The following is a 144,179-nucleotide window of genomic DNA, read 5'->3' on the forward strand; positions in this document are numbered from 1 at the left end:
TATTGTTTTAGCATATCTCTACTGGGCTTGGCTCACCCTACTTGGGACACCATTTTCAGGTACAGGTGATATGTTACCTCCAAGGACATAGCTTGGAAGGACCTAGGACTGAAGGCTCTGTTTTTGTTATATTTTGCTTTAATGTTTATTCAAGCCGAGGGCTTTATATATATAGAGTTTAGAACTCTTTTTGTTGTAACCAAGTTATATCTTGGAAAGATGTAAGCCCGTAGGGCATTTATTTTGTTATTACTAAATTAGAATTTCATGCTATGGTTTCAAAATGAACGTTTATGAAAGTGTTATGCATGTAATATCTTTTGTAATATAAACTCTGACGAATGAAAGTAATACATTTCATATTTTGCTTATGAATCTCTTGGGTTGATTTATATCATATTTTGAGAGCGTTACATTGGCCACAGAGAGAAAGAGGGCAGCGAACAGCTTCATCTTCGGCTCGTTCTCAGGGCCAGAATTAGGGCAGAGGCCAGCCGCTCACTTGTTATCAATGTGGGCAGGCGGGGCACCTGAAGAGATTTTACCCACAGTTTGGTGGCACACCTGGTGCGTTTGGTTCGAGGTAAACACAGAGTCACCAGCCAGCGCAGTCAGTACAGGCCTCGAGGGCCAACCAGGGAGCCTCTTCAGCTCAGTCGGTGCAGCAGTCTTATGCTCCGAGAGGTGAGCAGGTCGATCAAAGGCCTACGGGGCACGTGTATGCTGTTATCACGCCAGATCTTGTATCGGCTCCATCTGTTGTGAGAGGTACCTTTTTGTTTTGCAACTCGGTTGCTAATGTGTTTATTAATACGGGTGCATCCAATTTATTTATTTCGTTTGCATTTACATCTATTTTGGGGTTAGAGTTGGCGCAGTTAGCATCTCCTATTTGTGTTGTGTCACCTGTCAGGGGTGAAATGGTTTTGAAACAGGGGTGTCGGGGCTGTGATATAGAGGTCGCCAATCGTCAGTTTCTTTTTCTTTTGTATTGATAGACATGTCTGGTTTTGATGTTATTTTGGGTATGGACTGGTTATCGTCATACCGAGCTGTTATAGATTGCTACCGACAGAGGGTTACAATATATACCTTGAGCGGTGATTGCTTTTATTTCTTGGGGGACCTGATGGATAGAGTCCTATCACCAGTGTATGGTTTGCGTGACCGAAGTGAACTTAGTTGTCTTCTTGCTAGCTTTTTGAGTAGTGAGTGTGATGAAGTTCGAGTTGAGTTACCAAGAGTGGTTTGTGAGTACTCGGATGTCTTTCCCGAGGATCTTATTAGTTTACCACCTCATCGAGAGATCGAGTTCTCTATTGATTTAGTGTCTGGTACGGCACCGATTTCTATGGCACCGTATCGGTTTACACCAGCCGAGTTGAGTGAGCTGAAGATTCAGCTCCATAAATTACTAGATAAGGGCTTTATTCACCCTAGTACTTCGTCTTGGGGAGCACTAGCCCTCTTTGCTAAAAAGAAAGATGGAGCCTTGCGACTTTGTATTAACTACCGAAAGGTGAACTGGGTTACGGTTAAGAACAAATATCCTATGCCTCGTATAGATGACCTGTTTGATCGGTTGAAAGGGTCTCGTTGTTTCTCCAAGATAGACCTAAGATCGAGTTACCACCAGTTGAGGGTCAGGGAGGAGGATATCCTGAAAATAGCATTTCGTACGCGGTATGGCCATTATGAGTTTCTTGTGATGCCTTTTGGGCTAACCAATGCACCGCTGGTGTTTATGGACTTAATGAACCGAATCTTCCGAGAGATCTTAGATCGTTTTGTGGACGATATTCTGATTTACTCACCCTCTGAGGAGGAGCACGAGGAACACTTGCGAGTGGTGCTCGAGTTGCTTAGAGCCCATAAGCTGTATGCTAAGTTCAGGAAGTGCGAGTTTTGACTAAGAGATGTTAAGTTCTTAGGCCATGTAGTATCCAGGGAAGGGGTGACTGTAGATTCATCCAAAATTTAGGCAGTGCAAGATTGGGCACAACCTAAGAATGCTTTCAAGATTCCTAGTTTCTTGGGGTTGGCCGGGTATGATCGTCGGTTTGTGAAGGATTTCTCCAAATTAGCTTCACCTTTGACTAGGTTGACGAGGAAAGAGGTCAAATTCGTATGGAGTGAGGCTTGTGAAAAGTTGTTCCAAGAGCTTAAAGTTAGACTTACCATCGCTCCAATCTTGATTATTCCAGAGAGGGGATTGGGCTATTCAGTATATTGTGATGCCTCACGAGAGGGTTGGGGTTATGTATTGATGCAAGAAGGGAAAGTAGTAGCCTATGGCTCACAGTAGTTGAAAACACACAAGAGGAACTACCCTACTCACAATTTAGAGTTAACAGCTGTGATTTTTGCCTTAAAGATTTGGAGGCACTATCTGTATGGTGAGAGATTTGAGGTGTTTTCTGATCATAAGAGTCTAAAGTATCTGTTTACACAGAAGGACTTGAACTTAAGGCAAAGAAGAAGTATAGAGTTCATAGAAGATTATGGCCTTGTTTGGTTTGTGTTTCCCAAAAATTTTTGGGAAAAATTCTCTACAAATAAGTTTTCAAAAGTAATCAAACCAAACAAATTTTCCCAAAACTTGTTTGGTTTACAAGTTTTCCAAACAAATCTCTCTCTCATACACATCAAATCAATCACTTTTTCCAAAACTCTCTTTCAAAATAATTTTCCAAAACATCTTTTGAAAAAAACCAAACCAAACAACTTTTCGTACTTTTTATCTCTAAAACTCATCTCCCAGACTCAAACCAAACATACCCTATGATTTCGAGTTGCATTAACATCCGAGAAAGGCCAATGTTGTGGCCGATGGCCTAAGTAGGAAATCCATCAGTAGTGTAGCTTGTATTGCTATCCGGGAATGGGAGATGTTGGGTGCCCTTAGTGAATTTGACTTGCATCTGGAGTCTGTTGAGTCCGCAGCCTTATTTTCTGTAGTTGTACAACCTACACTTATGAACCAAGTGTTAGAACCACAAAAGGGTGACATTGAGGTAGAATCCCTCCGGGAGAAGATCTCCAGTGGGAAAGTAGAGAAGGGTTTAATTGTGTATCCCGACCTGAGTGTGAGATATCGTGACCGCTTATTTATACCGAAGTCTTGCTGAGAGGAAGTACTTTGAGAGTTTCACCATTCACGCATTGCAGTGCATCCGGGAGGCACAAAGATGTATCATGATCTAAGTCGTCAGTTTTGGTAGAGGGGTATGAAGAAGGATGTGGCAGTGTCTTTATCGAAGTGCCTTACTTGTCAGCAAGTGAAGGCCGAACATCAAAGGCCAGCGGGTTTGTTACAACCCTTGCCTATAGCTGAGTGGAAATGGGAGCATGTCACGATGGATTTTGTTGTGGGCCTTCCAAGGACTCAATGGGTAGTGATGCCATTTGGGTGGTAGTTGATCGAATGACTAAGTTGGTGCGTTTTATTCCTATGTGCGTAAGAGATTTGGTAGATTACCTAATTTACTTGTATATTCGGGACATAGTAAGGTTGCACGGGGTCCTTGTGACGATCATTTAGGATAGAGACCCATGTTTCACTGCTCGGTTGTGGCAGAGCTTGCAGAGTGCCTTGGGCACTAGACTGACGTTTAGTACCGCTTACCATCCTCAGACTGACGAGCAGTCCGAGCGTACTATTCAGATCCTTGAGGATATGCTTCGAGGCTGTGTCCTTAACTTTAAGGGGTCATGGGAGAGACATTTACCCTTAGTGGAGTTTGCCTACAATAACAATTTCTAATCGAGTATTGGCATGGCACCGTTTGAGGCCTTGTATGGCCGACCGTGTAGATCTCCAGTATGTTGGGCCGAGGTGGGTGATGTACCTTTGTTAGGTCCAGAGTTGGTTCAGAAAACGATGAAGAAAGTGGCACTTATCCGTAAGAGGTTGGTTACAGCCCAGAGTCGCCAAAAGAGTTATGCCGACCGTAGGAGGAAACCTTTGTCATTCGAGGTGGGTGATCATGTCCTTTTGAAAGTATCACCTAGACGAGGTTTGATGAGATTTGGGAAGAGTAGGAAGTTATCCCCTCGGTTCATTGGCCCTTTTGAAATCCTTGAGCAGATTGGGGAGGTTGCCTATCGTTTGGCATTATCGTCACAACTTTCCAGGGTGCATGATGTATTTCATATTAGCATGCTTCGGAAGTATGAGCCAAATCCATCACATGTGCTGGATTGGACCGACTTAGAGGTAGACGAGGATGCCTCGTATAAGGAGAGACCGGTGCGAGTCTTGGATAGGCGGGACCAAGTCTTGTGAGGCAAGACAATCCCCTTGGTCAAAGTGTTATGGAAACATCACAGGATTGAGGAAGCAACTTGGGAGCGTGAATTAGAAGTCCGACAGAAATATCCAGACTTATTTATTGATATTTGAGTATATGTTGAAATTTTAGTTTTGTTTATGTGAGACCATGAAATATCCTCTCACATAAATGTAATTGAGATCCAACGAAAAGAAGAAGTCAGTCCCTATGTGTCTGCAAAGATGAGCATGATTGGTGCCACCCAACCGAGGTTGCTGGCCGGAGACACTCCGATGCTAAAGTTAGTCCTTTGATTGAAAGAATAAAGCTATGGAAATCAAGAGTGTTGGTGTGTAGTGTAGGGAAAAAGCACATACATTTCTTCTGGGATGCCCCCCATTTATATAAATAGGGGGGTGTGATATTTGTTTGGGCTAGACCCATTGTAGGCCCTTATTTGGGTTAACCCCAATAAGCGGATATATATTATTTTCTGGCTCCCACAATTGCCCCAAAACTTTCATTGTCTGCGGTAGAAGGAATGAGAGTTTTTCTTGCCGAGTTATGCTGCTCAAATAGCTGTTGGGTTTTTGATAAAGAACACTCTAGATAAATGAATAAAATGTATGAATGAATGACTGCATGTATGCTTGAATGTATGCATAAATGTACGTATGTCTTGAATGTATGTATAAATATACATATGTCTATCATAGGATGAAATTATATCACATGAGTTCCAAACAAATCATAATGATGGGCCACAGTATTGTTACCCCCGGGCAAGGGCTGTAGGCCGCGGTATTATGACCCCCGAGCGAGGGTATAGTATATTGTCGAGTGCAAAGAGCACTTTAAAATATAGACTTTTGTGCCAAGCTAGTGACATTTCTATGTACCAAGCACAGAAATGATTGCCTGAACTAAATAATGTAGATTAAATAAGGTAGATATATTAGCCAAAAAATGGACCATGGTATTATTACCCCCGGGCAAGGGTGTAGGCCTGTGGTATTATTACCCTCGGCAAGGGTGCAGGCCTGCGGTATTATTACCCCCGTGCGAGGGTGTAGACCTGCGGTATTATTATCCCCTGGCGAGGGTGTAGGCCTGCGGTATTATTACCCCCGGGCGAGGATGTAGGCCTACGGTATTATTACCCCTGGGCGAGGGTGTAGGCATGCGGTATTATTACCCCCAGGCGAGGGTGTAGGCCTGCGGTATTATTACCCCCAGGCATGGGTATAGGCCTGCGGTATTATTACCCCCGGGCATGGGTATAGGCCTGCGGTATTCTAACCCCCGGGCGTGGGTGTAGGCCTTTGCTGATGGCGCTCTATGCCAAGTGCGAAGATTATGCTGTACTTGGAGACTTATGCTAATTTTATGTGGCGATCAAGTGCTAATATTGCAAGGATTTTGAATAATGCATCCTATGTCAGTGATGGCTTGTACCGAATGAGGTAGACGTGTTAATCACAAATAATATTGTTCCGCTTGTAAGGAATTGCCAAGTAGATATTGGGCCAACTATTTAATTGCCGAGTAAGTTTTAGGAAAATTAGCATTGCTCGGTTTGCATTTAGTCCAATGTAGACTTGCCCCATTGCCCTATGTTGCGAGGCAGATTCGACTTTGGTAAAAGGACAGCGTACAAAAATATGCGAACTGCCGATGGCCAAGTGTAATTTATTGCCCCAAGTTGCCGAATGAAAAGTGCCGAGTGAGTGTAAGAGTTTAGTGAGTTTGGCGATGATCGTTAAGCCGATTAAATTGTACCATCACCATAATGAGAAGTAATGCCAAGTACAAAAAATGCTAAGTATTCGGAAGGAATTCGGAATAGACTTAAACCAAAATTTCCGAATGATGTGGGTTGTTATAATGGCAGGAAGATGCTAAAATTGTTGAATTCGGATCAAATGCCAGGCTGAGCGGCAAAAGTGTTGTTGGAACTGCAATATGTAGTACTGCATATAAAATCTGCAAATTTATGGTATGGAATTTACAAAATCAGGCCATACGGATGTGTTCAGAAGGCTCCAAATAGTTAGAAACATCTATTGGCTCGCTGTAATCGGACTCCGGATGGCGTAGTTTTAGCCAAAGTTGAGCTGATGGCTGAGATCGGTTGAGACTTGTGCTCCGCGAAGCACTGGATAACTCCTCAGCTTGGCTTGGTGGCTTTTGTAAAAAATAAAAAATAAGGAAAGATGATGCCAACAAGACTTGAACTCTTGCCTTTGAAAGAAAGAGAGAGCACTAAACCATTGTGCCAAAACAAAGCATTCTATTAATATTTGGCAAGATATATATTTGAATGTGATTGTTCAACTATTATAGGATGTGGCTTAGCCACGATGCATTGAATAATTTCTTTTGTTTTCCATGCAAACTCTGATCGTCTTCTCCAATAAAATGGGTGAATTTCTGGGCAAACTTCGAATGGCCCGTACGGCTCTGTTTGAGCTCCGATTTCGACGCGGTTTGTTGCGTTGGACTCGTTTCAATGAGTACTTCACGCTGGTACGGTCAAAACTTGATTTTGATAATGTTGAAAATTTTAGTTTGCTAAAATTTTGGTATGTTCCGCAATGACTAGCAAACTTCGATTACTTCTTGGCTACACGAGTTGGTGGGTTTGGACTCTTTGAGTTGGCACGAATCCTCTGGTATATTCATAAGTTGACTTCGACAAGCCGAGATGCTAGTTCTATGCCGAGATAGTATCACCGAGCAATATTGTTGTACTTTCGAGAGATTATGAGATTTTTGCCGAAGAGGTAGATAATATGCAGTTGATAATAGGCCGAATGATATGCCGAATTGCAGAGGATTGGTATGATATTTTGCCGAATAGTGTATAATTCAAAGTTGATAAGCAATACCGAAGCTGAATAATATTTTCGAAGCCAAGTTGACAATATGACACACCGAATTGCAGAGGATAGTAATGTGGTATGATATAGCCGAATAATATTTCCAAAGCCAAGTTGATAATATGACATGTGGAATTGCAGAGGATAGCAGTGGTATGATATTTTGCCGAATAGTGTATAATTCAAATTTGATAAGCAATGTCGATGTCGAATAATATTTCTGAAGCCAAGTTGATAATATGACACACCGAATTGCAGAGGATAGCAATGTGGAATAATATTTTGCCGAATAGTGTATAATTCAAATTTGATAAGCAATGCCAAAGTTGAATAATATTTTCGAAGCCAAGTTGATAATATGACATGCCGAATTGCAGAGGATATCAATGGTATGATATTTTTCCGAATACTGTATAATTCAGAGTTGATAAGCAATGTCGAAGCCGAATAATATTTCCGAAGCCGAGTTGATACTATGATATGTTTTGGATGAATCTTGAGGTTGTGTACAAAGCTTGTTCATAGCCATAGATTTTTCAATGAACCCATTTGTTGTGTAGAAGTCCGAAAAGGATCCGTGAATTGGTCCTGCATGACTGAAGTTGCCGAATTGAAGTTGGGGCGAGTCGGCCATTCGGCTTATTGAACCACAACACAATTCTTTAATTCATGTTAATTGTTAGCACATACACCTGTATCTATATTCCAAAAGTCAACTTTTGTGAGACAATAATTTAATAAATAAAGTCCCAGGGTGGCTTTGGCCGGGTAACCCATTGACCTTGTTTTCTTGCCATCGGCCAAAAGTGTTGGTCAGTCGGCACTTATTTTGGTCGATCGGCCATATTTTCTGGCCGAGGCCTTTTCTTTGCCTTTTTCAGGCATTGTGCATGCCAGCTGTGCCAGCTGGTGAGCACAAACCCTTCCTTCCATACACGTGTATAGAGGGATTTGAACCAAAGCTTAGCTTCTCTAAGAAGCTTTGAATTGGATTTCTATAAGAGGGAGCCTCCCCTCCCTTTCCAAAGGTTCAGCAAAATAGATATAGAGTTCATATATCCCTCTATCTCTATATGTCTCTCTATATATTTGTGTGTGTGTTTGTGACCTAAAGTGTGTTTTTGTTCATACTTTTGCACTAGAGCACCTAGTAGAATACCTTCCTTTGGTTGCTGAGGCACTAGGAAGTTGGTTTCAGAGTTCTTGGGCTGGTTTTGATCCAAGGGAGTGGCTGGAGTTGTGTTTTTGAATGTGTTCTTCAAGGGTGAGCAACTAACCTTTTGTTTCCCCATTTTGGCTTAAGCTTTTAGACCTATTTGCATATTGTTTTAAGCTTAACTATAAACTGAAAAAATTTCTGTTTTTGTGTTCTTTAGATGATTGTTTAAGGTCACTTTTTGGTTAGGGGTTGCCTATCCCCTCTTAGGCCTTGTTTGGCCTTATTTTTGAGCCACCTCTTCTGGCCTTTGTTCTTGCTTTGGTTTGACCTTTCTACCACTGAAATTCAGAGGATTTTCAGTGGTGGAAAGGTGGTTTTAGAGTCTTGTATAGGAGAGGGACACCCCTCTCTCCGTGTATCTCATTTGCTTGTGTTAATGGCTTGTAATGGTAGCATGTTTTCTTAGCATGTTTTGGCTTCATTTTAGCAAGTATTTGGTGTTATTTTGTCATGCTATACCTCTGTCTAAGGTCGGTTTAGTGGTCTCTTGCATGCACCATACACTTGTGGTGTACTCCTCTCTATTGCCTTAACATGCTTTGTGCTTTAAACTATGGTTTTAGCATGATTTTGACTCGACCCAAAGGAGTTTTTGTTCATATTTCAGCATGTTAAAGCTCTGTTTCAAGTTGTTTTGATCACACTTTGTATAGCTACCATACAGTCTAACTTGTTAGCTTTGAGGGTCCAAGTCATTAGCATGCGCTACTTGGACCTTTTTCATGATTTGGCATCATCTCATATGTGATTTCAGTCCATGTAGTGCAGCCTTACACTTGCATTTGTCATCCTTTCAAAGCTTTTAAGAGTTGGTGTCTTATGCCTTAAGGTTGGGTCGTTGTGCATGCCTCCATGATTAGGTCTTCGGGATGCCATCTAAGTGGGTTTTTGGGCCTTTTTTGACATGCCATATCTCTGTTTTTCATTGGTTAAGTCATGCCATGTTTGATTATAATGGGTGTAGTGTAATCCCCTTTGTTGGCCTTACTTGCATCTTGCCTTCGGCCTTTCATTTTGGCTTGTTTTAGCTTTGGCCCTTGCATGTTTTAGACTCCCTTTAGCATGGTCTAGGATTGTTTTGGTAGTCCTGGGCTCTTTGGAGCTTGTTTCGTGTGGCCTTAGTACAAGCACCTTCGCTAGCCTTAAGCCTTGAACTTTCTTGCATGTTATGCTTGACTTGTGTGTATGATTTGGCATCATCCTTGACATCATTTCAGAGCATGTAGTGTTGTCACGCTTGCAAGTTTTTCACTCTTTGAGTGCTTTCGAGAGTTGTCCTCTGTGTGCCTAAGTGATGGACCAATATGTGTACATGTTTGTTTTGCATGTTGGTGCGTTAGTTTTAGTGTTTTGGCCACTGATTTGGGCGTGGCTGAGGTTTCCCCATTTTGGTTTAAGCCCATCTTTGCATGTCGTTGCATGCTTGACATGTTGCACGTTGTTGCATGCTTGCTAGTTTGCATGTTGTTGCATGCTTGTCCATCTTTGCATGCCATGCATGTTCGTAGGATTATGGTTGCATTTTGCATGCTTGTTAGCTTGCATTTTATCACATGCTTTGTTTACGTCGCATTGCATTTGGCATGCTCGTTACTTTAGCCTTGTGTACATGTTTGAGTCATATTGCATTTGGCATGCTTATGATGCATTACATAGCTTTTCCATTGTTGCATACATTGCATTATGTTTGGTTTGGGGTGTCAAACCAAACATGAGGAATGAAGGACGTTTCGTACTTGAAGTGACGAAATGTGCCTCAATCCTCGGTCGCCGACGCTCTTGATCCAACATGATAGAGTTCTAGGCATTCATGTGTTTTTTGTGCATTCATTCCATATTGAATCGCACACTTGGCTCCTTTGGCCATCATGCATCGACATACGTGATTGATGGCCCGAGGGTCAAGCACTACACTCCCTTGAGTTCATGACATGATAGGGAGGGTGTTTGTGCACACATAGCCTTGAAAATGCATTGCCATGCTCTGTTTGTCCTCTACTGTAGCAAAACAACATTCTGCAGGAAGATATGGCCGGCTGGCCATCTTTAGTGTCAATCGACTAAACATTGTTGGCCGAGATCCTCACAAATGGTCGATGACAATTTCCCCATGGCCGATGTCCCTATATTTTGGCTGGTGACATCTCATAGTGCTCAGGGAGTGGTTCAGAAGCATCCTTGGGACTTGTGTAGTTTTCAGAGGTGCAGAACAGTGCAAACAGAGGCAACATATGGCATGGCAACGGGTTTCCGAGTTGCGGCGGCCTCTTTAGTTTCATAGCTTAGTTAATTTGTTTAAATTAGTTAAGAGTTATGTAATAATTAATTAGCTAGGGTAGTTAATTAATTAGTTGGTTTGTATTATTTATTCGGACCCTCCGTCGAGAGGGCTAATTTTGTAATAAGTGTGCGTGAGTGTGGGAATGTCTTTGAACCCCACGTCTCTCTCCCTTTTACTTACATGCTTTCAATGGTTAGTTTTAGGTCATGTTTCAATTAGCATCCTTATGCTCGCATGTTTGCATCATTCATTTGTATTGCATGCACTGGGCTCGGCGCATCATACTAACTGCATAGTACTTCAATTCCAACTTGAATACGTGTATCGAGTTGTCGCATTTCACATACCATTCTTAGATAGCCGAGCCTATTTCTAGTTGCATTTTGCATGTGTTGCATTAGGCATCTTAACATAGCTAGGATCATGCATTGATTACTAACTACCTATTGTTTTGGCTCGAAGTACTAGGTAAGCTTTTATGCTTTAGCATCTTGCATGAGTGTGAGTATTGCCATGATAGCATGCTTACTATGAGGCTAACTGCTTATATGATATAACTGCTTGAATGCCTGTGGGTGAAGGTTAGATTACTTGAATTGGAACAATTCATTGAAATGCAAGTTTTAAGCCCACTTGATTGTGGCAAAATCATGTTTTCTAAGCCCACTCGAGAGTGGCAAAATTCACGTCTTAGTCTACTTGCGAGTAGCACCTTCAAACCATTTTCAAACAAACAAACATGATGATTTGTTCCAATTTAGGCGATCTAGTCTATACTTGTGTGTTGTGCACATCACATAGTAATTCTAGGCTAATAACCGAAATAAGAACGCATGTGTTTTCAAAAACAAGATATCATGTTAGTAAAGGCCGATCTTTCATCGGGCGAGCGAGGGTGCTCATAGATGACCTTCCCCAATCGTACCCAAGTTCACGAACCGAGGCAACTTTTGTGATAACGGACACGTGGCCTTAGGCACGAGTTAGGGTTTCCTAAATTCTCCAAAATAAAATATTTAGGTAGCGACTTTGTATCTGGAAAAGCAGTCCATGTTTGGCACTTCTTTACAAAAATCAGTTTTCCAAAACGATTTGCCAGATTTGGACTCTTTGGTGATTTATCAGTCTCACATTGCACATTGTGAGATCAAATTAAGAACCATGATATTTTGAGTCCGAACTGTAGCACTACATAAAGCCCCCCGGGGCGGGTCTACACACTCCGATGCTAAAGTTAGTCGTTTGATTGAAAGAATAAAGCTATGGAGATCAAGAGTGTTGGTGTGTAGTGTAGGGAAAGAGCGCATACATTTCTTCTAGGATGCCCTCCATTTATATAGATGGGGGGGTGATATTTGTTTGGGCTGGACCCATTGTGGGCTCTTATTTGGGTTAACCCCAATAAGCAGATATATATTATTTTCTGGCTGCCACACTTTATAAACTATAAAAACATTGTATATGTGTTGGATTATGAAAGCATTGTAAGTGTTAAATGTATTTCGGAAATGCAAGTTTAGTTTGAACATTGTATATGTTGTTTGAGTTTTGGAAATGCAAATTTATCATAAACATTGAATGCGTTTTGGAGATATGGAAGATGTGTTGAAATTAGTTAAATTTTCAAAATATGCATATTGGTAAAATATGTTGGGCTATGTATATATTGTGGATTTGTTCTCTTGTGAAGAGATGGAATGACCAGTGGGTGGGTCATGGTGATAAGAGTTGAATTGTAATCATTTTGAAAATTGGATAATCATGGTATTGAAACTTGAATTAAAATTTTAGGGACAAAATTCGTTAAGGGAGGAGGTTATAGCAATCCCGATTTTGCCCCTACCTTTGTTGTGTTCCGGACTCAGGTTCCGTGATTGAATGTTGTATCCATGTCTTATTTTCTTCCTTTGACCCTTTGTATTTGAGTTTTGGAACTTGTTGGGCGCATTTGGAACAGGTTGGTTGTTAGTTGGGCTAGATTGTTGTTGCCCAGATTTTGGCCTCTTCGCTCGAGCGAGGCCTCTTGCGCTCGAGCGAGCCTTTTGTAATTTGCTTCTTCGCTCGAGCTAGGTTTCTTGCGCTCGAGTGAGAGTTAGGAGTTCTCAGGTTTGCCTCCAAACGCATCATTTCTGGGGAAGGTGAAGTTTTTCGCTCAAACGAGGCTTCTTGCGCTCGAGCGAGCGTGTGTGTCTGTAAAACTTTTGAAGCTTTGTATTCTACGCTCGAGTGAGGATTCTTGCGCTTGAGCGAGGTCACTTGTGTCTGGTCGCTCGAGCAACAACTCCTTCGCTCGAACGAAAACCGCGTATATCAGTTCCCAGTAGAGATATTTTACATCACTTTTTGAATTCCTTTCTCCTAAAAACCCTAATCCGGCACCTCCTCTCTCTAAAACTCTCTCTCTCCCTCTACAAATACTTTTTGATCGAAGCACCATTACCCTACTTCCTTTGAGAAAAAGGTAGAGCAACTTGTAGGCTTCCATTTGATCCAAGGAAGCTTGAGTTTTGGGCATCTTCAAAGTTTCTCCTTCTCTCCTTTAAGCTTCTACACTTGAGATAGGGATATTCTACTCATTGATATGGGTTTTAACCTAGGTATTTGTCATTTTGTATAAATGGTGGGATTTAGGAAGATTTGGGTGAAATTAGGGTTTGGATTTGAATTTTGAAAGAGGAGTTTTCTATATTTGGCTCCATATAGGTAGATGAGGACTTGGTTATGATGTTATATGAAAATAAATGATGAAATTGGGTCTTGGGGTTAATATTTGGAAAAGGAGGAGGTTTGTCCTAATATGAGTTAAATAAATTATTTGCATAGATAATGAAATTGATATGAGAAATATGAAATTGGGAGGATATATAAATGAAATGTGTAGTTGGATTTGATAAATCACTCACCTATGGAAAATATGATAAATTATCTGTTTGATAGATTGTATATCTGTTTAGAAATATCTGTTTTGGACTATCGGTAGAGGATAGCTATGATTGTTGTAGAAACAGCATGAGGATTAGGTAAATTGAAACTAATTACGCGGATTATGTCATTGAATATGACGGTTTGATTAAATTGTTGAATATGTGAATTTGGTAGTCATTGTATATGACACATTCTTAAATACATTGTATATGTATCATTATTTGAGAGGAGATAGTGGATGTACTCCATTGTTTGGGAGGAGATAGGGGATGGACTCCATTGAAAATTAAGTTGGCCGGAGTGTCCAGGGTAAAAGTCCCGAAATTTTATGTATATATAGATGCCGGTTCCCTTGGATGTGATTCCGTAAAATGGCAAAAAAATAGAAGTGTTGGATTGATGAATGTATATAATTGTGAACCATCGAGTTGTAACCTCATTTTGGTTGATTAGATAATAATGGATTTGGTTAATAGATTCCCGAAATTGATGAATGGAAATGGATCGAGGTATGGTTGACTATATTGAAGGGTCTTGGGAAGAACTTTTGTTGGTTTGGAATATTGCACATTTATCTGATACTTATATCTTAGTTAAATCTCTTATACTGTTTTAGCATATCTCTACTGGGTTTTGGCTCACCCTACTTGGGAAACCATTTTCAGGTACAGGTGACATGCTGCCTCCAAGGATATAGTTTGGGAGCTTAAGGGCTGAAGTCTACATTTTGTTACGTCGTTTTGTGTTAAATGTTTATTCAAGCCGAGGGCTTTATATGTATAGAGCTAGGACTCTTTCTTTTGTTGTAACCAAGTGATATCTTGGAAAGATGTAAACCCATAGGGCATTTATTTTGTTGTTATTAAATTAGTGTTACAAGCTGTAGTTTCAGAATGAATATTTATGAAAGTATGATGCATGTAATCTCCTTTGTAATATAAATTCTGATGAATGAAAGTAATACATTTCATGTTATGTTTGTAAATCTCTTAGGTTGATTTATGTCATATTTTGAGGGTGTGACATATAATGGGGCATTTTGGAAAATTGGTTAAAAATCAAATTTTGGTTTTTAATTCATTTTGGATCACATTACATTTCATCTTTTTACTCACAAAAAGATAAAAAGCTAAAAAAAATTAATTTTTAATCAACTTTCCAAAACACCCCCACATGTACTTAGATATATATAATTAAACTTTATAAACTATCGATTGCTTCTAATGATAAGTATACTTGGCATCACCTTCCACATGATCTAATGAGTAACAGAAGATTGCATGAAACTACTGTACAAACCATAGGATGGGTTACATCCCCTAGAATTCCCCAAAAGGCCACAAAAAAATCAAACCAAATGAGTGACACTTTTCGGCCAATGTTGTTCAGTCATTGTTTAAAACTTCATTTCTAAAGAACTCGCGCCCCTATAATCAGGGGTTCAACTATGGTACCCAAAAGTGGTATTTGGGTACCATACATAAAAATGAATTTTAGCCTTTAGATCGAAATCTTTAATCTGGACCATTGAAAAAATAAAAAAATAAACCGGTTGAACCGGTCACCACACAGTTAGCACTCCCTTTCTCTCTAGTCTTCTGCCTCTTTCTCTCTCTACAGTAGACCCACCTCTCCATGTATCCACTGTGTTCTGTTCTACTCTTTGAACTCAAATTCATTAGCCACAAGGTTAGGGCAAATCTGGGAACAAGATCATCGATTTCAATCTCAAAAACCTTTGTGCTCGCCTCACCCTTCTCTACTCTCAAGGTAATGCTGCTGATCTAGGCCAGCTTTACGAGCTCTCTGTTCAGCTCAAAGCCAATCTCAGAGTCAATCTCATTGGGTCAGCATTTTTCCCCTTGTATGAGAGGGTTCAAGAATGTCGTTGGAAAATTCGAAGATCTTCGAAGATCCTTGAAGAACAACTTCGAAGTCTCTAGAAGATGATGAGAGGCTTAGATTCTTCAATAGTCTCAACTTAAGAACACAAGAGTAAAGGAGATGATGGAGATAAGAGATTGGGTGAAGAAGAAGGCAAAATAGTTAGAGAAAGAATAATGGCAAGGCTCTCCCATGGATCTCCCACTTTCACTCTCAAGGTTGATAATGGAGAAGGGAAATTAGTTCTTTCCCAAGAGTTTTCTCTCCAAAATCCATCCCTAGTAAAGCTATGGATGGGTGTTATTTATAAGCACCTCATGATGTAGGATGGAGCCCATGTGCAAAGCACATGGGGAATATTCTCTCTAACCACCTTGTCCGAGGAGGTGACCTCTCCGAAGATGAGGAAACCCCGAAGAGGAGATCAACCTCTCGGCGAACCCTTCTTCTTAGCCACACCTAACCAATGATCCCCAATCATCCCAAAGGGTCAGGGGTAGTCCCAGAGGACGTCCTGCCGCATAAGGGTCAGGGGTAGTTTAAGAGAACGCCCTGCCGCAAATATTGCCGAGTCTCAGGGACCCCCTAGATCGTGCCACCTCAACCCGGGTATAGGCTAGTTTAACCGAAGAGTGAATTTATCTCCACTCACCGTCCTCGAGATCGGGTCCTTTGTTCGAACTCCATTACGCCCATGGTTCTGGTGCGTAGATCCCGGAAAGCTCCGAGCCCGCAAGTGTTCTGGGACTCATTAACGGAGCGACTTCTAGATTGCGTCTGAATCCGTTCGAAGTCAAGTGATTCGGATCTCTAGGTTCGTGGATTCGAATCCTTTCGAGTCTGAGTGCCTCGGATCTCTAGGCTTGCTCAATACCCTTTCGAGTCCGGGCTCGGGTAAGTCTCTAAGTTCGTGGATCCAAACCCTTTCGAGGCTTACAGTGATTCAACCTGTTTGATGGCGATAAATCCGGGCCCACCAATCTTGGATTTGCGATAAATTCGGGCCCACCAACCTTGAACTACTGGGCCTAATTAATTTAGTGGGCTCAAATTAACTCCTCTTACATTTGTCCCTTGTGTGTATGAGAAATTGTAGTTTCTCGGACATGCATAATTTCACCTTGTCAGCCATACTGCACATTATGTCTTCGGGAATGTTTGGTCTTGACAGAGTCTATAGATAAGGCTGAAGACTCACTGTAATTTACAGATAAAGTCAACAAGTAATATTAAAAAATGAATAAATGACTTTTTTTTTTTTTTGAAAGTCAACCCTCTTTCTTTTTTTTTTATTATTAGAACATCTGAAGGTCACTTTTTTTTTTAAGTCAAAGATAATTAAAAAAAAAAAAAAAAAACAAAGCACTCACCTTTTTTTACTATTAAAAAAGGCAACGTCCAAACCCTTTTTTTAAAAAATAATGCCACAAACGAAGCTTTTTCTTCCCTTGTTTGGCAACTCAGCAGATTCGTCTATATATATAGATATATATAAATAGTATATTCTGCGGAAATATTCCAGCATTACACCACTTTTTTTCTATTTAAGGAAATGGCTCAAAACCCTAAACCTCACAAACTTTTCTTTTTGCTCAGCCGCCGAAATCAAACAACCTTCCTCTTTCTTTTTATTATTATGTTTTTGATCTTTTTTGCCCACTGCTATTTCGGGCCTCCTTCTCTCTCTGAAACGAAGACCGACTCAGCACTCTTGTTCTTCAACGAAGACCCAGCTCTCTTCTTCTTCAACGAAGCTCCGTAGTTGCTTGCTCACAGCCCACTATTGCAACTCCAAGCACCGGCACCGTCAGTGTCACCGAAGACCCACGCCATCTTGCTCACCATCGGTGGCCACGATTTCGGCTAACGATGATGTCACGACAGCTTCGGCTACCACCGGTTCATGCCAACACCTGCTGAAACTCCAGGTATTGGGGCCGTCATCGTCACCGACCCATCCTACCGCTGGCCTCTCTATGCTGCTTTGCTTCTGGCCTCGACTGCCCAACATTGACCACACATGTCGCCCACTCAACGCGACATGCGTAGTCTTGCCCAATGCCATTCAACTCATCATTGGTGTTCTACTTCAGCTTGCCGACGCATTTTTCTTAGAGATCCAGGCACACTGTAGCTCTGTTCTGCTGCAAGTGTCGATGCCGATTCCGCTGTGACGTTGCTGCTACTGTCGGCCTCTACTGTCCAGCGTTGATTACGGTTAGCTTCTCTCTGCTGCAAGTTCGCCACTGGCTTCAACTATTCCAGCACCGACCACACACGTTGCCCACTCAACGCGACGTGTATGGTCGCCACCTTCTTTCCGACACCATTGTCGCCTCCGGTCTTGACTTGTCCGACGCCGACCACGCACGTTCGCCCACTCAACGCAACGTGTGTGGTCTTCCCTAGCACTGTTCATTCTTGTTTTTTGTATCCTATTGAAGACCAACTTTCTGCTAAATAATTAAATAACCAAGACTCTTGCTCAGGGCATTTTCTCATGACCAACGGCCAACAAAGCTTCTATCGAGTGCCGACCAAAAAATCATTCAGACCCATTTTCGTTTCTCTGTAAAGTATATAAGACCCATAACCTTCAACATTAAATGACTGGTTTCTTTATTTCAGGAACAATATACCGGTGCTCTGTTGTGTTTCTGTAATTACCGACGAGCTCCATACCGACGCTAGCCTTACTCGCCGTCGGTGTTTCATTTTGGTCTAAGTACCGCCGCAACCTGCTCTACTAACCTTCGTTGTGCCTTTGTTTGCTGGTTACATCAGCTCCGGACACAGTAACACCATAACCCGAACCGTCGCCCGTCCAGTTTTCTAACTTTAACATTTGCTCACTCTGGCGCCACTTCCTCACGATTTCGATTTGCACTGATCTTGGCTACTCTCTCTCACAAGCGTGGCCTTCAGATGTGTAAGTATTTTGTCAAACCCCACTCTCAAACCTCTGGTTTTGACGAAATCCAAATTTTCGAGCCTTACTAGAAATTTGATTTGGGCCTTTGAGATTTGTGGGTATTGTTGTATAACAATTTTGAACTCGAGATAGCCGAAGGTTCTATTGAATCTTGATTGGCATGAGTAATGTAATCCTGAAATTCATGTTTTGGAGCTTGACCTTGTGTTGATAAATCTGACATAGATAGAGTATTAATGTGGCAAATGAAGGATTGGTATTGCTACTGAAAATTTTGTTAGACTTGCTCGTCTTGAAATTTGTAGAGTAAATAAATGTTGTTGCAAAAGAAATTCGAGGAAATAAGTCCCTCATATTGTATATAAATTTTGTTGTCGAATGATTGATTGTTGTGGCTCTGAGAATAGTGAAACCCGATATTGAGCTTTATATACTTGATAAATGAATTCCCGATATCCAAATGCGGTGAATATTTCGCTTGGAAGAATAAACTGATGTAATAGAGAATAAGACCATATATTGTTGTGTGTTGATCTTGTGGATACTCGAGGAAATAAAATGTTGATGCCGAAATTTTGTTTGAACATTTTTGCTTTATGTTAGCTTGAGAGGAATCGGCCCGGGGAGACAACACCTTGATTGTTGCATTTTCATGAACTTGCTCGGAGGAGTAGAATTATTGTAACATAAATTGCTCATTACTATTGTTGATGTCGCCTCTATTTCGATAACAATCATAATCTGAACTCGATATTGTTTATCTCATTTGTTGACTTTACTATTTCAAGCAAATGAATTCTTGTAAAAAACTCCATGACCTCGGTGCCTTCAGAACCCGCACTAATGAGAGTAAGGGCTGTTCCTCGGAAGTCTGAACGGAAGCAAGACTGTCTCTCGGGAGTCCGAAAGTAGCACACATCCTACTTCGGCAAAAAAGATCCCTCTGGAAGGCAACTAAGTCTACCAAGCTTGCACCAACAAAACTAAAGATTGTCTCCCGAAAGTTCGAGCGGAAGCAAGGCTGTCCCTCAGAAGTCCGAGGCTGTCCCTCAAGAGTCCGAATAGTAGCACACACCCTACTTCGGTAGGAAAGATCCCTTTGAAAGGCAATCGAGTCTACCAAGCTTGCACCAACAGAAGTAAAGATTGCTTCTCAGAAGTCCGAGCGGAAGCAAGGCTGTCCTTCAGAAGTCCGAGCAGAAACAAGGCTGTCCCTTGGAAGTCCGAGTGGATGCGCATTTCTACTTCGGCAACTAATAGAAGCAAAGGCTATCCCTCGAGAGTTCGAGTAGGAGTTCACTCTACCTTGACAAGAAAGATCCTCGAAGCTCGTACTGATGAAGTAAGGGCTATTCTTCAGAAGTTCGAGTGGGAGCATACACTCTACTATAACAAGAAAGACCCTCGAAGCTTGCGTTAATAAAAGCAATGGCTACTCTTCGTAGGTCCGAGTAGGAACACACACTCTGCTTTAATCGAGAAAGACCCTCGAAGTTTGCTCTGATAGAAGTAAAGGATGTTCTTCGGAAGTCCGAGTGGGAGCACACACTTTACTTCAACAAGAAAGATCCTTGACACTCTTTGAAAGTCTAAGTAGAAGAACACACTGTACTTCAACAAGAAAGATCCTTGAGGCTCGCATTGATGGAAACGAGGTCTGTTCTTCGAAAGTCTGAGTGGGAGCAAACACTCTTCTTTAACAAGAAAGATCCTTGAGGCTCGCACTGATGGAAGCGAGGTCTGTTCTTCGAAAGTCTGAGTGGGAGCACACACTCTGCTTCAACAAGAAAGGTCCTCGAAGCTCGCATTGATGGAAACAAGGTCTATTCTTTGAAAGTCTGAGTGGGAGCACACACTCTACTTCAACAAGAAAGATCCTCGAAGCTCGCATTGATGGAAACGAGATTTTCTCTTCGAAAGTTTGAGTGGGAGCACACAATCTACTTCAACAAGAGAGATCATCGAAGCTTGCACTGATGGAAGTAAGGGCTGTTCTTCGGAAGTCAGAGTGGGAGCACACACTACTTTAGCAAGAAAGATCCCTTCAGGTTGGTAACCGAGTTTACTATTCCTCTTTATTCTTCGAGGGGCAATAAAAATTGAAAACTATTTCAAGCAACATAACACAATGAAGATATACAATGTACTTCTAATGGAGATACATAATACAGAGGAAATAACTTTCTTCATAACATAAGAAAGAAAGATAGAAAATTCTTAGACAATGCAGTAAATACAAATTGCAAATGTCATAGATAGACTTCTTCTACGGAATGTTGAAATTTGCCCCTAGAGTTGCAAGATCATTTAGAAAGCTTTCACCAGCTGCTCGGGTTGTGGCCATCATGCACCATCATAGCCATGTCTTCTAAGATATCCTGGGGCTCTTGTTCTTTGAACTCTAGCTTATCTGCTTCGACTTTCTTTCTAAAGATCTTCTTAAGTGTCCGGCACTTTTCTGTAGGATGTCCCAGTGATCAGTGGAAAACACAATAATTAGGGCCCTCGCGGTCCTTCTTCGGCAAAAGCTCTTCAACACAAAGCAACTTCAGTTCCCCGTCTGCCACCCATTCTTTAACGAAGGCCTTCACCCCCTCGACACTACATGGAAAAGGAGTGTCATCTTCATAGTTTTTCCTCTTCTGACCTCTGAATTCCGCCCCTGCGACTTTTGGGTAGAAGACGTGGAAGCCGCAGTGACAGAAGGTCCACAGGATGACTTGAAGCTGGTTTTATAACTAGTTTCGAACCCGATCTCCTGAGATTGAGGTATGTTGATGTTCCGAGATGCTTCAATTAGTGCCAAGAAGGTGGGTAGCTGGTGATTAACTAGAAACATCTTGTATTCGTTCAATGCCCCTTCAACACAGATTTGGACCATGTAGTTTTCCTCTACAGCCTCATGACAGTCTACGGCTTTGTCTTGAAACCTCTTCACATATTCGAGAATGTCTTCACCTTCCCGCTGCTTTTCCTTACATAGGGTAAGTACAGTTACCTTCTCAGCCGCTTGAAAGAATTTGGTGTGGAATTTGTTGACCATCTCCTCCCAACTCCGAACAGAGTTTGGGGTCAAGTTAACGTATCAGCTATATGCTCGGTCGCTGAGGGACTTGGAGAATTTTCTCAGCCGGAGGACGTGGTTTGAACCATGAATACTCAGAGTCTCGATGAACCGCACAACATGTTCTCGAGCATTTCCTTGTTTGCCATCGAATTTGATGAACTTCGGCACCATGTACCCCTCCGGGTATGTATAACTCAACATCCCGATAGGATATGGTGGCTTGACATCCGGATCAGGCAAAGAGGGTAAAGTTTTCTTGCTCCGTTCGAGATCGAACATGGCTTGCACATCGGCGAGAGTGAGAAATTATTAAGGGAGAGAACTTGATAGTGGTACTCCCAGAACTTGGCTTGTAGACCCGAAGACCGAGCCCAGTACGACTTGGCCATTTGGGTGTTGAGAATTCATCATCAGTGAAGACGTATGACGATATTGGCCATCGGTACCTATGGACATGCCATTTGGTGATGGGACGTTGTATTGGGTCCCATAAAGTTCATTGCACGCCACAACTATACTGGGTTGGACTTGCAAACTTGGCATCGGAGCCAAAGGAGACCCACTCGGTACATGAGTAGAATTTACAATCGGTAGAACAAAATTAGGCATAGATGGAGCACCATTTTGTAGAGAAATCTCTATAGGCCTTCCTTGAACTTCCACATTCGCTGGAACACCATTCATCGCGCTGGAAACTCCTCCAACCACTGATGGACCATGACTCGATCCTCAAGGTGCGTGATTTTGCGCTCCATGGACCACAGGTTGGCCATGACTTGTTTCTCCTAACACTTGATTTTTCACAACATTTTGTACAACTTCAGGGAGAATTTGGGGTAGATCTTGATGGTTTTGACCATTTCCAACATTACCATGAAATTGTTGATGCTTGTCAGTGCCGACTTGACCTCCATTTGTTGCTGGTGGTGCGAAATTCGAACCCATCACCAACATGGTGTGGGTGAGATTTTGAAGGGTCGTGAGAATCTCTTGTTGAGTGTGTTGGAGTTCTTGAATGGCTTCAAGGATGAGAGGTAAGTCTTGAACTTGAGTCCTTTCATCACCACCATTGGAAGAGCCTTGTTGATGAGTCTCATTATCTGCCATTTTTGTCGGTGTTGTATGAGTTCCAGATCTCGTTGAGACCATTAACCAATCCGCCTCCCCAGTGGAGTCGCCAAATGTATGAGAGGGTTCAAGAACGTCATTGGAAAATTCGAAGATCTTCGAAGATCCTTGAAGAACAACTTCGAAGTCTCTAGAAGATGATGAGAGGCTTAGATTCTTCAATAGTCTCAACTTAAGAACACAAGAGTAAAGGAGATGATGGAGATAAGAGATTGGGTGAAGAAGAAGGCAAAATAGTTAGAGAGAGAATAATGGCAAGGCTCTCCCATGGATCTCCCATTTTCACTCTCAAGGTTGATAATGGAGAAGGGAAATTAGTTCTTTCCCAAGAGTTTTCTCTCCAAAATCCATCCCTTGTAAAACTATCGGTGGGTGCTATTTATAAGCACCTCATGATGTAGGATGGAGCCCATGTGCAAGGCACATGGGGAATATTCTCTCTAACCACCTTGTCCAAGAAGGTGACCTCTCCGAAGATGAGGAAAACCCCGAAGAGGAGATCAACCTCTCGGCGAACCCTTCTTTTTAGCCACACCTAACCAATGATCCCCAATCATCCCAAAGGGTCAGGGATAGTCCCAGAGGACGTCCTGCCACATAAGGGTCAGGGGTAGTTCAAGAGAACGCCCTGCCGCAAATATTGCCGAGTCTCAGGGACCCCCTAGATCGTGTCACCTCGACCCGGGTATAGACTAGTTTAACCGAAGAATGAATTTATCTCCACTCACCGTCCTCGAGATTGGGTCCTTTGTTCGAACTCCATTACGCCCATGGTTCTGGTGCGTAGATCTCGGAAAGCTCCGAGCCCGCAAGTGTTCTAGGACTCATTAACGGAGCGACTTCTAGATTGCGTCTGAATCCGTTCGAAGTCAAGTGCTTCGGATCTCTAGGTTCGTGGATTCGAATCCTTTCGAGTCTGAGTGCCTCGGATCTCTAGGCATGCTCAATACCCTTTCGAGTCTGGGCTCGAGTAAGTCTCTAAGTTCGTGGATCCGAACCCTTTCGAGGCTTAGAGTGATTCAACCCATTTGATGGCGATAAATCCGAGCCCACCAATCTTGGACTTGCGATAAATTTGGGCCCACCAACCTTGGACTACTGGGCCTAATTAATTTAGGAGGCTCAAATTAGCTCCTCTTACACCCCTTTGATTTTCTCATATATATATATATAGATTCAAAGTTCCAAGTTTTTTTTTTTTGTTTTTTTTTTTTAATTTTTAGAAATTCTTTTTGGGTTTCTCTTCATTTCTAATAAACACATATATATATATATATATATATATATATATATATAAGTTGCCTTAGAAAATCATATATATAAATACTATTGATTTTTTTTTTTCTTCTGATTTTTAGAAAATCTTTGATATGGTAAACTTCATGAATTTTGTAGCTTTTGAGTTTTGGGTTTCTCTGCATTTCTAATAAACCTCACATTTCCCCCCGTTCCCTCTCAAATCTGTTTCCACAATAAGAACAAAATGATGCATCTCCCAAAACCAATCCAAACCCATATACTGTAAATTCATATTACACATTCTGAAGAACTCTAACATCCATTAAAATGGTTTGCTTCTTTTTTTTCCTTCCCTCCTTTTGTTAAGTTGTTGCCAAATTTATTTGATTTTGGTGACATGTGTGAACTAGGGTTTGAGCTAGGAAGAGATCAACCTCAACTAAGAGCAACAAGTCTGCATAAAGGGTTTGAAAGGTAATTATTTTTGTATGGAGACTTTAGTCATTCCTATGATCTAATAATATATTGATATTGATTAGATGTATATTAATATGTTTTTGTTCCTCAATGTGTTTTTGTACGGTATTTTTTTGGGTTTTTGGTATGTGATTGCAGGTGGGATTTTTTTTCCTCAATCACTTTGGCTGCCTTGCAATTTACATTAAAGCAAAAGGATAGTATCCTAGATACGAAATGCATATGCAACTAAAATCACCGAGTTTCTAATTAGACACTTGAATGGCTTCCATGACAAAGTAATGGCTATGGTACTTGGCATTTGAAGAATGGCACTTGACACATGGATTTGAAGAATGACACTTGTTATCTGTTTGCTATCAGTTTGGTTTGGTATCTGCTGTTGTGATTTGCTGCTGTGAATTGGGACGGATGTGCTCAACTAAGGTGCCTTGGGATTAATTATTGAAGGATTCAGTAGGGGGAGATGAATTTTGCAAACTGTTTTTTGCTCTTCTTTGTGATTTTTCTCTGCTTTTTGGTTTGTCTTTTGCAAATTGTCTTTTGCTCTGCTTTGAATTATTAGTGCCTTAATGTTTGCAGTTGAGATGGGCTGGAATTATGGTTGCTTTTGCTTGTTATATGATCTGGTGAGGAGCATTGGGTTGTGTTGAAGGAACCATTCAACTAGAAGTGATCAAGCGTGGGATTTTTATTGGGTGATATTAGCTGGGTTTTTTTTTTTTTTTTTTGGTGGGTGATTTTCTAGCTTAGCTAGGTGGATACTTGAGTTGGCGTTGCTGGGTTGTATTGTATAGCCTTGGTTTGTTCTTTGTTTGTTTTTCATTTTCTTTGTTGGCTTCTCACCAACTTGTGAGGCTTGTGCTATCATATAATTGGGTATGCTTTTTAGTGTCAATCTAATTGGGATTGTGAAGTTATATTTTGATGTTGTTTGCACTATCCTCTCCTTTATTGATGTATTTTCATGCATTCTGTATGTTGATTTCATCAATAGTCTTCTTTCTTTTTGATGAGAAAAAAATAAAATCGAAGTAATGGCTATGATTGTAGAATGCACGGCATCAATGACATTTCTCTTTTTATTTCATTAGATTGTACTTACTTCGTTAATATTAGCTTACCATTTCATTCAACCATACTTATCACTTTTTTACACTTCCTACCATTCAAATAAATCTCACTTACTCAACCCTACTTACTACTATATTAGATTTGACTTACTAATCCAACTTCACCTATTATTCAATGAGCCTGCACTTAAAATATTTAATATATGTGTGCATCTATTTACTCCAAGCCTAACTAGTAGAAATATCTATAAAGAAAAATCTATACATGTTACATCATCGAGTTTTAGAATTGATGATATCATCTTCATTACGAATGTTATATTCTCCATCATTAGTATTATCATCATCTAATTCATATATAATATTATTAATTATGATAATATTTAACTTGATTTAAATTGTTATTGTCATTTTAACCAATTAAACTGAGGAGAGTGGTGATGAAATGGTGGGGTTTAAGCAAATTTCAAACTAGTAAATTTGGAGAAGTTCACAATTTACAATTTAATATTTTTACTCAATTTATTTGCCAAATAGCTTTTGTGTTCGTGGCAAACTATTATGTTGTCACGAATATGGTGAGTAGAATCACAATAAGTAGTACATATTGTCTCAAATAGTAGTAAAAGTGTTGATCTCAACTAATAGTAAGTGTTGACATTATAAATGGTCAATAGACTCTCCACAAGTGATAAGTAAAACTTGATCGAAGAGAGTAAAATTTAAACAAATGGTAAGTATTGTCTAAAGTAGTAGTAAGCATTGATATTATAAATGATAAATAGAATCACAATAAATGGTAAGTGGAATCTGAATGAATGATAAATATTGTCTGAATCAAACATGACTTACTACTAAATAAGACTCTACTTATTATTTTGTTAGACTTAATTTACTACTCCCCACTTACTATTTTATTAGACTTGACTTACTACTCAATTAAACTCTACTTACTACTCAATAATACTCTACTTGCAATAAAATTTGGCTCTACTTACTACTCCATTGGAATTGACTTACTACCTAATCAAAACATGTTATTACGCAATAAGACACTACTTTATTTCACTTGACTTACTAACCTCTCATTAATTAATGAGACTCCACTCACTATTTTATTAAATCTCACTTATTACTCATTGAGACTCCACTTACTATTTTATTATATTTGACTTACTACTCAATTAAATCTCACTTAATAGTCGGTAAGACTCCACAATTAATCAAACTTGACTCGCTATTCAACAACCGCTATTACCACCACCACCACCACTACCATCGCTACCGCTACCATCACTACCATGCTACAACTACCACCACCACCACAACCACCACCTTCATCAACATTGTCATTGTTTCCACAAACATCACTAAAATCTTACTACCACTATCATCGCTATCTCTAACACTATCACTGCCAACACTACCACCATCAATGCTACCAGGCCACTACTGCCACCACAATGCCACTATCACCACTACCTTTGTCACCACCACCACGCCACTACCACCACTACCACTACCACTATCACTACCACCATCACAACCACCACTACTACCACCAACATCACCATCATATCACCACTATTACTCAATCAAACTCCATTTATTACTCGATCAAACATGAATTACTACTCAATAAGACGCCACTTAATTGGACTTGACTTATTGCTTAATTAAATCTCACATACTACTCAATTAGATTATGTTTACTATTTCATCAGATTTATCATTGTTCCAAAAAAAGTTGAAAAATACTCAGCTTCCACTTAGTACTTAATAAGTTTCCACTTACTACTTCACTAGACTCCACTTATTATTCAGTTTTGGTTTCACTTACTACTCAATGAGCTTCCACTTGCTATTTCACTATACTCGGGCCCGGCCCTGAGATTTTTGGGGCCCAAAGCCAATAATCAACTAATAAATTTTTAGGGCCCTTCACATTTTTTTTTCATTGAAAGAAACAAAATGAAAAAAAAAATGAAGATAAAAGACAAAAGATTTGTATCAAAATCACAAAAAATACTTAGTATTGCATTACACCAATCAATAAGTGTCGCTTGATCCTCTCTCTTCTTGCATTTTTAGAAGCAAATAAATCAATTATACTTGCATAATCTAGTTTTTTTGCAAAATCATTTTCAATGGATAACAATGCTAATTATTTTAAATAGGCCTTTTAATTTTTTAATGAGTTAATTTATTTTAAGTTAGTTTGGGTCTTCTTTAATTTTATTTTATTTTTTTGGATTTAAAACATACCTAATATATTACAATAAACTATAATAGGAGGGGACCCTTTTTTTTTAGCCTATTTTCAATAGATAACAATGTTAATTTTTTTTAATGGGTTAATTTATTTTAAATTAGTTTGTGCATTCTTTAATTTTTTTTTTTTGAACTTAAAACATACCTAATATATTACACTAAACCCTAATACACTACAACAAATTTGGGATTTAAAGACGAAACAAATTTGTCCTAAAATGTATATATTTCGTCACTCAAACTAATTACGACGAAAATTTTTCGTCACCCGTTTTGTCGCCAAAGCGTCGTAGCCAAAAGGTCTTAGAGACGAAAAAACAAATTCGTTATTGAAAATAATAAATTTGTGACGAATTTTTTTGTCCCCAATACACTCTGTTGGGAACATAGTTGTAGGTAATTAGCGACAAAATATTGTCATTAAAGGAAGAAATTAGAGACAAAAGTATTTTGTCATAAATATAAGAAATAGAGACAAAATAATTGTCACGTTTAATATAAACAAAGACAAAAAAAAATTTGTCAAAGAAGCTACCAATAGAGACAAAAACAAATTCATCATTAAAAATGATAAATTTGTGGCGAATTTTTTTGTCTCCAATACACTCTGTTGGGAACATACTTGCAAGTAATTAGCGACAAAATATTTTGTCATTAAATAAATAAATTAGAGACGAAAGTATTTTGTCATAAATACAAGAAATAGAAACGAAATAATTTTGTCACGTTTAACATAAACGAAGACGAAAAAATTTTCTCAAAAAAGCTACCAATAGAGACAAACAAATTCATCATTAAAAATGATGAAATAATGTCAAAAAAAAATCGTCACACATTGAGGGTAATAGTGACAAAATGTGACAATATTTTTTGTCATGACAAATTCATTTAGTAACGAAATAAAGAATTCATGACAAAATTAATCTTCCACTTAAGCCAAATAAGAGACGAAAAAACCTTCTTTAAGGATGGAAAATTTTGTCACTAATTCCATAATATTTTTTTCCATATTATATACCTTTTTTATCAAAATCTGAACTTTAGTTCAACAAATATAACCCTATTCATGTTGTAACCTGTTGAATATAACAACTCCATTCACAACTTAACTTAACATGTCATCAACACATTTACGAATTAATAAAATGAAAATATCCATTCATCATTACAAATAATTTCATTATAATACAATAAAATAGTGCAATATCCACAAAATATCCAAAAGTTATAACTTGTACAATTCCACCAAACATCTAACAATAACTAGTGCAACTCTATTATAGCGATCCCGGGTTTACCCTTGTTGTACAGTGATCCGGACATGTGTCCGTGGATGTTGGTAGTTGTTTATTATCTTGTTTGCATCCTTTTTACTTTGTATATTGAGTTATAGGATGTGTTGGGCAGGTTTGTTATAGGTTGGTTGTGTTTGGGAGCCTGGTGCTGCTGCCCAGATTTTTGGACCTTCGCTCGAGCGAGGAGTTGGTCGCTCGAGCGAGAGTTGAGTTCGTGTCTGGTGGGTCGAGCCAGAGTGGCTTCGCTCGAGCGAGCGCTTGCACCTGGTTCTGGACCTGAGAGTTGCATTTCTTGGCTCGAGCGAGCTTTCTTCGCTCGAGCGGTCTGGTTGTTCTTCGCTCGAGCGAGAAGTCTGTCGCTCGAGCGTGCTTCTGGTTCCAGACCTGAGGGTTTGAGTTGTTGGCTCGAGCGAGCATTCTTTCGCTCGAGCGCACTTCTGAGTTTTTGGCTCGAGCGAGAACTTCTTGGCTCGAGCGAGAGTTTTCTGTGTCTGGTCGCTCGAGCGACAAAGGCTTCGCTCGAGCGAGCGTGTTTTATATCAGCGGACAGTAGCGTTTTTGAACATCACTTTTTCACTTTCTTTTTCTTTCAAACCCTAGATCCGAGACCCTCTCTCTCTAAACTTACACTCTCTCTAAGATTTGATCTCCCTAGAGTGTGAATCTAGCCTAGAGCCTTTGTTAAAAAGATAGAGGGCGTTGAGAGCTTTGATTTAATCTGAAAAAGTTTGGATTTGGAGCACGTTGATCTTCGAGTCTTCATCTCCTTTTTGGCTCAAACTTCGAGGTAGGGATATCCTACTCCTCTCTATGGATTTTGTCTTTAAATTTTAGTATTTTGAGATGTTGGGGTTGGTTTGGTAATTTTGTGAAAGTTTGGGGCTTTTGTGTTATTTTACAAAAGTTGGGGTTTTATTCATAATAAACCTAGATGCATGTTTGGCATAGAGAAATGGAATAAATGTTGAATCATTGGTGAAAATGGGACCTAAGGGTTGAAATGTCAATTATGGTTAATGACCTAATTACATTGTTTGATTAATTGGGATAATTAATTGTGAGAAATGAGAAAATGAAATGTTGATTGAATATCCATTGTGCATTTATTTTCTGTTTAGAAATAACTGCTTTGGGCTATCGGTGGAGGATAGCCGTGATTGTTGTAGACAATGCATGATGATTAGGCAAATGGAAACTAATCAATGGAATGTGTCATGGAATTTGACGATTGATAGAATACATTAACTGTATGTATCGAGTGATTGTATATAGAACCAATGTGTTTGTATACGTTATGTGTAGAGGAGGAGATGGGGGATGTACTCCGCGGTTTAGGGGAAGATGGGGGATGTACCTCTAAACCGGATAGTGTTGGGAGAAGATAGGGGATGAACTCCGTAGATACAGCTCATATGCTTGTCTAAAGAAGTGAAGATAGAGCTCATATGCCTTTCTTTGTGAAGTGTGGATATAGCTTATATGCTTATCTGTGGATATCGTTGTTATACATATCTGTTGTAGAATGTGGATATAGCTTATTTGCTTATCTGAGAATGTGGATATTGTTGTTATACATATCTGTTTAGAATGTGGGTGGTGCTTATATGCCTATCCGTTGAAAAAGGGAAAATGAAAAGTAACTTGGACTCATAAGTCGTATGACATAAATATAAGATTTATGTGAATGTATCAGTGTTGGCCATCTATCAATTGCTAATCTTTTAGTCATTGTTCATGGTTGGTTTAGTATATTTCTACTTGGCTGTGGCTCACCCTATATGGGAATATCATTTTCAGGTACAGGCAGCATGCCACCTCCAAGGACATAACTTGGGAGGCTAGAGGCGGACATACTGTTGTCGTTTTACTTTTTGATGTATTACATGTAAATTCAAGCCAAGGGCTTAATGTGTATGAGTTAGTACTCTTTTGTTGTAACCAAGTGTTAACTTGGAAAGCTGTAAGCCCATAGGGCATTTGCTTTTGTTGTTAACATGTAATACTTTTTGTAATGAAACTCTGATAAATGAAAGAATGTGGGACTTCTGAATATCAATGCATGTCTTATTTAATGGGTTTAATGTTATTATTTTGAGGGCGTTACAACTCCATAAAGTATGTGTATCCTTATCAAACAAAATGAACATTCAAGCAAATTACATCATTGTTGCACGTCAAAAATGCCACCACAATCCAATTTGCAAAAAAAAAAAACATTAAAAGCTTTAGTAATTAATTAATTATACAAAAGATTAAAAACATTAATAACTCATCAATTTACAATTAGATCAATTATATAATTTATCCCTCTAACAGACTTTTTTTCGAGATTATGAGAACAAAAAATTAATTTTAAGGCTAATTCACAAACGGTGCATCCCATTAATGTGTCGTAAGTTCATACAACTTATATTGGTCCCTCCTAAGGTATTTCTATTGGTTCCTATACAAATCTGTGGTTGTGTGATAATTTAGTCTTTCGACGGCCTTTTTTGAAGCTTTAAGTATAGAGAAAAAGAAATATTTTTTAGACTAATTCACAATTTATACATCCCATGCACCTGTACAAATTGGATGTCCTATGCATGTTTCCATTACTTTCTAATTCTTCAAACATATATTCTTTTATAAAATTTGTTATATTAAAGTTAATATACTTTACCAAGAAGTATGTCCACTTGTAGATGAATCCCCTCCACTTCCAAAGTGTCCAGTGAATCCTTTGGTCCTCAAAAAGTTGACAACATCAGCCATTATCTCCCCTTGCTTCTTCCTACTCTTTGGTCCTCAAAACTAATTTGTCTAAAATGAAATCTGGCTCTAACTCCGAAACCGAGAACCCGATTCGAGTCTCGTCTTCTCCCACAAGTCTCTCGTGCCTAGGCGGTCGTATGTGCCAAGTTTCGTGTTAATCCGACACCGTTTGGTGATTTTGGGGCATCAACACCTCAAATTCTAAGTTTCATAAAGAATTAATTTGCCTAAAGTGAAATCTGGCTCTAACTCCCAAACCGGGAACCCAATTCAAGTCCCGTCTTTTCTCACAAGTCTCTCATGCCTAGGCGGTCATGTGTGCCAGGTTTCGTGCTAATCCGACGCCATTTGGTGATTTTGGGACATCAACACCTCAAATTCTAAGTTTCTTAAGAAATTAATTTGCCTAGCGTGAAATTCGGCTCTAACTCCCAAACCAGGAACCCGATTCGAGTCCCGACTTCTCCTACAAGTCTCTCGTGCCTAGGCGGTCGTGCGTGCCAAGTTTTGTGCTACTCCGACGTCGTTTGGTGATTTTGGGGCGTCAACACCTCGAATTCTAAGTTTTTTAAGGAACTAGTTTGCCTAGCATGAAATCCGGCTCTAACTCCTAAACCGGAAACCCGATTCGAGTCCCGTCTTCTCCCACAAGTCTCCCGTGCCTAGACGGTCATGTGTGCCAAGTTTCATGCAACTCCGATGCCGTTTGGTGATTTTTGGATGTTAACACCTTGAATTCTAAGTTTCTAGAGATGATTGATCAACTCTCCCTCTCAATCCACACTTGTTAAGCCATATTTTCGGGTGTGTAGCAAGCTTCATTTCAGGAAGAAACATGTAGGGCCATTTCAGAACCTTATCCAACAACAAAGTATTCTTCGATTTTCTATACAACTTCTAAAACAGCTTTTCCAAATATTAGAAGTGAAAACTATTACCTGTTATTGCATGCATTATCAATTTAGCATAATGTGAATCAAAAGCACTGAAGTGAACATAAGCATTAACGGATAGATAAATAAATATATGCATAAATGCATTCTTGTGAAAGAAAATAGAAAGCAATCTAACATTTTCTATTGCAGCTTGTTCAATCAATGCACAGCCCAGATCAAGGTTATCATTAGTAACAAGTTGCATAGCTTGTTCAAGTTCACTTGCAATATTTAAACCCTAAAGCGAATTCCTAAGCTGACTTGATATTGAGCCACATAAGGGTTCCTATCAGTAATCACACAATCATTGTCAAACACCAGGTAACAAAGGCAAACAAACATAAGATTCTAATCAGATAGGAATGCTATATTTTCAGATAACAAAACAGGACAATAGAACAACAAAAGAGATCTCCAGTTTGAGATGAAACCTTGCATGTTACATGAGCTAAACTTCCAGCCAAACTGGCAAATATCAAGTGCGCTGCATTACGTATGCGTGTCTCATCTAACTCCATGGCATAATCCTACAATTGCATTGTTATTCTCTAGTAAGAAAGCAACTAATAACAAATTACCCTATGCATGAAATAATAATAATAATAATAATAATAATAATAATAATATCATATAGGGGAAAGAAGAATAATAATAATAAGAAGAAGAAGAAAACCGTTAAAACAAGTTCTTTTGTTGTTTGAGTTGCTTAAAAAACAAGTTCTTTTGTTGTTTAAGATTCCAAAACAAGTTTTTGCTTTGTATTTTATAAGAACAACTCATTATTTAAGTTTTAAACACCTAAAGCTGAGGTCCACAGCTAAGAGCATTGACAATATGCAATGTGGTCAAGTCTGAAAAAATTCTACATTCACCTCATGGTTCAGGGGCTTCCAAAGAAGGTCATTGCCAGCTGTAACAGCCATTTGACCAACACACACAACCAACAAATCATCAACTTCCTTTATAGATGGTATACTCGTACATTCTTCCAAAGAAAGACATGTAGAGTTTTCATTTTTAGAGTAAAGGATTTTTTTGTGAATATGCCCTACTCCTTGTACACTTCACTAGTGAGTAAAGGATTTTTTTTTGTGAACATGCAATACAGCTACGTCAACTTTAGTAAACATTGAAGAGGAAAATAGCAAACGTTGGACTCCTTGTAGACCATAGTATGGGGTAACCAACAAATAGACCAAGGTGAAGCTGACCAAAATAACTGTGGCACATGAGCAAAGAAGCAACAAAAACTATGATTTAAGTTATTAAGAAATTTCCTAACAGAAAATTAGAAAACATCTTAATATTGAAATTAATTAATCAAACTGAAGGCCAAACAAGAGAAGGCAGAACTAAAAATTGAAATTATCAGACATGACAGTAGTTCAATAATATACTACAAAACATCCATTAATCAAGAAATCACTCTTTGCAGAGTGTTGTGGACACTATGTGGTCAAAGCTGATTCATATATGTCAAGCACACAAGTTACATACAAAAAGTGATGGCTCGAAATGGCACGAATTTAGTTTTGCACTCAACTTGCTGCTACTATGCAATACACCCACACTTTTTATTTTAAAAACAAACCAAAAAAAAAAAAGAAAGAAAGAATAGAGCAGAGGGTAAAGAGAGAGGAGCACCGTGTCTTCCTAAAACCTAGCGGAACTGTCTCTGTGTTCCGCCGCTGCTGTTGTTTGATCGAAGTGGAAGAGGAGGAGCTTTGTGTGCCGCTGCTTGATCGGATTTATTTCCCCTTGTGTCATTACTCCTCCATTGCTCGGTCCATTGTAGCTGCCATGGCTGCTAGCTACTATTAAAACTGGTACTATCATCAAACTAATTAAGATGATGGTGAAAACTAGGGCTACATCCTCAAAAAAATTAGCACTTTGAGCATTATTTGAGCCTTTGTTTCTGATCTGTCCATGGCCACTGATGGTGAACTGTGATCTCATCTGGTAGGCCTCTACTCTCTTGCACGGAGAGGATGGTGCCACTAGTACGTCGAATGTATGCAATATTTGCCCCTCCAATCCCAATGATGTCCTCCGCATAAGAAAGTGGTATTTGCATTGTTTGTGCAATCTGATTAAGCAAAGCAACAACTAATCAGATTATGATTCCAAGATCAAATAATACAAATAACATAAAAATTAAAATTAAAATGAAGTGGAAATTATTGAATTCCATAAATACAGTGGCAGTGGCCTCGCTGTTATTTGAATTCTTGTTTGAGGTTTGGAGAAATTACAACTAGTTCCACGATTTGCACATAAATTGCATTACAACTTGATCCAAATTGTTACTATTCCATTAATCTTAGGAAAAGGATGATATCAACAATTTTTATGTTAAAATGCTTATTTTACCTTTGGTTTCAACTATTAACAATATCCAAACAAGCACATTTCACATTTGAATAGTTTTATACCTAAAACCAAACACACATTTTCATTATTTGTTGCATTTTTTATCTGAGTTTTTCACTTTAAATAATTGTAGACACCCCATTTTTCCTTTAAGACTTGGACGCGACTGATGGTTTTGGAAGTTGTGCAGTGTAGAGGGTCGATTTCTTCGGCGAGAGGAGAGTCAAATCTCAACTTCATACCCCTTTTTGGACCAAAACAATCTTGATCAAAAGATTTTAGACCTTAAAACCCTCTCTTTCAAAACGTTTTTGAAATAAAGTTTTTACGATGTTCCAAGGCTCGCATTTTGTCAAATGTTGCGCTTTTCGATAAACCAAGCAACGACAAAGTGGAAATGAATGAAAGAGATATGAAATCTTTGAAAAATCTTTCAAAACACCTTGTCTAGGGGTTTGGAGTTGAAGAAAAGAGGAGAAGAGAGACGAAAACTAGTTTGGGAGAGGTTCGGCATGAATCCGGGTAGGACCGAAACTGCGCGACTCCACCGAAACGGGCATAACTCTTTACACAGGAGGAATTTTGATGCGAGGTTGGTGCCATTGGAAAGCTAACTTTTGGGGCTTCAATGTGGCCACATGGATGACCAGAAAATCAGATGGAAGGCCAGAAAAATCAGGTGGTCCAAAGTGGTTTAGCGTGAATCCGGGAGGACCAAAAACTGCGCGGCTTCACCGAAATGGGCATAACTCTTTTCACAGGAGGAATTTAGATGTGAGGCCATCACCATTGGAAAGGAGACTTCTGGGACTTCATTTCACACTCAAGAATCTCCTAAAACCAAGTCCGGGTGGGGGAGATATGGTTGGTTGAAGGCCGGTTGGACTGAATCTGCGCGGCTTCACCAAAACAGGCATAACTTTTTGCACAGGAGGAATTTTAATGCAAGGTTTGCGGCATTGGAAAGCTAACTTCTGGGGCTTCATCCTAGGGGGTGGCCGACCACCTTGACCCTTTTTACCTGGTCGGCCGACCAAGGCAAGTGGTCGGCCGGCCACTTGAACTGGTCGGCCAGCTACCCTCTGTTTTGTCTCTCTGAGTGTGTTCCAGCTGTGCCAGCTGGGAGCCATTTGCAGCATCCTCCATACACATGTATGGAGGATCTTCAAAGTTGTTTTTAGCTTCCAAGAGAAGCTTTAGACCTCTTTGTCTATATAGGAGGTCTTCTCCCTCCTTTGGGCTAGGGAGAAAAAACCAGCTGGAGATATATACACCCAACCCTTTATATCTCTCATCCAAGCCTCAAAACCCCCTTGTTCTTGCACTATTTACTCACCAACTCATAGCCTACCACCTCCACACTCCATTCCAGCACCTTGAAGGTCATTTGCAGAGGTAGAGAGCTCATTTTCTTGGACCAAAAGTTGCTGCATTGCTGTGCTACAAGGGCAAGCCTTCTTTCCCTCTTTTCTTGCCTTATTTTGTATGATATCTTAGCCCCTCTTGCTAGCATTTTTGGGCCTCGAGACAAACTGGAAAAGATCTTATTTTGAGCCCCTCTTCAACTTTGTTAAAGGGCTCTTTGCTGTTTGAAGTCATCTACCCCCCTTTGTGCTTTATCTCTCTTTTAGGGCTTATTTTGCATGATATATTAGCCTTATTTGCGAGCATTTTTGGGCTTCGACCCAAACTATAAAGTATCTTATTTTGAGCCCCTCTTCAACTTTGTTGAAGGGCTCTTTGCTGTTTGAGATCATCTGCTGCCGCTTGTCCTTTATCTCTCTTTTAGGGCTATTTTTGCATCATGTTTTAGCCTTACTTGTGAACATTTTTGAGATTTTCTATAAACTGGAAAAAGTCTTATTTTGACATCCTATTTAAGTTTTGTTAAGGTCCCATTTTTGTTTGGGGTCATCTTCTCCTATGCATGCTTCATTCTTTCATGCTTTAAGCCATGCATTTGAGAATTCGCATTAGCCTTATTTTGGCCTCTTAGCCACTAAAATTCAGCAGATTTTCAGTGGCTTTGATGAGGTTTTGAGCTTTGAAATCATAGAGGGGTGACCCTCTCACCCCTCATTCTCTTTACTAGCATGTTTGACCTTCCAAAGGGACCCTATTTTGCATACATTGAAGTCACTTTCCAGGCCTCATTCTGAGATTTTGAGGTCTGCCTTGGCTCTTTCCAAGGCCCTTTCGGCCATATTTTATGTCTATGATGCATGTGTAGAGAAATCCCATTCAAGGCCTTTTAAAGAGGCCTTTCTTTGCATGTTCCCGAGACTGATTCCAGGGCCTATTTGGTGGGTTTTAGGGCTGTCATAACCCATTTCCAGAGTTGGTTTGGTCTTGCTAAGTGTCTATCTTGTATGTGCTTAATAACCCCTTGTATGGCCCTCTAAAGGAGCTCATCATTTTTGCACATGTTGGCTGCATTTCAGTGATTATTTGGACATATTTTCACATGTTTTGTTCACTGATTTTTTCTGGTTTGATGAGATCTCACATGCTTCACATACATGCCATGTAAGCCATGTTTGCTAGTCAAAGTTGCATGCTATTTTAGTCCATCATGCTAGCATCTTTTGGTCATGCTTTGAACTAGAAATGTTCATGTTTTGGGACTGTCTTGGCTCTGTCTTTTGACTTCATGGTCAAATAATGCATGCTTTGTATAGCTACAAGTCAATACATGTGCCTAGTTTTGAGTTTCGGGGCTTATTCCATGCATCGGGTGCCATGTTTGCATGATTCGGGACCATTTAGCATCATGTTTCAGTGCTGAAATTTACATGTTTGAATGCCATGCTTCATCCTTGCCATGCTTTGGTAGAGTGGTACTTTATGCCTTAGGTTCGGTCCTCGGTTTGCGTGCATGTATGCACGCATTTTGGTCATCTCATTTTCATCTTATGGCCACTGACATGAATGTGGCTGAGGTCCACTCATGTTGGTGTAAGTCCATTATGCATTGTGTATGCCTTTTCAATTCATAGCATTGCGTATGCTAGGTTGCGTGTTAGTGCATTGTGTATGCCATGATACATCGAGCATTGTGTATGCCATTTCATAGCATTGCATATGCTAGGTTGTATGTTAGTCGCATTGTGTATGCCATCTCATTTGCATCGTATTTGGGATAGGAGTTAGCCCAAGCACGGGAAACGAGGTACGTTTCGTACTCCGAGTGACGGAACGTGTCTCAATTCCCTGTCAATGACACTCCGGATTACCCATGATGGAGTTTAGGTCTTGTTGTGTTTTCATGTGCATTCATCTCATATTGAATCGTACAATTCGGCTCCTCAGCCATCATACATCGATATGCGCGATTGGTGGCACGAGGATCGAGGACTACACTCCCTGAAGGGTAGTCATGCATACATGTGTGAAATACTTTGCCATGCCCCTTTGTTGCTCTCTGTTGCAGCAAATCAGAAATCAGCAGCTTTCCAAAGCCTTACACAGCATTCTGAAAACAATTGCAAATAGAGGCGAATCGGGGCATCGCAATGGATTTTCGCGCCAGACAACTCAAGCATACATCTCCCATCATTCGGAATAGAGCTGAGGCAGTCCATAGGCTTGTATGCTGATTTATCGCTTTCCTAGTTAATTTGTTAATTAATTAGGGTTTTGTAATATTTAATTATTCATTTCGGACTATAATTATTTATTCGGACTGTATTATTCTTTCGGACCCTCCGAGCGAGGGCACAATTGTAATAAGTGTGCTGCATGTGATGTATGTCTTCCAACCCCACGTCTTTCTCCCTTTTATTTACCAGCTTATGATGGTTAGATTAGGGCATATTTCAATTAGCATACAGTATGATAGCATGTCTACATTCATTCATCTGTCTTGCATGCACCAGGCTCGGCGCATCATACTAACTGTATTTGTATTTCAATTCCAAGTTGAATACGTGTTAGCTGTAGCATTTCATATGCCATCTTAGAATAGCCGAGCCTATCTTAGTTGCATTTTGCATGTGTTACATTAGGCATTTCTGTATAAGTTAGGATCATGCATGGATTTCTAACATGGCTTTTGTTTTGGCTTGGAGTACTCGGTAAGTGTTTATGCTTTAGCATCCTTGCATGTGTGTGAGTGACTGCCATGATAGCATGCTTACCATGAGGCTATATGCTTATATGATATAACTGCCTGAATGCCTGTGGGTGAAGGTTGGGTTATTTGAATTGGAACAATTCATTAATTGTGAGTTTTAAAGCCCACTAGATAATGGCAAAATCATGTTTTTCTAAGCTCACCCGAGGGTGGCACATCCACGTCTTAGCCTACTTGCGAGTAGCACCATCAAACCATTTTCAAATAAACAAACATGAAATGTTTTGTTCCAATTCAGGCGACCCAGTCTATACTTGTATGCTGTGCGCATCACATAGTAAATCTAGGCTAATAACCGGAATAAGAACACATAATGTTTTCAAAACTAGATATCATGGTTAGTAGAGGCCGATCTTTGATCGGGCGAGCGGGGGTGCTCACGAAGTAACCTTCCCCAATCGTACCCAAGTTCCCAAGCCGAGGCAACTTTGGTGATGACGGACACGTGGCCTTAGGCAACGAGTCAGGGTTTCCTAAATTCCCCAAAATAAAATATTTAGGTGGCAACTCTGTATCTGGAAAAGTAGTCCATGTTTGGAACTTCTTTCAAAAAATCTGTTTTCAAAAATGATTTGCCGGATTTGGACTCTTTGATGATTTCATCGATCTTGCATTGCACTCTGCGAGATTAGATACAGGACCATGACATTGAGTCCTGAACTGTAGTGAGCCCAATGAACAAAACGGGGGGGGATTCCCTCCCAGGACGTTCGGGGACATCTACAATAATAGACATAACCAATTGTAACAGAGACCTAGACAACGGAAATCCAATTACCGGAGACGTTGCTACCAGCCGATTGTTGCTGCCACCAACCCACCACCAATGCTGCAGCCCAACTAGCCCATCAATGCCTCTGCCACACCCAACCCCACCCCACCCTTCTCTCCCTACTCTCTCTCTCAGGCGCCATGTCCAGAAGGGCCACCCCATCTCCTTCACCTCTCTTCCTCTTTCTCTCCCTCTCCCTCATCTATCATCCCTTCTTACTCTTTTTGTTTTTTTTTGTTTGTTTGTTTTTTGGAATTAAGTATACACATTACACATTCCATCTTAATGCAGACCAAAATCCACATCAACCCAGCTAAAAAAAACCAAGAGCTTGTTAAACATTATCACTAAAGTTCACAACATAATACTACAAAACCCATTTAACATTTTTCCCAAAGATAAAATAACAATATTGTCAAATTTTACACAATCATAAATAAAGCCTTAAATCAGATGCCACAATCATGTGAAAATTTTATTTAAATCATTGTCAAAACAATTGGGCCCATTTGGAAACTTGACTATTTTAGTTGGCTTTTTGACTATTTTATGAGATGGAAAAAAGTTGTGTTTGGGATGATTTATGGAAATTTTTTTTTGTAATCGAATAGATGGTTGTGAGAGAAAAAGTAATTGATTCATGGGTAGGATGTGACATTTTGTCTTTATTGGTTACTTTAGCCAAAAAAGCTAATATATGGCCATTTTGTAGCCTAGCTACCTCATTAGACTTCCAAAACTTGAGATAAACAAAACAGAAAGGATTGGAAATGTGCACCACATCACAGCAGTTAATATCTAAAGTGAAATGTGAATTAATATCTAAAGTGAAATGTGAGATAACACTAGTAGAAAAATGAATAATTGAAACCAACCTGGGTTACAAAAGGACCACCAGCACGACCAAGTCCCGAAGAACGCATTCCTGAAAGTCCAGGATCTTGGCCATACAGCGAAGTTCCAGAAGAATGGATATTTGATTCAATTGGGTTTCACGATCGTGAAATAGAGGATCTCTCTTCACTACAAGAGGATAATCAGCACCCATCCCAGTTTGAGAAGTACTATGCAGCAATGACTTCTCAGCCCAGGTTTCTACTTGGCGTTCCCGTGAGGTTGGTGTATTATACTGTAGAAAAAGGCAAAACAACAGTAAGTTCCCAGTGCCATAATCTATTACTTCGTAAACCTTCAGAGGAACAGGACTCACACTCTTTTTAAATAGGGGAAGAACGCTTTGGTCCACCAAGAACTTCCTTAAGTGGCCCACCACAGCTTCCACAGCCTTAAGAACCTTGAGAGATTCTCCCTGCATCTCAACAATCCTCTCCTCTAAGTTGGCATAATGTGGCACCTCATCTGCCAGAAGAAAATATTAACCGACCTAGTCATCAGTATGCAAACATACAACAGAGAAAGAAAGAAAAAGGAGCTTAAAGTAATTAGAAAGCAAAAGTCCAATAAGAAAAATACCTGAAACCATTTTAAAAAACAAAACAAAACAAAAATGTCTTCATATAAATGAGGGCCTATTTAGAGTGTTTGGAACTATGTACATCAATAGGCATCAAATATTCTCCATCCATAGATAATATAATGCCCAGGATGACTAGCTTTATAATATCTCTCCGCCAGACTTCTAACACCAACATCTAAGACTGCATACATGTGGTTGGTTAATTTTGACTTTGCTGAGTTGAGTAGCTTTTTCATATTTAAATAGCATTACATTTTTCTATATTCCTTGTAATTTTTGGTGCTGCAACAGACAATGTATGTTTCTACTGAAAACTGAAAAGGAAAGGCATTCTAATCCATTGGTGGAACTCCTAATCCAAAGTCTTTAACGAATCCAAGTACAATTAAGGCCCAAACCTCTTTCCATTCTAATATTTCTAAGCTCAAGATTAGCTCTCATTGTTATGATGGATTTCAACCACTAATAATGAGGGAGGATACTTGAGTTAGAAGAAAATTGTACAAGTGGCTAGGAAGGTGTTTGAATTGAAAGGCATGGATAACATTTTAGAAGATTAGACTTCTCCAGTAGTGAATTAGCCGGTTTTAATGGAGAAGAAGGATAAAGGCTTAAATATTTACTGGGAGGAGAAAGAAATTAAAGGACTTCCATGTTTCATTATTATGATGGTAAGAAGGGGTGTGAGCCTTTAAGGGAGGTGTGGACTGAAGAAAGCTGTTAGTCCTTTATTTGTCTTCATGGAGAAGTTGGAGAAGAATCCATTTATTTTTTGTCATTGTTATTCGTAAGCTAGAAGGAGAAAAAATGAAAATCATGACACATGATGATAGAGCTTCCTTTGTAAATTTAGCACTAGTTTGAATTTTATTTGTTGGTTGTTGATGTTTTGTGGCTGCTGGGAATCGGGATTTGGTTATTTCAATTTTATGCACTTTTTTTTTCTTCTTTCTTTTTTTCTTTATTTTTCAGTTGTGTAAAGGTTGTGCACCCTCTATACAATTTACTTTCGTTGCTGATTAAACAAAATCATGCCAACTGTAAATCAAGTAAGTCAAACAGAATAAAGTCATGAATCAATGGGTAGCACAGTAAACTTTCAAAAATTAATAAGCTAGTATAATCATGAAAGGGAAAAAATGATCTGAACAAAAAATTGTCAACTGCAAATTCATAAATTCAATCTAGCATAAGACCAATAAGGCCAATAATTGCCACCAAAATCGAAAGGCAACATTGTAGATGATGCACATGGAAAAAATCCAGTAATAGTAAACAATTTAGTAGCTTTTGAAGCAACTAAAGCATACCACTTGAGAGAACCCGAATGGAGGCACCGGTGCTTTTCGGTATTGACTTGATTGAAGAGCCTTGCTTTCCAATTAGATTAATGGCTTGCGTGGATGCCACCAAAAACTGGATTAAACAAAATGCAGTTCCAGGCATTTTACCATCACCCTCACTCTCAGGTAGCCCATTGACACGTTTGAATACTCGTATTACAGCATCCATTGCAGGGGATAATGGTGACTCCAATTCTTCCTTTCCAGATATTAGAACCTGTAAGTACAGGAAAAATAATGCAGTTGGGAATTAGAATGGAATGCCTGAACAGGAAACAGAAACATATGCAAAAATAAACAAGGTTTTCGTGAAATCAAAGGTCATAATATCAAAGCAACATACAACTATAATAGAAATTTCAGTATGCTCACTTCTATTATCCAGCTACTGAACTGAAAGTTGCAAGTTGCATTGCAATCATCAAATTCAAGACATAATTATCTTAATAAAAGACCATGTTGGTGCAAAAACGCTGCTTAAGTTCCATTTTGCATAGTTGAAGGCCATAAGGCAAAAACTAAGCAAAAAGAAGCATAATTGTTATTGAGAAAAATAAGAACTCACATGTCCAAGACTTTTTTAAACATTCTAATTCTCTCTCTTTCTCCCCGATTTGATTGATCACCGATCACGATTGACACCAAAATACAGTATTTTTACATTCATATGTTCAGTATTATAGTGATTTTAAACTGTATAATATTCAAATTAAAAAATTTCATGTAGAACAAAAATGAAGGTGAAAAGAAGAAATTCAAAGAGTAAATTAAGCAAACACATATATAAACCATGAAACAAAGGAGGGAGCTTTTACTTGAGGGAGTCGAATTTGGAGATTGAGAGCGAATTTGGAGATCACATAGGGTCGTTGACCTAGAGCCTGAGATTCAAGCCTTGAAGATAAAAAAATAAAATATAAATAAATAAAGTGTGAGAGAGAGAGAGAGAGAGAGAGAGACAAGAGAATACATACCAATGTTAGGGTTTACAAGGGCAACAACTTGCTTAGCAAATTTGAGCTCTCTAGAATCCCTGGTTCCTTATATTATAGTGTGCTTCAACATTGATGCTCTGCAGATTCGAGTTCTTGCCGGTGGAGGAGTCCGGAATGAGAGTGAGATGAGTAGCGCGGAGATGGAGATGGAGATGGAGATGGAGATGGAGAGGGAGAGAGAGATTTGAATGTGAAAATGAGAGAAGAGGGAAAAAGAAATCATAGGCGCCAAAGGGTTTGAGGAAATTTGGAAAATTTGGGGATTTTGACTATTTCTGAGAATAAATAAAATCCCATAATGTAATCAATATATATTCTTATATATATTTTTGTTAAAATATATATTTTTTTTTTTGTAGTTAATGTAATTTTTTTCTTTTAATTTTTCATTTTTTTTTTAGTTACTTAGATTGAAAATTTATTTGTTTCATTTTTATTTTAATGAAAACAAAAAAAAAAATTATTTGGTAGAAGTAGGGGTAATATTCTAATGAAAAATATTTTCTGTTAAAATAAAGTTAATTTTTTGTGGTCAATGAAAAATATTTTTCTGCGGCCCATTTTTTTTGGTTACTAAAAATCAGAAACTAATTTTTTGTGGTAGAGGAGAGTGAGTGGTAGTAGTGGTGAAGGTGGTGGATAAGAGGTGATAGTGGTGATGGTGGTGGCGATGATGAAGGAGATTAGTGGTGTAGTTGTGGTGGTGGTAGAGGAGATGGAGTGGCGGTCGTGGAGGAGAGGTAATGGTAGTAGTAGTGGCAGTAGTAGTGGTGGTGGTGGTGGTAGTGGAGTGGTGGCGATGGTGGTAATAATGTTAGTTATAGAGGTGGAGTGACAACAGTGGTAGTAGTGGTGGTAGTGGAATGGCATTTGTAATAGTGGTGAATGTGGTAGAGGAGATGGGTGATGAGAGAGAGGGATAAGTGTGAGACAAATAGAGAAGAGACAGAGAGATAGTGACAAAGTGATGAGTAAGAGAGAGATAGCGACAAAATGGTCGCTAAAAGTGCATTTTCTTGTAGTGGATCGATAAATTGAAATTTAATTATTTAAAATCAAAAAATTAGAAATTTTAGTTTGAGATATTGAAGCACCCTCAAGACTTGTAGTTAGAAATCTCATTTTACTTATATAATATAGATAGATAAATAGATAGATTTAATAAGAATTTATATTCGTTTTAGATATTTTTTTAATATAAAAATTATTTTTTAAATTTTTTTTATAAAAATAATTTAACAATCCCATCAATAACCATAATGTATGGGAGAAGTTGAAAAGGTGTAGGAGTAGGTATGAGAGAAGTCAAAAAGGCTTGTGGATTGGGAGAAATCAATAAATGTTGAGGTTTTTTTTTTAAATCAAAAATTTAGAAAAGTAAGATTGGGATATTGAAACTCTCACAAGGCATGTGAGTTAGAAACCTTTTTTTCCTTATATAATACTAGCATATCACCCGTGCTATGCACGTATTATGTTTACAATTATCTATATATGTGAATTGTGATTTTTAAATTTTTTTTTTATTTTTTAAATGTCTTTTTTTTTCCTTTTTTATATTATATTAAAGTTTAATATTTTGATAATAATCATATGTATTGAACTTTTCAAGGAATTAAATGTCTTTTTTTTATTATTATATTATATTAAAGTTTAATATTTTGATAATAATCATATGTGTTGTTAGCCGATGCTTATTCCCCAGATACTGTCATTGCTTCTTCTCCGGGAAAAGAAGTTCACGACCTGTGGGCCTTCTACCTCCACGCGACATTGCTCCGTCAGGCTTTCGCCCATTGCGGAAAATTCCCCACTGCTGCCTCCCGTAGGAGTCTGGGCCGTGTCTCAGTCCCAGTGTGGCTGATCATCCTCTCGAACTTTTCAAGAATTTTTTTTTATGCTTATTTTTAATGTAGTAAAGTGTTATAATGAGAGATAATAATCATATGTGTTGGGACTTTTCAAGGAATTCATATGTGTTAGATTTCAAAGAATTTTTTTAAGCTTGTTCTTAATGCATTAAAGTGTTATTATGATGGTAAGACTTGGAAGTTGGGAGAAGTTAATAAATGTTAAGATTTTTAAATAAAAAAAAATCAAAAAATCAAGAAATTTAGATTAGGAGATTGGAGCTCCCACAAGACTTGGGGTTAAAAACCCCCTTTTACTTAATATATAGTATAGATATAGATAGATAGATAGATAGATAGATAGATAGATAGATAGATAATAAGAATTTATGTTTGTTTTAGATATTTTTTTAATATACAAATTATTTTTTTTAAGATTTTTTTATAAAAATAATTTAACAATCTCATCACCAGTCATAATATATAGGAAAAGTTGAAAAGGGTGTAGGAGTAGATATGGAAGAAGCCAAAAAGTGGGTTGAGAGAAGTCAATAAATGCTGAGTTTTTTTTTTTTTTAAATCAAAAATTTAGAAATTTAAGATTGGGATATTGGAGCTCTCATAAGGCTTCTAAGTTAAAAATCCCTATTTTCCTTATATAATACTAGCATATCGCTCGTGCTGTCACGCCCTCAAAATAAACCCATAATAACCATAACATTAACATGCATTTATAAAAGAAAATGAATCATTTGAGTTATTCATCAGAGTATTCTTATTGAAAGACATCACATGTAACATCCTGCAACATCAAAATAAATGCCCTAAGGGCTTACATCTTTCCAAGCTAACACTTGGACACAAAAAGGATGAGTACTAACTCATTTACAAGTTAAGCCCTAGGCTTGAATGTTTACATGAAATCTCAAAAATAACATAATAAAACATATAACTAAAGACAAGTCTTCAAAATCCCAAACATCAAATCCTTCCAGGCTAAGTCCGTGGAGGTAGCTTATCACCTGAACCTGAAAATGATGTTCCCATAAAGGGTACTAAACCAAATATAAGCATTGAATAAAGCTATAGCATTCAATAGATGGTTAACTAAGATAATCAATTTTATCGTTAAACAGTCTCATGACACTAATGTCTAAGACACATTTCACTTTCCATTATTATCAACATGGCTCAGAACCTGGCCAACTTATAACAGTGAATTGTATATCATATTCACATTACTTCCAATATCAACAAAACAAATGAGACTCATGCTCATATCAAAACACTTCATACTTCCCATTTGATACACATTTTAGTGCTGTATCAATAATCATGTAAAAACACTTCAATATAATAAGCACACATAAAAATGGTGCTAATGGAGTCCATCCCCTATCTCCTCCCAAACAAAAATCTGGTTTAGAGGTCCATCCCCTATCTTCCCCTAAACCGTGGAGTACATCCCCTATCTCCTCCCACACAAAACAATGTATGCAAATGCAATGCTCAATCAATACACGTATTTTCTGTATTAATGCAATAGTCAAAATTAATGACTTAACCAATGTGATTAGTTTCAGTTATTCCTAATCCACATGCAATGTCTACAACAATCACGACTATCCTCCACCGATAGCCCAAAACAGTTATTTCTAGACTGGAAATAAATATAACAACAATTCACTAGGCGAGTGGTTTAAATTATCCCACCACACCATTTAATCAATGAATTCCTCAATTTCATGAATTTAACCAAATTCCCTTAAACTAATTATACAAATTAATTTATTAATACAACTAGGGTTTTTCCCAAAATTACCAAAGTATCCCCAACATATCAAAATACCAAAACTTAGAACAAAACTTATAGAATGGAGTAGGAAATCCCTACCTCGAAGAAAATAACCCGTATTGAGAAGATGGAGATGAAGACCAAAGACCAACGTGCTCCAAATCCCAAGTTTCTCAGATTAAAACGAAGCCCTCAACCCACTCTAACTTTTTAATAAAGGATCTAAGGTAGAAACTCACTCTAAGTAGATCAATCGAAGGAGAGAAGGTGTGTAGAGGGAGAGAGAGAGATAAAAACACTCCAGGGGCGGTTTTTAAAAAGTTATGAAGGAAAAGTAGGTCAAAAAGTGATCCAAAAAGTGAAATCACAGACTGATATAATCGACTCTACGCTCGAGCGTAGAAAGCCCCGCTCGAGCGTAAGACACAGAATCATGCTCGAACGTGAAGAAAGCCGCTCGAGCGTCGATTGCACCCTTCCAGAAGTTTTGCAGGCGCTGCACCCGCTCGAGCGTCAAACTCCCCGCTCGAGCGGAGGAGCAAAAACAAGGGATCACGCTCGAGCGTAAAAACTACCGCTCGAGCGGAAGAACTGCAGAGCAAAATACTGGGAGATGGAAAATCCCGCTCGAGCGTCAAAATTCCCGCTCGAGCGGAGAAGCAACAACGAAGGGACCGCTCGAGCGTTAAAACTTCCGCTCGAGCGTGAAGGCCAAAATCTGGGCATCACCTATCGGCATCTAAATCAACCAACCTGTAACAGACCCGTCCAACACAACCTATACTTCAAATACAAGAGATTAAAGGACAACAACAACCAATAAGTAATGACAGGATCCACGGAATCTAAGTCCGGATACAATAATTTAAAGAGAAAAGACCGGGGTCGCTATACGTGCTATGCACGGATTGTGTTTACAATTATCTATATATGTGAATTGTGATTTTTAAATATTTTTTTCTCTTTTTTTTTTAATGTCTTCTTTTTTTTCTATTTTATATTATATTAAAATTTAATATTTTGATAATAATCATATGTGTTGGACTTTTCAAGGAGTTAAATGTCTTTTTTTTTATTATGTTATATTAAAGTTTAATATTTTGATAATAATCATATGTGTTGAACTTTTCAAGAAATTTTTTTTATGCTTATTCTTAATGCATTAAAGTGTTATTATGAGTGATAATAATCATATGTGTTGGGACTTTTTAAGGAATTCATATGTCTTGGATTTCAAAGAATTTTTTTAATGCTTGTTCTTAATGCATTAAAGTGTTATTATGAAAGTAAGACTTGGGAGTTGGGAGAAGTTAATAAATGCTAAGATTATTTTTTTTTAAAATCAAAAAATCAGGAAATTTAGATTAGGAGATTGGAGCTCCCACAAATCTTGGGGCTAAAAACTCCATTTTGCTTAATATATAGTACTAGCCTATCACCCGTGCTATGCACGGGATAATTATAGATATTTATATTTGTTTTAGATTTTTTTTAATATATAAATTATGTTTTTTAAGATTTTTTATAAAAATAATTTAACAATCTTATCACTAACCATAGTGTATGGAAAAAGTTGAAAAAGATACAGCAGTAACTATATACGGATTGTATCTATAATTATTTGTATGAGGGGATTTTAAATGCTGATCAGGGGATTGTATCAATAAATGCAGGCATGTGGAAAGACATGTGGATTGAGAAAAGTTAATAAATGTTAATTAAGGGATTTTGACCAAATCAATAAATGCTAAGTTTTTTTTTTTAAATAAAAAATTTAGAAAATTCAGATTGGGATATTGAAGCTCCCACAGGCCATGTGGGTTAAAAACTTTTTAATATATAAATTATGTTTTTTAAGATTTTTTATAAAAATAATTTAACAATCTTATCACTAACCATAGTGTATAAGAGAAGTTGAAAAGGGTACTGCAGTAACTATACACGGATTGTATCTATAATTACCTGTATGAGGGGATTTTAAATACTGATTAGAGAATTTTAATCAAATCAATAAATGCAAGCATGTGGAAAGACACGTGGATTGAAAAAATGTAATAAATGCTGATCAGGGGATATATATGTGAATTGTGATTTTTAAATGTCTTCTTTTTTTTTCTTTTTTTTTTATATTATATTAAAGTTTAACTAGCATATCACCCGTGCTATGCACAGGATTAAATTAAAAAAAAAAAACATTCATAGTTATGTCAAACATATTTTTAAATTGTTAGCATAAAATATATGTAATTTTAAAAGAAAATATTGACATTGCATAATTAAAGTAATAAAAATAAGAATTTATTACATTTGGTCGAAATTCACTGAATAAGTAAAACAAAAAATAACTAAAATCTAAATTGTTGTGGGCCTTCCATCAGCATTCCTGCATTGTCAACATGATAGTTAGTATTATAATTAATGAACAACACATATATTTTGTATTTATAAAATGTTATAAAGTAAAAATGTTATACTTACATGTTTTTTTTTTTTTTACTTTTTGAAAGGTATAGACATTCTTCAGATCAATCTATATTTAAAACAAAGGTCACGCACGGTGCATAATCTAGTTGACGTGGCATTGTTAGCCCATGTATGATAAATGCATAGGCACGGTCTTTGCATGACGCAATATAATCTTTAATCATTCTAACGCTATTATCCTATAAAATTTTGGAATTATAACTTTGTGTTTGAAAATGTAAGAATAAGTTATTTATAATAAATTTTATAATTTGCTACCTTTGATCTCAAATTCTTCAAATATGATGGTTGACGTCAAAAAATAAACTCTGCCCGTTTATCTTGAACAATGAGATTTATTGAACCAGTACTGTTTTTGACCACAAGGTTAACATTGTATCTTATCAACCAAAAAAAAAAAAAAGGACACTTGTTAAAGGAAATATTGTACCTAATAAAAAATTAAAACACTTGTTAAGTTTGAATTATTATTGTACATATTAAAAAATCAAATTATAAACAAAAAGAGATAACTTCAATCATACAAATCACAATTTTTTTAATACTATCTAACTACAATCATATTTTTCTCATAATAAAAAAAAACTTTTAAAAAAGAACCATTAAAATAGTAAATAAAAAGATTATTTAAAACCATTAAACAAACTACAATCACATTTTTCTTTTTGTGAGTGTTTATGTTTATCTTACTGCAATCATATTAAAAAAATCAAATTATAAACAAAAAGAGATAACTTCAATCATACAAATCACAATTTTTTTAATGCTATCTAACTATAAGCAGATTTTTCTCATAATAAAAAAAAATAATTGAAAAAAAGAACCATTAAAATAGTAAATAAAAAGATTATTTATAAGTATTGAACAAATTACAATCACATTTTTCTTTTTGTGAGTGTTTATGTTCATCTAACTTCAATCATATTAAAAAATCAAATTATAAACAAAAGGAGATAACTTCAATCATACAAATCACATTTTTTTTTAATGCTATCTAACTGCAATCACATTTTTCTCATAATAAAAAAATAATTGAAAAAAAAGAACCATTAAAATAGTAAATAAAAAGATTATTTAGAAGCATTGAACAAACTACAATCACATTTTTCTTTTTGTGAGTGTTTATGTTTATCTAACTTCAATCATATTAAAAAAATCAAATTATTAACAAAATGAGATAACTTCAATCATATAAATTGTAACTTTTTTAATGCTATCTAACTACAATCATATTTTTCTCATAATAAAAAAAAATAATTGAAAAAAAGAACCATTAAAATAGTAAATAAAAATATTATTTAGAGCCGTTGAACAAATTACAATCACATTTTTCTTTTTATGAGTTAATTTCAATCATATTAAAAAATCAAATTATAAACAAAATGAGATAACTTCAATCATACAAGTCCCAATTTTTTTAATGCTATCTAACTATAATGACATTTTTCTCATAATAAAAAAAATAATTAAAAAAAATAACCATTAAAATAGTAAATAAAAAGAATTATTTAGAACCATTGAACAAACTACAATCACATTTTTCTTTTTGTGAGTGTTTATGTTTATCTAACTTCAATCATATTAAAAAATAAAATTATAAACAAAATGAGATAATTTCAATCATACAAATGACAATTTTTTTAATTCTATCTAATCATCATCAATAATTAAAAAATCAATCACAAATTAAGTCAATTGATAATTAAAAAACACAATAATTTACTTTTCAAAAAACATAGTGAGTTAAAAAGATCAATTATAATTTTTTTTTTGGTCAAAATACAATTTAATCATCAGCAATAATTGGTACATTATGTGACCCTAATGAGTACAATCCATATTGTTTTTCAAAAAATACAGTGAGTTAAAAATCAAATCACAAATTAAGTGAATTGATAGTTAAAAAAACACAATAATTTTTTTTCAAAAAACACAGTGAGTTAAAAAAATTAATTACAATTTTTTTTTCAAAATACAATCTAATAATTATCAATAATTGGTACTTTGAAAATCAAATAAAAAAAAAATCAAATCAAATCACAAATATTTTTATACTATCTAACTACAATCATATTTTTTTCATAAATAATTGTAAAGATAAACCATTAAAACATTAAATAAAAGATTAAATCACATTAAAAAAAAGAACCACTGAACAAACTACAATCACATCACATTTTTTCCATAATAAAAAAAATAAATAAATGAAAAAAAGAACCATTGACTAACTACAATCACATTAAAAAAAAAAAAAGAACCATTGAACTAACTACAATCACATTTTTTTCTTTGTGAGGTTTATGTTTATCTAATTTCAATCATATTAAAAATAAAATTAAAATAGTAAATAGAACGATTAAATAACATTAAAAAAAATCATTGAACTAACTACAACAATCATATTAAAAAAAAGAGCCATTGAACAAACTACAATCATATCACATTTTTTCCATAATAAAATAAATAAATAAATAAAAGAACTATTAAACTAACTACAATCACATCAAAAAAAATCATTCAACTAATTATAATCACATTTTTCTCTTTGTGAGGGTTTATATTTATCTAACTTCAATCATATTAAAAATAAAAAATTAAATTAAAATAGTAAATAAAAAGATTAAATAACATTAAAAAACCATTGAACTAATTACAATTGCATCACATTTTTCACATAATAAAATATATAAATAAATAAAAAATATTAAGCTAACTACAATCACATTAAAAAAAAGAATTATTCAACTAATTATAATCACATTTTTTTCTTTGTGAGGGTTTATATTTATCTAACTTCAATCATATTAAAAAATTAAATTGTACTTTTTTATTCGCTGGACAAATCACAAATATTTTTATGCGCTATCTAACTACAATATTAAAACAGTAAACAAAAGGAAAAGTCAAGAAGGAGAAAACAAAAATAAGACTTACTGTTTGCATACGTGGTCACTGAAGTTGAAAGTATAGAAGTGAGAAGTGAAGAAGGAGAAAACAAAAAGGAGACTCTCTATTTGCAATAGGTATGTGAAAAGTTAAAAAGAGTGTATGTATTGGAGAAGTTAAAAAGACTTGGAATAATTTCATAAGTGCTAAGTTTTTTTTTCAAAAAAAATTAAGAAATTAATGTTCAGATATTAGAACCCCCACAAAACTTGTGGGTTAGAGATAGATATAAATAAATAGATAGATATAGATATTTGTTTTAAATTTTTTCTAATATATAAATTATTTGTTTTGGAAAAGGTACTGCAGTAATTATGAGAGAAATACAAAAGTCTTGTAGGTTAAGAGAATTTAATAAATGCTGAGCTTAATTTTTTTTTTAAAAAAAATAAAAAATTAGAAAATTAGAATTGACATATTGAAGCTCCCACAGGCCTTGGGGGTTAAAAACCCCATTTTGCTTAATATATAGTATAGATAATTTGATAATAATCATGTGTTGGACTTTTCAATGAATTAAATGTCTTGTTTTTTAATATTATATTAAATTTAATATTTTGATGATAAGCATATGTATTGTACTTTTCAAGAAATTTTTTTTATACTTGTTCTTAATGCATTAAAGTGTTATTATGAGGGATAATAATCATATGTGTTGGGACTTTTCAAGCAATTCATATATGTTGGACCTTTCAATGAATTTTTTTATATTTATTCTTAATGCATTAAAGTGTTATTATAAGGGTAAGGCTTGGGGGTTGTGAGAAATTAATAAGTGCTAAGATTTTTTTTCTTAAATCAAAAGATCAAGAAATTTAGATTGGGATATTGAAACCCCCACAAAACTTGTGGGTTAGAGATGGATATAAATAAATAGATAGATATAGATATAGATATTTATATTTGTTTAAAAAAAATTTTAATATACAAATTATTTGTTTTGAAAAAGGTACTGCAGTAATTATGAGAGAAATCAAAAAGTCATGTGAGTTGAGAGAAGTTAATAAATGCTGACGTTAATTTTTTTCAGGAAATTTAGATTAGGAGATTGGAACTCCCACAAAACTTGAGGCTAAAAACCCCCTTTTGCTTAGATAATACTAGCCTATCACCCGTGCTATGCACGGAATAATTATAAATATTTATATTTGTTTTAAAAAAAAATTAATATATAAATTATGTTTTTTAAGATTTTTTATAAAAATAATATAACAATCTAAGATTTTAAAAAAAAATTTCATACTTCTTAATGCATTAAAGTGTTATTATAAGGGTAAGACTTGGGGGTTGTGAGAAATTAATAAATGTTAAGATTTTTTTTTTTTAAATCAAAAAATCAAAAAATTTAGATTGGGATATTGGAACTCTCACAAAACTTGTGGATTAGAGATAGATATAAATAAATAGATAGATATAGATATAGATATTTATATTTGTTTTAAATTTTTTTTAATATACAAATTATTTGTTTTGGAAAAGGTACTGCAGTAATTATGAGAGAAGTCAAAAAGTTTTGTGGGTTGAGAGAAATTAATAAATGCTGAAGTTAATTTTTTTTTTTAAAAAAAAACAAAAAATTAGAAAATTAGGATTGGCATATTTGAGCTCCCACAGGCCTTGGGGGTTAGAAACCCTCTTTTGCTTAATATATAGTATAGATACTAGCCTATCACCCGTGCTATGCACGGGATAATTATAAATATTTATATTTGTTTTAATTTTTTTTAATATATAAATTATGTTTTTAAAGATTTTTTATAAAAATAATTTAAGAATCTTATCACTAATCATAGTGTATAGGAAAAATTTAAAATGCTACTGCAGTAACTATGCACGGGCTGTATCTATAATTATTTGTATGAGAGGATTTTAAATGCTAATCACAGATTTTGACCAAATCAATAAATGCAGATATGTGGATTGGAAAAAGTTAATAAATGCTGATCAGGGGATTTTGACCAAATCAATAAATGCTGAGGTTTTTTTTTTTTAAATCAAAAATTTAGAAAATTAAGATTGAGATATTGGAGCTCCCACAAGGTTTGGGGTTCAGAAACCCTCTTTTCCTTAATATATTTACAATTATCTACATATGTGTACTAGCATATCACCCGTGCCATGCACGGATTGTGTTTACAATAACCTATATATGTGAATTGTGATTTTTAAATATTTTTTTTCAAATGTCTTCTTTTTTTTATATTATATTAAAGTTTAATATTTTGATAATAATCATATGTGTTGGACTTTTCAAAGAATTAAATGTCTTTTTTTTTATTATATTATATTAAAGTTTAATATTTTGATAATAATCATATGTGTTAGACTTTTTAAGAAATTTTTTTTATGCTTGTTCTCAATGCATTAAACTGTTATTATGAGGGATAATAATCATATGTGTTGGGACTTTTCAAAGAATTTATATGTGTTGGATTTCAAAGAATTTTTTTTATGCTTGTTCTTAATGCATTAAAGTGTTATTATGATGGTAAGACTTGGGAGTTGGGAGAAGTTAATAAATGTTAAGATTTTTTTTTTAAATCAAAAAATTAGAAAATTTAGATTGAAAGATTGGAGCTCCCACAAGCCTTGGGGTTAAAAACTCTTTTTTGCTTAATATATAGTATAGATAATATATATATATATATATAGATTATAAGATGAGAGAAATAAAGTGCTATCTTATTATAATGGAGGAGATCTTATAAAAAAAAATGTAGACATGAATGGCCTCCTATTTTATTGTGTTTACAATTATCTATATATGTGAATTGTGATTTTTAAATGTTTTTTTTTTCAATGTCTTCTTTTTTTCAATTTTTATATTATGTTAAAGTTTAATATTTTGATAATAATCATATGTGTTGAACTTTTCAAGGAATTAAATATTTTTTTTATTATATTATATTAAAGTTTAATATTTTAATAATAATCATATGTGTTGGACTTTTCAAGAAATTATTTTTATGTTTGTTCTTAATGCATTAAAGTGTTATTATGAGTGATAATAATCATATGTGTTGGGACTTTTCAAGAAATTCATGTGTTGGATTTCAAAGAATTTTTTTTATGCTTGTTCTTAATGCATTAAAGTGTTATTATGAGGGTAAGGCTTGGGAGTTGGGAGATGTTAATAAATGCTCAGATTTTTTTTTTAAATAAAAAAATCAGGAAATTTAGATTGGAAGATTGGAGCTCCCAAAAGACTTGAGGTTGAAAACCCCCTTTTGCTTAATATATAGTATAAATACTAGCCTATCACCCGTGCTATGCACGGGATAATTACAGATATTTATATTTGTTTTAGATTTTTTTTAATATATAAATTATGTTTTTTAAGATTTTTTATAAAAATAATTTAACAATCTTATCACTAATCATAGTGTATGAGAGAAGTTGAAAATGATACTGCAGTAACTATACACGGATTGTACCTATAATTATTTGTATGAGGAGATTTTAAATGCTAATCAGGGGATTTTGACCAAATCAATAAATGTAGGCATGTGGAAAGACATGTACATTGAAAAAAGTTAATAAATGCTTATCAGAAAATTTTGACCAAATCAATAAATGCTGAGTTTTTTTTAATAAGAAATTTAAAAAATTCAGATTGGAATATTGAAGCACCCACAGGCCTTGGGATTAAAATCTCCCTTTTGCTTAATATATAGTATAGATTTTTTTAATGCTATCTAAGTACAATCATATTTTTCTCACAACAAAAAAATAATAATTGAAAAAAAGAACCATTAAAATAGTAAATAAAAATATTATTTAGAGCCGTTAAACAAACTACAATCACATTTTTCTTTTTGTGAGTTAACTTCAATCATATTAAAAAATCAAATTATAAACAAAAGGAGATAACTTTAATCATACAAATCACAATTTTTTTAATACTATCTAACTACAATCATATTTTTCTCATAATAAAAAAAATAATTTTAAAAAAAAAGAACCATTAAAATAGTAAATAAAAATATTATTTAGAGCCGTTGAACAAACTATAATCACACTTTTCTTTTTTGTGAGTTAACTTCAATCATATTAAAAAATCAAATTATAAACAAAATGAGATAACTTTAATCATACAAATCACAATTTTTTTAATACTATCTAACTACAATGACATTTTTCTCATGATAAAAAAAATAATTGAAAAAATAACCATTAAAATAGTAAATAAAAAAGATTATTTAGAACCATTGAACAAACTACAATCACATTTTTCTTTTTGTGAGTGTTTATGTTTATCTAACTTCAATCATATTAAAAAATAAAATTATAAACAAAAGAAGATAATTTCAATCATACAAATTACAATTTTTTTAATGTTATCTAATCATCATCAATAATTAAAAAAATCAATCACAAATTAAGTCAATTGATAATTAAAAAACACAATAATTTATTTTTCAAAAAACATAGTGAGTTAAAAAGATCAATTACAATTTTTTTTAGGGTCAAAATACAATCTAATCATTATCAATAATTGGTACATTATGTGACCCTGATGAGTACAATCCATTTTGTTTTTCAAAAAACACAGTGGGTTAAAAATCAAATCACAAATTAAGTGAATTGATAGTTAAAAAAACACAATAATTTTTTTTCAAAAAACACAGTAAGTTAAAAAAATCAATTACAATTTTTTCTTTTCAAAATACAATCTAATCATTATCAATAATTGGTACTTTAAAAATCAAATCAGAAAAAAATCAAATCAAATCACAAATAATTTTATGCTATCTAACTACAATCATATTTTTTTCATAAATAATTTTAAAGAAAAACTATTAAAACAGTAAATAAAAGATTAAATCACATTAAAAAAAAGAACCATTAAACAAATTACAATCACATCACATTTTCCCATAATAAAAAAATAAATAAATGAAAAAAGAACCATTGACTAACTACAATCACATTTTTTTCTTTGTAAGTGTTTATATTTATCTAACTTCAATCATATTAAAAATAAAATTAAAATAGTAAATAAAAAGATTAAATAACATTAAAAAAAACCATTGACCTAACTACAACAATCATATTAAAAAAAAGAGCCATTGAACAAACTACAATCACATCATATTTTTCCCATAATAAAATAAATAAATGAAAAAAAAGAACTATTAAACTAACTACAATCACATTAAAAAAAAAAAAAGAATCATTCAACTAATTATAATCACATTTTTCTTTTTATGAGGGTTTATATTTATCTAATTTCAATCATATTAAAAAAATCAAATTATAATTTTTTATTCGCTAGACAAATCACAAATATTTTTATGTGTTATCTAACTACAATATTAAAACAGTAAACAAAAGGAAAAGTCAAGAAGGAGAAAACAAAAAGAAGACTTACTGTTTGCATGCGTGGTCACTGAAGTTGAAAGTGTAGAAGTGAGAAGTGAAGAAGGAGAAAACAAAAAGGAGACTTACTGTTTGCAATAAGTATGTGAAAAGTTAAAAAGAGTGTATGTATTGGAGAAGTTAAAAAGTCTTGAAAGAATTTAATAAGTGCTAAGTTTTTTTTTATAAAAAAAATTCAAAAAATTAAGAAATTAAGGTTCAGATATTGGAATTCCCACAAAATTTGTGGGTTAGAGATAGATATAGATATAGATATTTATATTTATATATTTTTTTAATTTTTTTAATATACAAATTTGTTTTGGAAAAGGTACTGTAGTAATTATGAGAAAAGTTAAAAAGTCTTGTTGGTTGAAAGAAGTTAATAATGCTGAGGTTATTTTTTATTTTTATTTTTTTTTGAAAAACAAAAAATTAGGAAATTAGGATTGGCATATTGAAGCTCTCACAGGCCTTGGGGTTAAAAACTTCATTTTGCTTAATATATAGTACTAGCCTATCACTCGTGGTATGCACGGGATAATTATAAATATTTATATTTGTTTTAATTTTTTTTAAATATATAAATTATATTTTTTAAAGATTTTTTATAAAAATAATTTAACAATCTTATCACTAACCACAGTGCACAGGAGAACTTAAAAAAGCTACTGCAGTAACTATGCACGGGCTGTATCTATAATTATTTGTATAAAGGGGATTTTAAATGCTAATCATGAATTTTGACCAAATCAATAAATGTAGGCATGTGAATTGGAAAAAGTTAATAAATGCTGATCAGGAGATTTTGACCAAATCAATAAATGCTTAAGTTTTTTTTTTAAATCAAAAATTTAGAAAATTAAGATTGGGAGATTGGAGCTCCCATAAGGCTTGGGGTTTAGAAACCCATTTTTCTTTAATATATTTACTAGCCTATCACCCGTGCTATGCACGAGATAATTATAGGTGTTTATATTTGTTTTAGATTTTTTTTAATATATAAATTATGTTTTTTAAGATTTTTTATAAAAATAATTTAACAATCTTATCATTAACCATAGTGTGTGGGAGAAGTTGAAAAAGATACTGCAGTAACTACACACGGATTGTATCTATAATTATTTGTATGAGGGGATTTTAAATGCTGATCAGGGAATTTAGACCAAATCAATAAATACAGGCATGTGAAAAGACATGTGGATTGAAAAAAGTTAATAAATACTGATCAGAGAATTTTGACCAAATCAATAAATGCTCAGTTTTTTTTTTAAATAAAAAATTAAGAAAATTTAGATTGGGATATTGAAACTCTCACAGGCCTTGGGGGTTAAAAACTTCCTTTTGCTTAATATATAATATAGATAGATAGATAGATAGATAGATAGATAGATAGATAGATAGACAGATATATACATATATATTGGCTATTTAATCAAATAAAAATTGTATGTTTGATTTTGGTTGATTTAGGTGACAAGGGGGAAAGTAAAAAAAAATATTTTAACAGAAACGGCCATTTGATAAATGAAAAAAAGAAAAAGAAAAAAGAGAGAGAGTTGTATTTTTGTGTTTACAATTATCTATATATGTGAATTGTGATTTTTAAATGTCTTTTTTTTTTAAATGCTTTCTTTTTTTCCCCTTTTTATATTATATTAAAGTTTAATATTTTGATAATAATCATATGTGTTAGACTTTTTAAGGAATTAAATATCTTTTTTTTTATTATATTATATTAAAGTTTAATATTTTGATAATAATCATATGTGTTGGACTTTTCAAGAAATTTTTTTTATACTTGTTCTTAATGCATTAAAGTGTTATTATGAGAGATAATAATCATATGTGTTGGGACTTTTCAAAGAATTCATATGTGTTGAATTTCAAAGAATTTTTTTTATGCTTGTTCTTAATGCATTAAAGTGTTGTCATGATGGTAAGATTTGGGGGTTAGGAGAAGTTAATAAATGCTAAGGTTTTTTTTTTTTAAATAAAAAAAACAGAAAATTTAAATTGGGAGATTGGAGCTTCCACAAAGCTTAGGGTTAAAAACTCCCTTTTGCTTAATATATAGTATAGATAATTATATATATATATGTGTGTGTGTGTGTGTGTGAATTGTGATTTTTAAATGTTTTTTTTTAAATGTATTATTTTTTTCCTATTTTATATTATATTAAAGTTTAATATTTTGATAATAATCATATGTGTTGGACTTTTCAAGGAATTAAATGTCTTCTTTTTTTTATTATATTATATTAAAGTTTAATATTTTGATAATAATCATATGTGTTGGACTTTTCAATAAATTTTTTTTATGCTTGTTCTTAATGCATTAAAGTGTTATTATGAGGGATAATAATCATATGTGTTGAAACTTTTCAAGGAATTCATATGTGTTGGATTTCAAAGAATTTTTTTTATGATTGTTCTTAACACATTAAAGTATTATTATGAGGGTAAGACTTGAGGTTGGGAGAAGTTAATAAATGCTAAGTTTTTTTAAAAAAAAAAAAATCAAAAAATCAAGAAATTTAGATTAGGAGATTGAAGCTCCCACAAGGCTTGGGGTTAAAAACCCCATTTTGCTTAATATATAGTATAGATAGATAGATAGATAGATAGATAGATATAGATATAGATTGATTGATAAATATAGATATGGCACATACCATTTATATGACACAAGGACCAAAGTATCGGGACAACTGCTGCAATTTTTCCTCATTTAAATTAAAGGGATTTAAAAAGTTAAAAAAAAAAGAAAAAAATTATAATATTAAAAAATGTTCACTAAAAAAATATTGATTAAAAATTACAAATTAATTATTGAACACTCCATACTAAACAAGGTAATGTTTTCTATTAATTTTGAAAATTAAAAAATTATTATTAATTTTTCCTCTATTTTTTTTTTCTCACAAAAAAATAGCTACATTAATTATCTTCTTTTTTTTTTTTTTTTTTTTGTGGAGAGGGGTTTTGACCTACGATTTTTCTAAAATGGGTGTTCTAGACGGAACGGGTAGATTTGGTTCAGACAATAAGAAAAAGTGCTTATGCAAGAGGTGCCTTCACTATGAGAAAGAATAGTCGGTTTTACATAGGGTGCCTTCTTGGATAACAGCTTCAATACTGGCATGCATGAAGGGCTTAAGTGTGAGACATATGAGAGGGGCTTTAGTGCGAAAATAGAAGAAGTAATTTACAGAGTGTTTTCTTACTTCACGACTTCAATACTTGTGAGAGAGGAGTAGGCTCAAGTGCAAGAGAGAAATGAGGGTTTGTAGGAAATGTCTTATTGGGTCACGACTTGAGTGTCCGTGCACATGAAAATGAGTGATAAGGGTCAGAGTGTGTCACTTGGGGTCACGGTTTCAGTGCTTCGAAACACAAAACCATAGCATATTAATAAAGAGAAATAATTAGTGATAAAATATTTTTGTTTCCTTAAATACAACAACAGAGAATTTATTATTAGTGACGAAATATTTTTGTCTTCCACAACATAACCTTATGAGACGAAAAATATATTCATCGCGCAATCAATCAGAATTTATTGGTGACAAAATATTTTCATCTCCCACAACTTATTCTTCCAAGACAAAAATATATTTATCGCCCATTTAATAAAAAGATAAAACGGCATCGTTTGCATGATGGAGTGTTTATTGGTGACAAAAATGTTCGTCTCCAATGAGTTAAAATAATTCGCGCCAATGCAAATGAAATTGGTGCCTAAATTTTGCAGACGAAATTTATTGGTGATAAAATACAAAAACAACGTTGTGTGGGGATAGAGAATTTATTGTTGATGAAATATTTTCGTCTCCTTCAACTTAACCTTATGAGACGAAAATATATTCGTCGCGCAATCAATCAAAATGCAATATGACACATGGAGAATTTATTAGTGACGAAATATTTTCGTCTCCCAAAACATATCCTTCCGAGACAAAAATATATTTGTCGCCTAATTAACAGAAAGATAAAACGAGCATGAAGAGTTTATTGGTGACGAAATATTTTCATCTCCCATAACTTATCCTTCCCAGACAAAAAATATATTTGTCACCAAATAAATAAGAAAATGAAACGACATCGTCTAATAAGTTTAGAATTTATTGGTGACGAATTCCTTTTGTCGCAAAAAACTTTAAATTTTATAGCGATCCCGGGTTTACCCTTGTTGTATAGTGATCCGGACATGTGTCCGCGGATGTTGGTAGTTGTTTATTATCTTGTTTACATCCTTTCTTACTTTGTATTTGAGTTATAGGATGTGTTGGGCGGGTTGGTTACAGGTTGGTTGAGTTTAGAAACCAAAACTAGTTGCCCAGATTTTTGGCCTGTACGCTCGAGCGGAGGTGTTGGCGCTCGAGCGGAGATTACACCCATTCAGTATTTTTCCTGTGCAGCGTTGTACGCTCGAGCGTGGTATTGGCCGCTCGAGCGGGGTTGTCTGAGTACCGCTCGAGCGTAGGGTTGGGAGCTCGAGCGGAGGCCTGGTTCTGCAAAAGTGCTGGGCGAGAGCATTCTGCGCTCGAGCGGGAGGTTGGCCGCTCGAGCGGAAGTCTGTGAGTGGCCGCTCGAGCGGGGTGTTTTACGCTCGAGCGTAAGACTGGGTTTAAATCCCGAAATTGTGACTTTTCAAATCACTTTTTCACTTTCTTTTCTCTCTCTTACTTTTCCAAAATCACCATTGTTGAGCCTCTCACTCTAGACTCTACCTTCTCTCTAGGTTTTGATCTAGTATGAGTGATTTACTCACCTTTGGCCTTTACAAAAAAGTTGTTGATCGTCGAGGGCTTCATTTTAATCAGAAAATCTCGGGTTTTGGAGCACGTTGGGTTTTGTCGTCTTCTCCTTTGGGACTCCGAATTTGAGGTAGGGATAACCTACTCCTCTCTATGGGTTTTGTCTTTAAATTTTGGTATTTTGAGATGTTGGGCTTGGTTTGGTAATTTTGTGAAAGTTTGGGGCTTTTGTGTAATTTTACAAAAGTTGGGGTTTTATTCATAATAAACCTAGATGCATGTTTGGCATAGAAAAATGGAATGATTGTTGAATCATTGATGAAAATGGGACCTAAGGGTTGAAATGGTAATTATGGATAATGGCCTAATTACATTGTTTAATTAATTGGGATAATTAATTGGTAAGAAATGAGGAAATGAAATGTTGATTAAATATCCATTTGTGTATTTATTTTCTGTTTTAGAAATAATTGCTTTGGGCTATCTGTGGAGGATAGTCGAGATTGTTGTAGACAATGCATGATGATTAGGTAAACGGAAACTAATCAATGGAATGTGTCATGGAACTTGACGGTTGATAGAATACATTAATTGTGTGTATTGTGTGATTGTATATAGAACCAATGTGTTTATATACGTTATGTGTAGAGGAGGAGATAGGGGATGTACTCCGCGGTTTAGGGGAAGATAGGGGATGTACCTCTAAACCGGATAGGTATTGGGAGGAGATAGGGGATGAACTCCGTAGACAGAGCTCATATGCTTGTCTAGAGAAGTGAAGATAGAGCTCATATGCTTATCTTTGTGAAGTGTGGATACAGCTTGTATGCTTATCTGTGGATATTGTTGATATACATATCTGTTGTAGAGTGTGGATACAGCTTGTATGCTTATCTGTGGATATTGTTGATATACATATCTGTTGAGAATGTGGATATAGCTTTTATGCTTATCTGGATGTGAGATATAGTTTTTATACATATCTGTGGAAATGATGATAGAGCTAGCATGCTTATCTGTTGAAAAAGGGAAAATGAAAAGTAATTGGGACTTGTAAGTCGTTGACATAAATATGTAATTTATGTGATTGTATCAGTGTTGACCAACTATCAATTGCTAATGTTTTAGTCATTGTCCATGGTTGGTTTAGTGTATTTCTACTGGGCTGTGGCTCACCCTATATGGGAATATCATTTTCAGGTGCAGGAAGCATGCCACCTCCAAGGACATAGCTGGGAGGCTAGTGGCGGGCATAGTTTTGTCGTTTTACTTTTGATGTATTACATGTAATTTCAGGCCAAGGGCTTAATGTGTAAACGAGTTAGAACTCTTTGTTGTAACCAAGTGTTAACTTGGAAAGCTGTAAGCCCGTAGGGCATTTTGTTTTGATGTTAACATGTAATACTTATGTAATGAAACTCAATGAAATAAAGGAATGTGGTTAGTTTATATGTAAATGCTTGTATTATCTGATGGGTTTAATGTTATTATTTTGAGGGCGTTACAAATTTTGTGACAAAAATGTTCGTCTCCAATGAGCTAAAATAATTGGCGCCAACAAGAAAAAAATTGGCGCCTCTTTTTTTCTGACGAATTTATTTTTTCGTCTCCTATAATTTTGAGAAGAATTAAAAGAAACGACAAAAGTAATATTTGGTCATGTTTGGGTTACGTTCTAAAACGAAAATAAATTTTATCACCAAATTTTAAAAATTAATTATTGAAAACTCCATACTAAACAAGGTAATGTTTTCTATTAATTTTGAAAATTACAAATTTTTTATTATTTGTTTCTCTGTATTTTTTCTCACAAAAAAAAAAAAAAAAAAGCTTCATTAATTATCTTTTTTCTTCTTTTTTCTTTTTTTTTTTTTTTTTGTGGAGAGAGGTTTTGACCTTCAATTTTTCTGAAAATTGGTGTTCTAGACGGAAATGGTAGAGTTGGTTCAGACAATGAGAAAAACTGCTTGCGTGCAAGAGGGGCCTTCACTGTGAGAAAGAATAGTAGGTTTGCATAGGGTGCCTTATTGGATAATAGCTTCAATGCTGGCATGCATGAAGGGCTTAAGTGTGAGACAGAAGAGAGGGGCTTTAGCGCGAAATAGAAAAAATGGTTTACAGAGTGTCTTCTTGAGTCACAACTTCAATACTTGTGAGAGAGGAGTAGACTCAAGTGTGAGAGAGAAATGAGAGTTTGTAGAAAGTGTCTTCTTGGGTCACGACTTCAAGGTCCATATACATGAAAATGAGTGATAAGCGTCAGAGTGTATCTCTTGGGGTCGCAGTTTCAATGCTTTGAAAAACAAAATCACGGCATTTTAATAAAGAGAAATGATTAGTGATAAAATATTTTTGTATCCTTAAATACCAGAACAAATAATTTATTATTGGTGATGAAATATTTTTGTCTTCCACAACTTAACCTTATGCGACGAAAAATATATTCGTCACGCAATCAATTAGAATTTATTAGTGACGAAATATTTTCGTCTCCCACAATTTATTCTTCTGAGACAAAAATATATTTGTCGCCTAATAAATGAAAATATGCAATGACATCGTTTAATAGGTATGGAATTTATTGGTGACGAATTACGTTCATCACAAAAAAAATTATATTTTGTGACAAAAATATTCATCTCCAATGAGCTAAAATAATTTGCACCAATGCAAATGAAATTGGCGCCTCATTTTTGCAGATGAAATTTTGTTTTCGTCTCCTACACTTTTGAGAAAAATTAAAACAAACGAAAAAATTAATATTTCGTCATCTTTGGGATAAATTTTAAGACAAAAAAAAATTTCGTCACCAAATTTTGTCACAATAGCCTAGATTTCTTGTAGTGATAGAAGGGGGCCCTTTTTTGGTCTATTTTGAGGGGCCCTAGGCCATGGCCTTGTTGGCCCATGTCCAAGGCTGGCACTGACTATACTCCACTTACTGCTCAACGAGCTTCCGCTTACTATTTCCCTAGACTTTACTTACTATTCAATGAGTTTCCACTTACTATTTCATTACACTTCACTTACTACTCAATTTTGATTTCGCTTACTACTTAATGAACTTCTACTTACTACTTCAATAGACTCCATTATCTACTCAATTTTGATTTCACTTACTACTTAATGAGTTTCTACTTACTATTTCATTACAGTTCACTTACTACTCAATGAGACTCTATTTACTACTAAATTAAATCCCACTTACTACTTAATGAGATTCCACTTACCACTCATTAATTGTTTACTTACTACTCCAACAAACTTGACTTACTATCCAATTAAACACTACTTATTACTCAATGAGACTCAACATACTACACAATCAAACTCCACTTTATTACTACTTACAAAGACGCCACTCAATTGGCTTTGATTTACCACTCATTTAAATCCCACTTAGTTGTATCATATTAAACCCTACTTACTATTCAATGAAAGACTCCACTTACTAGTCACAAAAGGTTGTTGTGCGCATTTGTCCGATACCTTGTAATGTTATTCTTGTTTTGCTCGATATTGTCTTCCATCTGTAATAAGCATAAACAAATTAATTAAGAAAAAGCAAGTAAAAAATGGTAAGTACAATACTAGGAAGTAAAATGGATGGGAAGTGGTAAGTTGAGTCACAAAGAGTTGCAAGTAGAATAAGAATGAATGGTAAGTGTTGTGTTTTTGAATGGTAATTAAACTCATTTAAACCACACTTACTACTCAATAAGATTGTACTTGTTACTTTATCAGAATCACACTTACTATACTCAATGAGACTCTACTTACTACTTTATCAAACTTAACTTATCAGCCATCTAAACCACACTTATTAGTCAATGAGACTGTACTTACTATTTCGTCAGACTTGACTTACCACTCATTTAAACCACACTTACTACTCAATAAGACTATACTTATTACTTTATCAGACTTGACTTGCCACTCATTTGAATCACACTTACTACTCAATGAGACTCTACTTCCTCCTTTATCAAACTTGACTTATTAGTTATTTAAACAACACTTACTACTCAATAACATTCTATTTACTATTTTATCAAACTTGACTTAATACTCATTTAATCCAACTTATTACTCAATGAGACTGTACTTACTATTTTATCATAATCACACTTACTACTCAATGAGACTCTATTTATTATTTTATCAAACTTGACTTATCAGCCATTTAAACCACACTTACTAGTCAATAAGACTGTATTTACTATTTCATCAGACTTGACTTACCACTCATTTGAATCACACTTACTACTCAATGAGACTCTCCTTACTACTTTATCAGACTTGACTTACCACTCATTTAAGCCACACTTGCTACTCAATGAGACTGTACTTACTACTTTATCAAACTTGACTTATCACTCATTTAAACAATACTTCCTACTCAATGAGACTCTACTTACTACTTTATTAGACTTGACTTATTAATCATTTAAACTAAACTTAAGACTACATTTACTATTTCATCAAACTTGATTTTTTTTTTTCTTACCATTTGAATCTCATAATTTTTCTTTTAACTAGGTGAAATGTTGTTCCAACAGAACATAAAAATTTCTAAATTCAAAATATAATGGAAGTGAGAGTAAAAAGAGAGAGACTTACCTAAGGAGTTCCAGATCAACAACAATTCTATCTTAAAATCTTCAAAAGTTTTAGAAATGAACATCAAATTTTGTTTATGGAATCCTCAAATGAATTTGAAAATTTCCTATATTTTGTTAATCATATTTCTCATTAATTGTATTTATTGTGGTAGATGAAAAAGATACTAGGTTTCATTTATCGCCATTCATTGCTATTAACTAGATAAATAAAAAAATAGTATTCCATAAAATGTAAAAAATTATAATAAAATGTATAAATTTCATATTTATTTTGTATATATTTTTTTTGTTTACATTCTATTTTATAAAATTTATATTTATTCTAGAGGTTAGGTGCATTTTATTAATGTTTGAATGATAAGTGTAGTTATGCGGAATAGTAAGTACAACCATATTAAGTAGTAAGTGTGTTTAGTTGTTATAGTAAGTTGGAAACCACTCATTTAAACCATACTTACTATTTTATCAGACTTACTTACCACTCATTTAAACCACACTTACTATTCAATGAGACTCTACTTATTACTTTATCAGACTTAACTTACCACTCATTTAAATAACACTTACTACTCAATGAGACTCTACTTACTACTTTATCAAACTTGACCCATCACTTAAACAGCACTTACTACTCAATTAGACTCTACTCACTACTTTATCAAACTTGACTCATTACTTAAACAATACTTACTACTCAATGTGACTCTACTTACTATTTTAATAGACTTGATTAATCAATCATTTAAGCTAAACTTAAGACTACACTTACTATTTCATCAAACTTGATTTTTTTTTTTCTTACCACTTAAATCTCATAGTTTTTCTTTTAACTAGGTGAAATGTTGTTCCAACAAAACATTAAAATTTATAAATTCAAAATATCATGGAAAGTTAAAGTAAAAAAAGAGATAGAGACTATAGAGACATATAGATTCTTACCTAAGGAGTTCCAAATCAACAACAATCTTATCTTCAAATCTTCAAATATTCAAAATTTTTAAAAATAAACATAAAATTTTGTTCATGGAATCCTCAAATAAATTTTAAATTTTCCTATATTTTATTAATTACATTTCTTTATTAACTGCATTTATTATTTTCAAGTGTGGTAAATGAAAAGGAAACTAAGTTTCATTTATTGCCATTAAGTAGATAAATAAATAAATAAATAAATAATCATATTTCATAAAATGTAATAAATTATAATAAAATGTATAAAATTCACATTTATTTTGTATATTTTTTTCTTAAATTCTATTTTATAAATTTTATATTTATTTTACAGGTTTTAAAAATTTATTATAACTTAATTTTTTAAGTTTACATGTTATTTGAATAGCAGGTTAAGTGTATTTTATTAACAATTGAATGGTAAGTATAGTTATTAAAAATAGTAAGTATAATCATATCAAATAGTAAATGTACTTAGTTATTGTGGTAAGTTGAAAACCACTTTTTGGTTTCAAACTCATTTTTTATGAAACTACCTAGATTTCTTAACCTAATTTTAATTATTACCAATCAATGTGTAAATTTATTTTACTTTTAAATCTAATGATCCAAATTTATTTATGTATGGTACATGAAAACCACATTCATGTATCATAGAAAAATCCCTATAATCAGATATTTCTTTCCTTTGAATTTTATTTATTTATTTTTTATGATCTCCTCTTCTTTGAAATTGAGTACACCATTTTTGCTGCCCGGACCAAACTTAATTTAGGTTTTTTTTTTACTTTTTTATTATTTGAGTATACTATAAATGGTAATTTGAAAAAATATATATATAGTGTATTGAGGGTAATTATAATCTCAAATAATTTAATAGAGCATATTGAGAAATTAAAAGTATTTAATGATTTTTTTGAGTGCAAATAAAATTTCCAATTTGCAAAGTGGATGTTGGGATTGATAGTCCGTTCGGACTAGCATGGGCCTTGAACGAGGAGATTAGTTTGGAAAAGACTTTCAAGGGTTGAGTTTCAAAATTAGAGTAGGAATTAGCTTGGAAAAGATTCACTGCATTTGGTTTTAATTTTTTGGATTTAATTTTTTAAAAATTTAATTTTTTATTTTTTGTATTTTTTATTTTTAGTGAATATTTTTAAAATTTTAAACAATTTTTTACTTTTTTACATGCACTTTACAAAATATTTGTAAAAAAATATTTTTAAAATTAATAAATACACAAAAAAATACGAAAAATATACTAAATTTTCAAATTTTTTTTTGTATTTTTGATATTTAGTGAATTTTTTAAAAAGAATTTCACAAATATTATGCTTTTTAAGTGTATTTATGTCATGTGTATCTAAAAATTAATAAAAAAAATTGTTTAAAATTTTAAAAGAAATCAATGAAAATAAATAAAAAAACACGAAAAATAAAAAATTTCAATTTTCTAAGAACTGAATTCAGAAAACTCAAATCAAACAAGCTGATTATTTTGTCCAAACTGTGTTTTGTGTGTATGACTTTTTTGGTATTATGTCATTATATATATATATATTAAAATAATAAAAAAATATTACAAACACGAAGGGCAAATATTTTTTTATAAATATTATCAAAAAAATTTATAAAATATAATTTTTAATATTAAAATATATCAAAAATATCAAAGGGTGGGGTCTATCTCACGTGATTAGAGATGGATTTGAGGTGTTCATTTAGAAATTTCAAGCATTTTTCATCTTAAAAACTTTATTCTAATTAGCATTTGTAATATGAAAAATGTGTGAGATATCTAATTTATCACCTTTAAAAATCACCTTTAATGATATGTCACAAATGTTAAATTTTAATTTGTCAAATATTTTATCATGTAAGATCTAATCTCAATATCATAATATTAAATATAATTTAAGAGTAATAAATTAAAAGAATATAATATTGTTATGATCACTTTTGTTATTTACTCATTCATTTATTTATTCTCTCCTCAGTTATATCACACCACTGCAATTCAAAATGAATTCTTTCATCAAAACTCTATGTGCAGAGTAATATTATAATGCACATCTCTGGAGAAAAAAAAATATCATAGGTTAGTTATAATATATTTTAATAAATTACAAATTTATCTTATGAGGTTAATTAAAATACATATTCTCTCTTGTAATTTTAAAAATTATATTTCACTCCATAAGATTTCTAATTTCATAACAAATTACACTTTTTATTAATAAATCATTAAATCAATTAATAGTTTTTAATAATGTTAGAAATACATTTTAATTAATAATTTAAGTAATTTTATTATTGTATAGGAAAGCAATTATAGATTTCATTTTTTTAGTTAATTAAGTTAAATAAAAAAATTTGACAAGGGAATATTTATAATTTTCTAAATCACAGAGAACAATTTACATTTTAAATAAATCTCAAGAGGTGTATTTGTAATTTACCTTAATACTTTATAGTGTTAAATGTCATAATTTAATAAATTGTAACTAAATTTTTTTGACAAATAATCAATGATCTCTTTCATCATAATTAAAATTATAATCACAATACATCATGATTTAATCATAATTAAACCACAATATATCATAACTACATATTATAATCAAACATCACCTATGAAATAACTAAAAAATTCTTTAATTATAACAAAAAAAGGGTAATGTTAGGAATATTAAATTTTCTACCAAATAAATGATCAAATGTTCACATGGGTGTGGGGTCATAGAAACTCTACACGGTTAATTCTTGGAGAACTACGTCAATGTGGGAGAGGAGAAAAAAATTATCAATATATAAAAGATGTAAGTGACATTTATACTCTATAGTTTTTTATTTGTATTTTATCATAAACATACTTATATTTTTATGTGTTAATATTTTTTTTTTCCCCTTTCCCAGCCATATATATTTTCCCTTAATTATTTTTCTCTTTCTTGAAAGCTCACTACTGTTTCTTAAAGATTCTATTCCAAGCATTTGTAATAGATTCAGTTGGTCGTCTGTTGGAGATTAAAAACTGGTAGACCTTCTAGTCCGTTTCGTATGCTCATTTTTAGGTTCCATTTTAATGATTCAAATCATTCATATTTTAAGATTTATTGAGTATATTATTTTTATAAAAATTCAAGTCGATCGGTTAACGGTAACTACATGTTCAAATCAATTTTGTATAAAAAATATATGGTAAAAAAATAAACGATTTATATAAAATTGATTCGAACACGGTAGTTATCATTATCTGATCACTTTAATTTTTTTATAAAGATAATATATTCAACAAACCTTAAAATATAAATAATTCAAACTATCAAAATGAGATCTAAAAATAAGCCCACGAAACGGATTGATCAGTCAAATTTTGATCTCTAACCAGAGATAAGAGCATCTCCAACGTTAAACTATTTTTTTCATCAAATTTGATGAAAAAAAAAGGTGATTTTCTCAATCTGATATGAGTTTCTCCAATGGGTTGCATTGTAGCTTGTATCAAAAGGGCAAGGACATCCGGCTGGACGACCGGCCGGTCGACCAAAAAGGATCAATTTTTTAATTTTTTTTTGCCCTCCATTTCTTTTTCCCTCTACTAAATATTTTCCTTTTTTTCTTGCCTTCAATAATGATTTCCTTCCAAAAACTGATATAAACACATTAATCCATGTACCATATAGCAGACAAGAGGTACATTATATCTAGATTCTGATGTGAAAATTCTAGCATTCATGTATGGAATTGTTGAAGGTAGTGAAGGGTCTTTCGATTGAGTTATGGCAGTCATTGAATTCTTTGAGGAAGTGAGGAATTTGGAACCCAACTCGGGCCGTCGACATCGGTAGCGGATCCACCACCGCAAGACAATACAAACGAATCAAAGTTTGATACAGAGGTGTTTCTTGATGAGTGAACGGTGATTATGAAGAAAGAAGAGAGAATTAGAGAGAAAAAGCTATGGGTATTGAAGATCATAGCTAATGGGGAATAACCTTTGAAGGGGTTGAGAAATGGGATAGAAAATTTGAGAGAAAGTGAAAGAAGATGGAAGAAACAGAGTAACGGGAAAAAGAGGAAAAATAATTTCTTATATGAAAGAGAAGATGAATGCTTCCGGTTGTATAAATCTGGACCATCTTGGATTTGCATGATCATGTATAGATTCATTAACTCACCTCAATGCTTGATTGTATCTCCATTGAAATTAGTAACTTTTTCTTTTTCTTTTATGTCATTTGCATTTGATAAGGATCGAGTGAGACCAATTTCAGAAACTCAAAAACTCAAATGTTTGTATGCCACGGACGACCGGTGGGACAACCGGCCAAACGTCCGGTCGGTTGTCCAGTGGGACCACCTCCAACATACACGAACAGTGTTTTGGTGAAACTTGACCCAGCTCCTCAATCAGGTGAAACTTTTACTCCAATTTCAATTTGATATCAGTTTGGTGCAACTGTTGGAGTGGGAAAAGTGATTTTTTTTATCAAATTTAAATCTGATGATAAATTTGATTTAATGTTGGAGATAGTCTAAGTTGCTAAACGCTTTGCTAATTCATTTTTGTTGCTTTTTCTTTTAATTTTCTCTCTCCTCAATTATATCACATTTCAATTCAAAACTCATTAGGTTCATTTTGAGAAGTGAGTTGAAAGTCACTTCTTAATTTTTAACTTACTTTCTCTCTCATAAAAAAAGGTTAAAAAGTTTTTTTTAAAAAAATAACAAATGTCAGTTTTTAACCATCTTTTCAATACACGACACTTACAAAGAGTGTAACATAGGTAATTTATAATATTTTATGATGCTAATATCACGAAATATTATAATTTAATAAATCATAATAAAATATTTTTGAAAGATAACTAATAACTTTTTTAGTCATAACTAAAATAATAATCAAAATATAATATAATTGAGTCATAACTAACACCATAATTCAGCCTCCGTTTGGGAAGTGGGTTGGCTTTTTGACTTTTTGGCTTTTTGGCTATTTTAGCCTGGGCTATTTTAGCCTGGTTTGGGAAGGGCTTTTTGGTTTTTTGGCTTTTTTGACTTTTTTTGTGAGAGAGGATTGTAATGATTATGGGTTGGATTTGATGTTTTGTTTTTTGTGGCTAAAATAGCCTATTTTGTTTTTTGTGGCTATTTTAGCCAAAAAAGCCTGGCTTTTTGCTTTTTGCTTGCTTAAGGATTATAACTAAACATCATTTGAGGCAAAATTAAAGACTTCTTTAGTTATAACCAAAATAACAATTACAAGACATCATAGCTAAGTCATAATAAATAACATAATAAATTATAATTATGTCATAATTAATATTACAATATGTCATAAAAATCGTAAAATTATAACTGGGACATATAAATGTGTGTATCTTTCTATGAAGTATGGGTATTTCGAAAATATTGTCATACTCGTACTGGGTACTTACTGGGTATTGGCACTCGTACCGATAGAGCTGCATGCGCATCAGGTACTTGAAATACGTACCGGGTACTTTTTATATATTCTTTGGTAGTTAAGTACTCCATGGGTACTTCATCGGTACAAGATTGATACATCGAGAGTACACCAAGCTATAGGATATTAGTGGAAATATGTTTGATTTATTAGAGAGTTCTGATTTACTTGAAATTACAGGGCCTTTATTTGATGTGCTAGAAATAAACATGTATTATTCAATGATGAAGTTGATAAAAGGGAAAACTAAAATTTCAAATTTTCAAATTTCACTTAGTGGTATTTTGGGAAGATGGTAAAAATCAGCTTTTTGGCTTTTAACCAAACTTTTTGGGAGTGATTTGAGAAGTTGGTAAAAATTTACTTTTTTGTTTGAATTAATATTTATTTATGGTGTCACATCACACTAAAATGACTAAAATACCCTCACCCAACTTAAAAAATTACATTTTATCCATTTATACAAAATATAAGCATCGAGGGTAATTACGTAATTTTTTAACTTACTTTTTGCAATTCCCAAATGAGGAAAAAAAACGCAACTGGCGTTTTGCTCAAAAAACGCAACCTGGCGTTTTTGAGCCTTTCCCAAAAGAGAGTTTGCTTTTAGAATTAAACTTTAATTTGTAATTTCTCCTATTTAATGATATTAGCTTATAGACTTTGTTTTAGTATTGATATTATTGAATTATGATTTCTCTTTCAGTTTTGTAAGTTCTCTTCTTAGTTTTGGTATTAAACTTTGATTTGTACATTAAATCTCAAATTATAAATTATAAAAAATAAAAAATTTATTGACGTACTAGTCGTACCCGTATCTTATTTTTTAAAATTTTACCATATCAATGTACTCAGATTATACCAATATTAATAGTCGTACCCACACCCGTGCGTCGGAGGTATATGTTTTCATTTGCTAGAATAATGATCTCTTATATCATTTCGCTATTACCCTGTCTTCAAGATCAGAATCACAAGTAGAATGATAATGGTCCTGGTTGGTATAATTTATTGTATAGTGAAAATTGATAATAAAAAAGTGAAAATATTTAGACAACGGTCTACCAGTTTTTTTTTCAACTTAAATGGTTGCTTTGGGAGTTAGCTATTTTAGTTATGATGAAATGTGGCTGTTATGCCATTTGCATAGCAATTATTGTTGTTTGGGCGCTTTGGCCTATTTTGGGTCCTGCCTTAAAGATCTGAACCGTTTAATATTTAAATTTTTTTTAAAGAATATTCTGTAAAAAAATTAAGTTGATCAGATATCGGTAGCGCTACAATCAAATCAATTTTGTATTCACTTTTATACTCAGAATTACATTTATCATTGATTTTTACTAATACAAAATTAATTTAATCATAATGTGACTGATATTTATCAATTTGATTTTTTATAAAGATGTTATACTCAGAAAGTTCTAAATATTTTGTATCATCAAAAGGAGATCTAAAGGCTTCGTTTGGGAAGAAGGGTTGGGTTGCATTTGGAGCTACTTTAGCCACAAAAAGATAAAATAGGTTTTTTAGTCAAATAAGATAAAATATCACATCCAACTTATAATCATTATATTTTTTCTCTCACAAAAAGTCAAAAAAGTTCTTCCCAAACAAATTTTTTTAACTCCAAACTAAAATAATTAAAAAATCAAAAAACTAAAAAAATAACTCACTCCCTAAAAAAACCCAAAATAGGGCCAAGTACCGAACGATTGTGCAAACTGCACAACAGTCACCTACATCTAAATGTTATATTTTTTTTATTCAAAAAAAGTTTAGGAGGAGAGGAGGCTACCCCATTCCAGGGCCAGGGAAAGCGTTACGCAATATCGCCCATCAACAAAAGACTATCGGCAACGGAACTCGAATCTAAACCAAATAGACGAAAGGAACAAGCCTTACCAACTAAACCAACCCTTGTTGGTCTACATCTAAATGTTATGGTAATATGATATGACTGTATTACTAATTAATGTAAATTTATTATTACAATAGTGAAAAGTATATAGTTTGATTAATAGAAAACAAAAGAGTTTTTCCGAATCTTATTTGTAATATTTTATTAAGCCTCCGTTTGGGAAGTGGGTTGGCTTTTTGGCTATTTTAGCCTGGTTTGAGAAGGACTTTTTGATTTTTTTGACTTTTTTGGCTTTTTTTGTGAGAGATGATTGTAATGATTATGGGTTGGATTTGATGTTTTGTTTTTTGTGACTAAAATAGCCTATTTTGTTTTTTGTGGCTATTTTAGCCAAAAAAGCCTGACTTTTTTCTTCCCAAACGGAACCTAAATGATGACATTAAATATGATAGAAAAAATTATTAAATATTTTTGAAATATCACGTGATTATATTTTTTTATCAATTATGTTCTTTCATATTTATTATATTCTTTTATATTTTTTGAAATATCACATGGTTATATTTTTTTTATCAAATATTATTTATTATATTCTTTCATATTAAATATTTACTAAATAATCATCCCATAGATAGATGGTGTTATTATTAAAGTACTATTTGACATAACATAAATAAATATATATTTTTTATTTTTTAAAAAATATATATTTAAAATGATTTTTAAATTTTTTATGAACAAATTATAATATGAAATAATGGATAGTAAAATTTACCCCTCCTTTATTACCAACAAATCTGCAACAACTACAGGCTGATGGGCCTTAAATTTTTTTTTTTTTTTTTTTTGCCCTTTTCCTGCAGCGGACAGTGATGCTATGTGACCACTCCTGCATACATTCAACACGCAAGAAATATCTGAGGCGCAATAATCCGGACCTCTCTTGAATCTCAGGAATCTCTGACAATAGAGTACGTTTTTGTTTTTTCTTTTGCTTTTGCGGTTAAAAATTTTTTGCTACCGTCTTGTTCGATTTTGGGATCGGGTTTGTTGATAAAAAAAACAGTAATAATTTAGAGCTATGGGTAAAGAGTTTTAAAGGGTTGTTTGGAATGTCTTAAATAAGTGTATTTTTTATTTTTTTGACTAAAAAGTTGATGTTGAAAATATGAATCTTTGGGTTAATTTTTTGACTTTTTATGAAAAAATGTGTATTAAAAAAATGTATAAATTAATGTGTAGGGGAAGATTAATATTGGGAGTTGTGTATTCGTAATTGTTGACTTTTGGTGAATAGTGATAACTTTTTAAATTTTTGAGTAATTTTTTAATTTTTTTAGTAATTTTTTAACTTTTTAACTTTTTTGAGACTTTTCAAACTTGACAATCTACCACTAAGGTAGAAATTAAAAAAAAAAAAATCAAGGCACAATATTGCGACAGTGGATAGAACATACTGTCATATCATTAATGGTGACTCTAGCTCCTATATACTTTTATAAAAAAAAATTTACATTTTATCAAAACCCATACATTTGCATTTGAAAACCCATACAAGCGGAAGTTGTTTTCAGATAAAAATTTCTTCTATGAATTATTTTTAAAATTCATAATTAAATATTTTTAATTTTTTTTAACAAAATACGCATTCTTTATTTTTGTCAAAAACGAAATAATTAGGAGTAAAAATATGTAACAGAAAATATGTTAGTATTGAAATTTTTTGTGAATTAATTTATATAAATTGTAACAATTTTTTTCATTTTGTGTTGACAATATTTTTTTCTCATTTGGGATAACGATTTTGATCAAAACATTTCACAATTCTTTTCAAAAACATAATGAAACTAAAATTGTCAAATTGAAGAACTCTTTTAACGCAATTATTTGAGAAACTGTTTGTTTGGATAAAAAAGAAAAAAAACAGAAATGGTAATTTGTTTGTTGTGAAAATACATACGTATTTACAAAATAATACTATTGCTCCAACCTATTTTTGAATTCCACATTTCTTAACAATTGTACAAATCTATTTTTCTGATGGTGAAATTATTTTAGTACCGTTTTGTTTATTATGTTGGGCTCATGATTTTGATTAACAAAATTCACAAGTCTTTCTAAAAGTATTATTTCAAGCATTTAGATGATCTAAAACAAAAAGATTTTATTTTTTGTTCTGTAAATAAATTAATCTTTAAAAAGATTAAATTTTTGTTTACCCTCAACGTTTGGTGACCTAACAAATTTTTTTTTTTAATCTTTAACAAAAAAAAAAAAATGTCATAAATAACAGAATTTACATTTCTCAGCAACAAAGAATCTTCTAATCTACTCTCCGTTACATGGAATATTTAGAGTATGCCAAACACTGCCTTCATCTCCCAAAGTCAGTCATTTCCTTCTTAGAGGTCTGCGATATGCTATCTCTTCTCTTTTTTTCTTTTCCTTTTTTTTTTAATTTTTTATTTATAAATTACAAATACACCTCTTGAGGTTTAATTAAAATACGAATCGGCTCTTATAGTTTTAAAAATTACATTTTATCCCTGAGATTTCTAATTTCATAACAAATCGCTCATTTTATTAATAAATCATCAAGTCAATTAACAGTTTCGAATGATATTAAAAATATGTTTCTATTAATAATTTAGGTAATTTTATTATTGTATACGAGAATAATTATAAATTTCATTTTTTAGTTAATTTTGTTAAATACAAACCTCTAACAAGGGGTATTTGCAATTTTTCAAATCACATGGAGTAATTTATACTTTAAGCAAACTTCAGGGACTGTATTTGTAATTTATCTTTTTTTTTTTCTTTTTTTCTTTTGGATAAATTACAAATACATCTCTTGAGGTTTTTTTAAAATACAGATTACTCCCATGTGATTTGAAAAATTACAAATACCTTCTTGTCATAATTTTCTATTTAACAAAATTAACTGAAAAAATTAAATTCATAGTTACTCTTATGTACAATAATAAAATTATTTAAATTATTAATTGAAACATATTTCTAATATCATTAAAAACCGTTAATTAACTTGATAATTTATTAATAAAAAAAAGTGATTTATTATAAAATTAAAAATCACATGAGGCGATTTATATTTTAATCAAATATTAAAGAGGTGTATTTATAATTTACCTTTTTCTTTTTTTAATGTTTTATATCACAGTTTATACAATATTATATTATTTGTCTTTGATTACTTTCTTAATCATTATTTTCAAACAAAGTATTGATCATGAGTATCTACCTGATACTGATACAAAAATGTTGATAAAAATAAAGGTTAGGCTTCTCTTGGGCTTGAGATTGAATTGAATCATATTGTTAGATTCGTAAGAGTTCATTACGGGTTCTATTTTGATAATTCAAATTATTTAATGTGTAGAATTTGTCGAGTATTTTATTTTTGTAAAAAATCACGTTGATCGGATATCGATAAGTACTTGATCGGATCAGATTTCTCTCAACGGTAAATATAATTTTCAAAATAAATTGTTGACAAAAATATGATCCGATCAAATAACTATCGATATCCAATTAATGTATTTTTTTACAAGACTAAAGTACTCGATGAATATTAAACGATTCAAATTATCGAAACAAGGCATGTGATAAACCTCACGAATTCAACAATACCGTTTAATTTATAAAATAGACTGAAACAGGCCTGACTCAAAATTAAGTGATACATATCATTTCTCATCCTATAATCTCACTACCTCATTTTTGTTCAACAACGAAATAATAATTTACCATTTAAATTAGCTAAGCCACTAACAAAGATTTTTTTATGGCAATGTCATACAAAAAAAAGAATTTGTAAACAAAATAATACGAGTCTTGCTCAAGGCCGACTTTGGACGCAAGTTGGCAAAGTCATCGCTTTGGCCTTGGAAAAAATTGACTAAAAAAAAAGTTCTAAATTTTTGTTAATTATTATATTAACTTACAAAAAAAAAAAAAAAAAAAATCATTGAAATTTAAAAGTTCTTAAAATTTAGTTACAATTTAAAACTAATAGATAATTGATATGATTAATTATGTAAAACTAATAGATAATTGTTATGATAAATTATTTAAAACTAATAGATAATTGTTATTTATGAAAAGAAATCAAAAAATTTATTAATGTGGTCAATTATTTAAAATTATTAAATGATTATAATCCAAATATATGGATTATATATAGGGGATTAAAATTTACACGGTCATACCTTGAAGGTAGTCTTTTACAGACAACTAGTGATTCACTAACACATCGGTCTCGTCTGGAAAGTTGATTTTTTTAGTAAGTTTTTTAATTTTTGATTATTTTAGTTGGTTAAAATAGTAACGTTTTGAAAGAAGATTAAATTTTTGTACAGTTGAATGTGATATTTATGAGAAAAAAATGAAATAATTATGGATTTGATATGATATTTTATCTTATTAGCTATTTTAGCATATTTTATCTTTTTAATTTTTTATAAAAAAAAATATGTAAAATAATAATGAAAGTAATATAATCGAAATTAATTCAATTGTTTTATATCCTAAAGCAACTTAACTAAGGTCGCTCACTATTAAACTGTTCGTTTGGTTCTCCATAGCATAGCACCCACCTTCTTCTTCCTTTCTTCTTGATTTTAAAGTTCTGTGTACTCTTGAGACACACATAGCACAGAGCAAAGTTGGCTCACTGATTGTCACACACACGCACCTACACACTTTTTGTCTTCCACTCCGATCAACTATTAGTAAAATACCAACGTCTTTACGGAATGTATGGAATGTTACAATTAAATACCTAATATTAGTTTTATAATCAAATCTACGTTGATAATGCAATATGGTCAATAAAGAGATGGGTAGGACTGATCCACGCGCTCAACGGGTCTACTAGACTTCATCTTCTTAATGCGTGCCTGCAAAAGGTCCAGTGGAGAGGCACCTAAATTGGAGTGGTTTCTCTCCATAGGCACTCCGACAGTCAAGTTAGATTGGAAATGATAGAGAGAGTAGAGAGAGAGAGTTAATTGTTGTTGTTAACGTTCTTTACGAGCTTCCTTATATCTTTCACGAATCATTTCCTTTTCCATTTAAGCTTTCTTATTGGCCAAAAGTCTAGGGTCTACTTGCCGTCGGCTATGGCAGTTTCACCATACCCGGGAACGAGAGGTCTTGTTGCATTTAATGTCATGACAGTCTCATTTAATACTTGATGCATGGGCTCAATAACTCAGCAGAATCTTTGTCTGCCACATGGCTAACTCCCTGCCTAACAAGTGCCTAAGCGTCACATGGTCTAGATCAGCGTGGGTTCTTCGGTGGGCCAGCTGTTGAGTTTCATCTACTAGACTGCAACTAAATGCCTTTTTGGGTCGTCCAAGGCAGTTGTGGGTTGGGCTATCCTGGGCCATGTGGGCCATGTCCATCGGAAGTCCCCCATTCCTGAGTGCAGCTTTAGTCCAACGAAGGGAATAGGACCGAACGAGTAAGAGGTTGGGTGTGTGGGTGAGAAGGGGCGAGAATGGATAGTTGTCTTGGTGACTGACCGTCGAGAGAGCCAAGCGTAAAGGTAGGCAACCGTCTGGGTGGCTGATCATCAAGATGATCAACCGTTTGGTTAGCCTGCAGTCAAGATGACCGACCATTGAAGAAAGTGGTCGACCATCAAGGCGGTGGACCGTTGAGGTGGTCGACTGTCAAGGTGGCCGACCACTAGGGCGGTCAACCGTTGGGGTGACCGACCGTCAAGGTGGCCAACCGTTGAGGTAGCTGACTGTAGGGGCGACTAACCATTGGAGGGATCGACCGTCAAGGTGACTGATCGTTGAGGTGGCCAACTGTAGGGGCAACCGACCGTCAAAGTGGCCGATCGAGAAGGAAAACTTGATGCCTTTGATGGTGCACAAGGCTCGAGGTGTAGAAATGCACATGGTGATATAAAGTGGAATAGACGGGGGAGAGGAAAGAGAATTAGTGGTATTGAGAAGGAATCGTGGCCATACACGTGAGGCAATCTAGGTCGCTGATAGGGATTTTGTATCGTTTGCAAGAAGTGAAGAGGTTTTTATAGTATAGCGATCTCGGTTTTCCCTCCATTGGTTATTGTATTCCGAACTTGGTTCCGTGGATGTCTGTTGTTGTATATATTTCATTTCTGTCCTTTAATTTTTTGTATTTGAGTTTTGGGATGTGTTGGGCAGGTTTGTAACAGGTTGGGTGTGTTTTGAAACAAATGGTTGCTGCCCAGTTTTTGGTGTCTTCGCTCGAGCGAGGCTTTTGTCGCTCAAGCGAGCTCTGTGTTTTAGTTCCTTCGCTCGAGCGAGAGTTGAGTGGTATGTCTATTGGCTTGAGCGAGCGTTCTTGCGCTCGAGCGTGCGTCTGCGTCTAGTTTGAACCTGAAGGTTGTGTTTCTTGGCTCGAGCGAGCTTTCCTTCGCTCGAGCGAGCGAGCTATATGTTTTGGGTTTCTTTGCTCGAGCGAGCATTCTTGCGCTCGAGCATGCTCCTGGGTTGCAGACCTGAAGCTTCGTGTTGTTGACTTGAGCGAGGCTTTCTGTGCTCGAGCGAGGTTTCTTTGTGTCTGGTCGCTCGAGCGACCACTCCTTCACTCGAGCGAGGCTCAAATATATCAGTTCGCAGCAGCTTCTTCTTCTTCACTTTTTCTTCATCTCTTTTACTCAAACCCTAGAACGGCTGCTCCCTCTCTCTCTACATACCTTCTCTCTACAAATCCATCTAGTTTTAGTGGTCTCCTACCCTAGTTCCTTTGTAAAAAGTGTGGAGCTTGGCGTGGCCTTCGTTTTGATCTGAAAATCATTGGGTTTGGAGTATCTTGAGTTTTCATCATCTTCTCCATTGGGTCTCTTCTTTTAAGGTAGGGATACCCTACTCCTTCTTATGGGTTTTGACATAAATTTTAGTCATTTTGTATAAAATGGTGGATTATGGGAATTTTGGAAAAGTTAGGGTTTGATTTGAAATTGTAAAAAGGGGGTTTTCAATTGTTAAGCCCCATGTGTATGTGAGATCTTGGAAAATGGGATTATTGTTGTTAAATTGATGGAATTGAACCCTAGGGTCGATGTTTGAAAAAGGGGGGAAATGCCCTAATTAATGTGATAAATTAATTTGTATAATTAATTTGGAAAAATATAAAATTGAGTTGGAAATCATGAAATTGGGAAATTATGGAATTAAATGGTGTAGTTGGATAAATAAATCACTCACCTATGAAAATGTTGGCATTTCATCTGTTTGATGCATTTATTGTCTGTTTAGAAATAACTACTTTAGGCTATCGGTGGAGGATAGTCTTGATTGTTGTAGACACTGTATGTTGATTAGAGAAAACTGAAACTAATCAAATGTGTTGTGTCATTGAAAATGACAGTTGAATTGTCACATTGAATATGTACCTGGATGGATCATGGTATATGATTGAGCTTTTAAATACATTGCATATGTATATTGTTTAGGAGGAGATAGAGGATGTACTCCATGGTTTGAGAGGAGATAGGGGATGTACACTCAAATCTGTTTGGGAGGAGATAGGGAATGGACTCCAGTGATAATTAAGTTGGCCGGAGTGTCCAGGGTGAAAGTTCCGAAATCCTAATTACATTTGTATAACGTAGATATTTTAAGTATTGAAGTGTTTTAATATGAGTTGTAGTCTCATTTCAATTGTGGAAAATGGAAGTGTTTAATATGAGTTGTAGTCTCATTTAATTGTTTGGCTGGATAATGAGCCGTGTTTATAAATTTGAATTGGATAAGTAAAGGAAAGTGGAATAAAACACGAATGTATTTGCCAAGAAACTGAGAAGTGTTGTAAGTTGGTTTACAAGTGTCAACCTTTTATCGAATGCTAATGTTTTAGTTATTTCTTATAATTGGTTTAGTATATCTCTACTGGGCATTGGCTCATCCTATATGGACGTCATTTTCAGGTACAGGTGATATGCCACCTCCAAGGACGTAGCTTGGGAGGCTTAGAGGCTGAAAGATCTTTTTGTGGTTATCTTTTTGTATTACTTGTATACCATGCCAATGGCTTATTTTGTGTAAAGAGTTAGAACTCTCCTTTTGTTGAATCCAAGTGTTGACTTGGAAAGTTGTAAGCCCGTAGGGCATTTACTTTTGTTGTCAACATGTAATACTTTTGTGCTTTATACTCTGATAAATGGAAAAGTACTTTATTCTCTTATGTATATGGATGTCATGAATGTTCGATTTATATGTATTTTTTTGAGGGCGTTACATATAGTGAGAGATGTCGAAAAGACGAGGGCTTTAACTTGTTTTTGGATTTTCAAACTAGCAAATTTTAACCACGGTCCTTGGAACACAGGAAAACCCTAGACATTTGGGCTTGTGCGATTTTCTTACCTCATTGCGAAAAACCAACACATTCTAGACTTAACTTCTTTCGTTTGGTTTGATTCTCCACTTTTTCACATTGCAAACTTCCTTCCCCCCGCAACTGAAGCGATATACAGAAACGTAAAGGATATGGCACAAAACAAAGCTCCGACCATGGCATCTAATGAGTTAGGAGAGGATGATGGAGTGGCGCTGGCAGAAAAGTACAGAGTGGAAAGGTTAGTAGAAATGAGAGCGGAGCGATCGTCCCGACCCATTTCGTCGATGATGATCTCAGTCACCCAACCGATTAGCCAAGTGGCACGTGACCATTGGCATACCAAGGCAAACAAGTCCACTTTAACTGCTAAGGATCCGGAGGAATTTCGGAGCAGATATCAGATTCAGGTAGACGTAGAGTTGAGATTGCCAATGGCAATGGAGAGGGTGTTTGATGTGAGGCCAATGGAGTTCACATTGTACGAAAGAGGCGCTTCGTGGGGATATGGGATTGCCACTCCCACAACTGGTGGTTGACATGCTGAATTGTCTAGAGGTGGCTTCAGGCCAACTAATGTCGAATGCATAGAAGATTATGTTCACCTGTGAGATCGTGTGGTACGGGAAACCGAGGGGGAAGCAATGTTAGTGGACGAATTTTTTTCATCCTACAAAGCCTCAAGGCAACAAGAGATATGGATGACCCTGCAAACAGCAGTGGGGAGAGGATTGGTGGTGGGGCTACCCTTATCAGTGAAGGGTTGGCAACCAAAATGGTTTTATGTATCAGTAAACGGCGGGAGAGGAGTGCGCACGATTTGAAAGATCCCCACCAAGTTGTTGGAGCCAAGGTTAGATGCGGTCATGCGAGGTGTCTTACAATTTACGAAGGCGGACCCCATGAAAGGATTCTGCTCAGCGCATATAGAGGCGTTGACCTTGACGGCCACTCTGTTGGACAAGGGAGTGGGGGCAAAGATGGAGGTGGAGCCGCTCAAGGTCCAGTTAGAGGAGGTTCGGGTGCAATTGGAGAAAGGCAGCACAAAGCGCTTGTGAGAAAGGCCTAACATACAATCAGAGAGCGAAGAAGATGGAGATATTGGCGATGGTGTAGAGTTACATGGCTGAGCACGTTAGGATGGGCCAGACTGAGGTTGCTACCTAATTGTCGGTCATTAAGGCTGAGCTCGAAGTGGCACGTTGAAGGGTGGTGTTGCCGGAGTTTGAAGTGGCGAACTAGCAGAAGATGACTAGTGAGGCCCAGCAAGCCTACACCGCTGCCAATGAAAGGTTGGATGAGGCCCTCACCAATAATAAAGAGCTACGTGATTTGGCCTTGAAGAATGAGGAGGAGTTAGACGCATGGGTTATTGAATTGGAAAAGGCTCTTGTTACTGAAAAAGAGGCCTTAGAGAAGGAGATGGAAAAGTTGGCAGAGCTGGCCAGAACCCTGCTGTCAGAGAGAGCGGCCTACCTTGACTTCTATGGTGCAGCTGTGGAGCAATACAAGCAATCAACAGGATTCCAAATAGCCATAAATGCTATTGTAGCCACAAGTCTGGCTAGGGGAAAAAGAGGTGAGGCTGGTCCCTCAAACATGGCAGCGGCCGAACTGGTGGAAGGGCAGACCAAGGCAGAGATAATACAAAACTTTGAACAATCTGATTACTACAAGCATCAGTTGAGTATCTACTGGGACAGTGGGTGGATGAGCTTCCAGCAAATGGCAGAAGACCTTTTCCCAAACATCGACTTCACCCGCGTAAAGCTAGGGAATGGAGACATCACCTAGACCCCATTGGATGAGGGTATTGAAAAAGAAGATCTGGTGTCCAATGGGGAGGAAAGAGATGAAGGCAGAGCAGATTGAGCTGTTGGGAGCGTAGTGCCTTATCTTATTTGCTTTGTTTTGTTTTAATTGGCCTTTGTAAAGAATTTTACAGTTTATAAGAAATTTGCATTAAATTACAAAAATTGTTCTTCTAAATTGTGGAGTAATAAACTCTTGTTTGTTTTGCCTTTTTCATTGTTGTGTAATGAACTAGCCCTACACATGTTATATTAATTGAAAGAAATAACAAAATGGAGTTTGAAAACTATAGAAACAAACATGTGATTGCAAAAAACTGGATTTGTCCAAAAACAAAGGGTGATTTGGTGAATTGTAAGTTTAATCAGTCAAATTTTAATGAATGAAACAATGTTGTAACTGGTGAAGTTTGTGTTTGAGAAGGAAAGTTCTCCGCGCTCAATCTGGTTAAGCTCTTCATGCTCAGTCTGGCTAAGGCTTGAAGGACTCAGTCTAGTTGAGGCTTGGAGGGCTCAATTTGGTTAAGCTCTTCATGCTCAGTTTGGTTGAGGCTTAGAGGACTCAGTCTGGCTGAGCTCTTCATGCTTAGTTTGGCTGAGGCTTGGAGGACTCAGTTTGGCTTAGCATTCACCAAATGTACAACACAAATAATAGGGGTTAAATATCTTTGTCATTAACGCGCAGTCTTGCCATTATAAGCTTATACATTGTATTGAAATAACAAAAATGAACAAGTGGTCCGAACATCAAAATGAACAGTACAACAGGGAAAGACTCCATTCTACTGAAAATACCGTTTCAAGTGCTCAGCATTCCATGGATGAGGGAGGTCTTTGCCATCCATATCTTCCAGACGGTAAGTGCCTGGACGCGACAGAGATTTGACAATGTAAGGTCCTTCCCACTTAGCTGTTAGCTTACCCTTAGTCTGGTTTTTGGTGGCGAGAGTTGCTGTTCGTAAGATTAGGTCTCCCACAGCAAATTCTCTAGGTCTGACTTTGCGGCTATAATGCTGCCTTATTTTTTGCTGATATGAAGCCAGTCTGACGGCGGCTGATTTTTGCAGTTCTTCAATAAGGTCTAAATCAACCCATTGAAATTCTTTGTTCAATCCCAGATTGGAATGGATGGCCCTAGGGGTCGGTAGGCCAACTTCCATGGAGATGACTGCCTCGGTGTCGTATGTTAAGCAAAAAGGGGTCTCCCTAGTGGGAGTTCTTGATTAAATCATTCCAAATTTTTACAAATCTCAAATTTTTACAAATCTCATTTAGTCTTAATTAATTATGATTAGCGTATAACTTAATTAATCTAATTAGTCTCAATTAAGGCTTAAGTTAATCATTCTTAATTTTACTAAACTTAATCGAATTTTTAATTAAGCTCCCATATGGTTCAATACATAAAATTAAACTGATTCAACTCACCAATTACAATTTCTTAAACCATTTAGGCCTTCAATTTCTTATTCAAAAATAAATCCTTAATAAGTAAATTACTATTCATGTTGTAAACAACTCATGAGAATTAATTAATTAATCATTCAAATAAAATTAGTTCTTGATTAATTTATTACTAAATTAATCTTAATTAAACAAATTTAATCTTATTTAATTTCGTTAGTTTTAATCAGTTTTTTGACGAAATGTCTAAATGTCCTCCACGTCAAATTAATGCTATTTGGCTTCTCAATTAATATTTCTAAGATTTATAAACGTTTTAATTTCAAGTCTGAAGTTATTCCATAGCTTAATTTTGGTTTAAGGTATTGAAAGGTGTATAATATTAATTATTGTTAATGGAATTTAGGAGTGTGAAAATTGCCTGTGGCTCGGTATTGGCCTGACCCATTTAGGCCATTTAGGCCCAGACCTGAGCCTAGCCCAAGACCCTAGGCCTAGGCCATCATTTTGAAGCCTGGCATGACCCGTGGGCCTGGCCTGTCTAAGGCCAGTGTCTTTTTTAGTGGAAAATAATAAAATTTTGGTAGAAAAAATAAAAGCAAAAAAAAATGTTCAGGCCCGGCCCACTGACCTGCCCAAGGCCCGAATACCCCCTAGACTTTGGCCTAATTTTCTAATCCGTGGGTCCCGGCCTGAATTTTGACAGGAGCCCATGAGGCCTGACATAGGCCGAGTCGGGCCAAATTTACACCACTAATGGCATTATTCGGGGTGTTACAACTTATCTTAGCTTTATAGCTTTATCTATTCTAACTTCATAGCTATAACTTAACTTAGCTTCTTAGCTTAATTGGATTAATCAATTGTACTTCATTTGTCAAACAATGACAGTTCAACTCTAATTTAGCCTATCTTTAGTACATAGCAAATTTAGTAAAAGTCCACTTCATTGGGGCATGATCCGAACCAATGGTTGCTCCTCTTAGCCGTACACAGTTATTTCCCTATGTTAGAAGTCAGAAATGGTCAAACATTCCTACAGCTTAAACTAGGTTCACAAGTTATGGCACGCCCATATTCAATTCAATCAACAAACCAACGTGTTTACACACCTAAGAGTTTCTAAGTGGCAAGCAAAAATTTCTGAGGCAGTAAACACCAAGGTACAAAATGCAGTTTACTCAAACAAAAATCGCTCTCTCTCATACTTTACCTTTTCTCTTTATTTATTCATCTTAAAAAGATCTAAGAAGAGGGATAAGTTTTGGAATTAGATCCAAAAAAAGTTGAAAATCCATAATTAAGGACGGCCGTGAGGCAGGTTTAGAGCGGATTTGTCATCCCCCGCCCTAGCTTTTAAACCCCACTCCCACCCCCGTCCCCCTGGCCCCCGTCCCCTACCCAAACCCCATTACGAGTGGAATTTTTTAACCCCATCCTCGTTTCTGCGGATACCCGATACTCATAGATACATGACCACATTTCAAATAGCCAAAAAAATTGAGAATCATTTAAATCCTTAACACACTAAATAACTTCTCTTATTTACATATATATTAACAGTAAGACTTTTAGGATTATTATTTATTTATATTTAAACAGAATCACAGACTTTTAATATTCCTTTCTTATATCTAATTATATTATGTATATATATTATTAATTATCTCGGGTCGGTTTTGGATCAAGGGGGTCGATATCCGCCCCCGTCCCACCCCCGTTGTGGGTGACCAAAATATAATCCACTCCTGCCCCACACAAGTGTCGGGTCAGGTAAAATTCATCCCATTCGGTCGAATATGAATAGACCCCATGAATCGAATTAAAAAGTTCATCCCTATTCATAATTATTCTTAGATGATGTTATATTATTATATAATAGGATCACTTAATTATATAACAATATGTTGTAGACCTGCACATAAAAGAACATTCAAATTCACACTCTAAACACTAGAGTATAATTCACTAGGACCTAATAGACAGTCCTACCAACCTTGCTTTCTTGTTCTTGTTATTATATTCTTATTTCTTTATTAAAAGGTGTCAGATTGATTTTTTTTTTTGTGTGTGTTATTATTATTATTCTATATGTTTTTCTTATTTTTATGACTCACTCATTTTAATAAAGAAAGAAGAATATGTTGTACAAATTATGTAATTAAATAAGATAAATATATTCATATTTAACAATAACAATTTAAATTACAGAATAAGGAGTCATGCTAGAAATTACAACTAGATGGACAAGAACACATAACAAGATGAACAAGAAAAGAAATCAAACCGAAACTTGCACTAGATAGTTTTCTTAAAACAAATTAGTCGCCTAATCGATTGGGTGCTGAAGGTTCTTCGACGCATGTCTCCCAAGATATGATGATTAGACCAGCTACAGCAATGTACCTACTGTGTAGCTTCGGCGATCAGAGCTAAGGCAACGCTCTCTTACACTAGAAAGAATATATGAACTGGAGAAAACTAAAGAACACAAAGAGAGTAAGGATTTCTGGGTAGAAAACTGAAGGAGAGGGGGTCTCCTTTTATACACATGGAGGGAGAGAGGAAGAGCTCTTTTGCAACAAATGCAGTATTCAATTTTTGCAAAACTGAAGAAGTAATGTAAGAAAACTGTTGGTGTAAATCACCATCTTAAGTGTAGAGGTTACACACTATATAGACATGTGTGTATATATATATATTAACAGCCACTTAACGAACTTGGCCCAAAAAGATTAGGTTGATAGACCACCAACTCAGCCCAGCTCAAATCTAACCCATTCTAGCAAGCCCAACCCTCAAGCCTTAAGCCCAAGCCCCAGACCCAAGTCCCAAGATCCGCGATCCACGACCCACGATCCATGGATCACGGACCATAGACCACATACCACGGACTTGGACCCAAACTTGGCTCGGTCAGGTCTGCGTGGGAAGGCAGCTCACGCGTGTGTAGCAATTTTTGTATAACCAACTTGGACCATAGTTTTGGTCCAAACCCATCTTTGAAGCATCCATAACTCCATTCTTTTGAAAAATTTAGATGCCCAAAAGGCTCATGCCCTTATCAAAATCTTGAGGTTAAAATACCCATTAATGCTTTCCTACAATCAATGTGGGATAGAAGGTTACACACCTTACCCAGCACCTCTTTCATAAGGCCAACTTAATGAGTCAATTTCTCATTCAAATCTTAATAGTTTTTGGTCATTCTTTTTTGTGGTATAAAGATCTCATTACAAAGAATCTAAACCCACTTTAACCCACCTTAATAAAGGATTGAAACCCACTTTAATATTGCATTAAGGCCTCATTTGGGAAGTAATAGTTTTAGCCTAAAAGTCAAAAAATTACTAAAAAAATCAAAAAGTCTATAAAATATACCAAAAAGTCAAAGATTTCCTTTTCTCTCTATTTTTTACACATCTTTTTGTAAAAAACCAAAAAGTCATTCCAAACATACAAGTTTTTTTTACCTCATATTTTAGCCAAAAAGTTACTAAAATAGCTTGTTCCCAAACGAGGCCTTAAGTTACCAAAAAATCATTATTTTCCAACAATCCCTCACATGAATAAAAATTGACCGAATAACAACAAACGGACAACGCTTAATAACAAAGACTCGGAGAGATAGTGCAACGAAATAACCCCTACATCGAAAAATGTAGCATTTGGCTTTGAACCCCTTCTAGAGAAGTCTATCGAATTTGCTAGCTGCCTAGAGAATACGAAGTCTTGAACTGTTCTGCCGTTTATGTAAACCAAGACAACAGATCACACACAGGTATTATTCCAACCGTTGTTCTGTTCTCACTGTTGTGTCCAGTTTGGCCCTGGAACACTAGCCTGGTTCAGTGAGTGGCTTCAAGAATTCGACCTTGTGCAACTTTTATAGAAGCAGCCCCACTTCACACTCACATAGGTGACTCTACTTGAGTATCCTGCTATACGCAACTTAACACACCAAAGTCATTAAAAGCTCAACTTAACCTCTACACTTGCAGGTATCACTAATAAAAGGAATGGCTGGAGGTTTTACCTCCTCAGTGACATGCCACCATTATACACAATTAGGTTGTCCCATTGAACCTAGATCTTGGAATCTCTAGTCAATAAGGTTGGGTTTCCATTCCGATAACACCTTACACTAAAGGCTTCAAACCCATTCCTTCTGACGACTTCTCTCCTAGCAATTGATTTAACCCTCTGGTTAGTGGATCCACAATGTCGTCCTTAGATTTCACATAGTCTAAAGTGACAACTCCGTTAGAGAGTAGTTGTCGTATGGAATTATGTGTACAACTAATATGTCTAGACTTTCCATTATACATATTACGATGTGCTTGTCCAATAACCAATTGGATGTCACAATGAATACAAATGGCTGACACAAGTTTTGACCAACATGGAATATCTTCAATGAAATGGCATAACTATTCTGCCTCTTCTATTGCTTTATCCAATGCTAAAAATTTGATCTTAAGATACACGTCTGCTTGGAAAACTTCCAAGACACGAATGCCCTTCCAAGGGTGAACACATAACCACTAGTGGATTTCGAATCCCTAACATCAAATATACAATTCGCATCGCTATAGCCTCTTATTACTGCTGGATATCTGGTGTAATGCAGCCCACAATCCCGAGTGAAACGAAGATACCTTAACACCCGAACAATACCCTTCCAGTGAGTGGCATCAGGATTGCTCGTGTATCTATTAAGCCTGTTAACAGAGTAGGCTATATCCAGACTTGTACAGCTCATCAAACACATCAAACTCCTATTGACCTGAGAATATCCTAGCTGAAAGACACTCTCACTATTGTTCTTGGTCAAGTGTAGACTCAAGTGTACCAATGTCCTAAACACACTTGTATCTGATTTACCAAACTTTTCAAGTATCTTCTCAACATAATGAGATTGAGAAAGTACAATTCCATCAGATGTTCTGGTAAACTTAACACCCAGAATTACATCTGCAAGGCCCATGTCTTTCATGTCAAACTTAGAGTTTAACAATCTCTTGGTAGTTCTAATCATCTCAGTAATACTACTAAGAATGAGTATGTCATCAATGTATAGACACAAAATGACATAACCTCTATCAGTGTCTTTGACATATACGCATTTATCACATTCATTGATCTTGAACCAATTTGACAACATAGCGTTGTCAAACTTCTCATACCATTATTTAGGAGCTTGCTTCAACGCATACAACGATTTGACAAGCTTACAAATTTTTTTATTTTGTCCCGGAGCTGAAAACCCTCGACTTGCTCCATGTAGATTTCTTATCTAAATCTCCATTTAAGAAAGCTGTCTTTACATCCATCTAATGTATCTCCAGACCACGTAAAGCAACTATTGCAATCACCATACGAATGGATATAATCCTTGTCACATATGAATACGTATCAAAGTAATCTAGGCCTTCTTGCTACTTGTATCCTTTGATAACTAGCCTAACTTTAAACTTATCAATTGACCCATCAGCCTTCATATTCCTCTTAAAAATCCATTTACTCCCCAAGGCCTTATTACCAGGTGTATATCAACCAACTCCAAGTATGGTTCTGTAAGATGGAGTCAATCTCACTCTTAATTGCTTCTTTCCACAAAGGACTTTCAGGTGAAGTCATAGTTTCATGGAAAGTTTGAGGTTCACCCTGTAACATATAAGTTAAAAAGTCTGGACCAAAGGACTTTGAGGTCCTAACTCATTTACTCCTTCTTGGCTCATTATAATAACCCCACTCTGTAATATGTTACAAATCAGTAATTAAGAATGCTAAATATGTGCTTAGGAAGAAATTGTGTGTTATAGTATGATTTGTGTGTTATTTGAATTTCTATTTGTTAGTCATAGGACTATCTGTTGAGAATTCTACTTGGATATAGAAATTTAAAGCCTAATCGACATCTGAACACGAAATTGACTGGGTCAATAAGTTATTTGGAATATTTAGAATTTTATGATAAGTTTAGTTAGATTTTGATTCAGAACCAAATAATTAAAATAAATTAATTAGAACTAAGCAAGATTAATGTCACGACCCAAACCCGTCTCAATGAGTTTAGCGTCGTAACCGACCAGTTATCCTTGGACTACCAAAGGCCTCTTAAGACTTGACTTGAGATAAGAGGTTGCAGAAACGAATATACAAACATACATAGTCTATAGAGCTGTGTAGACATACATGAAATACATTGAAAATCTTAAACTTTATAAACATACGAGTGACGTCATAGGTACGGTATTTACACGTCACTATTAAGTACATACAAAAGAGAACTTATTCATAAAACACAAGGAACAGTTTTGCATATTTACATAACGTGGCCACAAAACACGACTTGAACTGGAACCTCCTCGTGAGGCGCAAAGGGTGGCTAAAACAACAAAAACCTCAGGCATCATCTTAGACCTGATCTCGAACCTGCTCACCTACATACATAATTAATAACTAGTAAGCGGAGGCCCAATGAATAATAACAAAGTAAAGGGATATATGAATGATGTCCCATAATTGTGGTTGTGAAGAAAGTTCACATTCATATTCATGTTCTATAGATGTATACATAGGTCTGAGTTCATACTTATTCTTTCATACCACGTTCATTAGTGCTAATAGATTGCACACAGGGTGACTCAAATCATACTTGTCAGTTCCATAGAAGAACCTCCGGCCGGGTAAGGATAACTTGTCAGTCCCATCTAGGGACCTCCGAACTGGGAACTTGTAAACTTATCAGTTCCATTTAGGAACCTCCAGCCGGGTACAGATAGCTTGTCAATTCCACAAGGAACCTCCGGTCTGGGAACTTATAGCGTACTTGGATCATAACATCATGTCATTTATAACATACTTGATTCTTGGCATACATCACTTATAACATATTTAGATCATAGCATAGTATCGTAAAGGCTTGTTATGTCGGACAATCATAGCATAAAATATGGCATTTCTTTCAACAGATCTCATACCGTATACAGAAAAATACATAACTTTGAACATAGTTTTACTAAGTTATTACTCACAGACAATATGTGTCACAAGTAGGCAATTCAGCTTCCTTGTGGTCTGAATTACAAAACGAACATGGTCCGAATTACACACCCATAGATGATGACTTAGCCTTTACTTGTTTTTGTGTGCTTCTTGCCTCATTATTCTCATAATGGGATCTTAATCATGGCCTAGGAATGCCAATGATGGAATGAGAATGTAAAAATGTATTTAAAAATATTTCTCAAATTTTGCTGAAAATAGGGTCCACGCTCAAGCATGGCTTTCCTCGCTCGAGCGGACATGCAAGATATGAAGGCTCGCTCGAGCGTGACTTTCCTCGCTCGAGCGGACCGTAAACTTAGGAAAAGTACTGGTTGCATGATTTTCACGCTCGACGGACGCTCGATCCCCGCTCGAGTGTGAGACTCAGACCCTCGCTCAAGCGTGGGTTCTCTCCCTCGAGCAGACTGCAAAACATAAGAACTTCTGGATATATGCATTTCACGCTCGAGCATGACTCACGTCGCTCGAGCGGAAGTGCATATACTTAGAGTGCTCGCTCGAGCGTGAAATCTCCCGCTCAAGCGTGGATCAAATTTCTAGAATTTCCAGATTTGATCTTCACGTTCAAATTTGACCTCCAAAGCATCAAACTCAATTTTTCTGGGCCAAAACTTTAGAAAACTCATAGAGACTCATAAAACAACATGTTTTAAGGATCATTTCAAGAAATCATGGCCCAATGACATGCCAATTGTGCAAAAATTCATCTTGAAACTCAAGAATAATTCATGAACATGACTTGCATGCAATTCTTTGAACTAAAGTTTCTCAAATCATGATCAAGTGTTACCAAACAACATGAAACTCATTGTTTTCCTAAAATTAAAGTGATTACAAGACATGCAAGATGGAATCTCCAAAACAAAGCTAGGATTATGACATGTATGCAAGAATTCTTTGGAAAAACAACCTCAAATGCCATGAATTATATATGCATGTATGTATTGAGATTTAATTCTTCAATCTTAGCTTAATTGTACACCTAACTCTCTTGAATTCATATACTAATTGTCTTAAGTACAAATTTTAAGAGTATAGTTCTTACCTAAGGTTGAATTCAAGTGTGATTCTAACTCAAAGCTTTAATTTACTTCAATTCTTCAAATTTACTTCAATTTTTTTTTCTTCCTTCTGTTTGAATTCAACTCCCCTACAAGCTCTCTCTTTCTCCCACATTTTTGTGTGTGTAAGCCCCCAAGAGTGTGTGTGTTGAATGGAGTAGAAAAATGGATAAGTGGAGGCCAAAAAGATGCCTTATGTAGACTTGCCTAAAGATAGATAATTAATGTTAAACATGGGCTTCAATTCAATCTGTTTAAATTGTTCTAAATCAAATTTCAATTAAACCTGCCATAAAATTCTAAAATTCTCAATTAACACATAAGTCAAGTCAATTTCTAAATTGGATGCCGATAAGGCCCTTAATTTGCAAACCGAAGCTAAAATATGAACAGATCTTCCTACGTCAAACAGATATAACACAAAACAATGCAATGCACATATAATTAATTGAGGATTTCATCTTAATTACTCACAATTAATCAACCTAAGCTAATCAAGCCTATATAAGGTAAATTGAATCAAGAATTGTCTCTTTACACACTCAAATACTTCATCATTTACACTCTTGAGTTCAAACGTGTGTGTGTGTGTGTCTGTGTGTCTGTGTGAGAGAGAGAGAGAGAGAAATTGCAGTTAAACATAGAGGAGAAGAAGAATTGAAGGAGATTTGAAGAGGAATTGAGACAATTTGGTTAATTCATTGTCAAACCAAGCTTAAGGTAAAATCATCACCTCAATTCTTGAAGAATTCACCAAGTTGTAGAGTTAATTGCATGAAATTAAGAAGAATAAGTTAGAATCACATGTAAAGTGTAGAATTGAGGTAAATATAAGCATGCATGTACAATTCATCAACATTGAGTGTATTTTCCAACAAATTCATACATGCATGAGGCTATTCTTGCTTTGTTTTGGAAATTCATCATGTTTCTACACCTACTATCTTAATTGTTCATGTTTTCAAAGGAAAGGAACTTAAATCATTGCATACATGTTGATAACATGAAGTTTAGAACATGATTTTGAAGAATTAACATAGCTTTAAGCTTTGATTTTCTAATTTGGCTTTGTATTTATGTTTTTCGATGAATTTCTAAGTGTTTTTCCAAGTTTTGGCTCAACCATGCAAGTTTTGGTACTTTGAATTTGTGTTTTAAATTTAGAATGCAATTTTGGAAATTCCACAATTTGGTCTCACCACTCGAGCGACAAATCCTTCGCTCGAGCACACTTCACGAGCTCTCAGCATTTTTGTAGACTTTTGCAGTTGGCTTAACTGACCAAAGTTTGCGCTCGAGCGAACTCCTCTTTGCATAGCAATGCACCTACTGTGTAGCTTCGGCAAACAAAGCTGTAACAACCCTCATACTGTTTACTGATTAGGGACTGATTGATTACCGATAATCACCGATTACTGCTAAACGGATAATGACTGATAACTGACTGATAATTGAACTGAATAAAGTACTGAACTGACTGATTGAAATTGGAATCTGAATTAACTGAGTATATGTTAGTTAATTGCATTCTATCTGTTTGATTGTCTGATTATCTGTTCATGTTTATATGTTTAAACTGCTAATTGAAGGCCTTATCGGCGGCCGAATTAGAAACCGATTGAGGTTCCGTGACCCTCATAATTTATGTGATTTTATAGTATAATTATCTGAAAATTGATTAGGTATGATTAAATTAGATTAAATTAAGCTAATTAAAGAGTTGGACTTAATTACCGTTTTGCCCTTGAGTGGGCCACTATCTCACACATCTTTAAGCCTTGTATACACTCATACACTTGAGCCTAAGACAACATTTCCTCAGCCTTTTCCCCTCTCCTTGCCGACCATAGAGAGAGCTAGGGAGGGAGAGAAGTGTTTTTGTTGATTTAGCTTGTGAATCTTGAAGAATTGAAGTGTATTTGCATATTTGAGCTCCCTCACTCCTAATTCTACAAGACTAAGGTAGGACATCCATCTTCTTGTTGCTATTCTTGAGTTCATTCTTGCATGATTCATGTTAATTTGTAGAGCTAAGTCATGATTTGGTTCATTAATGATGGATTGAAGATCATTTCTTGCATGCATGTTGGTATTGTTGCATTTTGAGGTTGATTGCATGGACATTAGTGCATGCATGCTCATATTGTTGTTATAGACCATGTTTTCATTTGGTTTTGGAAAGAAATGAGCTCATTTGAGCAAGCTTTGGAGTTTCAATTTGGGTTAAAACTCATGCATGACATGTTTGAATGTTGTTCTTGAAAATGGGTTTGAATATGGTTTTAATTGACTCACCTTTGGGGCTTGAATTCATGAATTGAGCTTTGAATCTTGTTATACATTGAATTTAATGATGTTTTCCAGAATTTGGGCCCAAGAGGTCGAGTTTGGAGTGGTTGAATGCTTGGTTTGAGCTTGGGAGGCAGATCTGGAAATTCCAGATTTGGCTTCCTCGCTCGAGCGAAGGATTCCCCGCTCGAGCGAGCACCTTTGTCCAGGGCTCCGCTCGAGCGACCATCGAGCGACCATCGCGCGTAAAATTTCAGCATCCAGTACTTTTACTGTTTTGCAGACCGCTCGAGCGAAGGATTTCTCGCTCGAGCGAAGCCTTTGATTTTGGACTTACGCTCGAGCGTAGAAGGTCTCGCTCGAGCGAAGCCCCTATTTTCAGCAAAGTTTGCAAAATGTTTTCTAAGTGTATTTTTGCATCCTCATTCCATCCTAGGCATTCTTAGGCCTAGTTTAAGACATTTAGATGAGGATATCATTGTAGAACACACCAAGGCAATTAGGGATTAAGTTATGAGATTTTCCCAACTGTGTAGCTTAGTGTGTTCAACCTGTGAACTGTGTAGGGTTGGCAACTGGGGAGACACGCTCTAGCATACTGTAGCCCAGAACTCTGTGAGTAACAATTGTGTAAAGATATGTTCAACTGATTATCTTTGAATACTGAACTGAACTGTTTACTGAACTGGTATTATTTACTGAATGAATGTATGTCCTTTATTTCTGAACTGTACTGTGGCATCCTTAGTATTTACGGTTTACTGTTACTGTTACTGTTACAGAGATCTCTGTCGGTTCCCTCGTGGAACCACTACTGTTTACTGACTGATGGCCATCATTACTGTTCGGTCTTTCAAGACCTACTGTTACTGTTATGCTAATGGATGTACCACATATGACTGTTTACTGTACTGAACAACTGAATGACTGATTGAAATGAACTGTTTTCATACTGTAAGGACATTCATTCTTAACCCCTTTACATATTGTGTTATTCACTGGGCTTTAGCTCACTGCTCATATATATATGTAGGTGTACAGGCACCAGACCGCAGCTAGAGGCGTCAGGGTTACTCCAGTTTTGTCAAGCCAGCCTTTGTGCCTCACTGCGAGGTTCCGAGTTGCCATGCTATGGCTTGGGGGTGTTTTGGTTGTTTCCCCCGCCTGTCTTCTGTACTGTCTAACTGTTCTGTATAGACTGACTGTTTACTGTACTGTTATACAGGGAGTAGGTCCCTGTACTGTGTGACTGTAAATTTTGTATAGACCGTACTGTTTGTACAGACGGAATCTTTTCTGTACTGTTCTATAGGGTTGAGTCCCTAGTTTGAATGGATGTAAATATTGTACTTACTGTTCTGTACTGTTTATGTGTGAATGTATGAAAAGCCTTTTTGCATACAGACTGTCACAGCTCAACGGACACTATTTCATTACTGTATTGGCTTCCGCCAGGCCCTGTACTCTGTTTTACTGTATTACTGTTCTGCAGGCCTTCGGTAATCTCGGATTACTGGCCGGTTACGGTACTAAACCCATAGGGCCGGGTTTGGGTCGTGACAAAAGCTAAGACAACACTCTCTCACACTAGGAAGAATATATAAACTGGAGAAAACTAGAAGACACAAAGAGAGCAGGAATTTCTGGGTAGAAAACTGAAAGATAGGGGTCTCCTTTATACACATGGAAGGAGATAAGAAGAGCTCTTCTATAACAAATGCAGAATTCAATTTCTGCAAAACTTAAAAAATAATGCAAGAAAATTGATGATGTAAATCACCATCTTAACTGTAGAGGTTACACACAATAAAGACATGTATGTGTATATATATATCAGCAGCCACTTAACAAACATGGCCCAAAAAGATTAGATTGGTGGACCACCAACTCAACCCAGCCCAAACCTAACCCATTCCAATAAGCCTCAAGCCTAAGATCCACGACCCACAACCCAAGGACCTCGAACCCGGCCCAATCCAATCCGGGCTGGTGACGCGCATATGTGTGGCAATTTTTGCATAACCTACTTAGACCATAGTCTTGGTCCATGCTCATCCTTGAAGCATCCATAATTCCATTCTTTCGGAAATTTTGGATGCCCTAAAGGGCTCATGCCTTATCAAAATCTTGAGATTTAAATATCTATCAATACTTTTCTCTACAATCAATATGGGATAAAAAGTTACATACCTTACCCAACACCTCTTTCATGAGGCCAACTTGATGAATCAATTTCTCATTCAAATCTTAATGATTTTTTGTCATTATTTTTGTGGTGTAAAAATCTCATTACAAAAAACCTAAACTCACTTTAACCCATCTCAATAGAGGATTGAAACCCACTTTAATATCGTATTAAAGTTACCGAAAAACTATTATTTTCTAACAAAATATAATAACAAAAGAAAGAAAATCAATCTCACACCTTTTCACTACTATGTTGGACTTCATTCTCATTCTATAAAAATGTTGGAAATTTTAAAAAAATTATTAAAAAATTTACACAACTCACATGGTGTATGCCTTGTAATAATCACATGAGTATGGGACCTTCCACATGAGACTCAGGACCTATATCCATGTGGGTCACACATGTATGAGTATTGTGGAAAAAATTTGAAAAAAAAAAAATTTCGTAATTTTTTTTTTATTTTTTTGTAATTTGAGACTGAAATACGTTACTCCTTGTGGTTCAAATATAGGCAGAAAACTGTCATATGATTTTAGATCAAAATGCAAACCCTTTATTGATATAATCTCATATGCATTGTAAGTTATTTTCATCAATAAAGTCTCTTTTTTTGCTCATAAAAAAATTATAAATGTGAAATGACTATAATACTTTCAAACTCTATGCATTTTTGTTTTTCTTCTCTCCCCTCTCTCATAAACATAATTCATAATTTCTAAAATTAATTCGATTAAATCACTATTAATTATAAATTCTTAATTATTTATTGTAATTCTTAACTTTTTTTATTTAATTATATTTTAGAGAACAATTTTTTCTAAATTTTTTATTATTTATTACAATTCCTAACATTTTGATCTAATTTTAATTTAATTATATTTTAGACCAATCTTTAAGTATTATTTAATTTACATTTTCATTTAATTATAATTTAAATCAATCCTTAATTATATTTTATATTTTTGATCAATCCTTAAATATATTTTAATTTAATTTAATTATAATTAAAATCTTAATCTAATTTTAGAGTTGGGGATGATGGATAAAATTATCTTTTTATTGTGTTCATTTCACTTCTTTTTTTTTTTTTTTTTTTTGTGAGCAAGCCCTCTAAAGAAAAATAGTGTGTAATATATCTTCCGTTAATTTTGATATAAAAACTAAACATGGCAAGTCTAAAGTCACATGGTGTTTTTCTAACCATATTTAAACAATAGGAAAGTAGAGTGCTCCAACCTCAAATCACGAAGGAATAAAATGAATTTTGCCGTTTTTAATTGGGTCCTTATAGGCTAAGCAAGGAATCAAAAGAATCTGCAATCTAAACCAGTCTAATCCAATTCAGTAGGTTTGAATTGATTTTTTGAATCCGTGATTCGGTTCTAATTTGAAAAATTAAAAAATTGGTATCCGCAAATTGATTCTGATTTTGAATTCAGGTCCCGAATTAGAACTGAACTGGACTTAAACTATGTACATATTATACACCCTGATACATATATATATATATATATATATGTATTTATATGATGGGTTGCTACTAGGGGTGGGCATGGGTCGGTTGCGGCCACGAAACCTTCAATCTGCCATCCGTCCGCCAAATTGACAGATTGAAGAAAATCAATCCGCATCCGTCCGCCAATCCGGCGGATGTGGATTGAGCGAATTGGCGGTTTGGCGAATGGATGCGAATCGGTTTGGCGGTTTAAAATTTTATAAATTTTCAACATAATTCAACTTGTGCACTTCCTCAAAAAAAGAAGAAGAAGAAAGTATTACAGTCAATGACGTAAAAAAATATTACAATCACTGCATGTCTCATCCAAAGCAAGAAAGTTTGAAACTTTAGAATATTAAAATCACTGCATGCTTCATCCACATACTACAATCACAGCATGCCTCTTCCACATAAAGTATTACTATGGGTGCTCGCGGTTTGGTGGTTCGGTTGCGGCCAAAAGAATCTCAAATCCGCCATCCGTCCGCCAGATTGGCGGATTAGACAAAATCAATCCGCAACCATCCACCCATCATCACGCATCCGTCCAAAATGCAGCAGATCGGTTCGGTTCGGTTCGGTCGGTTTTGACGGATCGGTATATCCGCTGCTCACCCCTAGTTGTTACTGGTTTTGCCATTGTTCTTATTGGTTTTTTTAAAAAAAAAAAGGTTATTTAGCGGAATTTTACTTTCGTAGTTGTTGTTAGCAGGACAAAATTTTTATTTGGTTAGAGTTTTTTACTTGCTACATATTGAACAATATATTTATTTATAAGATATTATGTTTGTTTAAGTTATATTTCGAAAAATAATGAGTAGATTGGTGTTAAACAATTCATAATATGTTGAATTTTTTTAAAAAATATTATACAATTTTTCTTGTAAACAAATTATGTGAAATCGTAATTTTAAACTGAGTCGAATTGTGTTTTAATAATTTTGTTTGAATTAATTCCATAATTTAAATAGATTGGTTTGATTTCAGTTTTTATGAAACTATAAATAACGAAGTAGTCTTAGGCCTCGTTTGGAAACAGGTTTTTTTAGTAACTTTTTGACTAAAATATGATGTTCAAAAAAATTTTGATTTTTGATTTTTTATGAAAAGATATATAAAAAATAAAGAGAAAAAAGAATTTTTAACTCTTTGATATAAATTGTTAATTTTTTAATTTTTTTAATATTTTTTAATTTTTTAATTAAAAAAAGGGCAAATTACAAACACCCCTCGAGATTTGGTAAAAATATAAATTTTTTCCTGAGCTTTGAGAAATTACATTCCACTTCTTGAGATTTATATTTTCATAACAAATTGCCCCCTGAGATTTTTATTTTTATACAGATTCCCCCCTAATTTCTTCTAATTTGTTATGAAAATTTGACCCTCGAGAAATAATTTATAATTTCTCAAACCTCATAAGAGAAAATATATTTTCACAAAATCTCAAGGAAGTATTTATAATTCACCCTAAAAAAATACTTGTCAAACGTGCCCTTAATTCTATCCAAAAATCAAATTAATGCGGACCACAACCACCCTTTGTACCTGACATTTGCTCCCCCATCAAAATCAAGTCAATCGCTCTGATCAATTATTACTTTTTCTTTGACTTTTCTTCACATCTCTGTCTCCTTCATCATACTGCCCTTTCTTTAAACCAGCCATTAGTCCCACGCAAGAAATATCGGATCCCGGGTGTTGCTTCGCCCAACTCACAGCAGTAATTGTTGTGAGTTGAAACGGCGTCGTTTCGGCTCTAAATAAATAAATAAATAAATAAATAAATAATTTGTTTGGTTGTTTGCACGGCTTGAACTCAGGTAACTCTGGAGTGCAAAATATACCTTAACCACTGTGCTACTTAGACGCCCTTGTGCACGTTACACATATATTATATTTATTACAATCTTTATTCCAGCATAAAAAAAAATTTACAATCTGCTATTTTTACAATCTGTGTTCCAACATAAAATTACAAATATCATATTGTCATAATTTTTTATTTAATATAATTAATTAAAAAAATAAAATTCCTAATTACTCTTCTATACAATAAATTACCTGAATTATTAATTAAAATAAATTTTTAACATCATTAAAAACTATTAATTAACTTGATAATTTATTAATAAAATAGACATTTGTTATAAAATTAAAAATTTCAAAAAGTGAGATATAATTTTCAAAATCATAATAGACAATTTGTATTTTAAACAAATTTATCCTAAATTTTAAATTAGGACAACTTTTTACTCAACTCATTTACAACTCTGGTTTTTTTGCTTCAATCGTTTTTGTATTTTACTTATAACAGGTTGTAAATTTTTTTTATGTTCGAATAAAGATTGATATAAATATAGGCCTCGTTTGGGAAGTGGCTATTTTAGTAGGCTATTTGACTTTTTGGCTATTTTAGTAGGCTATTTTAGTTTTTGTGTTTGGGAAGATGAGATGGATTTTATTTGAGTTGTTGTATTAAAAAATGTGTTGAAATGATGTTTGAAATTAAAATGACAAATTTGTCCCTAAAAAAATATTTTTTTAAATTGCTATCAAGGGGTAAAATCGTAAAATGTTCATTGATGGAACAAGTGACAAAGCTGACAGTGTAGGCTGTGACTACACTGCCGGCTGTGCAGTCCTATATTTTTTTTTTTTTTTTTGAAAAAGCTTGCAAAAGTGGCTTTTTGGCTAAAAAAATTTTTTAGGCTATAATAGCCTCTTTAGGCACTTCCCAAACAGCGCCGTAATATAGGTCCATAATATTCATAAGATGTTTGAGTAGCACAGTGGTTAAGGTGTGTTTTGCATCCCAGAGTTGCCTGGGTTCAATTGTAAAATCAATCGGCGGAGGGTTTTAGAGAGAGAGAGAGAGAGAGATGAGGGGCGGTGATGGATGATAAAATCAATACAGAGGGGTTGGTTTTATGTATTGATGAGAGGCAGTGATGGATGATTTTATGTATGATAAAATCAATACAATGTGTTGTGTGAGTGACTGTTTATATATATATATATATATAGGGATAAAATAGTAATTTTATTTCGGGGAAATTCGGGGCCGGGGAGCGGGGGCGGGGGCGGGGGCGGGGACGGGGACGGGGACGGGCCAGGGCTTGAATACTGATCCCCGTCCCCCGCCCGAAACTGATCAGGGATTTAATTTCGAATACCATCCCCGTCCCCACAGGGATATTTTTCGAGAAAAAACCATTCTAATCCGGGGCGGGGGATCGGGTCCCCGTCGGGCCGGGTTTAAATTGCCATCCCTACTCCTCTCCTTTGAAATTGAGTGCACCATTTTCGCTGCCCGGCCCAAACAGGACTCGTGTGGTAACATGCTTTTTTATTAATTTTTTAATTTTTTTACTAAAATATGATACAAAAAAATTAGTATATTTGAGATAATTTTTTGACTTTTTACAAAAAGATATGCAAAAATTAGAGAGAAAAAAGAATCTTTGACTTTTTAATTTTTTTAATAATTTTTTGACTTTTTGACTAAAAAAGTCACTTGCCAAACGAGGCCTTAATCTAGGTTTTTTTGACTTGTTTATCATCTTGAGTATATTTTGAATGGTAATTTGAAAAAAAATATACAGTGTTTTGAGAGTAATTATAATCTTAAATAATTTAATAGTGCATATTGAGAAATTCAACGTATTTAATAATTTTTTTGAGTACAAAAAAATTTCCAATCTGCAAAGTCGATGTTCGAATTGATAGCCCATTCGGACTAGCATGAGCCTTGAACAAGGAGATTATAGCAAATACTTCCGAGGGTTGAGTTTCAAAACTAGTGGGGGAAATTAGCTTGGAAAAAGATTCATTGTATTTGGTTTTAATTTTTTAGATTCAATTTTTAAAATTTGAGTTTTTGTTTTTTATTTTTTGTATTTTATATATTTTTGTTTTTAGCGAATATTTTTAAAATTTTAAACAATTTTTTACTTTTTTAGATGCACCTTACTTTAGATGCATCTAAAAAGTAAAATATTTGTAAAAAATTAATAAATACACAAAAATATGAAAAATGTACTGAATTTTTATATTTTTTTTGGATTTTTTATATTTATGAAATTTTTTAAGAAATATTTTCACAAATATTATACTTTTTAAGTGTATTTAAGTTAGGTGTATCTAAAAAAAAAATTGTTTAAAATTTTTTAAAAAATCAATAAAAAAAATATGAAAAATAAAAATTTTAGATTTTCTAAGAAGTAAATTCAAAAACTCAAATCAAACAAGCTAATTATTTTGCCCATGCTGTGTTTTGTATGTATGACTTTTTTGGTATTACGGGGTCTTTTGGGAAGACAAAAAAAAATGCCAGATTTTAGCTTTTTACCCATTTTGGGTCATATCAGTTCTCATATTTTTATCCAAAAAATAATAAAATAGATTAAAAAATTCAAAAAATCAACTTTTTACCAACTTTTTAAAACACCAATATGTCATTATATATATATATATATATTAAAATATTAAAAAAAATATTACAAACACGAAGGGCAAATATTTTTTTTTATAAATATTACCAAAAAAATTTATAAAATATAATTTTTAATAATAACATGGAAATTTTTGGTATTATGTCATTATATATAGAGCAAATTACACTATTAGTCTCTATAGTTTGGGACTTGTGTCACTTTAGTCCCTAATTTTTCAATTGTGACACATTTGGCCCTGAATTTTGAATCTTGTTTCAAATAAGGACAATTAAACATACTATTGATTAATTTCAAGGGCAAAATTGTCAATTTGATAAAATATAAACTAATTTGACAAAAATAAATGTCAAAAAAATATTTTAAGATTTTGAAAAATTATTTCTACCCACCAAAGATAAAATTATGTAAAATTGATAAAAATTAATAAAAATTACATGATTAATTTTTAAAAATTAATTTTACATGATCATCATCCAAATACAAAATAAAAATTAATTTGGTAAAAAAAAAATATCTAAAAGATTTATCAATTTTATATAATTTTATCTTCAGTAGGTAGAAATAATTTTAAAAAATTCAAAAATAATTTTTTGACATTTATTTTTGTCAAATTAATTTATATTTTATCAAATTGATGAATTTACCCTTGAAAAATCCAATAGTATCATCAATTGTCCTTATTTTGAACAAGATTCAAGATTCAAAATTCAAGATCAAATGTGTCACAATTGAAAAGTTTGGCACCAAAGTGACACAAACTCCAAACTATAAGGACCGTTGGTGTAATTCACCTATATATATATATATATATTAAAAAAATATTACAAACACGAAGGACAAATATTTTTTTTATAAATATTACCCAAAACATTTATAAAATATAATTTTTAATATTAACATGGAAAATGTTTGGGGTCTCGAATTGTGATGCTTGAATGTCCCGACATTCTTTTTTTTTTTTTTTTGGCTGTGTTATTTTTTTTTTCTTGGAAGGGTAGTTATGTGTACGGATGTACCAAAAAACTAGACATCCTGCACCAACTCAGCCTGTATGGTTTGATAAGGTGAGTGAGTTGAGTTTGACTGATTGAATGATAAAATTGACTGATCAGTCAGGCTGCTGATTAAAATTTGTTAATTTTATATAATTTTGTACGAGTCTCTGCTAATTGAACTAAAAATATAGCAAGGACTTGTACAAAATTTTATGAAATTAACAAATTTTAACTAGCAGCCTAACTGATCAGTCAATTTTATCACCCTACAAGCCCAACCCAGATTGAATTGGTGCAGAATGTCTTATTTTTTGACATACCTCTACACATAATCACCCTTCAAAAAAAAAAAAAAAAATAAACAAACAAACAAACAAAAACAAAGAGGAATTGTCGAGGCATCAATTTTATCATTCAACCAATCCAACTTATGCTGAATTGGTGCGGGATGTCTAATTTTTTGACACACCCCTATACATAACCACCCTTTAAAAAAAAAAAAGACGAGCCTCGACAATTCGAGGCCCTGCATCGCCATATTCAAATATATCAAAAATATCAAAGGGTGAGATCCATCTCACATCGTTAGAGATGGATTAGAGTTGTTTAATTAGAACTCTAAAGTATTTTTTATCTTAAAAACTTTATTCTAAGCATTTGTAATATGAAAAATACTTCAGATATCTAATTTATCACTCTTAAAAATCACTTCTAATAATATGTTTGATAAGTATTAAATTTTAATTTATAAATATTTTATCATGTAAGATCTAATCTCAATATTATATTATTAAAAATAATTTAAGAGTAATAAATTAAAAGAATATAATATTGTTATGATCACTTTGTTATTTATTATCTCCTCAGTTATATCACACCACTACCATTCAAAATGAATTCTTTCCTAAACCGTCATATGTAGACACATGTACGGGGAGGAAATAATTCTCCTCGTATAATCCTGTTGACCAAGTCCACGCTCCTCCGTACGACGTCGCTTTGTCACCTGAAAACACAAACGTGAGCTAGCCGGCGGGTGTGTGCCGGAAACCTCTCCGATGCCTAAGTCAGAAAACTTGACAAATAGACAAAGCTCTAAGTTCTCAGAAAGATTGTGTTCAATTACCTCCTCCTAGGTGATGCTTGTGAGCTTTTATAAGTTTCCCGTGGCACAATCCTAGTAGGACTTGTATTTCTCCATGCAGAGTCCTCATAGGATTCATACTCCTAAGGATAATGCTTATCCTTTTACACCCTCCCCCACTGCTTAAACCAAGTGGGATGGTTTTCTCCATGGCCGAACTACCACATGACCGAAATAACACTGGCTATGCTGAGCCACATAGAAGGCCGAACTATCCTTAGCTCGGTCTTCTCTTCTAACTCATTACTTCGGCTGCCCTTGTTCAACCTTGGTGCGTTTAGATCAAACTTCCAAGTAGCAAGTTCTGACTGACCTAACCAGAGTATGTCACGACCGGACTAATTTCGAAGCCGGTCTTCCCAGAACATATTGCGACCGGACTAACTCTGAGACCGGCCTAACTCCGAGTTGCCTCTGGACCGGAGTAGCTTTACTCCTCCTTGGGCCGAAGCAACTATCTTTTCTTGAGCCGGAATAAACTCACCTCCTTGGGCCGAAGTAACTTTTGTCTCCCCAAGGCCGGAGTAACCTTGCCTTCTAGGCCGGAGTATTCAGTACGACCTTTTTACCTAGTCCTCTGCGTTTTGGGCCTCAAAACCCAACTCGAAGCTCGGCCCAATTTTTTCCAAAAATTACCCTCTCAATTGCCCCTTAATTCTATCTGTGCAACATGATTGGGATTACCAGCCTTCTGGCCGAGCTAGAGTTTGTTACGCTTTTTCAGCCGAGCTAAAAATCCTTTAGCCTTTCCAGCCGAGCTAAGTTTACCTCGGGTATCACTATATCCGGTCAAAACGTCTCTTCAATCACAGCGACTGTAACGCTTCCCATTCCAGTGACACGTGGCAAACTCTGATAAGCTGTGGCCAACTGTCACGCCGCCCTACAAAAATTTCGTACAGTTCCCGCCCCTTTTTGCCGCTTCTTTCTCTCTCCTTTTTCACAAAAGAACCATTCTACTTTTGAATCATTCACTTACATTCTTCAAATCCTTCGTCTTCTCTCTGTGTGCTCTAACTGTTCTTCCATTGTTCTTGAAAAGGCTGTGGTTTTGCTACCATTCTTCCTTCCTCGCCTTTGTTTCCCCCTGGTAAGTTTGAAAAAACTTGTTTTTGCTTTCTTCTTTTCTGTTTTCCCTGTCTTGGTGAAGCATGCTTGTGCATTTTTTTTGTTTTTGCCTCTGTATTCTTATGAAAAAATGAATAGAACTTGTACGTGTATGAACTGTTATGTAGAAAAACAAGTCTTAGATCCAAAATCACATTGCAACCGAACTAGGATCCTGTTTGCCCCAAATATGTAGATTTCTGTAGTCAATAACCGAACTAGAACTTGTAGGAATGTCAGTAGTTTCTTCTGAACCACTCTAGCCAAGATAAGATCACCGAACAAGCTTGCACATACCGAACTAGGTACTTCGGTCTATAACCGCGCTAAGATTTTGGGGCCAAACCGGCTTTCTTAGTTCTGAAACCGAACTCAGAAAGCCGCCCCTAGGGGCTCAACCGGAGTAACTTTCCTCACACCGCAACCGATTTAGGCCTTGGGACTAAACCAGCTTTCTTAGTTTTTTAGACCGAACTCAGAAAGCTGCCCCTAGACGTTAAACCGGTCTAGACTGCTCAAAACCGAGCTAACAAACCTTCTGATGGGCCGAGGTAGAACCAGCCCACTAAGCCGAAGTAGGATTTGTATATCTTGCTTATAATTTGTAGCGCGGTCCAACGATCTGTGCTTAACCCCTTTGTTTTCTACCTTGCAGACTTAGGTTGCCCAGGCACTCCTGCGTGTGCTCAACCGAGCTACTGAGCCAAATTTTTGTACCGACATAAATTATAAGTAATTTATTCACCAGATGGGTAAGTATAGATATCTAGTTGAGACCCCTGGTGGCATGGCCGAATTTAGGGAAGATTACCAAATTCCTGACGATGTCCATCTGACGTTGGCCGAAAAAGATGCTACTCCCTGGGACAATGAAGGCTTCGTCCCTTTTACCCTTCAATCCATAATAGAAACCGGACTACAGTTTCCTGTCCAACCGCTAATCTGCGAATTTCTTAGACAGACTAGGTTATGCCCCACTCAACTGTCCACCAATACATATCGTATTATAATGGGAATAGCCGCACTGAACCACCAAACCGGACTAAATCTTGGCCTAGCCGAAATATTCCATCAGTATTCCATCGGCTCGAAGAATGCTGGGTGGGTCTATTACCTTAGGATTCGCCGCCGCCGAGAGAAGATAATTAAGTACACACCGGACAAAGACCTTAATGATGATGACTTCTTCTGGGTCTCTGGGAATTTTGAGGATTTTCAAGCTCAAATTCCTGGCCGACCTATAAATTGGAAAATGGGAGAGCCTGGTAATTTTACTTCGGTCTTCTGCTTTGTGTGTTATCTCGGTTGTTTAGTCTATTAGCCGAACTAACACTTCTCTTTTTTGCAGATTTCGCCCATCTCCATTCCTTGTATAGCTATCCCAACCTCGGAGTTTTGCGAGCTGCATTTCGGATTAAAGAAAGAGGTTGGGCCAAGCTTCTAAATTTTGAGCCGACCTATCGCTACAGCGGTCGCCGAAAAGCAAGGGTGACTGACTTCCTTCTTGAAGAAGCACCGGAGCCGGACCCAACTTTGCCCGAGATAAGACTTGTCCCTCTAACCGCAGAAGAAGAGATGGCGAAAAGGAGCAGAGTTAGGGCCCTTCTCACCGAAACAACTAGGCCCGAAGTAACGCCTCCCAGCCAATCGCAGCCTGCTGTTGTCGCCCTCCCTTCCCAACAGCCATCCTCTTCCCGCCGAACCAAACGTGCCCGAACTGCCGAACCCGAACGAGTTTTGATTGATGAAGAACCTCCTATTCAGCCGAGCTTACCACCGAGCCCCCAACCGGAGTCTTCCGACCGAACCATCGGCTGCTGGGCACCGAAACTAACCTTCAACGACCGAGACATTCTAGACACAGACTCGGTCGTTGCTGAGAAAGACCACCTGTTGGCCATCAACCTGGCCAAGAGCGTGTGTCTGCCCAAAGACATGGAACATCACCAAAAACAGTTAACCACCGAGCTGAAGTCCATCCGGTCTGCTACTAAATCCATGATTCTGGTTAGTGACTTCGGTTGCTTTTCTGTTTATGTTTCTTTTTCTTTTTAACTCTTTCTTCGGTTAAAGGGAAGTTGTTTGCTTTGTCAGGCTATTCAGAAAAACCAAATCACCCACAGGAAAGTACTGGAGCTGAGGAAAGTGACTAGGCAAGCAGCGGCCGAGGCAGAGGCGAAATCGGCCGAACTAGAAGAAGCCAGAAAGGAACTGGCCGAACTTCGAGGTGAGGTCGGCCGACTGACCGGAATGGTTAGTTCGGCCGAAGCTGAAAAACAAAAGACTGCCATAGTTCTGAAGGACAAGTACTTGCGCGAGTTGTTAAAACTTGAAAGAAAGAAGGATGCCGAAATAAAGGAGAAGGTAAAAGAGGCTGACAAGCAGGGCTTCAAGAGGGCAGAGGATGCTTACGCCCTACAATGCAATGCTGCCAAGGATCTTTTCTTTAAGTGCGGCTGGAGGGGAGCCGTTGAGAAGCTCGGTCATGATCCTCAGACCGAGGTTTTCAACCCTCCAGCCTACTTTATACCGAACTCCCTGCTGGAATATGCCAATACGATGCAGCAGCAATTCCTTGAGGACTCAGGTTCAGATGAAGACTCTGCCACTGAGGATACTCCGGTTGAAAACGTGGATCAGATAGATCGGCCCGAGTCCAGAGTGGAAGATCTGACTATTGATCAGCCAAATGAAACTGTGGCTCCGGTCGATACCACTATTGTGACTGAAGGAGTCCTGCCGCCAGAGACCGGTCTTCCAGCTGACACTGATGCTGCCTTTGATGCCGAGATTGAAGATCTTTTCGCTTGACTTTGTATTCTTTTTCTTTGTGACCGAACTACACTCGTTTGTAATGACTTTTTCTTTGAATGAAAATTTTACGCCAACTTTTATTCCGGTTGTGGTATGTATGCCTGTATTTTGTAATGTCTTCTATTACTCCAACTGTTATTTCGGTTTTGGCTTTCTAAAATATGCTTGCCAGCCAACCACTCCTTAGCCGATATACTTACTTCGGCTGAGGAGTATACAGTGTTTGGTTACTTCGGCTGAAGAGTAACAAGAGTTGGTTTATTCCAGCCAACCACTCTTCAGCCTTGCACTTACTTCGGCTGAAGAGTAGCAAGAGTTGGTTTATTCCAGCCAACCACTCTTCAGCCTTGCACTTACTTCGGCTGAAGAGAAACAGGTGTTGGTTTATTCCAGCCAACCACTCTTCAGCCTTGCACTTACTTCGGCTGAAGAGTAACAAGAGTTGGTTTATTCCAGCCAACCACTCTTCAGCCTTGCACTTACTTCGGCTGAAGAGAAACAGGTGTTGGTTTATTCCAGCCAACCACTCTTCAGCCTTGCACTTACTTCGGCTGAAGAGTAACAAGAGTTGGTTTATTCCAGCCAACCACTCTTCAGCCTTGCACTTACTTCGGCTGAAGAGTAACAAGAGTTGGTTTATTCCAGCCAACCACTCTTCAGCCTTGCACTTACTTCGGCTGAAGAGTAACAGGTGTTGGTTTATTCCAGCCAACCACTCTTCAGCCTTGCACTTACTTCGGCTGAAGAGTAACAAGTGTTGGTTTATTCCAGCCAACCACTCTTCAGCCTAACACTTACTTCGGCTGAAGAGTAACAAGTGTTGGTTTATTCCAGCCAACCACTCTTCAGCCTAACACTTACTTCGGCTGAAGAGTAACAAGTGTTGGTTTATTCCAGCCAACCTCTAAGTTAGTTTTTCCGGCTAACTTATAGTATTTGGTTATTCCGACCAAATGTCCTGCAGCCTGGATCCTTATCCTGGGCTTAGGAAGGGTGTTGGTTTAATCCAGCCAACCTCTAAGTTAGTTTTTCCAGCTAACTTAGAATAACATGTTTGCAATATACCTAAGTCTTGAAAGCTAATTTTTACAAAGAGTAATTTGTGCCAAAAAGAATTTCTCATTTTATTAAAGGAAGAGAAAATTACATGTTTGAAAAAGAAAAGCTAAAAGTAAAATAACTTGAGATTGGCCGTATTCCATGGCCTAGGGATTGCCTTGCCATCCTTGTCTTCTAGGTGGTATGCCCCTTTGCCTGCTAATCCAACCACCTTATAAGGACCTTCCCAATTTGGGCCTAACTTGCCGTCTCCTGGGATTAAGGTGTTTCCCATTACTTTGCGCAGTACCCAATCGCCAATTTTGAATTGTCTTGGATGAACCTTTTTGCTGTATTTTCTGATTAACTCTCGTTGGTATGAGGCGATGTGGACTAATGCTCTTTCTCTTCTTTCTTCTGCAAGGTTGAGTTCTAGGGCTATGGCTTCTCCATTTAAGTCTGGATCAAAATTTTCGCTTCGAATTGTGGGGAGGCCAACTTCTAGTGGGATCACTGCTTCCATGCCATAGGCTAAGGAAAATGGTGTTTCTCCAGTTGATCGCCGAGGTGTGGTGCGGTAAGCCCATAAGACGTGAGGAAGTTCATCCGCCCACTTGCCTTTTGCTTTCTCTAGCCTTTTCTTTAGTCCATCCAAGACGACTTTATTTGATGCTTCAGCCTGCCCATTTGCTTGAGGATAAGCCGGTATGGAATTGTAGAACTCTATCTTGTATTCTTCACAAAAGCTTCTGAAGATTCTGCCGTCGAACTGAGTTCCATTGTCTGAGATCAGTGCTTTTGGTATGCCAAACCGAGTGATAATATTTTTCCAAACAAACTTCTTCACATCTTTTTCTTTGATTGATGCCAATGCTTCTGCTTCCACCCATTTTGTGAAGTAGTCTGTTGCTGCGAGAAAGAATTTTCTGCCTCCGGGTGCTGTTGGAAGTGGTCCTACTATGTCTAAGCCCCACATTGCGAAAGGCCATGGGCTAGTTAAGGGTAGCAGTTCTCTTGCCGGTTGATGTATTTGGTGTGCGAATTTCTGGCATTTTTCACACTTCTTCACATATTTCTCTGAGTCTGCTTGCATATATGGCCACCAATATCCTTGTGAAATAGCCCTGTAGGCGAGCGACCTTCCCCCTTGATGACTTCCACATACCCCTTCATGTATTTCGAACAGGAAGGCCTCTACTTTGCTGGGGTGAACGCACTTGAGGTAAGGCCCAGAGAACGACTTCTTGTATAATGCCAAAGATGGAGATAGCCAAAACCGCTGCGACTTTGCCCTTATTCTGTTGGCTTCTTTTTTCTCTTCTGGTAGGATGCCGTCTTTCAAGAACAGGATGATGGGATCCATCCAAGAAGGGCCTAATTCTGCGCAACATATTTCTTCTGCTTCGGGGTCTTCTATGCTTGGTCTTGGTAAGAAGTCGATGAGTAATGGATGAGGGATCGATGTATCTGCCATTGAGGCAAGGCCTGCTAGCTCGTCCGCTCGGCTGTTTTCCTCCCTGCCAATTTGTTCTATCCTTACCACATCAAACTTCTTGATCTCCGTTCTGACTAGCTCTTGGTACTTGGCCATTCTGTCATCCTTTGCTTCGTATTCGCCAGAAATTTGGTTTACCACCAGCAGAGAGTCACTGTACACCATTAGTTCGGTTGCTTTCATGAAGTGTGCTGACTTGAGTCCTGCGAGAAGCGCCTCATACTCCGCTTCATTGTTGGATGCTGGGAAGCCAAGGTTGATTGCTTGTTCTACAACCAGGCCGTCTGGAGAGATGAGGACTATGCCAAGCCCTGCACCATGTCGGTTGGATGCTCCATCCACAAAGAGCTTCCACATCTCTCCAACGAATAGTTTCCAGCAAGTGGAAGGATCAGACGATGTCGTGAGGTCAAGAATGGTGTTTTCTTCAAAGTCCAGGTTGGCTGTCTGCCCTTCGTCCTCTGTTTGAACTGCTGGTGAGCCTTTGTTTGGCTCCTCCTTGTTGTCCTTAGTATGGTCTGCCTTTGTGCTTGATGGACTACCTTCCACTAGGGGTTGCGCTATTCCGGCGTCAACTTCCGTCCCTAGTTCGGTTGAGTCAGTCAGGTCGACTGGGCAGATATGATGACTTCCAGGAGTAAACTCTGCGACGAAGTCTGCCAAAGATTGAGCTTTTATTGCGGTCTTGGGTTGGAACTTGATGTCGAATTGTCCCAACTCTACTGCCCATTTCAAAATTCGCCCACTGAAGTTCGCCCTTTCAAATAGAGCTTTTAATGGAAAGGCTGTGAGGACGACTATGGTGTGGGCGTGAAAGTAATGCGCCAACTTTCTGGATGCCATCATTAACGCTAATGCTAGCTTCTCTAAGGGCAAGTACCTTGTTTCGGCTCCCAACAATGTCTTGCTTACATAAAAGATGGGCAAGTGTTGTATTCCTTCTGCACGAACCAACACTGCGCTAACTGCGTGCTGAGAAACTGCCAGGTACAGAAAGAGTTCTTCACCAGGTACTGGAGTAACAAGTAGTGGTGGGGAAGACATGTACTCCTTCAAGCTTTCTAGAGCTCGGTCGCATTCTTCATCCCACTCAAACTTGGTTTTTAAAGCTTGGAAGAACGGTCGTAGTCTGTCCGATGATCTGCTTATGAACCGGTTGAGTGCAGCCGCCATGCCAGTAAGATGCTGTACTTCTTTGACTGAGTTTGGTCTCTCCAATTCCTGGATTGCTTTGATCTGAGAGGGGTCGGCTTCGATACCTCGGTTGGTCACCAGGAAGCCCAAGAATTTGCCAGATCCAACTCCGAATGCGCATTTGGACGCGTTGAGGCGCAGCTTGTGTTTCTTCAGGATCTGGAACATCTCGCCTAGATCTTTAAGATGGTTATTCTCATCCTTGCTTTTGACCACCATGTCGTCGATGTAAGCCTCCATTGTTCTGCCTAACAATGGTTCAAACATCTTGGTGACCATTCTTTGGAATGTCGCCCCTGCGTTCTTTAGGCCAAAGGGCATGACCTTGTAGCAATATAACCCCCTTGGTGTTGTGAAGGAGGTGACCTCTTGGTCTGGTTCATGCATGGCGATCTGGTGGTAGCCTCTGTATGCATCCAGGAAGCTAAGACGGTTATGCCCTGCCGTTAGATCCACCAGTTGATCTATCCTTGGTAGAGGAAAGCTATCTTTTGGGCACGCCTTGTTGACTGTTTTGTAGTCGACGCAGACACGCCATTTACCATTCTTTTTTGGCACTACCACTGTGTTGGAGATCCATCTTGGGTAGTGTACCTCTCTTATTGCTCCTGCCTCCAGCAGGTTGCCTACCTCTTCTGCCACTATTTCGGCGTGGTGGAGTGCCGATCTGCGTGTGCGTTGATTGACTGGTCTGGCGGATGGGTGGACATTGAGTTGGTGACTGATGAAGTTTGGATCAATGCCTGGCATGTCGTAAGGTGTCCAGGAAAACACTTCGATATTAGAGGTCAAGAATTCCAAGACCTCTAATCTCTCAGCGCTGGACAATGATGAGCCAAGCAAGAAGAACTTATCCGAGTTCTTCTCATCTATTTTTACCTCCACCAAGTCTTCCACCGCTTTCTGATCAGCCTCTTTGCCGACGTCCGCGAATAGTTCATTACTCTCGGGTTCTTCCACCGAATGAACGTATCCTTTGGCAGCTCGGCTTCCATTCGCTGTGGCGAAGCATTGTTTTGACATGATCTGATCGCCATAGACTTCTTCAATTATACCGACGTCATTGGGGAACCGCATTACCTGATGGTATGATGACGCTACCGAACGCATGGCATGCAGCCATGTTCTGCCCAGGATGATGTTGTAGGTGGAGGGGACCTTCAATACCCAGAACTCCACTTGTTTTGTTACACTTCCTGCTCTGACTGGAAGGATTATTTTGCCGACAGGCCACTCTGGCATGGAGTTGAATCCAATCAGGGGAGAAACTGCAGGTGCCAAGTCTTTGTCTTGCAGCTTTAGTTGTTTGAATGTGTCGTAATACATGATCTCACATGAACTACCCTGGTCAATCAGAATCCGCTTGACGTCAAAATCCTTGACTCGGAGAGTGACGACCAGGGCATCATTATGGGGGCAGTAAATTCGTTCTAAGTCCTTATCTGAAAAGGTCATGACGTTTGTTGCCTCTGTCCTCCCCTTCTTGATGGCAGGTTGGGCACTCAATATTTCCCTAAAGTGCTCAGCCTTCTTGATTGAACCTCTGAGCTCACATACGCGCTCGGGTTCAAAAACTCCATGAATTACATTGATAATGCCTTGGGGTGGTGCATCGATTGGCATTCTATTGGGATGGTCATTATGGTCTTGGGGGGCCGGTTGCGCTCCTCCTTCAATGTATTTGTCCAAGTGGCCTGCTGCCACCAATTCTTCCAAGTGCTGTCTTAGTGGCGTGCAATTCTCAGTTCGGTGCCCCTTTTCTTTGTGGAAGGTGCACCGTGATCTGTCGTCGTAATTCTTCTGAGCTTCCCCAAGCTTGGCTGGCCACTTGACAAAAGGCTCATCTTTGATTTCGCTCAGAATCCGATATATTGGTTTTTTGAACACCGTGGTTATGGCAGTGCGGATTCTCAGCCATCTTTTGTCTGGGTCTTCTCCGTTATCTCGTCTGCCATGTCCGTTCTTGTTACTTCGGTCAACCGTGTTGACCTTGGCAGAGGTTTTCTTTTCTGGTACTGCGGTCGTACTTGTTTTTGCTTTAGCACGCGCGCCATCCTCTTCTACCCTGATGTGCTGATGCACTCTTTCCATCAGGGCCTCCATGGTGAGGGGTGGCGTCATGGTGATCGAGTCCCTTAATCGGTTCCCTACTGGTAGGCCTCTTTTATATTGCGCAATGGCCAGATTGGTGGGGCAGTCTCCAATCTGGTTGAATGTCTCCCAGTAGCGACTGTTGTAAGATCTGAGGGTCTCTTTTTCACCCATGTCGATGGAGAGTAACTGGTCTATCTCCACCGGTGTCTTAGTATTTGTCCGAAACCTTGTTACGAACGCTTCTGCCAATTGGGCCCAGGAGGCTATGCTACCCTCTGGGAGCTTTTCGAACCAAGTCAAGCCTAGGTCGCCCAGACTTGACGGGAAGAGTATGCACATTAAGGCCTCGTTTCGCCTGTACACAGCCATGACTTGGCGAAAATGGCTCAGGTGTGAATATGGGTCCGTCTTCCCTTCATATGTATTGAATTTCGGCTGAAGGAAGCCTGATGGTAGGGGTGCGTTTTCGATTGCTGGGACAAACGGCGAAGTCTGTAGTCTTGCCAATGCCTTGTCTGTTGGTTCGTAGGCCGGTCGCGGTATTGGCATTCCAACCTCGACGCTTCCGTGCGTCCGAGGAGCCAACCGTTGTAAGGCCGAAACTCGGTGTGGATCCCTTGCCCTGGCATCCTCCTTGCATCGTGCTTTTTCTTCTAGCACGGTTCGTAAGTCGGATGACCTGGGTAGCTTGGTTTGTCTGGATCTGGTTTGGTGTGAATGTGAAGGCCAATACGTGCTTCCTTCAGTGTATGATCTTTCGGATCTCGTCCTCTCAGACCTGGAGTGACGAGTCCTTGAAGATAAGGAGTGAGTGTCGCCTGTCCTGAGGCTTCTGCTCTCTCCTTGGGAGGGTGTAGTATTCCTACTACGACTCTCTGAGTGGCGAGGGGGCGTCTTGTGCTTGCGCCCCTCTCCTGTCGCCACATCTTTGGTCTTCATCTGGCGTTTCAAGGCCTCCATGTCCGCCGCCATCTTCCGAATTAGTTCATCTTGTTCCTTTACGCGATCTTCTAGGGCTTGAGGATCAATCCTCCTCCTTTGCCTGTCAGGACTTTGAGAGTGACGAGGGCTGCTATTTCGCCTTCCCCTGCCACTCCTCCTGGAATTATGTTGTTGGGGCTCCAAGTCTGCCATAGGAGGGACAGAGGGTAGTCCTTCACGCCTTGCGCCCCCTTCTGGAGTTAGTCCGTCGACGGCGGACTGCGGCAAGTCTTCAATGTGTGCCATTGAATGAAAAAAGGAGAAGCTTAGTCAAGAGGTTTTTTGTTCTCTGTCTGTTCTTCCCACAGACGGCGCCAATTGTACGGGGAGGAAATAATTCTCCTCGTATAATCCTGTTGACCAAGTCCACGCTCCTCCGTACGACGTCGCTTTGTCACCTGAAAACACAAACGTGAGCTAGCCGGCGGGTGTGTGCCGGAAACCTCTCCGATGCCTAAGTCAGAAAACTTGACAAATAGACAAAGCTCTAAGTTCTCAGAAAGATTGTGTTCAATTACCTCCTCCTAGGTGATGCTTGTGAGCTTTTATAAGTTTCCCGTGGCACAATCCTAGTAGGACTTGTATTTCTCCATGCAGAGTCCTCCTAGGATTCATACTCCTAAGGATAATGCTTATCCTTTTACACCCTCCCCCACTGCTTAAACCAAGTGGGATGGTTTTCTCCATGGCCGAACTACCACATGACCGAAATAACACTGGCTATGCTGAGCCACATAGAAGGCCGAACTATCCTTAGCTCGGTCTTCTCTTCTAACTCATTACTTCGGCTGCCCTTGTTCAACCTTGGTGCGTTTAGATCAAACTTCCAAGTAGCAAGTTCTGACTGACCTAACCAGAGTATGTCACGACCGGACTAATTTCGAAGCCGGTCTTCCCAGAACATATTGCGACCGGACTAACTCTGAGACCGGCCTAACTCCGAGTTGCCTCTGGACCGGAGTAGCTTTACTCCTCCTTGGGCCGAAGCAACTATCTTTTCTTGAGCCGGAATAAACTCACCTCCTTGGGCCGAAGTAACTTTTGTCTCCCCAAGGCCGGAGTAACCTTGCCTTCTAGGCCGGAGTATTCAGTACGACCTTTTTACCTAGTCCTCTGCGTTTTGGGCCTCAAAACCCAACTCGAAGCTCGGCCCAATTTTTCCCAAAAATTACCCTCTCAACACACACATTGCATAGACACACACATTAATGATGTGACAAGAGAAAAAAATAAATAAATAAAAATATAGATATACACATTATATCACATATGTATCTCACTTCTTATCATATCACTAAAGTTCTTTTTAGAGCTTTAAAATTAGACATCTCAATCTTTATTCTTCTTTCATCAAAACTATATATACAGGGTAATATTATAATGCACAACTCTTGGGAAAAAAGAAAAAGAAAAATTAGTGTAGGGTCCCTCTCCCACTTTTCATAATGGAAGAGATTCACAAAATTATTTTTTGATGTCTAAGGTCCCTAAATATATATCAAAGAAATTTGACTCTTTGTCTCTCCTTTCTCTCTCTCTTCTCCTCTTACCGACTAGTCTTCGAGATCCAAGGCATTCAAATCAGTTACTTGACGTTATGGAGAAATTTCCACCTTAGCAACAAGCTCTGCTCCTCCACTCTCCTCTCCATCCTCATCTACAACCTCTTCCTCAACACCTTCTCCTCCGACTCCTCCCTCCGCTCCGCCATCGTTGTAGACCTCCGCGCCGCCTGGATCCGCGACCTGGCCTGCCTCTCCTTATTCCATTGCCTCCTCAACTACAAAGGCTTTCTCGCTGTCCAAGCCCACTGGGTCGCCCACAAGCTCTGGATCCAAAACCGAAAACCCATTTCCCTCGCGCTCCATTCCTGAGTCTCCGACGTCTTCTCCGTCGATATTCACCCGGCGACGAGGATTAGAAATGGGGTTTTGTTGGATCATGCGACGGGGTTGTTGATGAGGCTGGTGTTGTTCTTCTCTTTAGAGACAAAGTCTATCTTCATCCTGATAAGGTACTTCTCTGCGGTCAGTTTGATCTAGATTCTGTTCTTGTTCAGTATGTTTTTTTTATGAATTGTGCATATTCTCAGGTTTATTATCAGTTTTTTGGTATGTTTTCGATATGTTTCATCGCGATTTTGTTTGTTTGGGGTCAGATTAGGGTTTTTGAATCTATAATAGGCTTCATTGCATTTTTCCCCCTCTGTATTTATCTTCTTGATGTATACAAAGTTGCCCGTCATGTTAAAGCAGAGAAATTTGCCTCCATCTCTGGCATCCCAATCACAGAAATTGGAATTTCTCTGAATTGGAGAGGAAGAATTTCTCTGGTTTGGGTTGGAGAAGGAGAATTTCTCTGGGTTAAGTAAATTTCTCTGGATTGGAGATCAGAATTTCTCTGGTTTTCAGTGAATTTCTCTAAGTTAGAGAGGAAAATTTCTCTGGGTTGAAGTGAATTTCTCTAGAAGTCCAGAGAAATGTGAGATTTTCTCTGTGCAATCCAGAATTTCTCTGAATAGAATTTCTCTAGGAAAAATTTCTCTGGGCTGAAATTTCTCTGGACTGAAATTTCTCTGGATCAATGTTAAGGGACTTTAGACATTATGAAAATATTAGATGTCCTTTATACTATAAAGTCTTAATACCAGGGATCCTAAAAAAAAATCCCAAAAAAAAGCATAGGTAAGTTATAATATATTTTATGAGTTTTGATTAAAATATAAATTATTTTTTGTCATTTTAGAAATTATATTTCACCCCGTAAGGTTTTGCATTTCATAACAAATTGCACTTTTTATTATATAGGAAATCAATTATAAATTTTATATTTTTAGTTAATTAAGTTAAATAAAAAAATTTGACAAGAGAATATTTGTAATTTTCTAAATCACAGAGAACAATCTGTATTTAAAATAAATCTCAGGAGGTGTATTTGTAATTTATCCTAATACTTTATAGTGTTGAATGTCATAATTTAATAAATTGTAACTAATTTTTTTGACATATAATCAATGATCTCTTTTGTCATAATTAAAATTATAATCACAATATATCAGGATTTAATCATAATTAAACCACAATATATCAAATATTATAATCAAACATCACCTATGAAACAACTAAAAAAATCTTTAATTATTACAAAAATAACGGCCTTGTTTGGAAGGTTGGCTATTTTAGTAGATTGTTTTAGTTTTTGATTATTTTAGTAGGCTAAAATATTTATATTTGAGAAGATAATTGTATTTTTTTATAATTGAATGTGATGTTTATGAGAGAAAAAATGAAATGATTGTGAATTTGATGTGATATTTTATTTTATTAATTATTTGAGCTTATTTTATTTTGTTTTGTTTCTTTTTAAAATTTTAACCAAAAAAAGTGTGTTTGGTGCAGCTTTGTAATCATAATTTCACTCCTCCATTTGCATGCATTATTTGGATGGAGTTTTGAAAATATGATTCCACCACACATTTCAAAACATATTTTTCTTTCATGTTTGGCTACTCGCTCTCTCTCTTTCGTCTTCTTTATTCTGAAGAGCATAGAATTTTTAAATTTTGGGTTTACTCGGTCATTGCCCGGACGTCCGGCCGGTTGACTGGAACAGTGTATATATATATTGCAATTGTCAATCGCTAATCACCACTTGTTTTTTATTTTTTTAAAAAAAATATATTTATTTTTGATATTTTTTTAATATAAAAATTATTTTTTCTAGATCAAAATGACAAATATATATATATATATATATATATATATATATATTTGAATTGAATGTTAAAAAGAGTTTGGTTATATATATATTTGAATTGAGTGTTTTGAATAGAATTTTCAATAAAATTTTGAATTGTGTGTTTAATTAAGAGTTATAAGTTTTTGAATTAAGTTTTGAAAACCCTTTTAAAAAATCAAAACTAAACAACTTTTCTCATTTCATATGTCACATCAAAAATTAAAAACTCTTTTTAAAACTTATAACCAAACAAATTTTCTCTTTTCAAATCATAATTCAAAAATTCACAAACTCAAAATATAATTATATTATCAAATAATCATAATTCCACTGTTCCGGACGTCCAGCCAATTGACTGGTATCCTAAATTTTTAATTTTTTTTTATGAGTTTTAAATAGAATCTTGAGTTGTGTGTTTGGTTATGAGTTATATGTTTTTGTACTAAATATCATATGTCACATCAAAAAATTTTTACTCAATTCGAAACTCATTCACCAAATAAATTTTTCACACTTAAATCAAAATTTCAAAACTCACAAACTCAAAATATAAATATATTCTCAAATCATATTTAAAAAACTCTACCAAATATTACCTAAAATTTTTAACTTCCTAAAATTCTTTTACTTCAACACTTTTTTAAAAACTTTATTTCAAGCATTTGCAATAATGATTACTTTTGTTACTCTTTCTTTTACTTTTCTCTCCCACATTACCATTCAAATATCACACATTACCATTCAAATATCATTATTCTAACCCAGGGTGGGCGGCATCTTGGTTTGAACTTGGTGATTCTTAGGCTAACTTTTTGGGTGTAGTACAGTTGGTTAAGAGGTTAGATCTTAAGTTGTCTAATTAGTATTTGATATGGGTTTAATATTCTCCCATTGTGTAAATCCGCGGGTTGGATCTCAAGTTGTCTAATCAGCACTTAGTATGGGTTTAATATTCTCCCGTTGTGTGAGTCCTGACTTAAGTGGAGCTTGTCTTAGGAGATCGGGACAAATTCCCAGGTTATAGTCTTCTCGCTCGGAATAGCTAACAGGACATCCTGATGATCTCTGCAAGAGACGCTATTTTAGATTTGCGAAAGAGTAGGAAGAATTTTCTGTAACCAAAAAAAAAAAAAAACTATCATTATTCTATCATAAAAACTCTACGTGATTAATTCTTAAGAACTACGTCGTGGGAGAAGAGAAAAAAATATCAATATTTAGAAAATGTAAGTGACATTTACACTCTATAATTTTTTATTTATACTTTATCATAAATATACTTATATTTTTATGTGTTAATAATTTTCTTTTCCTTCTCCATCAATATATATTTTCCCCTAATTATTTTGCTCTTTCTTGAAAGCTCACTACTGTTTCTTAAAGACTCTATTCCAAGCATTTGTGGTAGGTTCAGTTTCTTGGAGATTAAAACTAGTGGACTGTCTAGTCCATTTCGTATGCTAGTTTTTAGATTCTATTTTAATGATTTGAATTATTTATATTTTAAAATTTATCAAATATATTATTTTTATAAAAAATTAAGTCAATCAGATAACGACAACTGCGTATTCAAATTAGTTTTGTATAAAAAATAAAAGGTAAAAAAATAAACGGTTATATAAAATTAATTTGAACACTAAATTACCATTATCCAATCAACTTGATTTTTTATAAAAATAATATACTTAACGAACCCTAAAATATATATGATTTAAATTATCAAAACGAGGTCTAAAAGTGAACCGATGAAACAAACTTGCCGGTCAAATTTTAATCTCTAACTAGAGATAAGCTACTGAATACTTTGCAATAATGATTCACTTTTGTTTTTTCTTTTATTTTTCTCTCTTCTCAATTATGTCACATTAGAGTATTTGGATCAACCTCTTTACAATGGCTTTGAAATTATTGTAGAGAGTAAAAGTTGTGAATATCAGTTTCATCAGACTCACTGTAGCCTTCATTTTGACTTTGCTACAGTGCCTCCACTAATTTGTTGAGGCATTGTTCATACGATAATCTATTTTTTTATTATATTTTCAAGAGCAAAGTTAGGTTAAAAAGCCATGGCCAGTCATCCAGTCGGATGTCCCATAAGTGCCTTGTAACAAAGAAGGAAAATGCCCAAATTTCCCTAACCGGTCGACCTTCCTGTGATTGTATTTCTGCTTGTTTGCTGCTCTTCTGAGACTATAATCCATCATATATTTAAATTGAAAAAGATAGAAGAATAAAAAAGTAATATTTTAATGAAATAGAATTTTAAAATAGAAAGTTTGATGGAGTGTGTACATAAAAAAGAAACTAACTAAAATATAAAAGTAAATTTTAAATTATAATTTAATTCAAAATTTGCTAAGATTAATGCAGATGTCTTTACAATTCAAAACTCATTAGTAGGGTAATACTTCAATGCACACCACTTACAAAGAGGTAGCATAGGTAAGTTATAATATTTTATGATGCTAATATAACAAAATATTATAATTTAATAAATCATAATCAAATATTTTTGAAAGATAACTAACAATTTTCTTAGTCATAATCAAGATATATTATAACTGAGTCTTAACTAACATCACAATTCAATGTGTCATAATTAAGGATCATAACCAAATATCATTTGAGGCAAAATTAAAGACTTCTTTAATTATAACCAAAATAACAATTACAAGACATCATAGATAAGTCACAATAAATAACATAATAAATTATAATTATGTCATAATTAATATTATAATATGTCATAAAAATCGTAAAATCATAACTGGGACATATAAAGGTGTGTATCTGTCTATGAAGTATCAGTACTTCGAAAATATTGCCATATTCGTACCGGATATTTATTGGGTATTGGTACTCGTACTGATAGAACTGCATGTGTACCGGGTATTTGAAATACGTATCAGGTACTTTTTATATATTCTTTAGCATTTGAGTACTCCATAAATACTTCATCGGTACGAGATTGGTACATCGAGAGTACACCAAACTAAAAACTGTATTATTCAATGGTAAAATTGATAGAAGTGAAAACTGAAATTTCAAGTTTTCAAATGGCACTTAGCTTACTTTTGGAATGAAACTTTAATTTGTAATTTCTCTTATTTAATGACATTAGCTTATAGACTTTGCTTTAATATTGATATTATTGAATTATGATTTCTCTTTTGGTTTTGTAATTTCTTTTTTTAGTTTTGGTATTGAACTTTGATTTGTAGATTGAATCTCAAATTATATATTATAAAAAATAAAAAATTTAATAACGTACCCTAGTCATACTTGTATCTTACTTTTTTTTAGATCTTACTGTATTGACGTACTCGTATTATACTCATACTAATATCGTTACCCATATCCCTACCCATGTGTCAATGGTATCTGTTCTCATTTGCTAGAATAATGATCCCTTATATCATTTCGCTATTACCCTGTCTTCAAGATCAATGATAATGGTCCTGATTGGTATAATTTATTGTATGGTAAAAATTGATAATAAAAAAGTAGAAATATTTAGATAATTAACTTTTTTTTTCAACTTAAATGGTTGCTTTGGGAGCTAAGTATTTTAGTTATGATGATGGATAGCTGTTGTGCCATTTGTACAGCAATCGCGGTTGTTCAGGTGCTTACGCCCATTTTGGGTCCTGTCTTGATATTATGAACTGATGATACAGTTAAGATACAATGGGTTCTAGAGGGAATGAGTTGGACTGGTCCACGCTTCTCCAACCGTTATCTGAATGGCCAAGCCCACCTGAGAACCTGCACAAGAGTTCAATGGGAAACGAGGAGTCTTCCGGCGAACCCTCCGACGAGCAAGTTAGAGAGAGAGAGAGAAGTGAAATGTAGAGATATGAATTGGAGATAGAAAACTTAACCTTCTTCTTGTCTTCAACGTTTGCTTATATCCTTTGGTCATCATTTCGCTGTCCCTTCCGACCTGCTAGCTTGGCTGAAAGTCTATGCTGTAGCTTACCTTGTTCAGGGTAAGGGGGTGCTGTTCCGGCGGAGAGGTGCTGTCGTAATAAATGCTGTGATGGGCTGCATTAATGGTGATGTGCAGTGGCAATAACTTTACAGATCTTTGTCTGCTGATGTGGCTTGTCCTTTACCTGCCGTATGTCTAAATGTCATTGGCTCTTTATGTCACGTCGGATTCCAGCTGTTCTGGACTTCACCAGCTGGGTTATGTATTGGGCTCCAAGTGATAGGCTTGGGTTGTTCATAGTGGGCTATGGTCTTTATGGGCTTACCCACGTCAATAGTCCCCCATTTCCGAGTGCAGCTTTAGTCCAACAAAGGGAATACTAATGAAGAGAATGAGGGTGTTAGAGATTGACTACTTTGCCAGATACAGAGTCGCCACCTAAATGTTTTGTTTTGGGAAATTTAGGAAACCCTGACTCGTTGCTTAAGGCCACGTGTCCGTCATCACCAAAGTTGCCTCGGCTCGGGAACTTGGGTACGATTGGGGAAGGTCACTTCGTGAGCACCCCCGCTCGCCCGATCAAAGATCGGCCTCTACTAACCATGATATCAAGTTTTGAAAACATTATGTGCTCTTATTCCGGTTATTAGCCTAGATTTACTATGTGATGCGCACAGCATACAAGTATAGACTGGATCGCCTGAATTGGAACAAAACATTTCATGTTTGTTTTTTAAAGCGGTTTGCTACTCGCAAGTAGGCTTAAAATACAGATTTTGCCACCCTCGGGTGGGCTTAGAAAACATGGTTTTGCCACTATCTAGTGAGCTTAAAACTCACAGTCAATGCATTATTCCAATTCAGATAATCCAACATTCATCCACAGGCATTCAGGCAGTTATATCACATAAGCAAATAGCCTCATGGTATGCATGCTATCATGGCAGTCACTCACACGCATGCAAGGATGCTAAAGCATAAATACTTACCGAGTACTCCAAGCCAAAGAAAGAAGCTAATTAGAAAACATGCATAGATCCTAACTATGTTGAGGTGCCTAATGCAACACATGCAAAAATGCAACTATGATAGGCTCGGCTATTCTAAGAATGGCATATGAGATGCAACAGCTAACACGTATTCAACTTGGAATTGAAATACGATGCAGTTAGTATGATGCGCCGAGCCCGGTGCATGCAAGACAGATGAATGATGCAAACATGCAAGCATAAGTATGCTAATTGAAACATGCCCTAATCTAACCATCATAAGCTGGTAAATAAAAAAGAGAAAGACGTGGGGTTGGAAGACATACATCACACACACGCACACTTATTACAATTGTGCCCTCGCTCGGAGGGTCCGAATGAATAATACAGTCCGAATAAATAATTACAGTCCGAATAAATAATTAAATATTACAAAACCCTAATTAATTAACAAATTAACTAGGAAAGCAATAAATTAGTATGCAAATTCATGGACCGCCTCAGCTCTGTTCCGAATGATGAAAGATGCATGCTCGAGTTGCCTTGCGCGGAAATCCATTGCGATGCCCCGATTCGTCTCTGTTTGCAATTGATCCCGGAATGCTGTGCAAGGCTTTAGGAAGTTGCTGATTTCTGATTTGCTGCAACAGAGAGCAAGAAAGGGGCATGGCAAAGTATTTTCACATATGTATGCACACTTAGATCCTCGTGCCACCAATCACGCATCTCGATGCACGATGGCCGAGGAGTCGAATTGCACGACTCGATGTGAAATGAATGCACATATAAACACAACAAGGCCTAGACTCCATCATGGTTAATCCGGAGTGTCGACGACCGGGAATTGAGACACGTTCCGTCACTTGGAGTACGAAACGTCCTTCGTTTCCCGTGCTTGGGCTAACTCCTATCCCAAACACAATGCAAATGAGATGGCATACACAATGCGACTAACATGCAACCTAGCATACGCAATGCTATGGACTAAAATGGCATACACAATGCACGTGATGTAACATGACATACACAATGCTCTAACATGTAACCTAGCATACGCAATGCTATGGACTGAAATGGCATACACAATGCACGATGGACTTACACCAACATGAGTAGACCTCAGCCACACTCACATCAGTGGCCATATGATGGAAATGAGACAACCGAAACACATGCAAACATGCACGATGCAAGGAATCGATCCTAAGGCATCAAATGCCACTCTACCAAAGCATGGAAAAGGATGCAATATGGTATACAAACACATAAATTCCAGCTCTGAAACATGATACAAAATGGTCCCGAAACATACAAACATGGCACATAATGCAAGCTAGGGGGCCCGAGTACCGAAACTAGTGAAGTGCGTTACTCTAGAGGTACCCAAAACAATGCACTAATGGATAAATCAACCCCCAAAAGACCCTAGGCAGGTCTGAAACAGTGGGAAAATGGCCTAAAATGATGGCTCGGAATGCAAAGAAATGGAGCTCATTCAATGGCCCGAAAACAAGGCATTCATGGACAACTTTCAAGCACACTTAAGGAGTATAAAACATGGCAATATGGCATTGATACAAGCTCTAAAGCATGATGTATAATGGACCCAAAACATGAACACACCTCAGTATATGCATGTAATGAGCCTCAAAACTCAAAGTTAAGCATGGGTATTGAACCACAAGCACGCAAAACAAACACCATTCGACCATGATACCCAAAAACAGAGCTAGGGCAGTCCAAAATAAGCACATAATCAGTTTAAGCCGTGGCCAAAAAATGCTAACATGAAGGGTCAAAACAACATGCAACATAGGCTAGTAAGCATGGTTTTCACTACATGTATATGAAGCACAAGAGAGGTCACCAAACCAGCCAAAAACAGAGACATGGCATGTCAAATAAACCCCAAAAACCCACTGAAACTCAGTCAATGCATGTTAGAATGAGGTGCTCCTTTGAGAGGCCAAGCAAGGGGTTGTTCAACACGTATATGATGGACACACAAAATGGCAAAATGGCCTTTGGACAGAGGTTATGAGGGTCCTAAAACCCACCAAAAAGGCCCTGGAATGTGGCTAGGAAGCATGCAAATGAAAGTCCCTTTGAAAGGTCTTGAATAGGTTTACTCTACACATGCATGATAGACACAAAATGTGGCCAAAGGGGCTCTGGACAGAGTTCATGCAGACCTAAAAACTCACAAATAATGGCCTGAAATAAGACTTCAAAGCATGCAAAATGGAGCTCCTTTGGAAGGCCAATAAAGCTAGTAAAGAGAACAAGGGGTGAGAGGGTCACCCCTCTATGATTTTGAAGCTCAAACACACATCTAAGCCACTCAAAATCCACTGGATTTTAGTGGCTAAAAGGCCAAACCAAGGCCAACGCAAATGCTCAAATGCATAGCTCAAAACATGAGGAAATGAAGCATAAAAGGGGGTAGATGACCCCCAACAGAAAAATGACCTCAAGCAAACATGTTTATAAGCTCAAAATAAAAAAAATTTCAGTTTATGTCAAAACCCAAAAAATCTTGCAAATAGGGCTAAGATATGAAGCAAGATAATGCAAAAAATGGGAAATAGAGACTTACCCTTGTAGCACAACAATACAGCAAGTTCTGGACCAAGAAAGTGAGCCTCCAACCTCTAAAAATCAGTTCCAAGGTGCTTGAATGGATGGTGGAGGTGGTAGGCTATGAGGTGTAGTGTAAATGGCCAAGAATAAAGGAGTTTGGAGCTTGAAGAAGAAAACTATGGAGGAGGGGGTGTATATATCTCAGCCAAAACTTTCTAACCCTTGCAAATGGAGAGGGAAGGTTTGTTTTATAGAGGAAGAGAGCCAAGGCTTCTTGGAGAAGCCTCAAGAAAGGGTCAAAGCTTCTCAAAGAAGCTTAACCAAAAGGGTCAAACTTATTGAGGAAACTAGACCAAAGGGGTCAAGCTTTCTCAATAAGCTTGAAAAAAGGGTCAAGCTTCTCCTTAAAGCTAAGCAAAAGGATCAAATCTTCCTTAAGAAGACAAACAAAAGGCTCAAAATCTCGGAGGAAGGATCAAGTGCTTCACAGCTGGCACAACTGTGTTGCACTCAGGAGGGCCAAAAAGGAGATGGTTGGCCGACCAGTTCAAGTGGTCGGCCGACCACTTGCCCTGGTCGGCCGACCAAGGTTCAAAAGGATCAAGGTGCAAAGCTGGTTGACCATACCAGAAAGGTGGCCTCCCAGATAAGTAGAATACAGCTGTATGGTGGGAGACCAGAAAATGTGGCCCAAGAGTGAGAAAAATCATCTTTCTAGCAAGTTTCAAAAAGGTCAGGAAGAAAAATTGGTCGGCTTACCCATATTGGTGGCCTCCCAAGTGAGTAAAACACAATGGTGGTATGGGAGACCAGAAATTATGGCCCAAAAGTGAGGAAAACCAGTTTTCTGTCAAGAAAACCGGCTGGAGGAGAGAGAAAATGGTTTCCAAAAGAATTGCTGGTCTCCCACCATACCACCACCTTCCTAACAATGAAAATAGGGTCCATACCAAAAATGAACCTTAACCGATGCAAAACGAGGGTTCGGGGGCCAAAACACGCGGCCTGGGGCCCCGAAAACAGGCTGCTAGGTACCGGAAGTGGCGTGCGACCATGAAGGTGGTCTCTCGGGCCACAGCGTCCCTCAAAAGAGAGGAAACAAGGTATGTGCCAAAAACCGGTGCAAACGGAGGTAGTTAAGCGGTCCCGAACCAAGGCACACGGCCGATGGCTCCGAAAACGGGAAACTGGTCTCCAAATGGGAAAAATGGCCTACGACCACAAAACGTAACCTACGGCGACTGAGAGATGGTCTACGAGACCTCTCCCTCCTTTCGGGAAGAGAAAACAGAGAAAACAGGACCTGGTTTGCAAACCGAGGCAAAGCACAAAAGAGCCCCTAAGTCCGGAGGCAAGGCTCGCAACCGAGACTCTGAAACCTCAGAACGAGCACAATATGTAACATCACCGAGCGCTCAGTTGGTGACGTCTGAGTCTTAAGGTCGGTCAAAAATGGGGTGTCTACAGTTTTTCACGCCCGTATCTGCGATGCCTCAGTCCAGCTCAAACAACCTATGTGATGCGAGAAATCCACGAGGGTATCTGCGGCAATCATTCAGGCGGCCGGTCCCTTGCCCACAAAATACTTCGCACTGGATATTTCTGGCCTACCCTCAACCAAGATGCGATCGTCTTTGTGCTTAAGTGTGATAAATGTCAACGCTTTGCCAACATCCCCCATGCTCCTCCCACCGAGTTAATCACACTTTGCAATCCTTATCCGTTCACCAAATGGGGGATCGATTTGGTCGGTCCACTTCCCACCGGCCGAGGCCAGACCAAGTTCGCAATTGTCGCCATTGATTACTTCACCAAGTGGGTAGAAGCAGAACCCCTTGCCACCATTACCGAACGGAACACAACCAAATTCATCTGGCAGTCGATCGTATGCAGGTTTGGCATCCTTTAAGCCATCGTCTCCGACAACGGCAAACAATTCGACAACTCCAAGTACAAGAAGTTCTGTGCAGACCTCCAGATCTAACCCTGCTTCTCCTCCCCAGGTCATCCCTAAGCCAATGGCCAAGTCAAGGTCACCAACCGTTCTCTTCTAAAGATCATCAAAACTAAGCTAGAAGCTGCTAAGGGACTTTGGGCTGAGGAATTACCGAATGTACTCTGGGCTTACCAAACTACAACTCGGACTCCCACTGGGGAAACCCCTTTCCGCTTAACATACGGCGTTGAGGCGGTTATTCCAGTGGAAGTCGGTCTACCTATCCCAAGGGTCTTACATCCAGATCCAGAACTAACCGAAGAACTCCGTCGGGCAGACCTAGACCTAATCGAAGAGCTCAGAGAGACCACCGCTGTCAGATTGGCCTCATACCAACAGAAAATGAGAACACACTACAACCGCAAAGTCCGACCAAGGGAGTTCGCTGTAGGGGACCTTGTCTTGAGGGAAGTAACTCTTGCCACCAAAAATCTGACTGAGGGTAAACTGGCAGCCAAATGGGAGGGACCTTACATTGTGAAAGCCCGATCGCGTCTGAGCACTTACCGACTTCAGGACATGGAAGGTCGAGACCTCCCCCACCCATGGAACGCTGAACACTTGAAGCGCTACTTTTAATAAACTCCTATCTTTTTATTGCTCAGTTATTGTATTCTCTTTTTTGACAAATTTACACACATGAACATACTTGTTCTCCCCGGGCATAATATAAATTTTGATCAACTGGATCGCACTTTCCATGACAACAATTTTATATCTCAGCTATCTGTGTGTTGTCTCAATAACATTTTGTCGCAGCACTTATTAAAAAGCCTCAGCCAGACTGAGCACCAATAGCCTCAGCCAGACTGAACACCAAAAGCCTCGGCCAGACCGAGCGCTAACAGCCTCAGCCAGACTGAGCGCCAAAAGCCTCGGCCAAACCGAGCGCTAATAGCCTCAGCCAGACTGAGCACCAACAGCCTCAACCAGACCGAGCGCCAACAGCCTCAGCCAGACCGAGCACCAACAGCCTCAGCCAGACTGAGCACCAAAAGCCTCAGCCAGATTGAGCACCAAAAGCCTCAACCAGACTGAACACCAAAAGCCTCAGCCAGCCTGAGCTTTAAAATCCCCAATCAGACTGAGCATGAAGCACTCGGCCAGACCAAGCCTCAGCCAGAACAAGCATAACAAGTCTCAGCCAAACTAAGCGCCACAATTCCAGGTCCAAACTGAGTTACTTGCAACGTCAGTAAATCACAGCTTAGCCCCAACTGAGCGCGCATACTTATGGCATTAGTAGACACATAGTCACAATTCCAGGTCCAAGTTTTTACACCACTTTTCACCTAGTCAAATTCCAACGACGTTCTTACATGTTTCCTTTACTAGTCAGATTATTTTCTTCTCCGTCAACTTTTACAAGTCAACCTCTTTCCTTACTAAGTCATCCACTTCAGCAGTGTGGCAAACACAAACTCATAATTTTATCACATTTTAAATTCCACTCTGCATTAAGGAGTTCTTTACTTTACTCTGCACTGAGTTTTTATTACAAGTTCAATTTCACTCTGCATTGAGGAGCCTTTAACTTTACTCTGCATTAAGTTTTTATTACAGATTCACTTCCACTCTACATTGAGGAGTTCTTAAATTTAGTTTTTATTACAACTTTACCTCCACTTTGTAGATGTACACAAGCCATCATTCTCATTCATTTCAGATGCACAAGCACAGACAATCGAATGAAAACATAATTGGAATTTTATTTATTCACAAATTTGTACATAAGTTCATTACAGTAATTTAAAAACACAAACAAACACACAAAACAACTCTAAGTACAAGGTCTTCTTCTTCTTCTTCTTCTTCTTCTTCAAATTACTCCTCCTCACTGGACACGAGGTCTTCTTCTTCAATACCCTCATCCAGGGGGGTCTGGGCCACATCGTCGTCGTCAATTTTTACACTACTCAGGTCTAAGTCTGGGAACAGCTCCTCAACTTTGCGCTTGAACATCTTCCAACCACTGTCCCAGAACTCAACCATTTCATGTTTATAGAAGTCGGACCGCTGGAAGCTCTCAATAACTTCTGCCTCAGTCCTGCTCCCAGCAGTCGTCCTCGATGGGCCCGCCCCCCCAGACTCCTCCCTCGCCAAGCTGCTGGCGACCGCGACATCAATTGCCATCTGAAATTCAGCAGACCTCTTGAACTGATCCACTGCTGCAACACACAGATTGGGGTATGCCGCTCTTTCAGAGGCTGCCTTGGCCCTCTCCTCCTCCAACTCCTTCTGCAGGGTCGCCCTTTCAGAGGCTGCCTTAGCCCTCTCTTCCTCCTAGGAATGGCAACGGTCCGGGGCGGGGCCGGGGATCACCCTCCCCGTCCCCGATCCCCGATGGTCGAATTTTCCCCGGCCCCGGCCCCGATCCCCGACGGGGAACCTATTACTGCCCCCACCCCCGCCCCCAACGGGGATCGGGTTTCCCCGATCCCGAGCATTCCCCGGCTAAAAAAAAAAAAAAAAAAAAAAATCAGAAAATACAACAACATCATCATCATCCGAGGCAAATCTGAAACAGATCTAAAAACAACAAAAAAAAATTGTGAAATAGATCTAAGACAGATCTGAAACAGATCTGAAAAAAAAATCAGAAAATACAACCATCATCCCAGATAGATGAGATCTGAAACAGATCTAAAAACAAAAAAAAAAACAAAAAAAAATTATGAAACTGATCTGAAAAAAAAAATTCAGAAAACTGATCTGTGAGCAATGGTGGTGGTACGAGCTAGACGGTGGTGGTGGTCGGCGACGTCGAGAAGGGAGGGAGTGGATGAGAGACGTGGTGTGGTTGCGGTGGATCTGTTAGAAAGAGAGAGAGAGAGAGAGAGAGAGAGAGAGAGAAGCCAGTGAGCTAGAGGGAGATGAGAGATGGAGACGATGTAGAGAAGAGAGAGGGATGAGATCAGAGGGTCAAAGTCAGTGGTTGGTTTATATATATAAAAAGGGTAAAGTCAGTGGCTTTGTTAGTGGCTTTTATATATATGGCTTTGTTAGTGGCTCTTATATATATATATATATATAAGGGTAAAATCGTAATTTAATATCGGGGATAAACCGGGCCGGGGATCGGGGACGGGGCCGGGCCGGGTATGGGGTTGGGACACTGATCCCCGTCCCCGGCCCGAATATGTTCGGGGATTGATTTTTAAATACCATCCCCGTCCCGTCGGGGGTATTTTTCGGGGAAAACCCGCACAATTCGGGGTCGGGGGGTCGGGTCCCCGTCGGGCCGGTTTCAAATTGCCATCCCTACTTCCTCCAACTCCTTCTGCAGGGTCGCCCTTTCAGTAGCCGCCTTGGCCCTCTCTTTTTGCAACTCCTTCTGCAAGCCCTCCCTCCCCTCCACTGCCTTAATACGCTCATCTTCCAGCTCCTTTTGCAGCCCAGCAATCTCCTGGTCTGCGTCTTCTTTTTCCTTGATCTGCTGGGCACGCAGATTTTCATTGCTGGTCATAGCCTCTTCAAATCATTCGATGGCGACCGCGCAGTCCTTTTGAGCATCCCCCAGCTTCTTCTGCTCACCTACCAGTTGGAACTCGAGCGACACAACCTGGCGGCGTTCGTTCTCCATCTCCAACTTGACCGTTTGCAGCTTAGCATGGGCACTCTCCCAGCCTGCATGCTCCTCCTTCAAACTTACAAGTTGAGCCTGGGCCTTGTCTGCCTTCATCTTTGCAGCCGCTGCCTTTCTCAACAGAGCTCCTGCTAAGGTGGTTACCTCTATTTGAGCAGAGCATAACCCCCTCAGCAACTCAGCCTCATTGAATTTGGCTACTGAGCGCACGATTGCCTCATCCATGATCCCCACAAGGCGATCTGCACCTGCCCTGGCTGGGCCTTCTTCCCCCTCCAGCCGCCTAGCCACTGCGCGAGTGTGGTAGATCCCGGTCGTCAGCCCGACACCCCCTTCTTGGGGCGCAGGACCCCCCTGGGGCTGTTCTCCTCCCCTTGGCTCAGGGCCAGTTGCCACACCTTCTACTTGCACTTCAGGGGCGACCCTCGCCACCTCTGAGGCGATCTCCACCATTATTGGGACAACCTCCACTCTCTCTGAGGCGATCTCCACTACTTCTAGGACGACCACCCCTCCTGGGGTCTCCTTCATTCCCCCATTCTCTGCCTCCTTGGCTATGCTGGTCTCTTCTGCTATCACTTCCCTCCTCCTCTTTACGGCAGGCTCTTCTTCATTCCTCCTCACTCTCCTCTTATTCTTTACCACACCCCTCAAAGCCCTCTCCTTCAAAGGATCTACTGGGGGCGGTCGAGGCACAAATCCACCTAAGTCTTTTTCCCCCAAGGGTTTGGGGCGAGGTGGGTTCCTCTCCCTCGCAATCAACTTTGGCGGACGGTCTTCCTAGGACTCTTTGAACTTACTGGCTTTGGCGAGGATGGCCATATCCTCAGCCTCTTGCGCTTTCCTCCTCGCCTCCAATTCAGCTCGCCCCAGATCTCCACCGCTCGGCTGAGGACCCAACCCCGCTCCAAACAAGGCTAAGGGTTACACGAGTTCGTCCCACCTGACCCCCTCCTTCTCCCGCCATGCCTTCACTTTCTTTATTCTCTCCTCTGCCGCTGCTCCCAGTTTTGGCTCTACGGATTTGGTGGGCACTCTCCACATCGTGCGCACCCCAGCCCCTCCATTCGCAGACACATAGAACCACCGCGGCCTCCAACCTTTAATTGATGACGGCAGCCCCGCCACCAGACCCCTCCTTGCCGCCGCCTGCAACGTCACCCAAGTCTCTTGTTGTCCCGAGGTCTTATAACATGCGAAGAATTCGTCTACCGTCATGGCCGCCCCTTTGTTCACCTTTGGCCACGCGCTTGCACAGGCCAGTACAATCTTCCACACGTTGGGCATTAGTTGGCCCGGTGCCACCTCCAAACTGTTCAGGACATCTACCACCACTTGCGGCAGTGGCAGCCTCAGTCCTCCCTTCAATGCTTCTTCGTAAAGGGCAAACTCCCCCGGCCTTGCATCAGATGGCCTTTCCGTTGACGTCGGCAACAATAATTCTATTTCAGTAACCACCTGGTATTTTTCGTGAATAGCCTCCAACTCCGCCGCGGTGACCGTTGATTTGTCAGCCTTCATGTGCTAGTGATCTGGTTCTGCTTGGCTGATTGGCTTTGGAGTTGTTATCATGGTGGAAGCACGAGATCGTATCACCGGTTCCCCCACCCTCTCCGTTTGCCTCTCCGTTCTATACTGCTCTGCTAACTCCACTGCGTTGTCATCACCAAGCGGATCCGCCTTGACATTCACAGCTTCTTCTTGGGCCATTTCTATGGTATGCCCGCGAATCGCTTCGGATACAGGTGCAAGGAAGTTGAAAAAATGTTGCAGAGGTGTATTGTCAGCAACAAAGGAGTTAACACTTGGGATATTTTGATTTTTCACAAAGAAGTAGGTATATCGAATAATACCAAAAGCCCAAGGCTTGCCCATATCCCAAGGGTCGCAATTAACTTGCGCCAGTTTGAAAACTTTTCAAAACATCTGCCAAAACTGTCTTTTCAACACCCATAATGACCTATCGTTTCATTTCTGATCCAACGCCTAATCTCCCTCCCACGAGATGTTGCCACGTGTACAACCACGATCCACTGTCTCCTCCCCTTACCTTGTCTTTTCCACTTCAAATCACCACGTGACACGCCGCCCCTTGAGCCCCGCACCTTTCCACCTTACCCTTTGCGGTCGGCCCACCTCATGGCGGCCCTCCCACTCGGCCAACCTTCGCGGTCGGCCCTTCTCATGGTCGACCCTCCTCGTGGTCGGCCCTTCCACTCAGCCACGATTCGCGGTTGGTCCACCTCACGGTCGACCCACCCACTCGGTCACCCCTACCGGTCGACCTCCATCCTGTCAATCTCTAACACCCTCATTCTCTTCATTAGTATTCCCTTCGTTGGACTAAAGCTGCACTCGGGAATGGGGGACTACTGACGTGGGTAAACCCATAAAGGCCATAGCCCACTATGAACAACCCAAGCCCATCACTTGGAGCCCAATACATAACCCAGCTGGTGAAGTCCAGAACAGCTGGAATCCGACGTGGCATAAAGAGCCAATGACATTTAGACATACGGCAAGTAAAGGACAAGCCACATCAGCAGACAAAGATCTGCAAAGTTATTGCTACTGCACATCACCATTAATGCAGCCCATCACAACATTTATTACGACAACACCTCTCCGCCGGAACAGCACCCCCTTACCCTGAACAAGGTAAGCTACAGCATAGACTTTCATCCAAGATGGAAGGTCGAAAGGGACAGCAAAATGATGACCAAAGGATATAAGCAAACGTTGAAGACAAGAAGAAGGTTAAGTTTTCTATCTCAAATTCATATCTCTACATTTCACTTCTCTCTCTCTCCAACTTGCTCGTCGGAGGGTTCGCCGGGGAACTCCTCGATCCCCATTGAACTCCTGTGCAAGTTCTCAGGTGGGCTTGGCCATTCAGATAACGGTTGGAGAAGCGTGGACCAGTCCGACCCATTCCCTCTGGAACTCGTTGTATCTTAACTGTATCATCATGAACAATTCAATATTTAGAATTTTTTTGTAGAATATTTTATAAAAAATCAAATTGATCGGATATCAATAACACTACAATCAAATCAATTTTGTATTCACTTTTATACTCAAAATTACAATTACCATTTATTTTTACTAATACAAAATTAATTTAATCATAATGCTAGTGACATCTAATTAATATAATTTTTTATAAAAATGTTGGGCTTGTTTGGTTTGTTTTGGGGAGAGTTGTTTTTGAAAAAAAATTTAGGGAGAGAGTTTAGAAATTTTTTTGGTTTATTTGGTTGTATATTTTGAAAGAGTTGTTTTTTTTAGAGTTTGGAATGATTTGATATTTTGGAAGAATTTGAGTAGATGTGTGTGAGAGAAAAAGTGATTGAGAAGGAGAGAGGAGATAGAAAAAGTGATTGATTGATGTGTAAAAAAAAGAAAGTGATTTTCAAAAATTTTTGAGGAAAACTCAAACCAAATAATTTTAATTTTTTTTTTTTAAAATTCATCTCCCAAATATAAATCAAACATACCGATTATATTCAAAAAATTCTAAATATTGAAGGATTTGTATCATTCAAGCATGACCTAAAATAAGCCCAAGCACCCCGACCAACTATGCAAACTGCACAACAGCCACTTACATCTGAGTATTATGGTAATACGATATGACTGCATTACTAATTAATGAAAATTTATTATTACAATAGTGAAAAGTATAGAGTTGGATTAATAGAAAACAAAAGAGTTTTCCGAATCTTATTTGTAATATTTTATTAACTTATGACATTAATAGGAAAAATTATTAAATATTTTTGAAATATCATGGTTATATTTTTTTTATCAATTATTATTTGCTATATTTTTTTCATATTTTTAATCACTTAATATAAAATTATAATATTACACTTTTTTTTTTTTACTAATTGTACTATTATAAAATACCATGCGATCGTATTCTTAAACTATTAAGTGGTGTTTTAGAAAAATAGTAAAAAGTTAATTTTTTAGTTTTTTAGACTATTTTGTGTGAAAAAATTTAAAAAAAAATAAAGACGAGATGTGACAAAAAAACATCAGATACAATGTTAATAACATCAGAGTCATGTTACAAACATTGGATTTCAAACATCTAATGCTCATCAAATTTCAATAATGTTTGAAAATATAGGATGAAAAACATCTAATGTTCATCAGATTTCAATAAATTTTGAAATTATAGAATGAAACATCAGATCATTTACATCATTCACATCATGTTGATGTAAAAATGGGACTAAATGGAGCATAAGAAAACTTTTAGGACTAAATGGTTCAACATTTCAAAAACTAGGACTTATGGGTAAATTTTCCCAAAAAAAAACCAAAAAATTGAAAAAAAAAATTAAAAAGCTAATATTTCCAAATTGTCCCTAAATAATCATCCCATGGATAGATGGTGTTATTATTAAAGTACTGTTTGGCATAACATAAATAAATAAATAATTTTTATTTTTAAAAAATATATATATTTAAATTTTTTTAAAAAATATTATGAAAAAAAACATAATATAAAATAATGGATAGTAATTTAAATTTACCCCTCCTTTATTACCAACAAATCTGCAACAACTGCACGTTGATGGGACTTTAAAATTTCATTTCTTTTTTTTTTCGTTTGTCCTGCAGCGGACAGAGATGCTCTGTGACCATTATTGCATACATTCAACACGCAAGAAATATCTGAGGCGCAATAATCCAGACCTTTCTTCAATTGCTCAGGAATCTCTCTGACAATGAAGTACGTTTTTGTTTTTTCTTTTGCTTTTGCTGTTAAAATTTTTTTGGTACCGCGTTGTTTGATTTTGGGAACAGGATTGGTGATAAAAAAAAAAGGGCAAATTACATATACACCCCTCGAGGTTTGGCTAAATTACAGATACTCCCCTAAGGTTTCGGAAATTACATCCCGCCCCCTGAGGTTTGTATTTTCATAACAATTTGCCCCCTGAGGTTTATATTTCATAACAAATTACCCCCTAATTTCTTATGCAAATATAGCATTCAGGGGGGAATTCGTAATTTCTCAAACCTCAGGGGGGCATCTGTAATTTAGCCAAACCTCGAGGGGTGTATATGTAATTTGCCCTAAAAAAAATTGCATTTCATCAAAAATCAATTAGGGCTGAGCAATGATTCCGTAAAATTCATAATTCAATTTAGTTCAGTCTAATTTAGTAGATTTAAATTGGTTTTTTAAATTCGTAATTCGGTTCTGGATTAAAAAATTAAAAATTCGTAGTTTACAGATTAGTTCCGAATTGAACCTCACGGTTCCAAATTAGAACCAATCTAGACCGTATACAAATAGTCTATATTTTTATTATACACCCTCTAACATATAAAACTTAAGTCCAAATAGTCTTCTCTTATTTTATATAAAACTTAACTCCAAACCTAAACTTACATAATATCTTCTTTTATTACTTTTGTTTGCTAGTTTTTAGTGTTAATTTGTAATGATCTAAATACTTATGATGGAACTAATTTCCTTATGGTTGTTTAAATTCTAGAACAGTTTGTCGCTATTATAAAAAAACATGTTGCTATTGTGAAACTAATATGGTGCTATATTTATTTTTTTATGAAAATCAAGTGTTATATATGTTTTTTTGTTATTTAATTATATAAATCCGTGGTTCTAAACCAATTCAATCCGTATTTAAATGGATTGGTTCGGATTGATTTCACAATTTAAACGGATTAGATTGATTCTAATTTTCAGGATCCATAAATAACGAATTGATCCTGATTTTATTCCAATCCAATCCAATTCGGACCGTGCTCACCTCTAAAACCAATACATTTGAAGACCCATACAAACGGAAGTTGTCTTGAGGAAAAAAAAAATTCTTTTATGAATTATTCTTAAAATTCAAAATCAAATATTTTAAATTTTTTTTAAAACAAAATACGCATTCTTTATTTTTGTCAAAAACAAAATAATTAGGAATAAAAATATGTAACAGAAAATATGTTAATATTGAATTTTTTTGTGAATTAATTTATACAAATTGTAACAATTTTTTTCATTTTATGTTGACATTATTTTTTTTTCGCATTTGGGATGGCGATTTGATCAAAACATTTCACAATTCTTTTCAAAAACATAACGGAACCAAAATTGTCAAATAAAGATCTCGTTAGGCAACATCACATTTTATTCTAAAAGTCAAAAAGTCATTAAAAAATTAAAAAAGTCAATAACTTATACCAAAAAGTTAAAGATTTTATTTTCTTTTTACTTTTTGTACATCTTTTCTTAAAAAATCAAAAGACATCCTAAACATATTAGTTTTTTTAACATCATATTTTAACCAAAAAGGTCAAAAAGTTACTAAAAAAGTTTATTCTTCGTTTAGGAAGAGCTAAAATAGCCTGACTTTTTGACTATTTTAGCCTAGTTTCGTTTGGTTTTTGTTTTTGACTTCTGTGAGAAAATAAGTGTAATGATTATAGTTTGAAGGTGATATTTTATCTTATTGACTTATCTAGCCGATTTTATCTTTTATATTTTTTTAGCCAAAAAGTCAAAACCAAACATAGTTTAAAAAACTCTTTTCACCCAACTATTTGAGAAACTCTTTGTTTGGATTTTTTTTATTAAAAAAAAATGGTAATTTGTTTGTTGTGGAAATGCATACGTATTTACAAAATAATACTCAGTGTGTTTGGTTTGAGTTTTTTAGATTAAATTTTTTAAAAATTGAGTTTTTTGGTTTTCATATTCTTTTGTTTTTAGTGAATATTTTTTAAATTTTAAACATTTTTTTTACTTTTTTAGATGCACCTTAGTTAGATGTATCTAAAAAATAAAAAATTTGTGAAAAAATATTTTAAAAAATTAATAAATACATAAAAATACAAAAAATGTACTGAATTCTTGTATTTTTTTATATTTTTGATATTTAGTGAATTTTTAAAAGATTTTTTTTACTATTTTTTTACTTTTTAGGTGTGTTTATGTTAGGTGTGTCTAAAAAATAAAAAAAAAATTGCTTAAAATATTAAAAAAAATTCAGTAAAAACAAAAACATATGAAAAATAAAAAAGTAAAATTTTCTAAAAAATATTTTCTGAAAAATAAAAACAAGCAAGCTGACTATTGCTCCAACCTATTTTTGAATTCCACGTTTCTTAACAATGGTACAAATCTATTTTTCTGATGGTGAAATTATTTTTGTACTTTATTATGTTGGGCTCGTGATTTTGATTAACAAAATTCAAAAGTCTTTTTAAAAATAATATTAAGCATTTAGATGATCTAAAACAAAAAGTGTGTTTAGTTTGATTTTAGGAGATAAATTTTTTAAAAAAATCTTAGGAAAAGAGTCTAGAATTTTTTTTATTTTGTTTGTTTGTATATTTTGGAATTAGTTTTGGAGTACGGGAGCGTAGGGTGATTTGATATTTTATTGTAGTTGAATAGATATGTGTGAGAGAAAAAGTGATTAAGAATAAGAGAGGAGAGAGAAAAAATAATTGATTGATCTATAAGAGAAAGAAAATAATTTTAAAAAAAAATTTAATCAAACAAAATTTTAAATTTTTTTTTCAACAATAATATTTTAAGAATTAAACCAAACAAGACCTAACTCTTTTGTTTACTCTCAACGTTTGATGACCTAACAACTTTTTTTTTTTTTAATCTTTAAGGAAAAAAAAAATGTCGTAAATAACAGAATTTACAGAAAGAATCTTCTAATCTACTTTCCATTACAAGGAATATAACATAAACACCGCCCCCATACTTTTGAACTTTTTTTTTAATAGTTGTTTTTTTGACTTTTTATACTACTTTATAGGAATTGGGATTCTCTCCTTCATTTAGATCCTTCATTCCCTCGCAGGGCTTTCGGGCCCACTTTAAAGCTCAATTTTGATAATCCGAACCGTTCATATTTTTATATTTATTCAGTATATCATACCTGTAAAACATTAAGTTGATCGAATATCATAAAGTATGTGTTCGGAAAACTGTTTATTAAAAAATAATTTGTAGTCCCAATTTTCTGAACGCATACTTTCTGATATCCGATCAACTTAATTTTTTACAAGTATAATATACTGAATAAATCTAAAAATATGAACGGTTCGAATTATCAAAACTGGGCCTCAAAGTGGACCCGAAGGCCCCTGCAAGGAGGGAATGAAGGAGGGGGCTCAAGGAGGGGATCTGGACTCACTTTACTCAAAGTGGACCCGAAGACCCCTGTAAAGAGGGAATGAAGGAGGGGGCTCAAGGAGGAGATCTGGACTCTATAGGAATTGCCAAACACTGCCTTCAGCTCCTGAAGTCAGTCATTTCCTTCGAGAGGGCTGCAATGGGTATTTTAAAATGATGGTTAAAAATTATTTTTTAATTTTTTTGTGAGAGATGACAATTGGTTAAAAGATAAAAAGTGACTTTTAATTCACTTTCTAAAATAGATGCTATCTCTTCTTCTTTTTTTTTTCTTTTTTCTCTTTTAATGTTTTATATCACCGCTTATATAATATTATATTATTTGTCTTGATTACTTTCTTAATGTT

At 36.2% G+C, this 144,179-nt stretch overlaps 1 protein-coding gene and 1 pseudogene across 2 annotated transcripts; one reads left to right on the top strand and one right to left on the bottom strand.

The window, feature by feature from the left end:
* Window positions 1–32,971: 32,971 nt before the first annotated feature.
* Window positions 32,972–84,211, bottom strand: LOC114279886 (RNA-binding KH domain-containing protein PEPPER-like; annotated as a pseudogene). Its single transcript, XR_014358334.1, has 7 exons — window positions 84,207–84,211; window positions 43,543–43,621; window positions 42,695–42,944; window positions 41,118–41,266; window positions 40,783–41,036; window positions 34,275–34,719; window positions 32,972–33,157 (listed from the first exon to the last, which is right to left on the bottom strand). The product of XR_014358334.1 is annotated as an RNA-binding KH domain-containing protein PEPPER-like (transcript).
* Window positions 84,212–108,688: 24,477 nt separating this feature from the next.
* LOC145815409 (uncharacterized) lies at window positions 108,689–112,019 on the top strand. Its single transcript, XM_082912061.1, has 2 exons — window positions 108,689–111,215; window positions 111,303–112,019. The coding sequence occupies exons 1-2, from the start codon at window positions 110,784–110,786 to the stop codon at window positions 112,017–112,019; spliced, it is 1,149 nt and encodes a 382-aa protein (XP_082768187.1). The 5' UTR covers window positions 108,689–110,783.
* Window positions 112,020–144,179: the final 32,160 nt, after the last annotated feature.

This window comes from Camellia sinensis, chromosome 2 (assembly GCF_055761805.1).
Source record: "Camellia sinensis isolate YWXY chromosome 2, ASM5576180v1, whole genome shotgun sequence".
In the NCBI taxonomy this organism is placed as follows: Eukaryota; Viridiplantae; Streptophyta; class Magnoliopsida; order Ericales; family Theaceae; genus Camellia; species Camellia sinensis.

What these genes read in the sequence shown, in the direction of transcription:
- LOC145815409 (XM_082912061.1), top strand. Translation starts at nt 110,784, where the DNA reads ATGGCGAAAAGGAGCAGAGTTAGGGCCCTTCTCACCGAAACAACTAGG. An exon ending in CTACTAAATCCATGATTCTG is followed by an intron (nt 111,216 to 111,302) that starts GTTAGTGACTTC and finishes TTGCTTTGTCAG; the next exon opens with GCTATTCAGAAAAACCAAAT.